The 144179-nt window shown below is 44.5% G+C and overlaps 2 protein-coding genes across 4 annotated transcripts in view; one reads left to right on the plus strand and one right to left on the minus strand.

The window, feature by feature from the left end:
* Positions 1-13395: 13395 nt before the first annotated feature.
* LOC124040185 (transformation/transcription domain-associated protein) lies at positions 13396-97157 on the minus strand. The gene is given in 73 exon segments (XM_046357116.1): positions 13396-15176; positions 16120-16314; positions 19324-19527; positions 19673-19857; positions 22700-22917; positions 23015-23240; positions 26918-27179; positions 28273-28472; positions 28865-28940; positions 28942-28956; positions 31249-31410; positions 34812-35013; positions 37657-37757; positions 38142-38288; positions 41497-41615; positions 42391-42586; positions 46916-47107; positions 48348-48483; positions 49981-50093; positions 50502-50639; positions 52021-52311; positions 53334-53453; positions 53814-53960; positions 54349-54528; positions 55006-55219; positions 56195-56316; positions 56559-56758; positions 64350-64499; positions 65183-65311; positions 65498-65711; positions 66639-66785; positions 67674-67784; positions 67999-68166; positions 68280-68438; positions 69182-69388; positions 69657-69923; positions 70597-70725; positions 72446-72644; positions 72872-73053; positions 75500-75664; positions 75893-76012; positions 76225-76344; positions 76930-76950; positions 77705-77773; positions 77899-78069; positions 78921-79042; positions 79277-79373; positions 79604-79765; positions 80234-80494; positions 80641-80838; positions 81052-81269; positions 81474-81673; positions 83384-83535; positions 87422-87622; positions 87767-88023; positions 88227-88392; positions 88616-88807; positions 89064-89258; positions 90876-90973; positions 91154-91502; positions 91688-91922; positions 92361-92439; positions 92537-92675; positions 92831-92927; positions 93116-93282; positions 93531-93656; positions 93800-93856; positions 94132-94215; positions 95155-95259; positions 95373-95483; positions 95626-95675; positions 96108-96286; positions 97080-97157. Coding segments are annotated over 73 exon segments (11709 nt in total). The 5' UTR covers positions 97118-97157; the 3' UTR covers positions 13396-14891.
* Positions 97158-113973: 16816 nt separating this feature from the next.
* The window catches only part of LOC124040186 (brain-specific angiogenesis inhibitor 1-associated protein 2-like protein 1), a 48321-nt gene continuing 18115 nt past the window's right edge, over positions 113974-144179 (plus strand). For all 3 annotated transcript variants that reach the window (XM_046357117.1, XM_046357119.1, XM_046357118.1), the window contains exons 1-4: positions 113974-114252; positions 115429-115504; positions 115867-115953; positions 143175-143236. In XM_046357117.1, the coding sequence (XP_046213073.1) occupies positions 114190-114252; positions 115429-115504; positions 115867-115953; positions 143175-143236 (288 nt within the window). In that variant the 5' untranslated portion in view covers positions 113974-114189. The remainder of the gene's footprint in view (positions 114253-115428; positions 115505-115866; positions 115954-143174; positions 143237-144179) is intronic.

A 144179-nucleotide genomic window follows, 5' to 3' on the forward strand; every position in this document is an offset into this window, starting at 1 on the left:
AACGTGGTTTACTCCATGACTCCCATGCAATACACACGCGCACCCCACGTGTCCCAGAGAACCCAACTGCACCCAGGAGGCTACTACATCACATTCTCCTCTCGCTCTCTTTTCATTCTCTCTTTCCCCCTCTCCCTCTCATCCTGCCAGATAAAGTTATGTTGATAGTGATTTAAGTGGAGTTAAATGAGGATCCCTCCAGCTATATCATCCAAGTGTGGTAGATTGTGAGAAGGTAGATGTGTGGATATGCTTCACAGCATTTCACCTTCACTGAGATACAGTATCACCCTGTAGGTACAATGTGCTTATAGGAGAAAAAAATAGGTAGTGGAGGAACTGCTTTGGGGGTGCCGACATAGATAATTATATGGAGATGGAAATAGGGAGATGTGTCTCAAACCTCCAACCTCACTCCTTGCCAATCAGTTTGATCTGAGCTCACTCCTCTGCCTGATGGGTTGTGATCTGTTATCATGCCTGAGGTCTGGCCTCCTCACAGACAGGCTAAGTAGGCGGTCTCCCTCCACTGGAGGTGGAAATGAGTCTGGACTGAGATCCACTTTCCTCCTGTCTGTCATCTCTCTCTCGCCCTGCCTGCCTCGTTCTTCTCCTCCCCTCTTCTTCCGTCTCTGCATCCCTGTCTTCCTGCTTCCCTCGCCTAACTGCCCACATTCCTCTTCTCCTCCCCTTTCTACTTCCATCTCCCCTCCTCCTGCCATGCTGTCTATGGGAGAATCTCTATTGCATAGTCCTCGCATCCTCTCTCCTCGCCTCCTTCTCAAAGCCTATTGGAGGTCAGAGTGGAGGGACTTCTCTCTTTCTCTTCAAATGTGTTATGAGAAGGAGGTAAGGAGAGAGGACTCGAGGAGTGTGCAATTGAGATTCTCCCTATGTCTCCCTCCCTGCCGGCCTGCCAGTCTACCTGCCTGCTTTCCTCGTCTCCTCTCCTCTTCAGTCTCTTCTCTCCCCCTGCCTGTTTGTCTCTGTGTTCCCGACTATCATTGTCAGGAGGAGAAAGAGGAGAGAACCTGCTACAGAGGACCGTTGCCTGGTGAATAGGCTACACTTGCTACATACAGTGGAAGTAAAACACAGAGTGAGCTGTCTTTTCTGTGTGGTGGTTGTGTGTGTACATTTGTTATGCCCTACTTTCTTTTGTCAAAATGACACCTTTGTCAAGGGTATTTTCACCAAACTGTGTTGTAATGGAATTACTATTTGATGGTATTTCAGAACTTTGGAAGAATCCTCCTTTTCACATTTTACAGTTAGGCCTATTTGATGACAAGTCGCTTGGATGAGTAATTGTACTGGACATTGAGTAATATTTCATTCTTCTGTTTTATTTCATTATCTTCAATTCCTCGATGTTCTCTGAAAGAGTCAGCTCAACACTTCCATTCTCTTCCTTTCACAGGGAATAGATCACTGTCAGTCAAAGCAGTGTGACTGATCAGAGCCGACAGAGAGCTTGACACCATGCTTGACACTGACAAAGTGAATCAACATCCCTAATTTTCATTTGCCTCTGGGCTTTGGAAAGTTCAGGGCAAACTACAATAAGCTGATTATCATCTCTCGTTGCCGTCTCAGCACTTCTTTAGTCGAAGAGCTCTCCACTTTTAGAAAGTGGGGAAAGGTGTGAAAGTTAAACTCCAGTACGATATGGTTCACTGGTTTGACTTTCCGTCTCTGCTAGGCTGAACTGACATACCTGACATGTACCTGCTCAAATAGCAGGTATATGCTGGTTGTGATTGTGAGTCGGATTGTCGGTTGCCAGGGTGTTACTCTGAGAACACCTAGATAGCATCGCCTGTGCATCTAGCTCAGCATCACCATGGCAGGTTGATATGAGTCAATAAGCAGGTCGTCATGGAAACATGTCACTGTAGAGTACTCAAAAGTTGAGGAAATATTTGTCATGCTCTGTGGAACAATACATGTTGGGAGACATAGAGGTAATGCTGTCAATATGAAAGCACACACATGTTACATGTACATCGAGAATATGTATGAACAAGATTTAGAAACAGGCATTGTATTATTAGGGAGGAAATCCCTAAAATAGGTTTGACAACGTACAACAAATCTGATCAGGAGATAATATGACCTGACAGACTCTCATAGGAGATGTAGAATGGATGGATTGGATTAGCTGCAGAAGTTACAGGGATACAGAATGGATTGGATTAGCTGCAGAAGTTACAGGGATACAGAATGGATTGGATTAGCTGCAGAAGTTACAGGGATACAGAATGGATTGGATTAGCTGCAGAAGTTACAGGGATACAGAATGGATGGATTAGCTGCAGAAGTTACAGGGATACAGAATGGATTGGATTAGCTGCAGAAGTTACAGGGATACAGAATGGATTGGATTAGCTGCAGAAGTTACAGGGATACAGAATGGATTGGATTAGCTGCAGAAGTTACAGGGATACAGAATGGATTGGATTAGCTGCAGAAGTTACAGGGATACAGAATGGATTGGATTAGCTGCAGAAGTTACAGGGATACAGAATGGATTGGATTAGCTGCAGAAGTTACAGGGATACAGAATGGATTGGATTAGCTGCAGAAGTTACAGGGATACAGAATGGATTGGATTAGCTGCAGAAGTTACAGGGATACAGAATGGATTGGATTAGCTGCAGAAGTTACAGGGATACAGAATGGATGGATTAGCTGCAGAAGTTACAGGGATACAGAATGGATTGGATTAGCTGCAGAAGTTACAGGGATACAGAATGGATGGATTAGCTGCAGAAGTTACAGGGATACAGAATGGATGGATTAGCTGCAGAAGTTACAGGGATACAGAATGGATTGGATTAGCTGCAGAAGTTACAGGGATACAGAATGGATTGGATTAGCTGCAGAAGTTACAGGGATACAGAATGGATTGGATTAGCTGCAGAAGTTACAGGGATACAGAATGGATGGATTAGCTGCAGAAGTTACAGGGATACAGAATGGATTGGATTAGCTGCAGAAGTTACAGGGATACAGAATGGATGGATTAGCTGCAGAAGTTACAGGGATACAGGATACAATGGATGGATTAGCTGCAGAAGTTACAGGGATACAGAATTGATTGGATTAGCTGCAGAAGTTACAGGGATACAGAATGGATTGGATTAGCTGCAGAAGTTACAGGGATACAGAATGGATTGGATTAGCTGCAGAAGTTACAGGGATACAGAATGGATGGATTAGCTGCAGAAGTTACAGGGATACAGAATGGATTGGATTAGCTGCAGAAGTTACAGGGATACAGAATGGATTGGATTAGCTGCAGAAGTTACAGGGATACAGAATGGATTGGATTAGCTGCAGAAGTTACAGGGATACAGAATGGATTGGATTAGCTGCAGAAGTTACAGGGATACAGAATGGATTGGATTAGCTGCAGAAGTTACAGGGATACAGAATGGATTGGATTAGCTGCAGAAGTTACAGGGATACAGAATGGATTGGATTAGCTGCAGAAGTTACAGGGATACAGAATGGATTGGATTAGCTGCAGAAGTTACAGGGATACAGAATGGATTGGATTAGCTGCAGAAGTTACAGGGATACAGAATGGATTGGATTAGCTGCAGAAGTTACAGGGATACAGAATGGATGGATTAGCTGCAGAAGTTACAGGGATACAGAATGGATGGATTAGCTGCAGAAGTTACAGGGATACAGAATGGATGGATTAGCTGCAGAAGTTACAGGGATACAGAATGGATGGATTAGCTGCAGAAGTTACAGGGATACAGAATGGATTGAGTAGCTGCAGAAGTTACAGTGATACAGAATGGATTGGATTAGCTGCAGAAGTTACAGGGATACAGAATGGATTGGATTAGCTGCAGAAGTTACAGGGATACAGAATGGATTGGATTAGCTGCAGAAGTTACAGGGATACAGAATGGATTGGATTAGCTGCAGAAGTTACAGGGATACAGAATGGATTGGATTAGCTGCAGAAGTTACAGTGATACAGAATGGATTGGATTAGCTGCAGAAGTTACAGGGATACAGAATGGATTGGATTAGCTGCAGAAGTTACAGGGATACAGAATGGATTGGATTAGCTGCAGAAGTTACAGGGATACAGAATGGATGGATTAGCTGCAGAAGTTACAGGGATACAGAATGGATGGATTAGCTGCAGAAGTTACAGGGATACAGAATGGATTGGATTAGCTGCAGAAGTTACAGTGATACAGAATGGATTGGATTACCTGCAGAAGTTACAGGGATACAGAATGGATGGATTAGCTGCAGAAGTTACAGGGATACAGAATGGATTGGATTAGCTGCAGAAGTTACAGGGATACAGAATGGATGGATTAGCTGCAGAAGTTACAGGGATACAGAATGGATTGGATTAGCTGCTGAAGTTACAGTGATACAGAATGGATTGGATTAGCTGCAGAAGTTACAGTGCTACAGAATGGAGGGATTAGTTGCAGAAGTTACAGTGATACAGAATGGATGGATTAGTTGCAGAAGTTACAGTGATACAGAATGGATGGATTAGCTTCAGAAATTACAGTGATACAGAATGGATGGATTAGCTGTAGAAGTTACAGGGATACAGAATGGAACATTGCACCTGGCTCTTTGTCCCCATTTACCTCCGTCTTCATAGTGCCGCGCGTCTTGACAGAGCACACCCCTGAGTAAAGTACGGAAGCAAATTGGTGTCGGCCTCCCTGTTCAGGTGCTCCTCTCCACAGCAGCAATCCTCTGCCCACTCAAGCAGCTGTCAAGGTGAGACAGTTTTACATAGTGAGGCTCCAATGCCCCTGTCCAATTTCACTTTGGAGTGAGGCTGGGCTGAACATGCCAATCCTGATATTACCAAACAAATTAAATCACACGTCTGGGAGAAAGCGGGATGAGGAAAGGAGAGTAGGGTGGAGGGATGAGGAGTGGAAGAGGGGGGCTGTCAAACAGGGCTGAGCTAGTCTCCTTCCCGCTTCGTCTGCCAGAGGATCGGGACATTGTTAAGAGAGTCAATAATTGGTTGAGGATGTTGAGCTTTTTGGAGCCAGGCAGTGCTGCTGAGGAAGGAGAAGAGAGGTGGAGAGAGCCATGATGTCTGGACATTAACACAGAACTAGCTAGAATACAACTGAATTCTCTCACAGTGACTGAGTGTTAATCTTGTTACAGTATCATTACATGCTTGATGGGAAAACCTTCAAAATGGTTAGAAGGTTCCGAACAGTCATTCTGACTCCCATGTAAAATAGCCTTTTGAGTGACAAAAATCACTCATAATATTTTGGGGGGATAGAAATGCTCAAAATCGGAGAAAAATGACTTTCTCTCTGATGGCTAACTACCAGGAGGTCAGAAAAGTGGGCGGGGAGCTTATGTTCATGAGCTCGGCTTGACTGACAGCTCTTTGAAATGCCTATTTCAAGAAATGTGGATGCAGTGAGGGGTGCTGCAGTGAAATCATCTCAAGCAAAGTTGGTGATACACAAAGTAACTCAGATGACATAGAAATTGCATCAACAATTACAAAAATATACACTATAAACTAAGTATACAAAACATTAAGACCACCTGCTCTTTCCATGACATAGACTGACCAGGTCAATGCTATGATCCCTTATTGATGTCACTTGTTAAATCCACTTCAATCAGTGTAAATGAAGGGGAGGAGACGGTTTAAATAAGGATTTTTAAGACTTGAGACAATTGAGACATGGATTGTGTGTGTTTCCCATTCAGAGGATGAATGGGCATGACAAAATATTGAAGTGCATTTGAACAGTGTATGGTAGTAGGTGCCAGGCGCACGGGTTTGTATCGAGAACTGCAACGCTGCTGGGTTTTCCACACAGTTTCCCGTGTGTATCAAGAATGGTCCACCACCCAAAGGACATCCAGACAACTTGACACAACTGTGGGAAGCATTGGCGTCAACATGGGCCAGCATCCCTGTGGAATGCTTTCGACACCTTGTAGAGTCCATGCCCCAACTATTTTAGTCTGTTCTGAGGGCAAAAGGGGTTGTGCAACTCAATAGTAGGAAGGTGACTCCTTGCTGTCCCCAGTCCACCTGGCCATGCTCCTGCTCCAGTTTCAACTGTTCTGCCTTACTATTATTCAACCATGCTGGTCATTTATGAACATTTGAACATCTTGGCCACGTTCTGTTATAATCTCCACCCGGCACAGCCGGAAGAGGACTGGCCACCCCACATATGCTCTCTCTAATTCTCTCTTTCTTTCTCTCTCTCGGAGGACCTGAGCCCTAGGACCGTGCCCCAGGACTACCTGACATGATGGCTCCTTGCTGTCCCCAGTCCACCTGACTGTGCTGCTGCTCCAGTTTCAACTGTTCTGCCTTATTATTATTTGACCATGCTGGTCATTTATGAACATTTGAACATCTTGGTCATGTTCTGTTATAATCTCTACCCGGCACAGCCAGAAGAGGACTGGCCACCCCACATAGCCCGGTTCCTCTCTAGGTTTCTTCCTAGGTTTTGGCCTTTCTAGGGAGTTTTTCCTAGCCACCGTGCTTTTACACCTGCATTGTTTGCTGTTTGGGGTTTTAGGCTGGGTTTCTGTACAGCACTTTGAGATATCAGCTGACGTACGAAGGGCTATATAAATAAATTTGATTTGATTTGATTTGATGTTTAGTATACTCAGTGTATATCTCCCATTTGGCATGTCTATTTGTGATGCGGTTCACAGCAGCACTGACAGATGTGTTGACATGACAACTGTATCAGTTTTGAATTACCCTTCTCCTTCCTTTGTTCCATGCTAGCTGAAGACCTAGCTAGCCAGTAACGAGCTAACACCAGACACAGATGAATACCTAGCTAGCCAGTAACTAGCTAACACCAGACACAGATGAAGACCCAGCTAGCCAGTAACTAGCTAACACCAGACACAGATGAAGACCCAGCTAGCCAGTAACTAGCTAACACCAGACACAGATGAAGACCCAGCTAGCCAGTAACTAGCTAACACCAGACACAGATGAAGACCCAGCTAGCCAGTAACTAGCTAACACCAGACACAGATGAAGACCTAGCTCGCCGGTAACTAGCTAACACCAGACACAGATGAAGACCTAGCTCGCCGGTAACTAGCTAACACCAGACACAGATGAAGACCTAGCTAGCCGGTAACTAGCTAACACCAGACACAGATGAAAGGGGCGACATAAGTATCTTTGCCATAGATGAAGTGTAAACTTTTAATTATATCTGATGACACCCAACAGTGAAAATATGAGTGGTACTAAGCGATGTGTTCTGTTGGATTTGCTCCAAACATAACGCTGTGTACTCATTACATCAAGTTTATTTCTTTGCCACATTTTCAGTTTTATTTTAGTTTCTTATTGCAAACAGGAAGCATGTTTTGGATTACTTTTCTGTAAAGCCTTCCTTCTTTTCACTCTGTCATTTAGGTTATTATTGTGGCGCAAATACAGTGCCCCCTTGAACTTTGCGACCTTTTGCCACATTTCAGGCTTCAAACATAAAGATATAAAACTGTATTTTTTTGTGAAGAATCAACAAGTGGGACACGATCATGAAGTGGAACGACATTTATTGGATATTTCAAACTTTTTTAACAAATCAAAAACTTAAAAATTGGGCGTGCAAAATTATTCAGCCCCTTTACTTTCAGTGCAGCAAACACTCTCCAGAAGTTCAGTGAGGATCTCTGAATGATCCAATGTTGACCTAAATGACTAATGATGATAAATACAATCCACCTGTGTGTAATCAAGTCTCCGTATAAATGCACCTGCACTGTGATAGTCTCAGAGGTCCGTTAAAAGCGCAGAGAGCATCATGAAGAACAAGCAACACACCAGGCAGGTCCGAGATACTGTTGTGAAGAAGTTTAAAGCCGGATTTGGATACAAAAATATTTCCCAAGCTTTAAACATCCCAAGGAGCACTGTGCAAGCGATAATATTGAAATGGAAGGAGTATCAGACCACAGCAAATCTACCAAGACCTGGCCGTCCCTCTAAACTTTCAGCTCATACAAGGAGAAGACTGATCAGAGATGCAGCCAAGAGGCCCATGATCACTCTGGATGAACTGCAGAGATCTACAGCTGAGGTGGGAGACTCTGTCCATAGGACAACAATCAGTCGTATATTGCACAAATCTGGCCTTTATGGAAGAGTGGCAAGAAGAAAGCCATTTCTTAAAGATATCCATAAAAAGTGTTGTTTAAAGTTTGCCACAAGCCACCTGGGAGACACACCAAACATGTGGAAGAAGGTGCTCTGGTCAGATGAAACCAAAATTGAACTTTTGCAACAATGCAAAACGTTATGTTTGGCGTAAAAGCAACACAGCTCATCACCCTGAACACACCATCCCCACTGTTAAACATGGTGATGGCATCATCATGGTTTGGGCCTGCTTTTCTTCAGCAGGGACAGGGAAGATGGTTAAAATTGATGGGAAGATGGATGGAGCCAAATACAGGACCATTCTGGAAGAAAACCTGATGGAGTCTGCAAAAGACCTGAGACTGGGACGGAGATTTGTCTTCCAACAAGACAATGATCCAAAACATAAAGCAAAATCTACAATGAAATGGTTAAAAAATAAACATATCCAGGTGTTAGAATGGCCAAGTCAAAGTCCAGACCTGAATCCAATCGAGAATCTGTGGAAAGAACTGAAAACTGCTGTTCACAAATGCTCTCCATCCAACCTCACTGAGCTCGAGCTGTTTTGCAAGGAGGAATGGGAAAAAAATTCAGTCTCTCGATGTGCAAAACTGATAGAGACATACCCCAAGGCAGCAAAAGGTGGCGCTACAAAGTATTAACTTAAGGGGGCTGAATAATTTTGCACACCCAATTTTTCAGTTTTTGATTTAAAAAAGTTTAAAATATCCAATAAATGTCGTTCCACTTCATGATTGTGTCCCACTTGTTGTTGATTCTTCACAAAAAATACAGTTTTATATCTTTATGTTTGAAGCCTGAAATGTGGCAAAAGGTCGCAAAGTTCAAGGGGGCCGAATACTTTCGCAAGGCACTGTATGTTGTTGATCCATCCTCAGGTGAAAACTGTCACAGACATTAAACTGTTTTAAAGTCATCATTGGCCTCATGGTGAAATCCCAGAGAGGTTTCCTTCCTCTCTGGCAACTGAGTTAGGAAGGACTCCTGTATCTTTGTAGTGACTGGGTGTATTGATACACCACACAAAGTGTATTTAATAACTTCACCATGCTCAAAGGGATATTTAAATGTCAGATGTTTTCTTTTTTACCCATCTACCAATAGGTGCCCTTCTTCGCAAGGCAAAGGAAAACCGCAAAGACCTCCCTGGTGTTTGTGGTTGAATCTGTGTTTGAAATTCACTGCTTGACTGAGGGACCTTACAGATAATTGTATGTGTGGGGTACAGAGATGAGTTAGTCTTTTAAAAAAAAGAATGTTAAACAGTATGGCACAGAGTGAATCCATGCAAATGTTTAATCCTGAACTTATTTAGGCCATAACAAAGGCATTGAATACTTAGACTCCAAGACATTACAGCTTTTAATTTTTAATTAATTAGTCAAATGTTTCTAATAACATAATTCGGTATTGTGTGTAAGCCAGTGACACAAAATCTCAATTTAGCCCATTTTAAATTCAGACTGGAACAAGAAAATGTGGATAGGGTCAAGGGGTGTGGATACTTTCTGAAAACACTGTAGCTACAAAAATCCGCAAACACAACTTCTCCGATGTTGGTTACAAGGCAGGTGGTACCTTATTTTAAATTAGGTAAGATAATATCATGTTACCATTAGAGTGCTGTCACCCTATCCCCTTAATAATCCCGCCTCCTGAATCAAAGCATTTGACACGGAGAAGGAGATCACTCTTTATCGATGTAGAAGCAAAAGTCATTGTTCATACTTGTCATCATACTTCAATCTGGTTTCATCCAAATATATATATTTTTTATATCATCCATGATTTTTACTACAGCACTAGCTGTGATGAAGTACAGTGTAAAATACCACTCATTCTCTTGCCCAAGAATATCAATGAACTGTTCCTAACAGTGTGCAGACCTTGGGACAAGGGATTGGATGCTGAAACCGTCAGGAAGCATAAGCATTACAGCAATGTACTGAATGGATCCTGTAGAGAAGAAGTCAGTGAATGACCAAAATAATGACTACAGTTGATGTGATTTTAATTCACAGAAGACTGAAAATATCTGGTCACAAACTGAATGAAATGAAATGGAAATGGACATTTAAATCATCATCAGCACCGACCCATTTTTTACGCAGACAATGTCATTTATTCTTCAACCTTGGTTTCAACAACCGTGCGATGAGATGACGTTTGACACAGTGAAATTCTAATAGCCTGAAGGATCATGGGAAACATGTTTAATGAATTCCATTAGCTGTGTTAATGGTGTTCTGTCATAGAACAGGAATCAAATCTTCCTCAGATGAAAACAGGCATTTAAAGAAAAAAATACTACTGTGATATATAATCTGATGTCTGGATTCATGTTTGTTAACATAAAAATAAAACATACAGGATGCCTCCCAAATGGAAACCTATCCCCCTATATAGTGGGTAGGGGATCAGTACCTTAGTGTACTACTTTTGAGCAGGGCCCATAGGGCTCTGGTCAAAAGTAGTGCACTTAATAAGTAATAGGGCACTTTTGGGACGCTGATGTAACAAATCCCTCAGATCTACATCAAGCCATAGGCCTGCTGTATGACAGGCGATAACATCCTGATCTTGAATGATGCATTACAGTAATCCAAACAGATTAGGATGATGTTTTCCTTGTCACTAGACAGATTTACTGTAGCCATATACACAAAAGTATGTGGACACCAAATCAAAATTAGTGTATGTGGCTATTTCAGCAACACCTGTTGCTGACAGGTGTATCAAATCGAGCACACAGCCATGCAATCGCCATAGACAAACATTGGTAGTAGAATGGTTTACTGAAGAGCTCAATGACTTTCAACGTGGCACTGCATAGGATGCCACCTTTCCAACCAGTCAGTTCATCAAATCTCTGCCCTGCTAGAGTTCCCCAGTCAACTGTAAATGCTGTTATTGGGAAGTGGAAATGTCTAGAAGCAACAACGACTCAGCCGCAATGTGGTAGGCCACACAAGCTCACAGAACGGGACTGCCGAGTGCTGAAGCGCGTAAAAGTAATCTGTCCTCGGTTGCAACACTCACTACAGAGTTCCAAACTACCTCTGGAAGCAACATCAGCACAAGAACAATTCGACTGGAGCTTCATGAAATGGCTGTGCAGCCGCACACAAGCCTAAAACCACCATGCACAATGCCAAGCGTCAGCTGGAGTGGTGTAAATCTCGCCGCCATTGGACTTTGGAGCACTGGTAAAGCGTTCGCTGGAGTGATGATTCACGCGTCACTATCTGGCAGTCCGACGGACGAATCTGGGTTTGGCGGATGCCAGGAGAATGCTACCTGCCCCAATGCATAGTGCCAACTGTAAAATTTGGTGGATGAGGAAATGGTTGGGACTAGGCCCCTTCGTTCCAGTGAAGGAAAATCTTAATGCTACAGCATACAATGACATTCTAGACGATTCTGTGCTTCCAACTTAGAGACAAGAGTTTGGGGAAGACCCTTTCCCATTTCGGCATGACAATGCCCCCGTGCACAAAGCGAGGTCCATGTAGAAATGGTTTGCCGAGATCAGTGTGGAATAACTTGACTGGTCTACTCTACTGGACACAGAGACAGGCCCGTTGCCTACTTACCCAGAGTCAGATGAACTCCTGGATACCATACTGTCTCTGTGTCCAGTATGAAGGAAGTTTGAGGTAGATTTCTGAGCCAATGCTAACTAGTGTTAGCACAATGAATAAGTCTATGGGTATCTGTTAGCATGCTAACAAGTCGAGTGTCTGCTAAATTACTACAATGTAAGTATGCTGTGAACTATAAAGGGTAAGAATGCCGTACTATTGTAAAACATGTCGACTTGCAATATTATAACATTTTATATTCATGATATACACCTTAAAATTCTTTAATAGATAATCTAACAATGCACAAAACATGTTTTATTTTCTTGCTTTATCCATCCACCCATTGTCAGATTGCGGATATATCAGCAGAGGGAATTCTGGACGCTCTTCCTGACAGGTTCCATTCCACTGAGTGTGTCCTTAGAGTCCCAGGCAGTGCCAGCAACCATGTTCCCTCCCTCTTCTTCCTTCCCCACTTCAATCCCACCGGTCTGCATCAATCACATCCTCTTCCCAGGTATCAGTCTAGACATCAGCAGACGCCTAGGCCGGCCAGGACACATGCCATTACACAGCACACAGGATACAACACATCTCTCTGTTGTGATGTGTGCGTGTGTGTGTGTGTGTGTGTGTGTTGTTGTTTTTCATATCTCACTGCCAGCCTCATATCAGAAGAGACACCTGAGGCGTGAAATGGATGCCTTAACTACAAAGGCCAATAAGGAGTCCTAGATGTTTGTTAAGTCTTACGTGCCATTGGAAAGGGATATCAAACATGATATATGGACATGCAGTACATGGTGGTATACTGTCTTTCAGATGTCATATTTGACATTTTCTGGCGAGGCCCCATGTGATGCGATGGTAGCCTGGGTGGCAGTCTGTTCTTGCTTCAGGCCCACTTGTTTTTAACCTGCCAAACAGATTGCCATAAAGTATCATTGTTAAATGCAGGTTGGTAGTCTGAAACAATAAAAGGGGACAGTGAACTGCGAGAGAGAGATGGGAGAGAGCTGCAACAGAGAGAAGTTGGATGACAAGAGAGTGAGATTAAGCGAGAGAAAGAGACATTTACAGTATTAAAGACATGGTTTATGAGTGTGGAGAGCAGGCTGACAGTATAACTCAGCGTAGGCCAGACCATACTGAGATATATGGACATGGATAAATCAGTCGCCAGGGGAGAGGCGGAGGCTGACCACACCTCAGTAGTCTTCCCCTGGAATTCCATGGCAGGGAGGAGGGGGGGCAGACACAGAGGAACAAAAAAAAGGCAAACGAGGTTATTCTTCCTCCACATAGCCCTCAGCCAAAATGTTAACAGGGATTTACTTGAAACTGCAGACCAGCTAAATGTAGTGCTTTTCATTTTTCTGTTATTTAGAATAGAAAAAAACAAAAACATTGTCCAAGTGTGGCACGATTGATTTATCTCCCTTTGTGCCAAGCATGATGTGTGCAATGTGAGAGGTAGCGACTGCAATGTAAGACAAGGTCTTTTTTTCCCTGAAAGAAGTGTAATTTCATCAACTCTATTGTAACTGAATGGGTATGAGATGCACTGTGAAATTGAATGGCGACACACAAACAAGGGTCTCCAGAAAATGGAAATTATTTAAAAGAGCATTTTATTAAAACAAAATGCATATTTACAAGGCAGGAGGTAACAATCCTTCAGTTAGTTGAAAAGCACTGTACCTTTACAAAAAATGGGGGATAACGCATACAAAAAACATGTCAGTGTAGCCCATATAGGCTACTACAGAGATGCTGTATGTATAGATACTGCTTACGGAGTACAGTCTTGAACCTGAACGCTTGAGTGCAAGACAGTTGTGCTAAAGGGAATTCAATTAGCGTTAAAAAAAATATCCTCATCTAGACTTCTGACAGCTGCAATAGAACGAAAACCTAAAGTAAAAATGGCTTTTGAGTAGCTCGGACATTGTACAGTACACACACTCCAGGCAGTGAAAAGGAATGTCACAGCATAATTATTCACAAGAGCATTATATTCTACATTTTTTAGGGATATATAAAAAAATGTCAAACACATAATTTGGTATTTAAATAATAATACAAACTCAAAAAGATGTTTAACATTACGTTGATTCACAGGAGTCAACTTGTAAACTTAGAAAAGACTCGTTGAGACTATTACAACGTCAACTGAAAATCATATGACCTCTACACAAAATGAACATTATAAAACAGTACTGTACTTTCTCCAATACTCCCTGGACTGTTCCATTTTCATGGAGGGATGATATACACAACACACAGTAAGTCAAGTACAGAGAGAGGTGATGCAGAATAAACATGTTTCAGACTACGTTTGGTTCGAGTGCCTTAGTTTCTCCATCATAGTGAGTTTCCTGATTAGCCTGGTTAAACAAGACTGAACGTGTCCAGACTGGTTTTACCAGGCTATTTCCTGATAACATGGGTACCTGACTGGTTCTGCAGCACTCAACTTCGCTACATCGTTCCCTTGCTTTGTTTGCTTGCTACAGTAAATCGCTGCATCCTTTCAACTTGAGACCAGGAAGCCCTCTTCAAAAATAATACCTGACAGAACCATTTCTACATGACAAAAGCATTTTCTTCACTTCCAGTTTACATCTTATGATTTCCTCTTTTCTGTGGCTCAATAGTGAAAGGCGCCTGTCACGCTATTCAGTGGCCAATGATGACATCTTATGGTTGTGTGAGCAGCATAAGCAATAAGGTGTGGTATATGGCTAAAATACCACAGCTAGGGCAGTTCTTATGCATGACGCAACGAGGCGTGCTTGGACACAGCCCGTAGCCCCGGTTCAGTATATTAGACATACGCCACCAACCACGGAGGTGCCTTATTACTATTATAAACTGGTCACCAACATAATTAGGCCAGTAAAAATTAATATTTTGTCATACCCGTGGTATAAGGTCTGATATACCACGGCTGTCTGTCAATCAGCATCAAGGGTTCGAACCACCCTGTTTATAATGTGCATTAGAACCCCCTCATTTCATAGGTTTTATCATGTCCATTGTCTTCTTAATCTTTCCCCCCTCTCTTCTCCCCCTCACAACCAGGGCTGCCAGGCATCTCCTCTCCCCCCTTATAGCCAGGGGTGCCAGGCAGGGTCCATGCGACAGAGGTTGTCCAGGCTGTTGGCAGCAGCCACCAGGGTGTTGACCTTTGACTCCCCTCCCTCGAACTGGGCCAGGTTGTGGAGCCTGGTCATGATGGCCGTCACAGCCTTCTGCACCAGGGACACTAGCTGCTGGGAGTCCATGTTCTCAGGCTGGCCTGCTGGGGACAGGGGCATGGACGTGTCCTCCTGGGTCTTCTTGTGCCACGCGATGATCTCGTCACGGAGCACCGCCTTCAGGATGCCATCCACCTAGTGGGGGAGAAGGAGAGGAGAGAACAGAGAATGATGGAGAGCAGACAAATGCACCTTGCACTCTAGCAAGACTATTTATGGGAACCGAACTATGAATTGATACTAATTCAGGAACCATGAGATACTGTGAAACCACGGTGTATTGTTAACTCGCCATGTTGGGTAGGGCTAGACACAGCAGCCATATAAACTATACAGAGACCACAATACTAGCTAACCACCTAGCTGCGTACTCGGTCTTCTCCACTCATTGTGCACACTTTATGGTGTGTTGAGGGCCTGCTTGTCAGAACAACCATCTCTTCTCCCAGTAAGTATGTGTAACCACCGCTCTGCCCCCCCCACCAAAGAAAGCAGTGGCCTCTGGGATACATCTCCAGCTCTGTGTGTGTGTGTATTTCTAGCTCTCTGCACGCCCTCCATCCAAAAGCCCCGTCTTCAACATCCCAGTTTGTTCACCTCCTGAAGGAAGCAGCCCCTCTCTGGCTGTAGCTACAGGGTGAAGCTATACATAGACATATAGCTGCCTGCCTGATGCCCTATCATTAGAGGACCAACTTAGATATACAGCCCTCCTCCTGCCACAGCTGGGACTGAGGCTGAGAGGCTGTTGTTTTGATACGCCTCAGTGAATTTCCCTCCAAGTTTACATTTGTGGGATGTAAAATACCCACACAGAATAACATCCATCAAGAATTATAGTGTCTAAATTAAGACAAGAATTGAACTTAATTCAACTGTAAACTTAATTCAAGTGTATGGTTCTACCAGTGAGTTCTACATGGTGCACAGTAGTGGTCTACCAATGATAAAGGATAATTCTCACCAACCATGATTTCAATTTAAACTGTAATATGCCGATTCATTATTTTTGTCCAATAAACATAGCTAACAAACCATGAAAGTAATTTGCTGTTGTACAACAGGTGTGTGTGCTTACCTTGAAGTTTGGTTGAGCAAAGCAGCGTGCCACAGCGATCATGGAGGCGGTGAGGGGGCCAGAGACGCCAATGGTGGTCAAGAACTCTGAGATGTTGGGCGTCAGACGGAAGGGCACGGGCCGGTTGGCGTCCAGATCACCAGTGGCATCGTTGATGTCGAAGCGGAAGTAAGACACATTGAGCTTCCCCGTGTCCTGTTGGAGGAGAGAAGTATAATGGTTAGGATCAGTGTGTGTGTGTGTGTGTGTGTGTGTGTGTGTGTGTGTGTGTGTGTGTGTGTGTGTGTGTGTGTGTGTGTGTGTCTACACTTCCTGATATTGCCTCATACACTGCATTTGTAAACCTTTTCCACATTTTGTTAATTACAGCCTTATTCTAAAATGGATTAAATTAAAAATGTTCCTAGTCAATCTACACACAATACTCCATAATGACAAAGCAAAAAACAGATTTAGCATCATGCTGTGGGGATGTTTTTCAGCAGCAGGGACTGGGAGCCTGGTCAGGATCGAGGGAAAGATTAATTGAGCAAAGTCTTTGATGAAAACCAGCTCCAGAGCGCTCAGGACCTCAGGTGTACCTTCGCCCCAGTCTAACAGGACAACAACCCTAAACACACAGGCAAGACAATGCAGAAGTCGCTTCAGGACATATCTATGAATGTCCTTGAGTGGCCCAGCCAGATCCCAGACTTGAACATGATCAAACATCTCTAGAGAGACCTAAAAATAGCTGTGCAGCAACGCTCCCCATCCAACCTGACAGAGCTTGAGCAGATCTGCAGAGAAATTCCCCAAATACAGGTGTGCCAAGCTTGTAGCGTCATACCCAAGAAGACTCAAGACTGTAATCGCTGACAAAGGTGCGTCAACAAAGTACAGAGTAAAGGTTCTGAATACTGATGTAAAATGTGATATTTCAACAACAACATTTGCAAATGTCTAAAAACCTGTTTTTTCTTTGTCATTGTGGGGTATTGTGTGTAGATTGATGTGGGGACGACGACAATTTCATCCATTTTAGAATAAGGCTGTTACCTAACAAAATGTGCAAAAAGTCAAGGGGTCTGAAAACTTTCTGAATGCACTGCAGATTCCAGTCTGGATTCCACCATGTACAATCACTATGACAAGTCATCTATAAACATTCTCCTGAGGTATTCTCTATGGACATGTTTCTCCTGTATAGAACCCATGGACAGGATACAGCTGCCTTCCAGTAAAGTGTTTAACTACAAAATGGCTGCTTTTATTGATCTGCCGTAGACAGAGCACCATAAAACAACATATCACCCCAAGCACATCCATAATCCCTCCATCCCTCTTTCTCTGTCGAGTTAAGTATATACAGCAGGACTTTGTCTTTAAGCCTGCGTTTGTGTAAAGAGGGACCCGTATGAAGAGCAAAGAGCATTCTGGGAAGATAAGCTGTTTATGGGAGAAAGTGAATGTGCTTATGACAGCTTTATGGCAAAAGCATTTCATTTGAGTTTTTTTTCCCCCAACAGGGTTAGACGCTAGACCCCCGGAGGATCAGAGAAGCTCAGAGAGAAACTTCTCTGGCTCCAGACTGAGGCAGGGTCCTGAATAATAACACATTAACAGGTGACTGCTAATCCACTTTGATGCTGTATCAATAGACTGAGTCAACAATACGAGGGAGGTGACATTACAATCCATACTCTGAGGATGGGGGCAGGCAGAGGCCAAACCATCTCAATGCACTATGTTAGAAAAGCTGACTATTCTAGGGGTAAAATATGGGGTTATTGGAGTGTTTATTAGGGCTAGGCTAGTGGTTACACATGTCAGTAATGTCCTTGATATGCTGGTGTCAGTGTGCGTGCATGCGCGTGTGTGCGTGCGTGTAATCCTGCCTGTGGCTAATGGGATCTATGGCGTGGAACAGGCAGAGAGGGGGCTTAATGCGTCCGCTTAGCTGCCCAGTGAAACGCCTGTCAGCAGATCATAGAAGAGGAGAGGGGAAAGGAGAGGAGGCTGTCCGTCTGTTCCACACAATCATCTTTAATAATGACTTTCAGAGATATACTCTCTGCCCGCCGAAAGGCCCGTGTGCGCGTGTGTGTGTACCACTGCTCTGGTGCGACACACACTCTGGGCTCTTTATATTGAATGGTCTCTGATAGCAGAGCAAAGAGTCGGAATAAGACTGACTGTCAAAACAGCATCGTCCCATAGAGGCTCACTGACTGACAGGGGTGCATTGATGTCATAGAGAGGAAGTCATGCATATTACCAGTCAGAGCGATGCGCATCTCTAATGAATCTAAGGAGGAACATCTCCATACTGAATTAGTCTCCTTGACATGAATCATCCTTTGACAGACTGCTTCAAATTCCCTTCGCCACGTGTCCTTGGCTGGGTTAGGTGTGTGTGTGTACGCTTTTATGAGTGTGAGTATGCGTTTATCCGTGTGTGTTAGGGTTGGGCGGTTTAATTTTTTTGACTTTTCCTTCCATAACTGTATTTCAATGTTTGGTTTGGAAAAATGTGATATGAAACTCCGGCGAATGTAATGTCCATTTTTATGGTTAGCGGTTTGCTTCTCGAGTCATCTTTCTCCCTCTCCTGCTGCATGCCCTGCCCTGCCCTGCCCTTGTCACTCAATGGAGAGCAGTTGCTCAATCACATAATCTTTTAAATCAGAGAGGACTAGGCAAAGCATGAATGTTCACTAGCTACATAAGGTAAGAAAACATGTAATGTAACATCGAATTAGGGTCCCTTGGAAACACTGACCAACACTTTGCTTCCTACCCTCTCAATAATTCCTCCCTGGCTTATTCATTCGTTGTCATGTCAAAACAATGTATCAAGGCGCTGCCCACTACATATAAACTATATTTTATCATTATATTTCTATGACTCAAACAGTTCACCAGTTAACTAGGCCTAGTTTTTTTGCCAGTATCATGCAGCCCTGTGTGGCAGTGTGGAAATGAAGTTGGATTGAACAGTATAAACCAATCAGAATGGAGAAAGACCCATTGAAATAATTTAGAATGTATGCGTTGCCACCCTGGGGTCATGAACTACCCGTAAAGCATATTCAGAGCTCTTATTATTAAAAGGCATAAAATACCATCAAGACTTGAAAAATCGTGATATGTCACCAAGCCCTAGTGTGTGTGCATGCACGTGTCTGTATGTCCAGGTGTGTGTGCTCGTCGCTCTCCCCCTACCTGTGCTATTTGCAGCATCTCAGGGTTGAGGCGGTTGAGGTGTAACATGAATTCAGCCAGGCCGATGAGAGACAGCTGGATGGTGAACATCTTTCTGAAGGTCCAGTAGTCTGTAGCGTTGGGGAAGGTGTGTAACGCCCACTCCCTCAGCATGCTGCGAGGTACCATGTTCCCCTGCACCTCCTTCAGAATGTCACGCAGCACCTGGTGGGGACAGGGGAGGTTAGAGTCAGAGGGAGTGTGTGTGTGTTCCAGACAGTACCTGGTGGCTGGCCAGTGTGCCACTGGTCTGTACAGTAGCCAGACAGCCGTTGTATGTGTGTCTCCATGCGTATGTTCCAGACAGTACCTGGTGGCTGGCCTGTGTGCCTCTAGCCTGTACAGTAGCCAGGCGGTCGTAGTAGCGTGAGATGGGGTTGTCGTGCTCAATGCCTTTCTTGGCACAGCGTTGCTTATAGATCTCCACCAGAGACAGAGATGATGGGTTGTCCTCTACCAGACGCATCTGAGGAGACACAGCTACCACCCTGGGGACTGGAGAGATAGGAAGGGGGAGAGTAAGCACAATTTAATAACATGGTAAACTGATTACACACATCCATACACTGTATACAACCTAACCTTGGAGGACGAGAGAGGGAGAGAGAAAGCCACCTCAATACAACAATGCAATACTAAACATCTACATTTTCCAAGGCAAAACAAGCCATCTTCATGTCAATACACTGTGTAAAGTAAACTAGTACACCCAACACTGCACAACAGGTCTACATATCTGACCTAAGATGTGTCAACACAAGAGGTAACACTAGGGTTACTAGAGGTTCAGAGGACAGAACCTGGAATGTAAATCACACCCACGGAAACATTTACATAACATGGTAAACCACCAACCGAACACATTTCACTTAGAGGGAATGAGTAGAGGGACCACAGAAGTCCACATTCCCTCTTAAACAACCCAATCAGTCGCTGAGAGGGAGAGTGGGCAAACATCTGGATGGGAGGAAAACTGGGGGAGGACAGGAAAGGAAATTGTGTATACAATGGGATTGTGAGAGAGAGCGAGCGAGTCTCTCCCATCCCCCTCTAATGTATAACCCATCTATCTAATTTACAATGAGTGTACCAAACATTAAGAACACCTGCTCTTTCCATGACAGACTGACCAGGTAAAAGCTATTATCCCTTATTGAAGTCACTTGTTAAATCCACTTCAGTGTAGATGAAGGGGAGGATTTTTAAGACTTGAGACATGAATTGTGCATGTGTGCCATTCAGAGGGTGAGTGGGCAAGACAAGTTAAGTGCCTTTGAACGGGGCATGGTAGTAGGTGCCAGGCGCATAGGTTTGAGTGTGTTGAGAACTGCAACGCTATTGGGTTTTTCACACGCAACAGTTTCCCTTGTTTAACAAGAATGGTCCACCACCCAAAGAACATCCAGCCAACTTGACAACTGTGGGAAGCATTGGAGTCAACATGGGCCAGTAGCCCTGTGGAATGCTTTCGACACCTTGTAGAGTCCATGCCCCAATGAACTGACGCTGTTCTGATGGCAAAAGGGGTTGTGCAACTCAATATTGGGAAGGTGTTCCTAAAGTTTTGTATACTCAGTCTCTCCAATCTCTCTCTATATGTCTATCCAATCTCTTCAGATCAGATGAAAGGAAAGACATGAGCCCTCTTATTCTATTTTGAAATGCACTTCTTTAGGTCATCAGACCAGAAGAATGTAGCCCCCCCATGAGGATGCCCTTGACCTCTGACCTGGAAGTGGTTCACCATACTACTGATAAATCAATCACAGAAAGGCAATTTAGATTCAATCTCCCAGCCAGCCTCCCGTGGGAATAACCTTGCATCTTATTTCATTCACTCACTGACATTCTCTGCCCTGACACATGTCGACAATTCACCTCAATTTCATTTCTCCCATTCCTCTCTCCTCTGCCATATTTTTCTTTAAATAAAACGACATGTACAGTACAACTAAAGAGGTTGCTAGGATTTAAACATCACCCGCCTGCCTTATCGGACTGTATAGACATGCCCTTGGAAAAACAGTTTAGACTGAGCTACACTTGACATTTCTACTCGCTCCTTGAATTCTCTATTCCTGGGTTGAGAGCCCAAGATACACAGAGAGGAGATTTTTAGACTGCCTGTCAAGAAAACTGGCCTGCCAAGAAGAAAATGAGAGAAACAGACCTGTAGAATGATATGAAAGAGGAGAGTCAGAGAGGAAAGACCAGACAGACCTGTAGAATGATATATGAATGAGCAGAGTCAGAGAGGAAAGGGAAGGAGAGACCAGACAGACCTGTAGAATGATATATGAAAGAGCAGAGTCAGAGGAAAGGGAAGGAAAGACCAGACAGACCTGTAGAATGATATGAAAGAGGAGAGTCAGAGAGGAAAGGGAAGGAGACCAGACAGACCTGTAGAATGATATGAAAGAGGAGAGTCAGAGAGGAAAGGGAAGGAGACCAGACAGACCTGTAGAATGATATATGAAAGAGGAGAGTCAGAGAGGAAAGGGAAGGAGAGATCAGACACGCCTGTAGAATGATATATGAAAGAGCAGAGGACAGAGAAGGAGACCAGACAGACGTAAAACAATAGTCCAGAGAGTTGTCCCAGGAATAATGTGTCTCTTGATGGTCTGAGACTAGAGACGGTGGAGAGAGCTAGCCCAGTGTGTGTCATACCAGTAAAGAAGAGGTGTCTCTTGATGGTCTGAGACTAGAGACGGTGGAGAGAGCTAGCCCAGTGTGTGTCATACCAGTAAAGAAGAGGTGTATCTTGATGGTCTGAGACTAGAGACGGTGGAGAGAGCTAGCCCAGTGTGTGTCATACCAGTAAAGAAGAGGTGTCTCTTGATGGTCTGAGACTAGAGACGGTGGAGAGAGCTAGCCCAGTGTGTGTCATACCAGTAAAGAAGAGGTGTCTCTTGATGGTCTGAGACTAGAGACGGTGGAGAGAGCTAAGCCCAGTGTGTGTCATACCAGTAAAGAAGAGGTGTATCTTGATGGTCTGAGACTAGAGACGGTGGAGAGAGCTAGCCCAGTGTGTGTCATACCAGTAAAGAAGAGGTGTCTCTTGATGGTCTGAGACTAGAGACGGTGGAGAGAGCTAGCCCAGTGTGTGTCATACCAGTAAAGAAGAGGTGTCTCTTGATGGTCTGAGACTAGAGACGGTGGAGAGAGCTAACCCAGTGTGTGTCATACCAGTAAAGAAGAGGTGTCTCTTGATGGTCTGAGACTAGAGACGGTGGAGAGAGCTAACCCAGTGTGTGTCATACCAGTAAAGAAGAGGTGTCTCTTGATGGTCTGAGACTAGAGACGGTGGAGAGAGCTAACCCAGTGTGTGTCATACCAGTAAAGAAGAGGTGTCTCTTGGTGGTCTCCTTCCTCTTCTCCAGACAGGGGTTGAGCAGCCTCAGTAGCTGCAGGACCCTCTCCTCCCTGCGGGACTCAGTCAGACAGGCATCGTTCATCACCAGGTAGGGGTAGATCTTCCCATTGTGACCTCTGATGTAGAGACGTCGTGCTGCCGTGTTGTGTTTCTGGACTATCTCCACTCTGGGCATGAACCTGAAGGAAACGAGACACACAGTTAGTACCTGGAGGTAATGGATGTGTAACACTTGTGTGTGCAAATACTTTCTATATAAACGTGCACCCTCCTCACCGTGCGATCTTGATGTAATAGTGTGTGGGTTTGGGCATGAGGAACTCCCCAGGGATCTCCACCTCGGCGGTCTGGGCTGAGAAGTTGCTAAGGAAGCGGCACTTCTCCTCGATCAGGAAGAACTTGGGCAGCTGCTTGGTCTTGGCCTCCAGGATCTTGATCCACTTCTTGAGCTTAGAGATGAGGTTGTGGAGCTTCATGGAGCCAGGCACGCTGAAGTCAAAGTCTGCATGGAGACAGATGACCAGCAGGAGGTTATTATTAAGTGGAGGTAGACAACCTGTTAGATTAGAAGGAAGCCAACACAAAAGCCTAGACTGACAACTATGAAATTCAAAGTTTGTGTTCAAATGGTTTATCTATTAAGGGTCAAAGAGAAATCAAAAATGGTCAGATTAACAGATGGAAATAAGGCAATAAGATAAATGACCAATGACAGCAAAGCTGAGACTGAAAATAACCAATGCGTAAGAGGCAGAAATAAGCGCTTCGTTGCCATATCAACCAAAGTGCTGTACGTTTTCCACCCAGTCCCCCATGGAGCTAGTCTACTGATACAATCACAAGGGTTTACATTTCATATTCAAGACACAACTGACATTGTGCATATTCTTGGGAGGGAACGGTAGAACAAAAGGTGCAAGCAGAAAGGGAGCCACGGTGATGGCCCCAGGACATCTTTATCAAACAGGTACAAACCTGCTCCATTATTACAAGCCTGTTGTGCTCTGCTTGTTGTAATGAAACCATGAAAGTGTATCAGAGAATGAAAGGCCTTGCCATTTCAAACCTCTTTCGGAGTGAACTCTTAAACTTTAAATAAACCTTTTTTATTTTTTTAATCCAATGTTCCTTCGTAGCATCATTTTACCTGCCTGCTGTTTGCTATCCTAGGGGAAACGGGGAATTAGGCTAGTCGTATTGAATTGCCAATGATTCAGCAGCATAAAAGTATATATAACCTACAAATAGAATACATGAACTGTGGCTGTCTTCATTTTACAAGAATGCATTACCATCTCAATTGTTTTATGATGTAAAAATAGGAAATAATAGGAGAGCTGAAAATATAACACATTTTGACACATTGGAGCTTGGCCATATAGTAGAAACTGAGTCAGAGCAGAAGTAAGGAGGAGGGCTATTTCAGTTCCTCTTTTCACTGACCGCTGATCAGTCATCTCATGCTTCTGTGAACAACAAGCCCCCTTCTCTCTGATCCATAGTCTCCTAAAACAGCTACCTTCTCCCTGACCGGAGACTGGAACACTAGGAGGCATGTAACTCTCCCTCTTTCACTGCCCTCTCCCTGCCCCCCTCCCACCCCCTCATACCCAGAGAACCACAGTGGTCGGTGGTCCGTCTCTATAAATAGCCCCTAGACTTTATCGCAGCAGCAGGAAGTCTCAGGTGAGTTATACTCAGTGGTTTGTTCAGCAATAGATGTAACGGCTGGATGGCCACTGGTTGGCTGTCTGGACCTCAGAGCCAATCAGTCTCATACAACAACAGTGGTGCAGAAGGCTACTGGTGTGATTGTGTGTTGAACTGCTATATTTGTTATTGATAAAAATAGAAAATGTTTAGAGTCCGGTAGATTCAGTGCAGGGAGACTTATTCCTGTATGTTCACCTGCACAACCCATCAGACAAAATAAGAAAATCCTATCAGAGTGTTTCTCATAGCCAAGTAAAATGTCCTTTTACAGCAAAAGTTATTTCAGTGTGAAAATTGTTTGAAAAACTCAAGAGCATTCACATGCCATGTGGCCAATGTACTGTAGTTTGAGAGCCTGACAGAGATAGGTGAAAATATTGTAGCTGAAAACATGCGCTGGCTGCTGTGAACAGTGAAGTTATTTAAAATATTTTTTTTCCAGGGATCTGACAAGCAGAGAGCTTTGGAGTGAATCCATTTAGAAAACAGTACCTCGTGCAAAGAGCATTCCCCATAATTGGATTTGAATGCCCCCCCCCAGTCCCCTCTGACTAATGTTATGTGTGTGCACATAAACACAGATTTTCCGGCCCACAAACCCAGGGTAAGCGAGGGAGGGAGTGGGTAACGCAGCGAGGTTGGCTGCTCGGCAGCAGCAGAAGTGCGGGGCTGTAAACCCTGTTTGTTCCGCTCCGGAGGCTTGTCGGGTTTCTCTGCGGCGCTCGGTTGGCGTGGGTACAGCTGGGGAGCGACGGCAGGCACCCTGTGAGTCGGAGCTCCGGTGACGCCTGGCCGAGCCAACACAGCTGGCACCCAGTACCCACACATCTGGTAACATGAATGAATGCCACACGCTCCCCTTCTACCGCTTTCCATCTCTCTCATAGGCTCGTGTTCCTAATTTTCAATTTCTCCATTACTCAATTATCTTTCCCTCTTTTGTATTTTATTTTCATTCTCTCGCTCTCTATCCTCTGGCCCTCTCTCCCTCTCCCTGCCCAGTCGACATGCAGTACTATAGCCAGACACATTAGCCCAGCTAGCCTCTCTCCCTCTCCCTGCCCAGTCGACATGCAGTACTATAGCCAGACACATTAGCCCAGCTAGCCTTTCTCCCTCTCCCTGCCCAGTCGACATGCAGTACTATAGCCAGACACATTAGCCCAGCTAGCCTCTCTCCCTCTCCCTGCCCAGTCAACATGCAGTACCTTCGCCAGACACATTAGCCCAGCTAGCCTTTCTCCCTCTCCCTGCCCAGTCAACATGCAGTACCGTAGCCAGACACATTAGCCCAGCTAGCCCCTCTCCCTCTCCCTGCCCAGTCAACATGCAGTACCGTAGCCAGACACATTAGCTCAGCTAGCCTCTCCAGTCTGGTGGAGGGGAAAACAGAAGTGGAAAAGAGGGGGAACAGAGGGAGGCCAGGGAATGAGCAGCTCTGTGTGCACTCAGTCATACAGTGTTGAGAAGAGAGCCAGAGGAGAGGAGGGTTGTGTGGATACAGGGAAGGAGTTGGAGGTTGCAGCAGAGATTCTTAATTTAAACCAGTGGCCAGGGAACTGAACTGTGGTTAAACCTGGGGGTTAACGTACTATTTCCAAAAAATAAGAATTTGTTTTTTAGAAATGTCTCTATGTGGGCCAGTCTGCACCTGTCTGTCTGTTGCATTCCTAAGTAGAATATAAATAAATACTCAGGAGGATGAGGGTCTGTCTCATGGGTCGCTGACTAACATGCACACGAGAGATAAACGGAGCGCTTCATGATTCAAATTAACATCTGCATAACTGTTTCCAAGGTATTGTTATGAAACAGTATGTGGTAGGCTGATGATTTGAGTTACAACAGTTGCTGAGGTCAAATACAAAGGCCACAATAAAAAATGCCTGCAGTTTTTCAATAGTTTCTCTTACAGCTATTAAACATCCTTCAGTTCAAACTGAACTCTCATTGGAGCTGCAGTACCAGTAAGCACCGTTTTGATCTTCTCCACATGCTGTGCCTGTATGTACCCAAATGACCGCTAAACAGGCCTGGAGGGCAAGTCAGTGGGTTGGATTAGCAGAGCTGTGTAATGCCTGTGTAATCAACACCCCAAACCAGCCCAGCAAACACGCACACACATACGTCAGCCCTCCATTAAATCAAATCATCTGGTTCAGAAGCCCCAATTACGTTCCGGAACACCACTGTTCTGTTGTTTCTGCCTGGTGAAAAATAACCCTGGCCTGCTGATGCACACAGAGCGTGGCTACATCTGGCAGCTTGGTTATGTCTGACTATGGCTAGAATGAGCCCTGCATAAGGAATAGGGGGTGATTTGAGATTTACCCCTACACTCCTATGGGTCAACACTGTTAGTAAGACTCCAAAAGTGAGTTATATTTCTTAAAAATAAAATCAATAATAGGGAAATAATTAACCTAGCAGAAGTAACAAACTACATGAGGTTAGAGCAGTGTGTACCTGTGGTGAACTGTCCCTTCATCTTCTGGAAGACCGGGTCCTGAGCGGTGGCCTGGGCTCGGCGGGCGAGCGACTCGGACGCCGCGCTGGAGAACATGGTGGAAACGTTGGAGACGTTCTCCAGCCCCACGCCAAAAGTGCTCACCAGCTTCTTGACGAAGTTCAGCGTGTGCGGCGTGATCTTGGCGTCCGACACGGCACCGCTCTTCTCGAACGCCACCGAGTAGCACTTAAACAGACCCTGCTGGAGCTGTCTCAGGACCTGGATGGGAAGGGGGGAGGAAGATATTGATCATGAACATGTATACTACACTGTTTCTGACCCTAAAAATGCTGATCGTGAGCAAAATATGCTGCCCACAAGCTCACCATACCCCCCTAATCCACCAACCCTCCCTCCTTTTCCAATAGTCCCCCCCCTACTGAAACTCTCCCCAGGCAGGTGTATCCAGGTGAGGTTGTTCCTACGGTGTTCCTCTGTCCAGGTTTAACCAATGGAACGGACTGCAGCGCTGTGCCTTCTGTGAGCCCCGAGCACAGACACTACTACCCCCTCTCCCACGCAGCATGGCTAAAGCACTTTGCAGCACCGGCGAGTTGCATTTGGAAGCTTGTATTATGTCAGCGCTCTCCCGGTTTATAGAAACCAGTCAAGGTTTCTATAGGGGGGTAGGATAGAGTGTTCTAGATGAGGGAGTGATTCCAGAGGTGGGTGCTGAAAGTGTTTCAGGAAAAACAAGTTAATCCTCTGTGTAAATGTTGCATTCACTGACAGTCACTTCCATTTTCCAGTCTAGGCTCGCTGTGTTGGAGGTTGGATGGAAAAGTCGCAGTTTAGCTTCGCCATGTCAGAAACATGACAGAGCCGTTCCTTCAACAGTGCTTCAGACTACTCAGGTAGAGCGGAGCACAGGACTGAACAGAGGTGGCTAATGGTAGTGGTGGAAAATAGGAGAACAGATGAGTGCCTGGGTGTGTAGGAGGACAGGGAATGGGCAGCTCTGTGTACTCAGTCATACAGCATTGACAAGAGAGCCAGAGGAGAGAAGGGAGAGTTGTGTGGATACAGGGAAGGAGTTGGAGGTTGATGCAGAGTTTTCTTGTTTAAACCAGTGGCCAGGGAACTGAACAGTGGTTAAACCTGGGGGTTAACATACTATTTCTAAAAAAATCTGAATTTGTTTAGAAATGTCTCTACGGGGGCCAGTCTACACCGGTATTTCCGTTGCATTCCTGAGTAGAATATAAATAAATACTCAGGAGGATGAAGGATTCATGGGTCGCTGACTAACACAGTCCTCTAACACACACACCCTCACACCACCATCCCAGGTGACCAGGTGCCCCTGCCTCACCTCTTCGTGCCAGTTCTCTCTGAACCAGACCATCTGGTCCACAATGCCCTCCAGAGAGGAGAGCAGGGTGGGGTGCAGCTCTCGCTGCATGTGCATGATCCTGCTGCAGCGCCACATAGGGGCCGTGGCCCTGATGGGGCCCGGGTCAGACGCCGAGTGGGTCTGGGCCCCCACCGAACTGGGCTGCTGCTGGCCTGAGTCTAGAGAGGAGAAAGAGGTGGGGAGAGAGAAAAAACGAGGTGTGAAGACAGTGGAGGCAGAATCGAGGGGTAGTGATGTGAGAAAGATGGGAGAAGAGAAAAGGAGAGAGAGTGTAGATAAAAGAAAAGGCATTAGGAAGCAAAAAGACAATGAGTTCTAAAATGCACTTCAAAGCCTGCAAAACAAAGTCATAGCTTTGTTTGATAAACACTTTTCTTTAAGAAGTCAGTGAGCTAGAACACTCCTGTATCTACAAGGTGAATACATAAATACGCTACTCAACAGTAGCGCCGCTTTTAAACACAGTCATACCCTTCGTGTCCAAAAGGGGACATAATATCACCTTTGATGTTCAAACCGTGGTGAAAATCGGCACACACACACAACTTACCGCTCTTGTAGCGTTCCCTCTGCTCGATCTTGAGCGTCAGGTAGAGGGTGCGGATGGGGAAGTAGACTGCCTGGGGGGTACACTCGTCCCACCTAGCAGACAGCAGGGGGGGGGGGGGGGGGGGGGGGGGGGGGTCAGATTACCATTCAAAGAAGAAGCTACCCTCAGAGATCTCATTGCACACAGGAGAGGAGTGTACGCTGCAGAGAATCCAAAAGAATATCCAACATTGATACCCTACAAGCAGCTCTGTAATGTGTAATGGAGATATGAAACCCTGGAGGGTATTTCAGGTTCCAACAACTCTGTGGCTAAATGTAGAGGGTTGCCTTGGCCTAGACTGATAGAGACTCACCTAAGTTCAGCGGCATCAACTTCATCCGCAAACTAACTATACACTCCATAATCTACATTTCTACAGACGTCATCAAGACACCTCAGAAAACCAAACACGATTTGACACAAACAATCCAGGGAATAAACAGGATGGATGTAAGAGTTTGACAGGTGGACGGCCATAGGTGTGAGCTCAGCACCTTTTACTAGGTGGGAGATAGAACGTCGATCAACTCAACACACGGGAGTTATGCACAGTGACAGTGAGGCCTTGATGACAGAGACAACAAGGTGGTTGAGCCCAGACCACAGCTCCTCTCAGGCCCCATTAGACTGACACCCTACACCCCTGTTCCCCTACCCTGCTGACAGAGGGGTGAGGAATAACCTGTAGGTGTAAAGAGACACCTCACCAACCCTGGCTCAGCCTCCCATTAACAGTACAGAGGAGCACAGAGGGAGGGCTATGCTGGGTGATGGAGAGGAGGATGGATGGGGGTGGAGGGATGGATAGATAAGTGGCAGCTTAGCAGGGCATAAAAGATGAGGCAGGAGGAGAGAAAGGAGGAGGAGCGTAAGGAGAGATCAGGCTCTTAATGGGAGATGAAGGATGTTATATTTTGGAGGGGGATTAGATTCGCTGTAGGACTGTTAACGCTGTGATTCATCTCTCCTCTGCTCCTCAGGGTTAACCTTCATTAATATTTCACTGTCTGTTTTTAAAGCATCCCGCCGTGCGGCCGCCGCCCACAACACTAAATTATTCAGCGTCGCTAAGATAAAGGCTTCCATCCATTAAAAGGTGCTTTCCTGCTTTTCTCTTTTACAGACAGTCAACCTTTTACCCTTCACTCATCATATGGTGAGGAGGAAGGCAGACGGGCGACAAAATGCTTCACCCATCCATTCCCCAAATACCAAACTGCAAAAGCCATTCATAAAGCTCTCCATTACCGTAATAGGCTACAAAAAGGTTGAGAAACCCTGATTTAATAACTAAACAAACCATATTTATATCCCATTAAGCACATGATGTGGGCTTGTCTGACTCGCCTTAGAATAGCGCGTTTCCACTTCACGTGAGAGATTATCTATAAATCTCTTCGCTCCCTCTTCTCCCACCCTCGCTGTCTCTTCTCTCCCATTTCCCGCTCTACTGGGTGGATAAGGGGTGTTTGATGTAGCCAAATAGTCTTTGAAGTTCCCACCTCTCAATTGCTGGGAAATAATACTCCATTAACGGAAAGCAAATTAGTCCCTTACTTTATTTGTCAGCTCTGTTCCTGCACTGCGGATGAGTTTGATATTAACTTAATATTCATTCCTTCTATAAATAATTGAAAAGGGCTCACTGGAGGAAGGGGAAGCCAATACATGAGGAGAGGAATCTGAATGGTTAATTTGATAAATAGAAAGTGCTGGAGAGAGGCCACTCTGGCACTGAGTGCTGTTAATCCATCTCGATTAGGCTGACGTGCGCACACACACACACACACACACACACACACACACACACACACACACACACACACACACACACACACACACACACACACACACACACACACACACACACACACACACACACACACACACAGATGCAAGGCCAGATACAGATGGGGGAACATTTACATTTAGGAGAGGAGGATAGGAGGGCTGAGTGCTTGTAGTACAGAAAAGTCCTTAGCTTGTCCGTCCCTGGTACAGGAAAGTTGAGAAACAAAATAAAAACGAGGACCAAGGCACTTTTTATAGAATTAAAATATGAAGAGTGCCTTGGTGCTCCTTGTTTTTTGTTGTTGACCAATTAACCCTTTGCCAAAGAGCACCAATCTAATAAGACCTATTGAGCAGCAATGCTTCCCTTCCTTTGTTCTACTCTAGAATTTTAACGGGCTGTGCTGTAGACAGATGGGCTTATTCTATGGACGGGAGGTGGGTACCGGCGTAGAATTACATATTACAACTTTATTGAATAGGATCTCTGTTGTTACGGGTGTTGTGAGTGGTCACAGGTGTGCTGTAGGTACACAGGTTGACTGACGTACCTGGCTGATGAGGTTGAGCAGGGGTTTGCCCTCTGACCCCACCAGGCAGGTCAGGAGCTGTGGTATCCATGCCAACCACTGGATGGGCGGCACCCCGATGCAGTACTTGTCCACAGCATCCGCCAGGGTGTTCTTGTCATCAAAGCTCAGCAGCCACAGCACCTGGGAATGGGGGGCAGGAGAGAGAACAGTGACACCGTTAGAGGGAGGTTGCTGGCGAGCTCAGGCAGCATGGACACAAATTACATCAACATTTCAAATGGTCTAAAGGGCTTAATTGCCTGTAATATCATCACCAGACCATCTCTGGAGCTCAGATCAGCGCCACACATGAACAGTGAGAGGGAGGTTGCGTTCCTGGCAAGCTTTAGCCGCTTTGAGAAGGGGAGGAGTGGGTCACAGAGCAGGTGAACTCCCTCCTGGGGGGGGCTGTTGATGGAGACATTAACCCCCCCACCCCCTATCAGCCAGCCAGCTAGGCCACACAGCTTGTGTATAATTACTGATAATCACTGGACATCTCTGCTCATCCATCAGGCTCTAAACGCTGCCAGGACCAGACCCAAGTTGTGTCCCAAACAGAAAGCTATTCCCTATATAGTGCACTACTTTTGAAAAGTAGTGCACTATATAGGGAGCCATTTGGGACACATCCCCGGTTACCGAGCCCTGGCCAGCAATCTCCTCTCTCCATACAATAGCACGGGCGCAACATACACACCCCCCCACCCCCCTTGTGTGAGAGTGCACTGTTTAATGTACTCCCCCCCCCAGAAACACTAGCCCAGAGGAAATGGAAGCTAATGGCCCTGATTATTTCTGTAAGAGTTGATTATAGTACTTGTGTGACGGCCAATATTCACAGCTAATACTGGAGAGGGAGAGACTTTTGTCCTGTTTTTCATTTTTACTACAGGTGAAAGAGTCAGGGGATCGTCATGTTAATGATGCCCTACTGACCATTTAGTGTTTTCTATGCTGCTGTCCAATGTCCACCATCACACAAGAAGGATCCAATTACAGCATCTTACCTGGACATATTTCTACAACACAGAGCAGAAGATTCAACACTCCCCTGCAATAGCTTTGCTGTAGGACTATTAGCTACAACAGTCCATCGCCGTTTCTGGTACCACAGTCAGCTAGGTCATGACCTCCAGAGAGCGCATCAGAGGATCAGAGTGTGTACTACTGATTGGTCTGGTTGTTGGTGATGGTCAGTCTGAAGCAGAGGGGGAATTGGGGTGGCTGGTGAACTTGTATTCAGTCATTTTAGAGTGCAACGTGAGATTGACCCTCTAGAGCAGGGTTCCCCAACTGGCATACCAATATTTTATGTGGTTCATTTTATTTGACTGCCAGGTTTCCTGAGTATTAATGAATATATATAGTGTAGAAAACATTAAGGACAACTTCCTAATATTGAGTTGCCCCCCCCCCCAGTTTAACCTGTACCCTCCCTTTATCTACACTGATTAAAGTGGATTTAACAAGTGACATTGATAAGGGATCATAGCTTTAACATGCATTCATCTGGTCTGTTTCCTTAATGTCTTGTACACTCAGTGTGTGCATACACATATACATACAACAAAAATAACAACATGTAAAGGGTAGGCAACACATCTTCCACCCTGATCCTCAACACAGGGCCCCCTCAGGGGGTGTGTGCTTAGTCACCTCCTGTACTCCCAGTTAACCCACGGGTGCGTGGCCAAGAAGGACTCCAACACCATCATTAAGTTTGTAGATGACAACGATGGTAGCCCTGATCAGACAACGATGGGACGGCCTATAAGTAGGTCAGAGACCTGGCTGCATGGTGCTAGGACAACCACCTCTCTCTCAATGTGAGCAAGACAAAAGGAGCTGATCATGGACTACAGGAAAAGGAGGGCAGAACACACCCCCACTCACAGCAACGGGGCTGTAGTGGAGCGGGTCGAGAGCTTCAAGTTCCTTGGTGTCCACCTCATCAACAAACTATCATGGTCCAAACACACCAAGACAGTCGTGAAGAGGGCACGACAACTCCTATTCTCCCTCAGGAGACTGAATTTGGCATGGGCATCCTCAAAAAAGTTCTACAGCTGCACCACCGAGAGCATCCTGACCGGTTGCATCACCGCCTGCTATGGCAACTGCTCAGCATTCAACCATAACGTGCTACAGAGGGTAGTGCGTAGGGCCCAGTACATCACTGGGGCCAAGCTTCCTGACAGCTATAACAGGCCACATGGTGGCGGTGGGGTTATGGTATGGGCAGGCATATGCTACGGATAACGAACACAATTGCATTTTCTTTCTATGGCAATTTGAATGCACAGAGGTAATGTGACGAGATCCTGAAGCCCATTGTCGTGCCATTCATCCGCCGCCATCAGCTCATCTTTCAGCATGATAATGCATGGCTCCATGTTACAAAGATCTGTACACAATTCCTGGAAGCTGGAAATGTCCCAGTTCTTCCACGTCTTGCATACTCAGACATGTCACCTATTGAGCATGTTCGGAATGCTCTGGATCGACATGTTCCAGTTCCCACCAATATCGAGGAACTTCGCACAGCCATTGAAGAGGATTGGGACAACATACTAAAATCAACAGCCTGTTCAACTCTATGTAAAGGAAGTGTGTCGCATTGCATGAGGTAAATGGTGTTCACAGCAGATACTGACTGGTTTTCTGATCCATGCCAAACTTCTTTTTTTTTTTCAAGGCATCTGTGGTCATTCCCAGTCATGTGAAATCGATAGATTAGGGCCTAATGAATTCATTTCAAATGACTGATTTCCAAATACTAAAATGGTTGCATGTTGGGGGGCAAATCAGCTCTAAGTTCCAAAATATTCCCACGCATAATAGAGAGATACATGTACTCATACACAAATGTATGCAAGGTTAGAAATTATTACGTTTTAGACAAATATTATATCTGTTGTTTCGGCTTCTGGCAGTCAATTGGCAGTCTACAAATTATTTGTTGATATGTTCCGACCCCCTGACCATCCACTCAAGAAAAATACATTGTCCTCAGACCGAATCTAGTTGATAATCCCTTCCCTAGAGAAAAGGAGACTATAGTAGTGATTGGTGGTGAAGAATAGATGGTGTTTCTTTGACATAGGTGCGCCACGCGAACAATCAGAAAGAGGTTGTGCTTTCTCTAAATACTCCATTTCGAGAACCTAGTTACAGCCCAGTGGAGTCTAAATTATGTCTAAATGAAAATAACTCCTACACACTGATAACCATTTGTGGGTTTAAGTTCACACGTGCTTTCCTGTTCATCCGTGTGAGACCTTCACAGGTGCTTTCCTGTTCATCCGTATGAGAGACCTTCACAGGTGAAGTTGCAAGGAATGCAAATAAACGTACCTTTAGCATTTTCACCATTTGTGATCCATAATATTAGCAGTTGCTTACACCGAATGATGGCATGCTAGAGCCATGTATTTCACAGAAGCTGGAAGGTTACTAGTAGCTGTTCCTCATGAGGCATAGAACTCCAGCTCATCTATATGTGCTTGGATCACACGAGCAGAACTCCATCTCTAACCCACCTTGGCCAGGTACTTGCGTGACTTGCTCTCGTTCTGATGTCGGCAGGCATGCAAGTAGCAGGTGAGGGCGGAGACACCCAGGTGCAGCTGGCGCTCCTTAACGAAGATGTTCTCCAGGTAGTCCCCCCACATGGCCCAGGCCTTCACCAGGACATCATGCATCTGGACCGCTGCCGAGAACGCCTTGTTGGCCTCCTCTGACCTGGAGAGGGGGAGTAATGAAGAGTGAGTAAGGGAGAATAGAGGAGAAAGGGGGAGGGAAAATGGGAAGATAAGGAGAAAGAGGGGGGTGGGGATATGGAGAGTAAGAGAGAATAGAGGGGAGAGTACATTGAGAGAGAATAGAGGGGATGAAGGATGTAGCAAAATGGAGATTGGGAAAGGGTAGAGTACGGCAGAGAGCGAGGATAGTGTTAAAATTATATTTCGAATATGTATATCAATAGCGATCAGTTTTAAAACTTCCCCTCATCGGCAAGGCTCTCCTCCCATTATTACGGCTAGCGCTAGAAAGTAACATGACTACATCAGTGAAGGTCTAGAGCGTTTAATGTTGTGGAGTATGTCAGAGCCAGCCACACAGTATTACAGCAGCTTAACAGCGTCGCAACATTTCATCAACGTCACAAAGCAGGTAATGGCTACGTATACTGGAATAAACTTTAACCCAGAAGAGGAATCTTGATCCTGCTTTCAGAATCTGGAACTCACGGCTCAAGTGTTCAGCTCCAGTTTATAGCTGAAAATACCAAGAAGAGCGAGGGAGACCGACAAGGTGGAACCTGGCAGAGACCTACGTTTGAATGTTGTTTATGCTGATGGTGAAAAATATGTACAGTCATCAACCACTTTCAACGCATCCTCCTCCCACCTAAGACATAAAACATTTGAATAATTTTACAACCAATTCAGGACTTGATTAAGGAATAAGGGGCAAGGCACCTCATAATTTTTTTTACATCTGCCCCTTAGTCAAAATAAAAACACTTGTCTAAACAAAACAAGAGCTCAACGGGACTTAGTCAAACAACCTTTCCCCACCATTTTGGGAGAGGTTTCAAACAGCGAGGAGAAAGCACACCTGCTTTAAAATGGCTCGCGGGCCAATCAATTATAAAGGGTTACTATAACAACATATTTGGCATTGCCATAAAGGAACATGGAGGCTGATTGCTGTGGGAGTCTAAACCAGGCCCCTCCAGACATACTTTATGTGCTCGTCACATTGGTCATGTCAAAGTACATAAACAGTTTCTCCTCAGCGGGAGTGGAGTAGAGGGGGAGAAACGTCCAGAGTGTCAAGTCACACACACAGATACACCACAACTGTCTACCCCAGGCCCAAAGCGGTTCATACTCCCGCAGAGTGAGTGTGTGTGTGTGTGTGTGTGTGTGTGTGTATGTATGTGTGCGTGTGTGTTCGTAATGACTGCGTTGGGTCCCTACTGCTGAGGTTAGGCTAAGTTCTGCTGATACCAGAGATTCCAGTAAATTGCCAGCGAGTTAATTATTTGGGCGCGGATATTTAATAAGCTATCCCCCATTTTTATTTCACCCCCGCGGGGAGCCGTCATGTCAGGTCTGATGAGTAGAGTGGGCACTGAAGGGTGAGGGGGAAAGTGGGTTGTGTGTGGATGTGTGATTTGGGAAGGGCATAGAGAGGGTTGTGTGTGTGTGTGTGCATGTTTATTTGTGTGTGTGGGTATGTGAGATTGGGGAAGGGAACAGAGGCATGTGTGTTTGCTCTGCAGGCACCCCCTGTAGTGAGAACATAGTGTATACACAGGCGTGTGTGTGTTTGCTCTGCAGGCACCCCCTGTAGTGAGAACGTAGTGTAGACACATGCATGTGTGCGTTTGCTCTGCAGGCACCCCCTGCAGTGAGAACGTAGTGTAGACACAGGCGTGTGTGTGTTTGCTCTGCAGGCACCCCCTGTAGTGAGAACGTAGTGTAGACACAGGCGTGTGTGTGTTTGCTCTGCAGGCACCCCCTGTAGTGAGAACGTAGTGTATACATAGGCGTGTGTGTGTTTGCTCTGCAGGCACCCCTGTAGTGAGAACGTAGTGTAGACACAGGCGTGTGTGTATTTGCTCTGCAGGCACCCCCTGTAGTGAGAACGTAGTGTATACACAGGCGTGTGTGTGTTTGCTCTGCAGGCACCCCCTGTAGTGAGAACGTAGTGTAGACACAGGCGTGTGTGTGTTTGCTCTGCAGGCACCCCCTGTAGTGAGAACGTAGTGTAGACACAGGCGTGTGTGTGTTTGCTCTGCAGGCACCCCCTGCAGTGAGAACGTAGTGTAGACACAGGCGTGTGTGTGTTTGCTCTGCAGGCACCCCCTGTAGTGAGAACGTAGTGTAGACACAGGCGTGTGTGTGTTTGCTCTGCAGGCACCCCCTGTAGTGAGAACATAGTGTAGACACAGGCGTGTGTGTGTTTGCTCTGCAGGCACCCCCTGCAGCGAGAACGTAGTGTAGACACGGGCGTGTGTGTGTTTGCTCTGCAGGCACCCCCTGCAGTGAGAACGTAGTGTAGACACGGGTGTATGTGTGCGTTTGCTCTGCAGGCACCCCCTGCAGCGAGAACGTAGTGTAGACACGGGCGTGTGTTGAGGACACGGGTAGAAATAAGAGTCTGAGATTAGAACTAGAGTCTGTCACCAAGTCAACCTGAAGAGCTCAGTCATACACCCAGACAGTCATACACCCAGACAGTCATACACCCAGACAGTCATACACCCAGACAGTCATACACCCAGACAGTCATACACCCAGACAGTCATACACCCAGACAGTCATACACCCAGACAGTCATAAATCACTTGCAAGTGTCTAGAGGAGTACATACTTGTTGATCTGAGCCAGGAACATGCCTTTGAGAGCGTAAAACTCAGCGGTCATCTCCTTGGTGAAGTACTTCAGGTTGGTTGACTCTATCACCTCCAGACCCTGCAGAGGGAGATGAAAACAACTTTGTTCACCAAATGTACTCAATCACTATTTAGAAAGTGAATTTCAATAAGCGTTCTTTCAACATTTAAGATCATGTATTCCAAAAGGCATTGAAGTGAAGTCTTCAATGGGGTTTTTAAAAATGGGGGAAAAAAACTTCAGACAGGGGAACATTTATCAGATAAAAAAAAGTCTTATCATCATCATCATCACTAAAACATACTTCATGTAATAATATATTCCATTTAGCAGATGCTTTTATCCAAAGCGACTTAGTCAGGCACACATGTACAAACAGGTGGTCCCGGGGATTGAACCCTCTACGCTGGCGTTGCAAGCGTCATGCTCTACCAACTGGGCTCCAAATGACCACTTCCTCACCTGCATACACTCGTTCTTGCCCATGACCCCTGCCAGCTGCAGGTAACATTTGACCTGCTGGCGGATCTTCTGGAAGCAGTCTATGATGGGCACCGTGGGGATGGTGTGGATACGACTCAGGATGTCCAGAGACACGTTCACAAGACCCTGAGGGGAAACATACAGGTTCATAACATTAAAAATAGTAATAACATTATAATACAGTGCCTTCAGTCACTACTTTATACACAATGTTACTAAGTGGGATTAAAAATACATTTAATTGTCATTTATGGTCATCGATCTACACAAAATACTCCAGTGTCAAAGTGGAAGGAAATGTTGAATATTGATTAGATAAGTATTCAACCCCAATCACCTTTGGCAGCGATTAGAGCTGTGAGTCTTTCTGGGTAAGTCTCTAAGAGCTGTGAGTCTTTCTGGGTAAGTCTAAGAGCTGTGAGTCTTTCTGGGTAAGTCTAAGAGCTGTGAGTCTTTCTGGGTAAGTCTCTAAGAGCTGTGAGTCTTTCTGGGTAAGTCTAAGAGCTGTGAGTCTTTCTGGGTAAGTCTAAGAGCTGTGAGTCCTTCTGGGTAAGTCTAAGAGCTGTGAGTCTTTCTGGGTAAGTCTAAGAGCTGTGAGTCTTTCTGGGTAAGTCTCTAAGAGCTGTGAGTCTTTCTGGGTAAGTCTAAGAGCTGTGAGTCTTTCTGGGTAAGTCTCTAAGAGCTGTGAGTCTTTCTGGGTAAGTCTCTAAGAGCTGTGAGTCTTTCTGGGTAAGTCTCTAAGAGCTGTGAGTCTTTCTGGGTAAGTCTCTAAGAGCTGTGAGTCTTTCTGGGTAAGTCTAAGAGCTTTGCACACCTGGATTTGCACACCTTTTAAAACTCTTCAAGCGCTCAAGTTGGTTATTGATCATTGCTAGACAGTCATTTTCAAGTCTTGTCAAGTTGATTTAATTAAGTCAACTGTAACTAGGCCACTCAGGAACAGTCAATGTCATCTTGGTTTATGTTATTGTCCTGCTGAAAGGTGAATTCGTCTCCCAGTGTTTGTTGGAAAGCAGACAACAAAGAACCAGGTTTTCCTCTGGGATTTTAGCTGTATCCTAAAAACTCCTTTCAAATAAGTGTACAAATATCAATAGTGGTACTCAGTGAAGTATTGCATTGGATTTGCCTCAAACAATGCTTTTTATTCAGCATAAAAAGTATCTAGTATTACATTAGTGCCTTGTTGCAAACAGGATGCATGTTTTGAAATATTTTTTATTCTGTACAGGCTTCCTTTTCACTCTGTTATTTAGGTTAGTATTGTGGAGTATCTACAATGTTGATCCATCCTCAGTTTTCACATCACAGCCATTGTAGTTTTAAAAATCACCATTGGACTCTGGGTTTCTTCCTATCCGGCAACGGAGTTTGGAAAGACGCCTATATCTTTGTAGTGACTGGGTGTGATACACCACTAAAGCCTGATTATTAACTTCACCGTGCTCCAAGGGAAATTCAAAAGTCTTTATTTTAATTGCTTCTTTCTTTTTACACATTTACCAATCTGTGCCCTTGAAAGGCATTGGAAAATCTTCCTGGTCTTTGTTGTGAAATCTGTGCTTAAAATTCATGACTCGATTGAGGGAACTTACAGATAATTGGTCTGTAAGGTCCCTCAGAAATAATGTAAACCACTATTATTGAACACAGAATTAGGGCTGTGCAATTCACAATATACCATGTGTACAAAACATTAGGTACACCTGCTCTTTCCATGACAGACTGGCAAGATAAATGCAGGTGAAAGCTATAATCTCTTATTGATGTCACTTGTTAAATCCACTTCAGTGTAGATGAAGGGGAAGAGACAGGTTGAAGAAGGATTTTTAAGCCTTGAGACAGGTATTGTGTATGTGTGCCATTCAGAGGTTGAGTGAACAAGACAAAAGATGTAAGTGCCTTTGAACGGGGTATGGTAGTGTCAAGAACTACAACGCTGCTGGGGTTTTCACGCAAAACAGTTTCCCGTGTGTGTCAAGAATGGACCACTACCCAAAGGACAATCCAGACAACTTGACAACTGTCAGAAGCATTGGAGTCAACATGGGCCAGTATCCCTGTGGAACGCTTTTAACACCTTGTAGAGTCCATGTCCCGACAAATTGAGGCTGTTCTGAGGGCAAAAGTGGGTGCAACTCAATATGTGTAATGTGTTAATGTTTTCTACATTCAGTGTTACCCTCAATTTTTTGTTTGTTTTTAAATCTCTGAATAAGCTTTGTAGTACAATTAAAAGATCACTACACCACATTTCAAAAAGTCAGGAATAATCTAATGAATTCAGGGCTTCTAAAACGATACAAAGGCTAAACATAAGCCTTCCACAACCATAAGACCCACTAATAAAATGACCTAAATAGTTTTACCTGCTTTATTTAGCAAAAATCACTTCAGGCTTTCAAGTCTATGAAAATTCCCGTTTTGTTACAAATGTAACCAGAACCATGCACATCCACAAATAATGACCAACCATTAACAGGTCTCATTAACAATCTCTCAAACCCACACGCTAGTGAGTAAAAAAATCTATATTTCAAGTCTAGCCAACTTGGATGTATTTGCTTGCTAACAAGGTAGAAGAGTTGACCTGTTATGAATAAACGCTCTTCTCTCAACTGGTTGAACAACTGGAAATCAAGTGGCTTACCCGGAGAAAAATCACCCTACTTCTCAGAATGAGAACGATATGCCAATTCCATAGAAAAAGTTATGCACATTGCACAATTATAAAACACAAACTAGACGGCACATAAGTCTGTGGCTAAAATGCTGCTGGGGTACTGCAATGCCGTGCACGACTGAAACTGAGCATTAATTTTCCACAACGATTTTGACTCCTGAACTTATTTAGGCTTGCCATAACAAAGGGCTTGAACACAAAATGTTTCAGCTTTTAATTTAATTAATTTGTAATACAAAATCTACTTTGACATTATGGAGTACTCTGTCGCTCAGTGACAAAATCTCTAAATTCAGGCTGTAACAACAAAATGGGGAAAAAGTAGAGTGGTGTGAATACTTTGAAGGCACTGTATGTGCCATTTAGTAGACACTTTTATCCAAAGCTCATGCATGCATACATTTTTTTGTATGGGTGGCCCATGGGAATCGAACCCTTGGCATTGCAAGCACCATGCTCTACCAACTGAGCAACACAGGAGTTGGAAACAATTCAATTCATAAATTGGAAAACCTTCAAAAGAATGGGAAATTTTATTTTCAATGCTCTAATCTAATCTTTCATTTCCAGATTTGGCAACTGAAATAAATCCAACCCTGGTGAACACGTAATCTTGGCAGATAGTGATTTATCACACAGTGAGCATGGTACCTGTTTGCGTCCTATCTTGCCATATTGGATGATGGCAGAGGCGGAGGCGTGGACCCCCAGCATGGCATTGCTGGTGTTGGGGTCGTGCTGCGTGTTGGTCTCATACGCCGTCACGATGGCTGGGATAGGAAGGAGGAGAACAAGATGTCATTACAGTCCAGTCAGTGTAGAGTAGAGGGAGCTCCATATTATTGAGCTTGACTATGTAACAAAGTTCATTTGGATGAAAGCATTAGAAATATAACTACGGATGAATATCAAAGACAATGATGTCTCATGTTCTCTCGAGTTTTGTAGTTACACCAGTCATCATAGCTGTAGTAGTTTCATAGCAGCACTAAAGCTGCCACAGACATCTTTCAGGATGCGAAGTCTGAATGGTTTCAAAGTCACTGCAGGACAACGTCTGGCACGACAGTGTGTGTCATGTTGTAGAGGACACAGACAACAACGAGACCAGATTTTTAAATTCACTCAACTCTCCCTTTATTTACCATGTCTCCTCATCTTCTACCTCCAATTTGTTCCATCTTTCCCCTCTTTGTTTTTTGTACTGTTCTTTCCTTCCTCTTGTTCTTTTCATATCCACTCGTCCTTCCTCCCCCTCTTTGCCACAGAGTTTCATCTCTTCTTATCTCCAGCTCTTTCCCTCCCTCCAACTTAGTCTGTGCTGTCATGCAGTCCCTTGGCATTGCCTCCCCCCCCCCTACCTCTCTTTCCCACTCACTGTCTGTCTCTTCTCTCCCCCTCTCGTGTGTGTGTGTGTGCCATGCAGAGTAAACAAGTCATTTAGAGAGCTGACATTTGGGAAGGTAGAGAGAGCCTGAGGGGTTCAGCTCACTATGGCCTTTTAGAGACATCCCCATTGTGAGTAGCGATAGGTGTGAGTCCTACCCTGGTAGTGGTGCTGCCGCCACATGAAGATGCTGCTCCAGTGGGAGAGGTCGTCAGAGACGATGGGCAGCCTGTTCCTCCAGGTCTTCACCACAGTTTTCATGTCGTGGAGGCTGGTGTTACGGCCCAGGTTAGCTGGCTGCAGTCCGGCGTTGATCTGTGCCGCCTCCTGGAGCTCGATGATCTGCTGGGCAGCCTGGTTGGGGAGGAGAGGGGTGGGAAAGTTTAAAGGGTTTTGAGAGAATGGAGGAATGGAGAGAGAGAAGGGGAGGAGATGAAGAAAGAATGAGTGTGGAGAACAGTGGTGACAGGAAATAATTGGAAAGAGAGTGCGAGACAGAGAGAGCGCGCGAGACAGAGGGCCAGGGTAAACAGAGAAAGAGAAGTAGGGGTACAGAAGACTGAGGGATGAGATTTGGCAGGGTTTCTGTTCTTTCTCTATGACAGTAAGAAAGGCAGGATGTCCAGGCCAATTCCAAAGCCATTAGCCCACTGTATTACAGGCTTATGATGACTATTGGAAAAACCTTCTCTGAAATGAGGTCCGAGAAGCAAACACCTGATAGTTGAAAAGCCACTTTGATCCATCTATTTACCTTCAGGGACAGGACATTATTAAGGCTAGGGCTGGTGACAGAACATCATATTAAGGCTAGGGCTGGTGACAGAACATCATATTAAGGCTAGGGCTGGTGGCAGAACATCATATTAAGGCTAGGGCTGGTGGCAGAACATCATATTAAGGCTAGGGCTGGTGGCAGGGACAGAACATCATATTAAAGCTAGGGCTGGTGGCAGGGACAGAACATCATATTAAGGCTAGGGCTGAATGGCAGGGACAGAACATCATTAAGGCTAGGGCTAGGGCTGGTGACAGAACATCATATTAAGGCTAGGGCTGGTGGCAGGGACAGAACATCATATTAAAGCTAGGGCTGGTGACAGGGACAGAACATCATATTAAAGCTAGGGCTGGTGACAGGGACAGAACATCATTAAGGATAGGGCTGGTGACAGGGACAGAACATCATTAAGGATAGGGCTGGTGAAAGGGACAGAACATCATTAAGGATAGGGCTGGTGACAGGGACAGAACATCATTAAGGATAGGGCTGGTGACAGGGACAGAACATCGTTAAGGATAGGGCTGGTGACAGAACATCATATTAAGGCTAGGGCTGGTGACAGGGACAGAACATCATATTAAGGATAGGGCTGGTGACAGGGACAGAACATCATTAAGGCTAGGGCTGGTGACAGAACATCATATTAAGGCTAGGGCTGGTGACAGGGACAGAACATCATATTAAGGCTAGGGCTGGTGGCAGGGACAGAACATCATATTAAGGCTAGGGCTGGTGGCAGGGACAGAACATCATATTAAGGCTAGGGCTGGTGACAGGGACAGAACATCATTAAGGCTAGGGCTGGTGACAGGGACAGAACATCATTAAGGCTAGGGCTGGTGACAGGGACAGAACATCATTAAGGATAGGGCTGGTGACAGGGACAGAACATCATTACGGCTAGGGCTGGTGACAGGGACAGAACATCATTACGGATAGGGCTGGTGACAGGGACAGAACATCATTACGGATAGGGCTGGTGACAGAACATCATTAAGGCTAGGGCTGGTGACAGAACATCATTAAGGCTAGGGCTGGTGACAGAACATCATTAAGGCTAGGGCTGGTGACAGAACATCATTAAGGCTAGGGCTGGTGACAGAACATCATTAAGGCTAGGGCTGGTGACAGAACATCATTAAGGCTAGGGCTGGTGACAGGGACAGAACATCATATTAAGGCTAGGGCTGGTGACAGGGACAGAACATCATTAAGGCTAGGGCTGGTGGCAGGGACAGAACATCATTAAGGCTAGGGCTGGTGACAGAACATCATTAAGGCTAGGGCTGGTGACAGGGACAGAACATCATATTAAGGCTAGGGCTGGTGACAGGGACAGAACATCATATTAAGGCTAGGGCTGGTGACAGGGACAGAACATCATTAAGGCTAGGGCTGGTGGCAGGGACAGAACATCATATTAAGGCTAGGGCTGGTGGCAGGGACAGAACATCATATTAAGGCTAGGGCTGGTGACAGGGACAGAACATCATTAAGGCTAGGGCTGGTGACAGAACATCATATTAAGGCTAGGGCTGGTGACAGGGACAGAACATCATTAAGACTAGGGCTGGTGACAGAACATCATATTAAGGCTAGGGCTGGTGACAGGGACATAACATCATTAAGGATAGGGCTGGTGACAGGGACAGAACATCATTAAGGATAGGGCTGGTGACAGGGACAGAACATCATTAAGGCTAGGGCTGGTGACAGGGACAGAACATCATTAAGGCTAGGGCTGGTGACAGGGACAGAACATCATTAAGGCTAGGGCTGGTGACAGAACATCATTAAGGCTAGGGCTGGTGACAGAACATCATTAAGGCTAGGGCTGGTGACAGAACATCATTAAGGATAGGGCTGGTGACAGGGACATAACATCATATTAAGGCTAGGGCTGGTGACAGGGACAGAACATCATTAAGGCTAGGGCTGGTGGCAGGGACAGAACATCATTAAGGCTAGGGCTGGTGACAGAACATCATTAAGGCTAGGGCTGGTGACAGGGACAGAACATCATATTAAGGCTAGGGCTGGTGACAGGGACAGAACATCATATTAAGGCTAGGGCTGGTGACAGGGACAGAACATCATTAAGGCTAGGGCTGGTGGCAGGGACAGAACATCATATTAAGGCTAGGGCTGGTGACAGGGACAGAACATCATTAAGGCTAGGGCTGGTGACAGAACATCATATTAAGGCTAGGGCTGGTGACAGGGACAGAACATCATTAAGACTAGGGCTGGTGACAGAACATCATATTAAGGCTAGGGCTGGTGACAGGGACATATCATTAAGGATAGGGCTGGTGACAGGGACAGAACATCATTAAGGATAGGGCTGGTGACAGGGACAGAACATCATTAAGGCTAGGGCTGGTGACAGGGACATAACATCATTAAGGATAGGGCTGGTGACAGGGACAGAACATCATTAAGGATAGGGCTGGTGACAGGGACAGAACATCATTAAGGCTAGGGCTGGTGACAGAACATCATATTAAGGCTAGGGCTGGTGACAGAACATCATTAAGGCTAGGGCTGGTGACAGGGACAGAACATCATTAAGGCTAGGGCTGGTGACAGGGACAGAACATCATTAAGGATAGGGCTGGTGACAGGGACAGAACATCATTAAGGATAGGGCTGGTGACAGGGACAGAACATCATATTACTTTAATGGCTAATCACTTCTTTCAGACAAAGACTAAAGGGACTAATGAAGGGACTAATTTATTTGTTCTATTTAACCAGGTAGGTTGACTGAGAACATTCTCATTTACAGCAACGACCTGGGGAATAGTTATAGGGAAGAGGGGATGAATGAGACAATTGGAAGCTGGGGATGATTAGGTGACTGATGGTATGAAGGCCAGACTGGGGATTTAGCCAGGACACCGGGGTTAACACCCCTACAATAAGTGATCTTTATAAAGTACAGAGTCTAAACCCGGGATATGAAATGCTGTTGAGCTGCTAGAATCTACACACGAATGACGATCAATCATTTTCATCAACCCATCAATCAAGAATAATACTAAAGCCAACGATCAATGTCGCTGGTGTAAATTCATTGGAAAGTCCTTTATTTTGATGGCTTGATTCCGAATGCAGTTTGATTCTAGTTATTTACCTGCAGAAAGCCTTTGTTTTAGAGGCTCTCCGGGCTTTAAGTGTATGGTACTGAAATAAAGATTTACGACTGCTGAGTTCACTAAGCAGGAAAGAAAAGTTGTTTTCCTGCTTTTATAATGAATGGGACCACAGACAAATGAATGTAGCAGCACGCAATTCAAATAGCTGCCTTCAAAAGAGAAATGTCCTGAATCGGTCGGTGGACCGACCAAATCAAATCACCAGAAACAAAATAAATTGGGCAGTACAATATTCTCACAATTATCTGTGAATATCAGCTGATGGCACATTTATAACCTTCATTTTGGAGTGGCCATTCATCATGCAAATGTAATTTTGGAAAAGGTATTTATTCAAACACTATCTGATGGGGGGGCGGAGCAATTACAGACAGTCTAAAGTTACTGCCTCGGTCTCGCTACTTTAGTTTCTGTCTCCATTTTTCTTTTCCTCTCACTCCCTCTCCTCTTTCGTTCATTTTATTTCACTCTACTCTTTCTTTTCCTCCTTCTCAGTCTGTCTCACTCCATTATCTCCCTCCCTCTGGTTTTTATTGCACTCCCAGGGAAGTGTTTTCCCCTCTTCATTCCCAGAAAACAGATTATCAGTGTTTTCCTCAGTAAATTGACTGGGATCACTGATCGACTCTTCATTTGGCAATACAGTGATCAAAAGAGATGTGTTCCAGAATTTTATTTCATCTTGATTAAGAATTGAGACATATTGAGGTGGTGCTTGTGTCTGCCTCCCTCATCTCTTACCTGAAGTAGTGGTGTGTGTACGTGGGACACGATGTGAGGCAGTCTCCTCCACTCCCGTATGGCCAGACTGGAGGCCATCTCCACCAGCCGTTCTATGAAGTTGAGCTGCTGCTCCTCTGGATGGCAGATAGCCAGGTAACCACGGTGCATGTTCACCTTCCACGCCATCTCCTTAGGACAACTCATCTCCACCTTACAGATTAGAGACAGGTTACACACCCACACACACGTTCGGTGCATATGAGAAAGTAACACGTGAGCCTATTTGGACTGCAATTCTTTGTGTGCATCTCAAGTGAATTACTTCATGCCACTGTCACAAAGCAGCACTCTAACAGGACACAATACACCAGCTGTTCGATTCATTCTCCTCATCATTTTTAAAAGGCCTGAGTGGTTAATGAATAATCAGCCTGACACGGAGGTGAGCAGAGACTATATTGATCAGACCACTGAGTGCATTAACCACAACACTAACAAAAGCCCAATGGGAGCCTGCCTTCTGCGCAGTCAAACCTGGGAAACATTATTAGATGTGTGTGTGTGTGTGTCTTGGTCTGTGTGTGTTGATGGGGGAGAGAATTACAGCGATCGTTCAATGTGCACTTATCACAGACGAGGGATAGGTGATGAATCTCCCGTAGACAGTGGTGGCCTTATCAGAGGCTGTTTAATTGAAAGCTGGGCCATTCAGATAGACAGACGGAGCCTCACCACAACAGCAGCAGCCTGCTCTACTCTGTCTTCTACCACCGCCACGTAACAAAACACACAACAGATTTTGGGCCAATTAATCACACAGACACGTAAATATTAGATCTATGCAAAACCATGGAGGAACGAGAGAGAGAGAGAGAGAGAGAGACAACCAGTGGAGCAAACATTGTAATTACAAACCATATTTATTTTCCTTTAAAAACTTCAAAAATGCGCATTGTTACAACACTCTACATAGCCAATAATAACATTTGAAATGTCTATTCTTTTAAAAATTGTGTAATGTTTACAAAATGTTCCTTTGTTTGTTGTCTATTCCATTTGCTTTGGCAATGTAAACATATGTTTCCCATGCCAAGAGACAGAGAAAGAGAGAGACTGAATGTAAGAGGCTGCTAGTTAAAAGGTTTTGCTGGACAGTTTAATGAGATGTCACCTCAGGACAGTGGCTCGTTTCAAAATCTCCTTGAGCGGAAAGCAAGGCAGGAGTATTTGTTATGTGTCAGCTACTATCACGTTCCCTCCTCTACTCTGCTTTAGAAAACACGAGGCTGATAAATTAACCTTCCTAACGACTGCCAAACTACATTTCCACAGCTTTACAAGAGTTCTGGAGCTGGGAACCAGACCTCAGCCGAGTCCGTCCGTCCGTCTGTGTGCGCTTGTGTGGTCTGTGTATAGCCGTGTCAGCGTGTGTGTGTTGGGCATCCCCTACCTGTACCAGCGCTTCCTTCATGGCGCCCCAGTTGGAGACTCTCCAGGCACACTCCAGTACCAGGTAGGGGTTGCTGTTGCCTTTCGACTGGCCGTACTCAGTCAGAGGCTCCCACTGGTTCAACTCTTTAGAACAGCTGCAGAAACAGGGAGGAGAGTTGATATCAAGATGAATACCAGTTCTCATCGAGGGGGCTGTAATGGAACAGGTTGAGAGCGTCAAGTTCCTTGGTGTCCACATCACCAACATACTATCATGGCCCAAACGCACTAAGACAGTCGTGAAGAGGGCTTGACAAAACCTATTCCCCCTCAGGAGACTGAAAAGATTTAGCATGGGTCCTCAGACCCTAAAAAGGTTCCACAGCTGCACCATCGAGAAGATCCTGGTTGCATCACTGCCTGGTATGGCAGCTGCTCGGCCTCCAACCGCAAGGCACTACAAATGGTAGTGCGTACGGCCCAGTACAGCCTTAAGCTTCCTGCCATCCAGGGCCTCTATACCAGGCGGTGTCAGAGGAAGGCCCTAAAAATTGTCAACGACTCCAGCCACCCTAGTCATAGACTGTTCTCTCTGCTATCGCACAGCAAGCGGTACCGGAGTGCCAAGACCAGGTCCAAAAGGCTTCTTAACAGCTTCTACCCCAAAGCCACAAGACTCCTGAACAGCTAATCAAAGGACTACCCAGACCCCTCTTTTACACTGCTGCTACTCTGTTTATAATCTATGCATTGTCACAAACTACCAACTCTACCTACATGAACATATTACCTCGACTAACCGGTTCCCCCACACCGGTACCCCCTGTATATAGCCCCACTTATTTTACTGCTGCGGTTTAATTATTTGTTATTTTTCATAATAACTTCTTAAAGCATTGTTGGTTAAGGGCTTGTAAGTAAACATTTCACTGTAAGGTCTACACCGGTTGTATTTGGCACATGTGACAAATAACATTTGAATAATATACACTGAGTGTACAAAACATAAGGAACACCTTCCTAATATTGAGTTGCACTCCCCCTTTTCGCCCTCATATAACAGCCTCAATTCATCAGGGAATGGACTCTACAAGGTGTTGAAAGTGTTCCACAGGGATACTGGCCCATGTTGACTCCAATGCTTCCCACATGTGTATCAGTTGGCTGGATGTCTTTAGGATGGTGGACCATTCTTGATACACACGGGAAACTGTTGAGCATGGAAAAACCTAACAGCGTTGCAGTTCTTGACACATTCAAACCGGTAATCCTGGCACCTACTACCATACCCCGTTCAAAGGCTCCTAAATATTTTGTCTTGCCAGTTCACCCTCTGAATGGCACACACACACACACACACACAATTCATGGCTCAAGGCTTAAAAATCCTCCCATTCATCTACACTGATTGAAGTGGATTTAATAAGTGCCATCAATAAGGGATCATAGCTTTCACCTGGATTCACCTGGTTAGTCTCATGGAAAGAGGTCTTGATAATGTCATGGAAGGAACATGTAGTTACTTTATACACCATTAATTGCATGGCAAATACAAATATTATATAGCAACTGCATAGTTCTGACAGTAATTATGCAGTTATTACACCTACCAGGGATTAACAACTAGACCAGTAAATAAATCAGTTATTTACCGTATCCAGTGGTCCTCCCAGAGTTGGTACTCCGGTAAGATGGCAGGAGAGGCGTTGCTCCTCTCGTGTTCCTTCCTGGCTTTTTCCATGGCCTTCTCATAGCTCTCCTGGGCCTGTTGAAGGCAACATAGTAAATAGTCAGTACTACCCAGCTGTGGCCAACTCAGTGGCCTTGTGGATTGAGTGTCCGCCCTAAGATTGGAAGTTGGATCCCCGGCAGAGTCATACCAAATACTGTAAAAATGGGACCTGGTGCATCTCTGCCTTGGACTCGGCATTAAGGAGATAGATTGGGGGCAAGGCCTTGCGATAGACTAGCGCCCTGTCCAGGTGGTGTTGTAAATCACGCTGCCTCATGCTACAGAAACAGGAGATAGGCTTTTGCTCCCATGAGCTGTTCCAGCTCGCACAAGCCAAGGCTCGTGCAAGGCTACCTACCCAGCTGTAGGCTTTGTAGTCAAAATTGTACAATGTTTACAACATTATCAAATTTGCCAGTGCATCAATCAACAAGACCTCACCTGTTCGAAGAAGCCGTGCTGCTCGTAGGCAATAGCCGTGGAGGTCTCTGGGAACTTGCAGCGTTTCTGCCACAGCCCCGCCCACATGTCCTCCTCCTGCAGTAGAGAGTACAGCTCTGCCAGGGAGTCCAGGATCTCCTATAGGACCACACAGAGTTGGGATCAGGGGTGTACATCTTCCCTTTCAAAGACTATTCCATACACATCTAGATACATGGGCCACCATAAAGGAACTATATTTTATTGTAGTTTGAATCGGATTGATAAGAGGAATAAATCGATGCGAAACAATTAGATTCAATGCACTAACAGTTATTGCATGAAGACATTCATTTTCCAGTCTAAATGGAAATGTGCTGCTCATGGAGCTGGGCCTCTCTGAGCAGGATCAGTCGGAGCTGTGTCTAGTCAAATGGATTTATCATATGCACAGGATACTCGCTGTACATAGTACAATGAATTGCTTTACTCGCAGGTTCACCTCTCGATATGCAACAATAATAGAAAAAAAGAGGTAATAAAAATAGAAGCTTGATGGAATAAAAATAGAATCGAAAGTTGAGCATTAGTATAAAGACGAGCAAGTGTCTGTTTTGACTGTTGGGTATGGTTGACAGTTTCTACTATCATGATATAAAATGACAGAGGAACGTCGAACCCTAATCTTCAAGTTAAACCGACATGGTTCTCATAACATAAAGCTACAAAAATGTAAATACATGTTCTTGAAGAGAAGTCAATTTTGTTCCTCCCCCACTAAAATGGTGGGCAAATAGCAATCAATCTAATGTTATTTCCAGCATAATGTCACTGCAGGTTTAAATCAATCTAATGTTATTTCCAGTATAACGTCACTGAAGGTTTAAATCAAAAGAAACAATGTTACTGTAGGTATAATTTCCAGTCAATCACGTGCATCGTTATGCCACAAAGATCACGGCAGGTAAAGTTCAGTTCGGAACGTTGACATGTTTAAAGGGGGATACTGTTGAAATTCAATTTTAAAATCGCCTAAATTGTAGCAATTTGATTAACACACATTCTACCCATAAAATGGAGACTTGATTTTGGAGTTTAAAAAAACAAACATTTTTTAAGTAGTCCTGATCGTGTCAGTTTCCCTATAAGCTTCAACGATATACTGAAAGCTGTGCTTTCTAGTATGTACAACTAGGGTTTGCTTGACAGTGGGCACCGGTGGGTTGTCTTCCAACTAATAAAGCCTGATTGACTATTGCACAAGTCGTCTTACAAGTGAACCGGTTCATGCTACATTTGAATCGGTTTGGAGTTTTGTGGACCGAAGCACTTGCATCTTAAACATTTGAACTGGATTCCAATTCGTATCAATGAATCGTTACATCCCAAGTCAGGATGCAGTGCCTGTCAAGTAGCCATACCCATTTAATGAATGGACAGTACACAAAGGCAATGAATGAAGAAAAAAAAGTTACCAAGCTAAGAATGTACTCATTTAATAGAACTGAAAGTGAACACGATGACGTCTGTAAACCCATACCTGTTGTGGTGGAGTGATGCTCTCCTGTTCGTAGAACTCGTTGGTGCTCTGTTTGGGCTTGCTGTGAAGGCTGAGGCCCTTCTCAAAGGCCTGCTGTTCCAGCATCAGAGTGGAGCGCAGCCACAGATTGTGAGTCTTCCCCAGGTACTTCAACACACAGGGCCTGATGGGGATAGGGGGCACACACTGGGACATTGCCTCCACGAAGCAGTTAAGGGCACTGGGCTGGCAGTCCCTCTGAGCCTGGTGGCTCCCACTGCACAGGAAAGGACTCATCTCACCTGACAGGGCCTGGAAGAGGAAAGAGAGTCAAGGTTAAGAGGACAGATAGAATGTGTTTCTATGGCCAAAAGCATGCAATATTATGCACCACTGAAAACAAGCTAGAACTAATTGGACGCCACCACACTAGCAACCACAGAATAATCATCTAAGAGACAGCTTCAGCAGAAATAATCACTATTTAAATGCTTTGAATAGATTTTTCCTCCAGCAGTCAGTACCCTAAAACCACATGAAGATATTTAGAACCAGATAATCAGCCTAAATATGTATCCTATTTAAGTCTTCATCCATGTCCGTCTGTGAGTGACAAACATCATTAAGACGTCTAGTTCTATTTCCAACGCGTCTCAGAAAGTTAATAGCTCAAATCACTTCAAATCAGGAACCCTTAAATGAGCCTCTTAATACTGGAGGCATCTGGTTCATTAAACTCAGTATGTTATTTCTTCTTACATATTCTGCATAAATGAATGGTTCCTCATTAAGAGGAAATTGCATGTTTTAAGGAAGAAATGGCAGAGCCAAGGTCAGGCTGACTGTCTGCTAACCAACGTCACGGAGCTGAGGTGTGTGTTTGTCTTAAAGAGCGCACGTCTCAGTATCTGTGTGTCTCAGAGTGTGGTGCTGACCAGTCAGTTCAGACCAGAGCCTGTGACCCATGTCGGCCCTGTCCAGGTAAATAATGATGACAGACAATGAGTCACGCCATAGCCTTTGACCTCTATCACGGCATGACAACCAGGGTTTTGACCTGTAAACTTCCACAGAAGTTATAAATAGCTCATATCAACATTGCATATAGAAACACCATGAATAGACATTGGAAAATAATTACTATTACAATAGTTCATCTATTTCTATGGAGTGGACATGATTTCTTCCACCTAAATGTTGCCCCCTTTTGAACAAGCCCCAATCCAGTTGTGAGCACATTGAATTCACAGTCATTGTAGCCTGGCCATCTAGAGCCAAACTTATGACCTGGAAGTACAAGACATGTTAATGCACATTGACCTGGCAGTGCTTACGTGTTGCTGTCGGTCAGAGAGGATCTTCCACAGTCGAGGGAACAGCTGTACCCAGGTCTTCTCAGCCAAGGGGGTGGAGATGTGACACAGCTGGACCAGGGCGTTCAGCAGCGCCCCCGTCTGACACAGACACAATGACAACAGGTCAGCATCAGACAAAATGACGATAAGGGGTTAACATCTCGCTCTTACAAAACAGCCCTACAGGAATCATTCAGCAAAAATCCCACATTAAAGGTTGTGCAGGAAATACCACAGGATTTTGTGGCTACTTTCCTGTGGAACAACCTACAAGATAAAGGTTCAGGGGTCAACTTATCACCTTCCAAATCTTGTTCCTTAAGGTTCATCCATATAATCGATCAAATGTAGAATGTGTGCTCAAAGCCAAAGTCTTTTTTGCTAAAAGCATGAACTTGACAGTGAGGGCGGGGAGGGTTGATTTTAACTAAAAGGGCAAATGTTGGTGTCATAACTCACCTTGACCTCTCTAAGGGAATCGAGGAACTTGTCGTGGCGGTTGGTGAGCATGTGCAGCTGGTTGCCTGTGTCTTTCTCTGCCTGCTCCTTGTTCTTGGGGATGGCTGTCTGGTCCCCTGGGGCTAGCTCTATGTCGATCTCCACATCCTGGAGGAGAGAGAGGGGGAGAGAGTAGAAGAAGATTGAGGAAAGGAAGAACAGAAGAGGTGGGGGATGCATTTAGTCATTTGTTGTAATATATGCAAAAGCACTTAGTCTTTCCCCTTGGAGAGATGATCATAATGAGATGGGGAGGAAAGGTAAACAGAAAATATTGACTGTTATATAAATACTGCTATGAATACTGCATCAAATCTGTGGGGGAAACAGTTTGCTGCAGCAGGAAATACAGGTCAACAAAGAGAGAGAACTAGATGTTATTCCTCCCCAATAACAAACACACAATGGGATAATGGGTCTTTGTGTGTGTGTCAACACGTCTCTTAGTGAGTGTGTCCGTGTGACCCTCAAGAATCCTGTTGCGCGGCATCCTCACCTCCTCCTTGGTCTCGCTGTTCTCCCTCTCTCTGGGCTCTTGCTTGATGTGGGTTGCCATGGCGAAGGCGGCACGGTCGTGGCTGTCGGCCAGATTGATGACGTTTGTGATGGATGGGAGCATGGAGCCCTGGCAGCTGGTCCCGATGATGCTGTTACGCTCACACACCGCCAGCAGCAGCTGACAGAGAGAAAGTGACACAGAAAAAAAGATCACAGAAATTCAGGTTAACAGTTTCTAGGGGGTCTGAAGCATTATGGAGACACTTCACAAAAAAGGCTGTCTGTAGAGACATTATGGACAAGCTATATCACATACCACTGTATACAATAATTATTTGTGCTAAAACAGGCAGGACATAGTTAGATTTCAAAGCTCAAATCACAAACTTCTTCAAAGGACATAGTCCTAACTGGAGTATTCAGAAACATGGAGAGCTTGGGACAATACGTTTCTATCTGTAAAAAGAAAATGGAGATAATTGGCTTTAAAGTTGCAAAACCTCATTGGTTTCAATTTTTATCTTGTGTTCTTTTGAACTTAACATGAATTGGGGGTATTTAGAGTACACTGAAAACAGAGTCCCAAGCTCTCAAATGTCTCAACTGACATCAAAACAGTCATGACTCGACCCCTCGTCCCAGTACATCTCCTTACCTCTATGCATTGTTTGATCCAGAAGTGGCTGCTCATGGCCTCCCAGTTCTGAGAGCAGCAGATGTAGAGTAGCCTCTCGTAGACACGTCTCTTCATGGAGAGGTCAAACACCTCAAAGAACTTAGCCCTGATCAGAGGCTGGGCGCAACGCAGACCCGACAGAAAGGCTGGCTCCAACTTTGACGTGATGTCACTTCCTGAGAGACTCTCGTCCCTGATTGGACAAAAAGGGTCGAAATGCATCTATGTAACCATTCTTTATATCTAATTGAAAATGGTTTACAACTGCAATTTATTTTTCTGATACAGTTATTAATGCTAATGCATTTCAGAGCAAGATCCTTCATAACAATTAAGCTAAAAACATCATGGCAATGAGTGTAGAAGCAATGAAGGTCATTGAAGTGAAACAGCGTAGGATGCAGACAGTTATTTTAACTTAATGTTTAAAAACGGATCACCTTATCTTTAATGATAATCCTAGCGGAATAGTAAAAACGGTTAACATCCCACATTAAATGCTGTGTAATAAGCTATGCAATCATTTCTAGATCATTCCACAGCCCTGGTGAATGGGCCTCTAGAGTATTTAAAAGAGAGGAAGAGTAATGTCTCAGCAGTGAGTGTATTATACTGAAGCTACTAAACCATCTACTTATTCAGAGATGTCATCGTGGAGCAGATGCTATGTGGACCGTGATGCGTCAATCATAGTTTTACAGCTTGTTCAAAGTTACGTGACTTACAGAGCAGATCCTCTGTGGACAGGCAGAATGGGAAAAGGGATGGGGCAGTCTTGATGACTGGAGGAGAGGAATGGGGGCGTGGTATTTGTGGTTAGAGGCCGAGCCAGGCTGAATAGCAGTGGGCTGAGGAGTCAGTCGCCTTTCGCTTGGCTGCCTCACCCCTCTGCCACCCTCCCATGTCTCCCTCACACCATGTCCTGTCACTGGAAGACCCTCAAATCCAACCCCCATCATTCTGTCTACCCTATCCCCAACCTCTGTCCCTCCTGCGCAATGGATGAATGGTTTGTGGCGGTGACCTGGCATACTCCTCTCTCTGCACCCGACTCTCTCCATCCAGCCTTTCTCTCTACGCCCCCCCCCCCAATCGATGGGTGAAATAGCGTAGCGGCGCCGAATATTTGCCGTGCATACTCATCCAGGTGATTAATGGGGGTAATTACCTGTAAACGTAATTAACGAGGTCCAGAAATTGGGCGTTTAACTCAAGGTCATCAGGGAAACGCTTCTCTATATAGGTCATCATCTTTACCAGCAGAATGGACTTCTCACGAAGATTGGGCATCTGTGGATGGAAGCGAGAGAGAGAGAGAGAGCAGATTGATTCAGTTCATTTATCTTTAGCTCCCCCCTCATTGTCTCTGCTGGACTCAGAGCAAAGACACCTGTGTAGATGGGTGTTTCCTGGTTCCCAGATTGCTTTGCTGGCTAGTTGTTCTTACACAGATCATTAGCAGAGCATGTCCTGGGTTTTCAGTGTTTGCTAAACGGTCAACAGGGAAACGTGATGAAAAATAGTCCTTTCACCTGGTTTGCTGCCATGGGGGAGTTGTTCTTAACCCACTCCTCCACGATCTTGACGATGGCGCGGAGGATCTTGGCATCAGGCGACTTCTCGATGAGCGACGTGAGGATGACTTGGATGAAGTTCTTCCTCATCTCAATGGACATGACGGAGAGACGACTCTTCACCAGGTCCAGAGACAGCATCACTAGTTCACTAGTCACTGTGGGGAGAGGTTAGAGGTCATGACATAGAATGTTAATTCACTTAACTGCATTCACTACAAAGTGAGTGTAAAATAGTGTGTTTGTGTTCTTTGACAGTGAACATACAGGTCATTAGAGATCCATTTAAAAAGCCTGATAACATCTCACTATCATTACCGGTCTTAGGAAGAGCAGGGATAGAGGTGCTTGGCTTAGGCTCATTGGCTATGACCAAGAGTAAATGCAGTCTCACTGCAGCAGCACCCAGTGGCTACACAAACACTGCAAGACTGAACATGCAGAAAACACTAAACAGGAGGACCATCAAACCTTTGGAGAAACGGTGTAAGGTAAAAAAGTCTGTCTCAGCCAGAGGAATCTCACTGCATCTACAACCAGGAGGTAAATCAGAGCCGTGGTAGATTCCCAGTGAGACCTCTATCATCCCCGTTTAGCAAACACTTCTGTATGGGCCAAACAGACCCGAGGTAGGGGGATATCTGAGCTCTGGGTTCTGAGGGGTTTCTGGAGGTGTCCGGAACACACACACACACATTGTGATTCGACTGCTACACCCTCTCATCTCAGTGTCACACACACGGAATTCCAACTGTTTCCAGGGGGTGCTAAGGTCAACCAGCTGAAATGTCACCCCTGTTTGATGAAGGCTAACTAGGGAAGACTGTATTATAGAACTGGGAAAGCAATAATGGCTGATGACTGGAGGAAATGGAGCAGAGAGCCAGGCAGTGTAAGAAGTAACCGGATGCCATCCCACCTGGGCTGCTGGCGCTGGGTAACACGTCTACTGGGAGACCTGGGACTGGTGGGACTGAGTATATGGTAAAAGGTGAGTATGTGTGTGTGTTAAGGCTCCAGAGTGCAACCATTTAGTTGCATTTTAAGTCCCATTGACTTGGCTATGCGAGCATCTCATTCAAAACTCCCTATTTTTCAAACAGAGTTATCCTGATTCCTACAATGAACGTGTCTGATCTGCCCCTGTACCTGTTTCGCTGGCGGCTGCTGTGATGAGCGAGCCACTCTCACTCCCTCTCCCTCCTGTGCGCTCTAGAGGGAGAGAAAAATGTGTTCTGATTGCGCAACATTTCAAACTGTAAAATTGTTTTGAAAGCACAATGTTTGTTGGATAGAGGATCCCAGCTTGCTGTAGGTATAACATGTATTTCTCAATATCGAGTGATTGGCACCGTTTTAAAACTAACGTTTCTTTACGGTTTTAAGATACAGCGAGCATGCGCGAGTGCATTCTGCAGTGTTTTGTGAGTCAGTGCATACCGGTAGGCCTATATAAGTCACTGGGTAGGCTATGTTCTGTTGTTGGGACAATTCATTTACTGTTATATTGAATCAATTACACAGCTAACTAGGAGCCATATATTATATTTATCTAGTAATCTAGCAAATGTTTTTTTAATTTCCACTTCCTTAAGTGGTGAATTAGTCCCAAATGAATTAGCCGACAGCAGGCATCATCAACTAGATTCAGCCGCAGGACAACTTTTTCTGAAGAGGATGGTCTGAGGACCGGAAAATATTTACAGATACTTTGTAGACTGAAAGTTGACCGCAAGAAAACAAAACATATACAGTGCCGTGCGAAAGTATTTCGGACCACTTGAACTTTGCGACCTTTTGCCACGTTTCAGGCTTCAAACATAAAGATATAAAACTGTATTTTTTTGTGAAGAATCAACAACAAGTGGGACACAATCATGAAGTGGAACGACATTTATTGGATATTTCAAACTTAACAAATCAAAAACTGAAAAATTGGGCGTGCAAAATTATTCAGCCCCTTTACTTTCAGTGCAGCAAACTCTCTCCAGAAGTTCAGTGAGGATCTCTGAATGATCCAATGTTGACCTAAATGACTAATGATGATAAATACAATCCACCTGTGTGTAATCAAGTCTCCGTATAAATGCACCTGCACTGTGATAGTCTCAGAGGTCCGTTAAAAGCGCAGAGAGCATCATGAAGAACAAGGACCACACCAGGCAGGTCCGAGATACTGCTGTGAAAAGATTTCCCAAGCTTTAAAACATCCCAAGGAGCACTGTGCAAGCGATAATATTGAAATGGAAGGAGTATCAGACCACTGCAAATCTACCAAGACCTGGCCGTACCTCTAAACTTTCAGCTCATACAAGGAGAAGACTGATCAGAGATGCAGCCAAGAGGCCCATGATCACTGATGAACTGCAGAGATCTACAGCTGAGGTGGGAGACTCTGTCCATAGGACAACAATCAGTCGTATATTGCACAAATCTGGCCTTTATGGAAGAGTGGCAAGAAGAAAGCCATTTCCTAAAGATATCCATAAAAAGTGTCGTTTAAAGTTTGCCACAAGCCACCTGGGAGACACACCAAACATGTGGAAGAAGGTGCTCTGGTCAGATGAAACCAAAATTGAACTTTTTGGCAACAATGCAAAACGTTATGTTTGGCGTAAAAGCAACACAGCTCATCACCCTGAACACACCATCCCCACTGTCAAACATGGTGGTGGCAGCATCATGGTTTGGGCCTGCTATTCTTCAGCAGGGACAAGGAAGATGGTTAAAATTGATGGGAAGATGGATGGAGCCAAATACAGGACCATTCTGGAAGAGAACCTGATGGAGTCTGCAAAAGACCTGAGACTGGGACGGAGATTTGTCTTCCAACAAGAAAATGATCCAAAACAAAGCAAAATCTACAATGGAATGGTTCTAAAATAAACATATCCAGGTGTTAGAATGGCCAAGTCAAAGTCCAGACCTGAATCCAATCGAGAATCTGTGGAAAGAACTGAAATCTGCTGTTCACAAATGCTCTCCATCCAACCTCACTGAGCTCAAGCTGTTTTGCAAGGAGGAATGGGGAAAAAATTAAGTCTTTCGATGTGCAAAACTGATAGAGACATACCCCAAGCGACTTACAGATGTAATCGCAGCAAAAGGTGGCGCTACAAAGTATTAACTTAAGGGGGCTGAATAATCTTGCACGCCCAATTTCAGTTTTTGATTTGTTTAAGTTTGAAATATCCAATAAATGTCGTTCCACTTCATGATTGTGTCCCACTTGTTGATTCTTCACAAAAAAAATACAGTTTTATCTCTTTATGTTTGAAACCTGAAATGTGGCAAAAGGTCGCAAAGTTCAAGGGGGCCGAATACTTTCGCAAGGCACTGTATATTTGGCTAAAACAATTTCTAATCTGCTAACATTTGTATAGATCACATATAAAAGTGCCTTCAGAAAGTATTCACACCCCTTGACTTTTTCCACGTTGTAGTGTTACAGGCAGGGGTTGGAACCGGTTCAGCAAAAATAACCAAAAGTTTTTTTAAAAGCATGGTAACCAATTAACATTATTTTGTGTTCATGACTTTTTTTTTTTTCTAAGTACAAAAACACAAGACAAGTTCATATTTAAATCTAGCTCCTAAACTTAGTCAGCATTATGTGTAATGTAACAGTCATGGTCAAGGGCTAGCTCTGGTCAAACTCTAAGCAAACTCTTTGAAGGTCAAAAACATTAAAAGTTCCTCCATAAAAGCAACTCCTCTGTTGGTATAACTGTAGGCCTAATACAGATAATGCATGTCATAGCAAGATGCCCAGCGCTTCATGCCCAGCCTTCTCCTCACCCGCAAAATTTCAGTCGTATGTCAAATCAAATTTTATTTGTCACATACACATGGTTAGCAGATGTTAATGCGAGTGTAACGAAATGCTTGTGCTTCTAGTTCCGACAATGCAGTAATAACCAACAAGTAATCTAACTAACAATTCCAAAACTACTGTCTTATACACAGTGTAAGGGGATAAAGAATATGTACATAAAGATATATGAATGAGTGATGGTACAGAGCAGCATAGGCAAGATACAGTAGATGGTATAGAGTACAGTATATACATATGAGATGAGTATGTAAACAAAGTGGCATAGGTAAAGTGGCTAGTGATACATGTATTACATAAGGATGCAGTCGATGATATGGAGTACAGTATATACGTATGCATATGAAATGAATAATGTAGGGTATGTAACATTATAAGGTAGCATTGTTTAAAGTGGCTAGTGATATATTGACATCATTTCCCATCAATTTCCATTATTAAAGTGGCTGGAGTTGAGTCAGTGTCAGTGTCAGTGTGCTGGCAGCAGCCACTCAATGTTAGTGGTGGCTGTTTAACAGTCTGATGGCCTTGAGATAGAAGCTGTTTTTCAGTCTCTCGGTCCCAGCTTTGATGCACCTGTACTGACCTCGCCTTCTGGATGATAGCGGGGTGAACAGGCAGTGGCTCGGATGGTTGTTGTCCTTGATGATCTTTATGGCCTTCCTGTAACATTGGGTGGTGTAGGTGTCCTGGAGGGCAGGTAGTTTGCCCCCGGTGATGCGTTGTGCAGACCTCACTACCCTCTGGAGAGCCTTACGGTTGTGGGCGGAGCAGTTGCCGTACCAGGCGGTGATACAGCCCGCCAGGATGCTCTTGATTGTGCATCTGTAGAAGTTTGTGAGTGCTTTTGGTGACAAGCCAAATTTCTTCAGCCTCCTGAGATTGAAGAGGTGCTGCTGCGCCTTCTTCACGGTGCTGTCTGTGTGAGTGGACCAATTCAGTTTGTCTGTGATGTGTATGCCGAGGAACATAAAACTTGCTACCCTCTCCACTACTGTTCCATCGATTTGGATAGGGGGGTGTTCCCTCTGCTGTTTCCTGAAGTCCACAATCATCTTAGTTTTGTTGACGTTGAGTGTGAGGTTATTTTCCTGACACCACACTCCGAGGGCCCTCACCTCCTTCCTGTAGGCCGTCTCGTCGTTGTTGGTAATCAAGCCTACCACTGTTGTGTCGTCCGCAAACTCGATGATTGAGTTGGAGGCGTGCGTGGCCACGCAGTCGTGGGTGAACAGGGAGTACAGGAGAGGGCTCAGAACGCACCCTTGTGGGGCCCCAGTGTTGAGAATCAGCGGGGTGGAGATGTTGTTGCCTACCCTCACCACCTGGGGGCGGCCCGTCCAACCCTACACTTGTCCGTCCAACACATGTACATAGCAGCTTGCTAAGGAGTGGGCAAGCTCTATCCATTGGTGAAGTAATGCCAGAGGTTTAAAAAGGAATTTTTTTTTTTAAACGGTTCTGAAGTTTGTTTTGCTGGACGGAACGGGAAAAAAATGCTTTCGTTCAGAACGAAATTCGAAAATAATTTTGGTTCCAAGTCCTAGTTAGAGTGAATTTAAAATTGATTAAATTGAGTTTGTCACTGGCCTACACACACAATATCCCGTAATGTCAAAGTGGAATTAGGGTTATTTTTTAATGAATTAAAAATTAAAAGCATAAAGGTCAGTCAATAAGTATTCAACCCCTTTGTCATTGGAAGCCTAAATAAGTTCAGGAATAAAAATGTGTTTAACAAGTCACATAATATGTTGCTTGGACTCACTACCTGCAATAGCGTTTAACATGATTTTTTAATTACTTCCTCATCTCTGTACCCCACACATTCAATGATCTGTAAGGTCCCTTAGTTGAGCAGTGAATTTCAAACAAAGATTCAACCAAAGACCAGGGAGGTTTACCAATGTCACGCAAAGGGCACCTATTGGTAAAAGGGTAAAACATAAAAAGGCAGATATTGAAGATCCCTTTGAGCATAGTGAAGTTATTCATTACACTTTGGATGGTGTATTCATACACCCAGTCACTCCAAAGATACAGGTGTCCTTAACTCAGTTGCCGGAGAGGAAAGAAACCGCTCAGGGATTTCACCATAAGGCCAATGAGGACTAAAACAGTTGGAGTTTAATGGCTGGGAAAGGAGAAAACGGAGGATGAATCAACAACATTTGAGTTACTCCACAATACTAACCTAATTGACAGAGTGAAGGAGGAAGCCTGTACAGAACACAAATATTGCACCCGGTTTGCAATAAGGCCCTCGAGTAAAACTACAAAAAAAGTGGCAAAGAAATTAAGTTTATGTCCTGAATACAAAGCGTTATGTTTGGGACAAATCCAACAACATGTTACTGAGTACCACTCTTCCTATTTTCAAGCATGGTGTTGGCTGCATCATGTTATGCGTATGCTTGTCATCGACACAGAATAGAGCTAAGCGCAGGCAAAATCCTAGAGAAAAACCTGGTTCAGTCTGCTTTCCAACAGACAAATTCACCTTTTAGCAAAACAATAACCACGTGGCCAAATATACACTGCAGTTGCTTACCAAGAAGACATTGAATGTTCCAGAGTAGCCTAGTTACAGTTTTGACTTATATCAACTTGAAAATCTATGGTAAGACTTGAAAATACATTTATTGACTCAGGGGGTTGAGTACTTATCTAATCAATGATAGTGTTTTTTAGCCATATTTTTCTTTACACATGTTTTAATTTTTCTTCCACTTTTACATTACGGAGTACTTTGTGGAGATCGCTGATGTTTTTTTTGTTTTTTTTTGTTTTTTTTACAAAAATACATTTAAATATTTTTTTTCTTCATTTTAACAAAATGTGTAAAAAGTCAAGGGGTGTGAATATTTCTGAAGACACTGCATCTTTATTATGTGTGGGAATCCTATAAAACAGACTTCCAAAATTAAAACCATTTGGAGCTGTTTTGCTGGTGTTTAAATATAAATCAATTAAATAAAAGTAATAATTTAAATCTGCAGGCCACCAGTTGGCCTACTGCATGTGATATTAGTTGGCTAAAAAGATGTATGCAAATGAATCTATTGAACAAAATAAAAATAACTTCTATTTTGACAGTAAAATAAACTCAGTGTACAAAACATTAAGAACACCTTCCTAATATAGAGTTGCACACCCCCCTTTTGCCCTCAGAACAGCCTCAATTCATTGGGGCATGGACTCTGCAAGGTGTTGAAAGCGTTCCACAGGGATGCCGGCCCATGTTGACTCCAATGCTTCCCACAGTTGTGTCAAGTTGACTGGATGTCCTTTGGGTGGTGGACCATTAGTGATACACACGGGAAACTGCTGAGCATGATAACCAAGCAACGTTGCAGATCGACTTTTCAAACCGGGGAGCATGGCACCTACTACCATACTGCATTCAAAAGGCACTTAAATCTTTGGTCTTGCCCACTCACCCTCTGAATGGCACACATACACAATCCATGTCTCAAGCCTTAAAAATCCTTCTTTAACCCGTCTCCTCCCCTTCATCTACACTGATTTAAGTGGATTTAACATGAGACACCAATAAGGTAGCATAGCTTTCACCTGGATTTACCTGGTTAGTCTGTCATGGAAATAGCAAGTGTTCCTAATGTTTTGTACACTCAGTGTATAGAAACTATAGTCTATTGTCAACCAAAAATCCATGACAATCACTGCTTTAAGTTGGACATGTTAGATGCAACATTTTTATCACCATGAATAATTTATGAGGATTACGGGGAAAAAATGTATTGCGTGACACTGCGGCAAAATGTAGGTGTGACCAAATGATGGGCTGGTGCCACCAACTGAAAAAGTAAATAGCTCCAGTGCCACGAGGGGGAAAGTTAGTCTGGAGCCCTGTGTGTTAGTGTCTCTGAATGCGTGTGAGTGTGTGTATTCCCAACCTGTGCTGGCCTCGGTGGGCCCGGGGGTGGCCTGCTGGGGACTGAGGTGTTCTCGGACCATCTTTTGCAGCGAGCGCATGAACACAGAGATGAGCCTGTCAATGTAGCTGGAGTTGTAACTACAAGCCGACTTCAGAATCATCAGCGTACCTGGGAGAGAGAGAAAAATACATTCGAGACACTACCACTGTCTCACACTAAAGACATTTTTGGAGGAAATCGAACCAAATGACAGAAAAAGCATGCGGTCTCCTGTAGAGGGGAGACGAATGTTAAAATGTCACCGTCGGCGAGACATGCATCATACCAGCAGTGTGTGTGTGTGTAACACAACCCCTCAAGGAGAGGACAGGGTATGAAAGCAGTTATTGACCACTTTTGCGATTTCGGGAAACGGTATCAAATAGCGTTACCTTTAGAGTGTTCTCCAATAGCCATCTCACTTTGTGCCACTTAAATAAATAATGCCACCTCCATGTAAATTGAGACTTTATTCTCATGCATGAAAAATAAGCTTTTCAGAAAAAATTCTGACATCAGGTTTAAACCTGATATTAGAAGTAGTGAAAGAGAAAAATCTGGCTTTACCTCCACAGACTGACTGACCTGTGCTGCACCGTTCATTTAACCAAACGAGCTGTTAACCCACCCAGCATAGACCACTGCTTTAGATTTAAACGACACCTGCTCCTCTAATTACTGGATGGAGAGATGGTGTGCGCAGGCGCGCCTGAGAGAGCGAGAGCATGAGTGATTGAGTGAATGAGTGCAAGGGAGAATAAGAGACCGACAGAGAAAGTAAAAGTGTGTCTTGGTTCTGGTAGGTGTCTTACCAAACAGCTGTGTTGGGTTAGCACTACTGGTGGCCTTTTCATAGTTGGTGAGGCCCTCGTAGATTACTTTCCCCACCGCTGCATACAGACACTCCAACTCCTCATACTTAGATGCCACAGTTGACGTGCCTAGGAGAGGAACAGAAAAAGGCAACATATTTGATTATAGTAGAATAAAGTTTGGCTTATTGACTCAAAACGCAGTTTCCCAAATAGGCGTGTCTGCAGCGGATTCCTTTTGGGTCACAGGAAAACTCCTAAAAGTATGTCACAGCAGACACTGGTCTGGGATCTACTAATACAGCTGGGACTCACTGGGCTCGGTGGGGAATACGCTCATCAGTCTGGATAGCAGGGAGTGGACGGCCCGCAGGACTTTGGTGTTGCCGCAGGTCATGCAGGCAGCAATGCCCCTCTGGAGGGGCTTGAAGTGGGTAAGGATGGCTGGGGACTGGAGTACCGTCAGCAGGAAGCACAGGATCTCCAGACCAGTACAGATGTTAGAGAAGTTAGCCTGGGCTGGCTGCTCCTGGAGGAGGGAAGAGAGGGAGAGGTGGAGAGAAATAGAATGTGAGTGCAGGGTAATACATCAATCCTTTTGGAGTGCTGTCAATTTCACGCCATCTAGTAGAGAGAGAGGAGAGAAGAGAGATATAAAGATGATTAGGAGCAGACCATTTGGTCTAATGTGTAATAATGAACAAGGTGACTCGGTTGATAAGGCTCTGGTCTAAGTTAAAAGGTATTGATTCAGCGCTGCAGGAACAGAATAAGGCCTAGTCTCTGGTGTGTTTCAGATAGAGGTGTGTGTGATGCCCTCTCCCACTGTCCCTTTAATGACTGACATGGCAGTACAATGAGATGAGAAAGGGCAATCTGATTTACAGCGTTGTTCATTGGTCTGGATAAGACTGCTGGACATGTACTGTTCAGTCCCACCCCCCAGGCAAGGTTGGGGCTTGGTTTGAGGGGGGCTGCAGTGACCCACAGAGAGAAAAAACAATCATTGTCAGACATTTGGGGTTGCCCTCAGATAAGCTTCCTAAGACAAGGTTATGAATAGGGAGGAGGAGTGGAGGATGGGACAGTCAAGTCAGTCCGGGTGGATTAGTTATCTCTCCTACACTGAGTGAGGCTGCTGCTTCAAATAATGACAGGGAAGTGATAAGGGACAAAGGAATTAAAATAGGAAGACAAACTTAGGAGCTGAGGAAAACAACTGACTGAAGGCCAAATCCCAGGAGGAAACTTGGCAAGAACATACTTCAGTTACTCACTCATTGAAAACACAGCTCTACATGGTGGATTTGAGCTGATGCATGTATGATGTGAGTATTAAAAATCATTTCTGGGAGGCACGATAAAGCAATTTTGACCGAAAGAGAAGTAAAACCTCAATGTGAAACCAAAATCAACAACTAGAAAGCCAGAAGCGGAGATTTCTGTGAAGCCTTACCACAGTCATGAGGAGTTTGTCAAACCACTGTAGTTTGAGCTCAGCTCTGGGCCACATGTCAGGGCGGAGGGCAGTCTTCATCAGGCTTACACAGCGACGGGACAGGAGCTCACCTGGAGACCCCGCCACGTTGGCACTGTCATTGACCTGGAGGACACATCATAATCATCATAGTACAGGTTTTTCCATTTATGTTTAGAGGTTAGACAGATTGGTGTCACCTCGTTAGTCGGTATACGTTACACCTGTGCTGGTTGCCATCTTGTTAATGGGAAGGTGTTTGACCTGTGCTGGCCCAGGTGCTATTTAAGAGTGGCTGGCCCAGTGCTCCAGTTGCCTAGAGAGATGTGGAGGGTCAACACCTTTAGTTGGCTCTCCCTGTTTGATTTCTAGAAAAATCCTCCCTGTCTACATCATTTTGCTCCTCCTTTTGGTTTGCTTCCTGTCTTTAAGTTTGGTGTAGGTTTTTCCTTTGTTTGGCTCTTAGTGCACGCTCATTGTGGGTGTCTGTCAGGTCCCGGTTGTTGTTGCTAATCAACTTTCAGTGGACACTCCCATGAGTGTATTTCAGAACCCTCCTAAAACCCCACTGTTTGTTTGTTCATCAGTGACTTTGTTAGTTCCACTTCTGTTTGAGCAACCTTGTTTTTCTTGGGGAAAGTAACAATCATCATTATCGTCTTCCATTGAAAATAGACAGAGGTTAATTAAGGGTCCCTGGGTCTTGTGAAACAAAATGGAGAAAAAGCAGCAGCTGTTTCAGTGTCAGACAATTGTAATATAAGTAAAAATGAAGCACATTCAGAGACTGCTACACATGGCATTTATGTACAATGGTGCCCAGAGGAGGTGGTGACATTCTTTGCCAGTTCTATTTCAGGTTAAGCCCACAGATCCAGAACCAAGGACATGTCCCTCTGCAAGTCCAGGGGTGAACATCTGCTGCTGCTACCAAGGCCTGCTCTGACTGACGCAGTGACCCGGTGGGGTACCTGGGGCACTGTGTAAGCAAGGTGATCATGACAAAGGTGTTACCTGGCAGGCGATGCGGATGAGGAAGTTGACCACGGTGTCTGTGTGTTGTTTCTCCACTGGCTTGGTGAGGAGAGTCTCTGTTACCGGCATGGATGTACTGCGGCCAAACACCTACACACACATGGGACAGGGTGAGGCCAAACACCTACACACACATGGGACAGGGTGAGGCCAAACACCTACACACACATGGGACAGGGTGAGGCCAAACACATGCATATTCCACCTAGGCAATCAGAAGGCATGGTGGAGCTGTTACCTAGACCCATCAGGATTTCCTGACCATGTGACTGGAGAAAATAAACTGTTCCCTCCTGATACATACACTAGTGCTGGGCGGTGTTACCGCGGCGACAGCTCCAGTGGCGGTACGGAACCTCTTGACGTCCTGTCCGGCAGCAGAGTCCATGGAGAGGCCTCTCTTCACCCCCCCAGTACCGCCTGCACTGGTCCCCTCTCCACTACCACCTGGGTCGGCCCCCTCCGCCTCCGGCTAGGAAAAATGAATCAAATATCAAAATCAACTTTCTACAGTTGTAAAAGGAAGAGTATCGTAGGTGAAACAATTAACGTGTTCTATCCTATTAAATGGGTCTGCACGCGTACCAGTGCGTCTTTGATCCTCTGTAGTTCCCACTTGATGACAACCTCAGCCAGGTCCACAGCCAGCTTCCTCTGTTCAATAGTCACACTGGGGGTGAAGCCCAGACGCTGCATGGCACTGATCATGTGCTGCACCAGGTGGTGACGCACCGGGTAGTACACCTGGGGACAGGGGGTGCGTGGTTAGACACCACATGGGAGAAAACAGTGGGACAGGGGAAATACATTGTGTGTGTGTTCATCTAAGCTACACAGGTATGCTTGGGACTCTAGATACCATCGATTTAAACTGTGACAAAGCCCACACACTTATTAGGCCTATACTTAGCCAGAGAACACACTCAAACCCCAAAGGGTCAAGCACAGAGGCACACACAGACAGAAACGCTCTGAAGAGGGTGCCTCTATGACACTCCTATCGGGAGTGCGGTCAGCATTGTCAGATGATTAGAGCTGTTCAGATGGAGTGATTATCTGATGGGTGACAGGGACTTCAACCCCAGACAGAAAGCACAGCTAAGCCCTGTCTTCATGCATACACACTGCAGAGAGTGAGATGAGCTTCCTGTCCAAGTGCAGTCTACACTGTCAAGAGATCATCAGATGGAGACGCATGCACACTACTCTAGGCACATGTCCATTGTGACAGACTCATCTCTCCAGGGTAATGATGATGAGCGGTCTCGGTCAGAGAGCAGTGTGTCAAAGTGCCACAGATCAATCTACAATGAACTTGACCAGGCGTCAGTCTACAGTTCTGAACAGCTGGCTGGGATCATGATGAAGGGTGTAGGAAGCACAAGGGGGGAAACCCATAGAATTAGTAGATTCTATAAAGTAGAATTATACAGAAAAATCCACCCTGTGTGCTAGGATGTGTGTGTGCGCGAGCGTTTGTTACGCACTCTGAAGTGCTGGACGATAAGGTGCAGTATATGGACAAGTTGAGGGACGGTGTGTCCCTCCTCCACGATGATCTTGCGTGTCCAGTGGGTCAGCATCTGGTGTCCATCCTCCATGCGGGCTGGCACGGCCGGGGTCAAGATGGCCATAGCCTGGCGGACGATAGCCCTGGCCTCCATAGTGTGGGCCTTCAGCAGGCTATGGAACACCTAGATACACGCACAGGTGGAAGAAATGTGATCATGTCAAATGTAAAACGTTAGGGCATAAATCAGTGAGCAGCTATCCTTTGTAAATTGGATTATGCAGCCTAAAAACAGGCCAGCAACCTCCAAGAATGGTGCCGGTCAAGTGCCCTCCACATCAATGTGGACAAGACAGAAGAGCTGATAATCGATGGCAACAACCTGCCACAATATATTAATTACAAGCTATTTCACAGAAAATTCCACCTATATTCAAAAAAAGTAAAGTAACCTGCAGTACGATCTTCTTGTGGATGGCGAACTTGGCGATGATGTGTGCCAGGAGTAGGTGGCCGCTGTACTTGCAGGCAGGGTCAACACAGGCCTTGGGCAGCAGGCATGGCCAGGCGAAGGTCATGAGGCGCCGCAGCTTGCTGTTCCGGGACTTGTTGTTGTCGTGGATGTGGTGGGGGGCGTGCTCCACCAGGAGAGTAGAGAACTGGAGCAGGTAGATACGGAGGGAATCTAGGAGGTCTGCCTGCTTTTCTGGATCCAGGACCTATGAGAGAGAGAAGATGGATGTATTACATATTTCTTGTCCTTCAAGACATTTCTCCCCACAGAGAGAAGGGCAAGGAGAATATGTACATTCTATAGGTATTTTTTTGAAAGCAACTGATAATTTAATTAATAAATACAATATAATCTGATTTGGGGGGGGCAGTGGCATTTTTGGCAGTGGCATTTTTTGGCAGTGGCATTTTCCACAAAGACTTAAAATGCATAATTTGTCATGTAGAAAGGTGGAGAGAGGAAACGAGTTTAAAACCCAACCAGACGATCAGATCCATACTAGGTCTGGTGTTGGTCAGACAGTGAGTCAGGGACTATGATTAGATCGTGTTCAAGACAAACAAAACCGTGACCTTTACTGTTGCCACGGTGACAGTACTGCCAGGCAGGCCAGAACATTACACACTGCTCTGATGGATGGACAGAGTGATGAGAGGAGAGGGCAATAGGATGAGAGCAGGAAGAGGGGGCAATATGGGCAAGGGAAAAGAGAGAAGACGATCAGAGAGGATCAGAATAAAAGGAAAAAGAGGTAGCGATGGATGTAACAGATGATGAGGGAGAAAGGGATGAAAAGAGGAGAGAAGGACAGGGGTGTAGAGAAAGGATAGGCCATCCATGAAGAGTCTTGAGGGCGAGGCGTTGGTTGGTTTTTATACCTTGGTGATGAAGACGCTTGTGATGCTCTCGGAGTTGTCTCCTTCTGGGTTGGGTGGTCCCAGAAGCTGCTCCCCCTCCCCCTTCTCAAAGCTGTACAGGAACGCTGGATTCAGGATGTGCTGCAACACCTGGGACAGAAAGAGACCGGTTGTATAACAGATCCACACTTAAAGAAGAGAACTTCTCTAACGGGTGTGGTCTTTTTTAAAGGTCTATAGAGGAGATAAGAGCAGGAATTTCAGTTAAATAAAATTCCATGTTGTTTAAAAAACAATGTACATTGGTCATTTAGCAGACAATGTAAATCTGATCAAGAGCGACTTAGTCAAATATTTTAATCAAAAATAAATCAATACAAAGTACAACTTAATCATTTAAACTCCTCACAATAACAAGAGCATATATCAATGGTAGACATTGAAGACAAAGGAATGATTAAGCAGTCAGCAGCAGAATAACTGAGCATTTATAGGTACCATCCTAATGAACTAGTCTCCACCCTATACATCATGCTCTAGGCAGGACATATTTTAATAGAGGCATCATGTGGCAGCATATGCTCCGACGCTGCCATTAACACACACAGGAACAGATAATAGGGAGAGGAAATGCGTAGCGCCACGCTCTCTTATTTGGTCTCATATGTTCCCATTCATTTAGAGTGTCTGTGATATCAATCATACAGATGTCGCCCAACATTACTTTATTGCCATTAGATGATTAGTGTCCTTCTACAGCGCGCGTGTGTGTGTCTCGCTCTCTCTCTAGCGGAGACATTAGCATTATCTATTAAAGCAGAGGCAGTGCCTGTGGCTGAACCAGAGAGAGAGTGTGAGAGATATGCATTATGTTAAATCGTCCAGATGTTAGACTAGGGGAGGAGGACTACTAGAAAGAACAGCGGTTTGTTAGCAACAGTGGTCCTAATATTTCACCATATGAGAATAGGCCTCCATTTCTGCATCCCAAATAGCACCACTTTCCCTATATAGTGCACTACTTTTTACCAGAGCCCTATGGGCCCTGGTAAGAGTAGTGTGCTATAAAGGGAATAGGGTGCCAGTTGAGGCACATCCTATGAGTGTGGAGGTCCTGGCTGCTCTCTCAGTTAAGGTGAAATATCCAGACCTCATCTGCCTGGTGCTATTGCACAGCACACCTTTTCTCCCTATAGAGCCTTGTTTTCAGGAAAATGCTTAGAGTAGAGATATGGGCGATATGGACAAACATCCATATTGGATAAATTGCCTGAATTGATGCAAGAACGAAAAATAGAACGATAAGTTAAACATTAATGTGCACTTCAGCTTTTTAGTTAATAACACTTTCAACTACTTCTAGTAATTTGATGGTTGTGGCAACAGTTGTACCATTAACAATCACCCATATTAGCAAATTCATGTCAAACTTTACAGTTCTCTAGTACAGACTACTTATTGTAATGAACGATATCAGAAAAATGCATGCGATAAGTCATTGGTGTGTCAATGTTGATAATTTTCTGTTTATCGTCCTAGCTCTAAACACACTCAAGCACTAGCACACACACACAGACAGCATCTGCTCTTCGCTAGAGAACAATTAAGAGGATGACTATATGAGCAGCATAATTCATCAGGGGGAGAACTGGCGCTGCACCGCTGAAATTTAAAAACTCTGCAGTTCAGCAGGGAACACTTACGAGTTTGTGAAGAATTTAGCCATTTAATTACAGATTTTTTGCTTTTATTATAATGGTCTTTCACCATTTATTTGTCAGTGTGAGTGAATGCATTTGAGGGGATGCTGTGTTCCCATATACATCTGTGTGTGTGTGAAAGAGTGCAATAGCGAGAATGGGTTGGTTACCTTGGCTTTGAGCTCATCGTTGAAGTGTGGGTCGTTGAACTCTACGAAGCGGAAGAAGAGGGCTCGTTTGTGAGCGATGCTGTAGTTCTTAGGGATCTCCTCCTCCATGTAGTCCTTTAGGAAGGTCATGTTGCACAGGAAACGACCCGTGAACGCCCTCAGCAGCTGGAACAGCAGCTCGATCTCATTGAAGTTTCGTCTGGGGGGGGCAAGGAGTACAAGTACAAATCCTTTGATTTTTGTAGAAGTCATTCATCAATGTCTGAAGATTTACATGAATGCTCGAGGTTACACAGTCAAGGATGCATTTCTCTCAAGCCTCTTGAGTTAAGAAATATTGACAGTGGTAGTGCAACTGATGCATATTTGCAGTAGCTGAGCAGGCATTAAGCCAGCACTATCATGGCATGTGTGTGAGGTACATACTTGCAGTAGCTGAGCAGGCAGTAGGCCAGCAGCTTGGGCTCCTTCCAGTTGATGGCGGCCATGTTGTCTTTGCGGTGTCGTTCCTGGAAGGCCTCGCTGACCCAGACCCGTCTAAGCTGGCTGACCAGAGAGTGCTGGCCCGCCAACCAGCCCTCCTCATTCTTCACTATGATGCTGATAATCTGAGGAGTGAAAGAGGAGAGAGAACAGTAGACTCAGGTGTGAGAAGGTATAACAAACTCACTCTGTTGGAAAACATTTGATAAGTGTAAGTAGGGCTGCGGCAGTGACAATTTCATCAGCCGGTGATCATCTAGAAAATAACTGTCAGTCTCACAGTAATTGACCGTTAATTAACAAACATTTAGCATATCCTGGCTTCCACATAGCCTACAAGCCACTGATGCAGACCTTAAGAACATACATTTTAAAAGTCTAATAAATCCATGTAATATATGCTAAACTTCACAATAAATCAGCTCTAAAGAAACATAAGTAAATGTAGTCTATTTCAGAATAGCATACTCTGAGTTGTCTTTATGTTAGGCCCTGATCTGGCTATGCCATATGGCTGTGGGGTAAACTAGCTCAGATATTTGATATTATATATATATATTCTGTGGCATTATTTTATAGTACGAAGAATACAATTGAACAAAGCTGAAAAAAATAAAGGATATTTTCTCCAAACGATTTGAAGGAGTGTACACATGCAGCTATTCTGTGTTGAGCCTTTAACAAAGAAATAGGTATTCCTATATGCTTAATTTAGAGTTATTAATGTAAGTATTAATGAATGTTCTACAAAGGTTAGGCTATATGTTTAGATGTTTAATACATTGTAAGGCTGCATGATGCGAGTCTAATGATGATTTGAAAAAAGTAGCTTGAAAAGGCATGAGCTCTGCTTTGTTTTTTTGCGCAAGCTATACACACACTACATCGGTCACTCATTCACAATATGACAAGCACTTGATAATGCCTCAAATTTCCCGGCAGCATTCCCTTTGTATGGCCATAATGCCCCCCAAAAATACCATGCCTTTTGCAGCCCTTCTCCCTAAATGCTTCCCGCTCCAAAGCCCTTCTCATCTCACTCACAAGGCTCTCCATCACGTGATCTGGTCTTTCTCACAGGCTACAAGTGAAGACAGACACATCGGGGACGCAACTGCGCCTGTCCTTATCCAATTCTGAGGTGCATGTTGAAGATATTGGAAGAACTGTCCACATTTACTTTTTCAGCCAACAAGAGGAGTAGGCATAACAAACAGCAAAGCACAAGCCTATGTCATACTGTCCCCCATAGTACAAAGGTCGACCTATTCTATTCGAGAAATAAATATTCCAAACATAGTCTGGGACAGTTGTGGGATGCGATAGACCCAAATTAGTACAACCACTAGCATAAAAAAAAAAAACGTTTTTACGCAATGTGGCTAATGCAACAGATCAGAACATTTAGCCAAAAATGCTGATAGTTTATTTCTTCACATTATAAGCGCAGCAATGTGCACACAGCAGGAGGTTATAAGCGTAAATATTAAATTAGCAGGAAAACACCATTATCAAAAGTGACCAGAAATGGGATTATGCATGTAATGCTATTATTATTTTAAAAAAGGTGCATTTATGGTGAAAATTAACTTACCCAACTTGAAACTCACGTGCTGCATATGTATGCTAGTTAGGCTCTACAATCCTTATAAAGCGGATAATGTGCTTAAATTTAAAGAAGTTATTTGGCCACTGTAGTTGTGATACAAACCTTATCAAAACATAGGCATATGGGCCAACATGACGTGTGCGACTATGATATGAAAGTAAAAAAAATATTTAAAAAGAAGGTATACATCGTTTCTTGCCTGCGCTGGGCATCATTCACAAGTGATAGTGTGATGGGTGACAATATTAGCCTATTATTGATTTCATCTTGTCTTTACAAAGAGTAAATAATAAATGTGTGAAATTTCTTTTGTACAATGGACCATTATCATGCACCTGTCTTGAAACGGGCAGCGGGGGAAAATACATGTCAGCGATGCACTTAAAAAGCAAATGGAGGATGCTTTTCCTGTGGTTAATTTTCATGCCAGCCATATAAAGCTATACTCATTTTGTAAATATAAGCAATGTGCTTAATATTAGGAAAGTTGAAAAATAAATATAGTAGCCTATGGAAAGCTGATGTTTTAGTAGAGGCCATCACTCTTTTTTCTTAAGCAATTGCATAGCCTATTGAAATGTTGCCCAACATGCACTCATGAAGTGTTTGATTAGATTTTCAAAGACATTTGCATTGATGTCAGAGTGACTAGAGGGACAATAGAGTGCTGAGTACCAGGCAGTTAGCCAGTTTGGTAGACTACTAATGACCAGCAGCAGCATCAAAGCTTGTAGAAGCTTAATTACTGTGACTAAACGGTCACATGGAATTTGACTGCCTTCATGACTCGTGATCGTATTACCGCCACACCGGCGGTCACAACAGCCCTAGGCGTAAGCAACATGGCTGAAACTAGCCTGTCAGCAGTAGATTAGCATGAAGTGTCATGGGGTAAGGAATGTGTGTGTGTGCGTTTAATGGAGTGCACTCGTGTCCAAAGCTGTGCGTGCGTCCTCACTCACCTTGATGGCCTGGAACTGCAGGTCAAGCCGGGCTGTGTTGGTGGAGGGGGACCCAGGTCTAGCGGTGGCTGCGGTACCAGCAGGGACCAGCAGGGGGGCGAAGCGGCTCGGGTTGGAGGCTAGCACGTCCCTCAGGGGCTTGGCTTCTTTATGCTTCAGGAAACTCTGGAGCACAACAGTGGAGAGGGGATTAAGAGAATGGGAAATATAAAATTAATTTCTTACAGAGATCCATAGAGCAAACCAGCTTAATGAGAACACCCAGAGCAAAATGTTAGCAGCCAAAACGGCACTTGTATTTGGCAATTGTTTTCACACAGGGATTCCTTGACACAGTTTAAACCTGGTAGACAATGTGCCTGAGGCTCTTAGGCAGGAGGGCATTTGTCTCACCATGAACATGCGGCTCCACTGTGGGTCATTGAGTGTGGCCTCCATCATGAACAGCTCTACGGTCTGGGATGGGTGACGCGTCAGGAACTTGATCAGGGGCTCCCTGAACGGACTGCCAGCCTAGGGGGGGGGGGGGGGGGGGGGGGGGGCAATAAGTTAACCATGTCCATGACAATATAAAAAAAAGTGTTCATTAAATGGACTGAAAAAGAAGTGGAAGGCAACTATAATTCAGAGGTAGATGGAGAGGTGGAATGCGGAGATTAGAGGGAGAGAAAAAGAGAGAGGAGTGGAAGGATGGAGAGAATTGACGGGAGAGAAGTGCTTAGTACCTCTATAAGCATGGCCCGCTCGGTCTTCATGACCACTTCCAGCAGAGGTTTGACCAGAGTCTGAGGAGCTGCTGGGATCAGGTGGAACAGGTTGATAATGGCCGAACATATCTTCATCTCCTAGAGAGGGAGAGGACAAGAGGGAGAGAGGGAAAGTGGAGGTGAGAAAATAAAATAGTACTAAGTCATCTTTACCAACATCTTGAACAGACATCTTGATTTTGCAGTAACTGTAGAGATACACTAGCCCAATACCAAATGGACCCCTTAGTCCAGCCTAATCCCTAGACACTTTTTGAGATCTGAGAGGATTGGCTAGAGCTCCACGAGTACTTAGGGAGTAGGGGCCAATTTGGAACTGCGCGACAGGGCATTTCTAAGGGAAAACAGCTTCAGGGGATGAGGAAGTGATGTCACTAGTTGGGGAGTGGTGATTGGTTGTTTTGGAATATGGATGAGAGGGGTTGAGAGTACCATCTACAACTTGCTGACTTCAATGATGATTGATTTCTATGACTTTACTATTAGTGACTCTTATATGACATTAAAATTTAAATGGGGTCATAATAAACTGAGTTGGTATAAACATTTTGATACGGTATAGCACCAGGTAGGGTTAATGTTAAGCAACCAAACACAACAGACAATACAATCCACCAGCACTACCACAACACTATGGGGGGGCAACATTGGACCCAGTCTCACCTCAACGCCCTCCAATGCAGGCTGTGCCGGAACGGAATGGGAGAGAATGGAAAGAGTCAGCAAAGCAGTGTGTGTGTGTGTGTGGGGAGGGGGGGTGCATGAAGGATGGAATGGAGTGGAATGAGTGTGTGTGTGCAAATATTCAGACAGTGGCAAAGACCTGAGGAATCTCAAACATTTTCATACTGAACAGGGGAGAAAAAACAGGACAATTGGTTAAACAAACTGGTATAGTTGTGCTTCCTTCCTTATCCCTCTATCCACTCTCTACCCCTCCTTAACCCCCCCTCACTCTCCTCGTCATCCCTCTTATCCCTCCCTGCCCCCCCCTTCCTCCTCATCCCCTCTCTCCCTGTTCTCCTGTGCGGTTGACCTGGTGGTCCCTGCCTCATTGTCAGTAGCAGCCCTCAAAGAGAAGAGTAGTGGCAGGCGAACAGAGGGCCAATTTACATCTCATTACCACTACGTTTGAGGAGCGCAGAGAGAGGAAGAGAAAAGAAAAGCAGGAAATAATGGATGCTATTTCTGCGGAGGCTGACGGTGGACGGTGCATCTTTCCCCCCTGCAACACCTCTTCTTCCCCTTTACAAGGTTATCTGTCAGAGATAACGAGTGGAGAGACGGTGGCTGGGCTGCTGGCTCTGCGCTCTGGCTGGCGCCTAATTAATCATTGATTGTAATATGGCCACTCACTTCTCATCTGGAGCAGGCCTCACTGAGGAGCTGTCAGGGTGCATGTGTGTTAAGTCATCTTCCTATATGTGTTCATACTCACACTGCCATCGCTGCGCTGGCCTCCCTTGTGAGTTATGACTACCACCTCCATCCACTTCCTAAGGTGTTGCTGAGAGAGAGATGAATCAGATATTTAATCATTCATTTATTCAAATTGATGACGACCTCCTTGATGCGTTAATAGAGACTTAATAAATAATGTTTAGCCCAAACTCAGCAGCCTTCCTTCTTTACCATCATCTGGTCACAGAACTTGTCGTTGAAGGAGTTGGGGAAGAGGCGTGTGACCGAGGTGAGGCGGTTGACCACGTTGAGGGTCAGACTGCGGTAGTCCCCCAGCATCATCAACAGAGGGCGCATGTGGGTGTGGATCTGGTCCACCTCGATGGTGGCCCCTTCCAGGAACTGGGAGACAGAACAAAGAGAAAAAAATACATTCCTTTAACCATAATCATTTTTCAATTCAGGTCATTCTCAGCAGAAATCATGGCTTATTCTCACCAACTTCATTTCTGTCTCTCAACCCAAGAGCCCAGTAAAACAGCTCTGGATGATCCAGTGCCTGAGAGAAAGGCCGCAACAATAAGGCCAGGGCCAGTCACACACACAGGGATGATGCATGGCAGCCACATTAATTCTCCCCTCTTTGCTCAGAACAAACACTCCATCCTGTATCGACCGCTCCCTGGCAACGCTCATTAGTGTTAGGCCAGGGAAGACAGCGTGAGAGGAGGCGAGAATGAGAGGAGAGAATGGAGGGAGAAATGATTGTTGGATGGAAGGAGAGATGAAGGTGTTGATAGGTAGATTGAGGGTATGAAGGCTGGAGGCCAGTGTTGCATTGAGGAAGAGGCACATGTAGAAGAAATTCAATGATTTTGTGATGGAGGGAGAAAATAGGTGTGCAATAAGTGGATCAAGAAAGAGAAATAAGAAAGGGATGAATGAGGTGATGAGGATAAAAGAAGGGAGAAGAAAGGGAAGGGAGGATACCTAGTAAGTTGCACAACTGAATGCCTTCAACCAAAATATGTCCTCTGTATTTAACCCAAATCCTCTGAATCAGAGGTGCGGGGGGCTGCCTTAAAATCCACATTGTCAGCCCAGGAGCAGTTGTTGGGGCTGACTGCCTTGCTCAAGGGCAGAACAGCAGATTTTTACACCTTGCCGGCTTAGGAAATTGAACCATGACCTTTCTGTTACTAGCCCAATGCTCTTAACGGCTAGGCTACCTGGGACGTGTGTAATATACTAACCTTCCTCATACAGGCCTCTCCTGCCTCCTGCAGTTCCGAGTTGGTAGAGTTGAGGGCTTTGAACAGTGCAGCAATGATCTTCTCTCTGGACTGAGGCAGGTAGTTACAAGCTGCCAGGGCATCTATGCAGACAGAACAACTGTCAATTTACTGCTTTATAAAAGACAAAATGTTGGATTAACACATTTGTTTTGAGATGCTGTGGAATAGTAGATGAACAAAGCAGAATTAGAAAGAATGTTGTTCCCATTTTGTCGAGTTGATTGTGATATACGTGTTTGTTCTACATGTTAAATGGCAGAATTATTTGGAGTCCTTCAGTGTAGTAAGTACTCAGACTCCTGTCATGTACTCACTAAGGGCAGCGATGCGCAGGGGAACCAGAGAGGGCAGGCTCTTATAGCAGGGCAGTTTCATCAGAGCAGCGTCCTCTGCCTCACACAGGTTCAACAGCTGGAGAAAGAGCAAGAAAGAAATTTAATCAATACGGATCAATAGGGGATGGAAATACAGAGTCAACTCAATACATTGTTAACTCAATAGGGCAAATTGTTTTCAAGTTTGTGATAATTATTGGATAGACCACTTTTAAGGTATGAAAACAAAACCTATGATAAACGTTTGACTTTGTGATAAACTATTCCTTTCAGTCCGTTGCCATGGCTATGCCCACGACCTCTCACCTCTGTGTAGAAGACCTTGTGCTCCATGACGTTGAGGTCCATGGTAAAGAGGCGTGGCTGCAGGGTAGTGCAGAAGGTATTGCCCTCCATCAGGCCGATCTGGGCGTTGGCCGGCTGGTGACGCAGCAGGTGTTTCTTAGGGGGGATCATGTCCTGTAACACCTGTGGGTAGGAGGGGTTATAACAGGTTATAAATCAACAGGTGCTTCTTGGGGGGGGGGGGTCACGTTCTGTAACACCTGGACCTTCGTCCCAATATCTGTAGCATGTGTAGAGCAAGGACCATATCTACCACTGCCTAACAGTCACCACTTTATGAGCTACGAAAAATCCTGTTTTACCAATTCAATTTCTATGATGGTGAATGCATACATACACACGATAACATACACACATGTACACATGGATTTTGTGTTGTAGATATTTGGTAGTAGAGTAGAGGCCTGATGACACACAGTACATGGTGAATTCTTTAATTAAAGTAATTAAAGTATTGTAATGTTTTTAAAAATTGTATAACTGCCTTAATTATGCCGGACCCCAGGAAGAGGAGCCTTGGCAGCAGCTAATGAGGATCCATAATAAATACAAAATGTGCCACAAACCCCTGGTACGGCATCTTAGACCCACCTCTTTGTGCGGCTCCATGATGATGGTGACACTCTTCCCGGTGACCTGAGCTAGCACCTGCAGGGAGTGCATGGCCTGCTTCCTGACCGTGGAGTTGGGGGAGGTGACCTCTCTCACCAGGTCATGGGTGACCATGTGGAAGGACTTGTCCTGAGCAGCCAGCAGCTCCTCAGTCTTCTCCTCATCCTTCAGAGGGGTGGCACAACGAACCAGGAGCTGCTCCAGAGTGGTCTTGGCCATGGCTACTGCACCATTGGACACCTGGAGGTCAAACTTAATATATTTAACTATTGTTTTTACCCTCCCCGTAAACACATTTTTCTTTGATTTGATTGTTTTAACCCTGTGTGTCAACACAAATCAGACAACTAGTGTCTGCAACAGTTGGTTAACACAGGTAACTGTACCTCTCCAGTGAGGTCCATCATGACGAAGAGCAGAGCCTTGAGGAAGGTGAGTTGGTTCTGCAAGACCCAGATGAGAGGTAGTCTCTCCATCAGGAACTTAATGGACACCACCCCTCCCAGCTTGGCGTACCAGGCCTGCTCATAGCAGCATGCACACAGACGCTCCACGATGTAGGAGAACAGAGGTAGCTGGCACGCCTGGGGATGGAGACGAGACGGGAGATGAGGGGGATAGAAAGATTAGCAGATTGAACTCATCGCAAGCACTTATTCACAGACAAAATTGAAAACAATTACAGTAATCAAGACTTCACATCCTACTTAAAACATGTCAATTTTTAGAAATCACCACCAACAAGCATTAAAGTGATGCAATCCCACTGGTAAACCCCCAAGCCCCCTTTCTCTCACCCTCTCCTTGGACCCCAGGATGATGGAGGCTACGTCGAAGATAACAGCCAGAGCCACCTCTCCTATTTTACACAGCTCCTTTTCCTCGTAGGCCATGCAGATGGCGATGGCGTCGATCAGAACCAGCGGATCCATGCCCTTGGAACCGTTCTCCTCACTGTGGAACATAGCTGTGTTGGGCTGGCTGCCCAACTGGTAGCACTGCAGCAAGAACGGACCTGGGGGTGGGGGAGACCAACACAACAACCATGAGGAGCATAGAAAAAGGAGGGGAAAAGAGTGAGAGAATGAGATACCGAAGGAGAGAGACAGAGCTGGAGAGCTTCCAGCCAAATGAGAGAAAATAAGAAGGGTGGAGAGACGGTCAAGTCCAAAATGCAAGTGGTACAAAAACACAGGAAGAGAAAGATTAATTCTCTCACCACACTGCTGAGCGACAGCCACCATGGTGTAGTGTCTGATGAGGCTGGCCACAAAGGGCAGAGCGCTGGGGCGGAGGTCCTTAATGACAGCAGACATGAATGCACCGGTCAGTGCCTGTTCAAAAGTCCTGCGGGCCGGCGTGTCCTGGGCCTTGTAGCGGTGGGAGATGATCACACTAGGGATCCACTTCTCTGTGAAACTGGACACACCGCAAAACACACTAAATGAACATGCCGCCATAGGACATTCAATAGACAAGAGCAAAGGACAAAACACTCCCATTAACATTTTCCTCAGTGTTTCCCCTAGGATTTTTTTCAGGAGGGGAGAGTTGGTGGCGGAGCTGCTGAATGCATATACGGGAAACACTGGATCATATGACAAAACTGTAATGAATCATTTACAGGGCCTGTCACATGTTTTTATCCTGCGGTAAATGTCTCTGGGTAAATCATCTGTTGTCTCTGCCAGTGCCTAATAACCCTGAGGACCGACAGAGACTGTCTTTGTGCCTGACTGGTTGGTATGTGCCTCTCTGCCCCCCCCCCCGAGTCTTTCACAAGGCTGTGTTGTTATTTAGCCCTGCTGAAGGGGACGGGTTGGTGTGTTGTTATTTAGCCCTGCTGAAGGGGACGGGTTGGTGTGTTGTTATTTAGCCCTGCTGAAGGGGAAGGGTTGGTGTGTTGTTATTTAGCCCTGCTGAAGGGGAAGGGTTGGTGTGTTGTTATTTAGCCCTGCTGAAGGGGAAGGGTTGGTGTGTGTTATTTAGCCCTGCTGAAGGGGACGGGTTGGTGTGTTGTTATTTAGCCCTGCTGAAGGGGACGGGTTGGTGTGTGTTATTTAGCCCTGCTGAAGGGGACGGGTTGGTGTGTTGTTATTTAGCCCTGCTGAAGGGGACGGGTTGGTGTGTTGTTATTTAGCCCTGCTGAAGGGGACGGGTTGGTGTGTGTTATTTAGCCCTGCTGAAGGGGACGGGTTGGTGTGTGTTATTTAGCCCTGCTGAAGGGGACGGGTTGGTGTGTTGTTATTTAGCCCTGCTGAAGGGGACGGGTTGGTGTGTTGTTATTTAGCCCTGCTGAAGGGGACGGGTTGGTGTGTTGTTATTTAGCCCTGCTGAAGGGGACGGGTTGGTGTGTTGCTATTTAGCCCTGCTGAAGGGGACGGGTTGGTGTGTTGTTATTTAGCCCTGCTGAAGGGGACGGGTTGGTTTGATTGAGAGGCTGTTTTCTCCATGCTTGAGCTTATGTTTTATAATGCCAGATGCCATGGCTACCCCTGATGGATTGCTCCATTTCATTATCACCATTTAAAATACTTTTGCTTTAGGAGAGGGAGAGGCTGAGAGGGGAGAAGATGAGGGAGGGATTTAGGGGAGGGGGGGCAGTTAGACAGACTGCCAGATCAATTTCTGTTCATTTACAGCCCCGGCCACTCTGATGGAGCTCCATTCTCACTTCTTGGCATTTGGTGATATTAAAGAAAAGCTGATGCTGTTCACTGAAAGGCCCTTTTCACAGTGACCAACCGGTAAAATAGACAGAGAATGAGGGGGTGAGAGAGAGAACAGAAGTCATGAATCAAAACATCTGACAGAGGGGGTTGGGGGGGGCTCTGTGTGGAGCAGGGAGGAGCGTAAACAGAGAGGGGAAAGTCAATTAGCCCCTGGTGAGGATCAATGATAGTAATGAGATCCACTCTCCCCTCCCGTCTCTCTCTGCCGAAGCATCTTTCAGTAATCAGCAGCTGTGACACTTGACAGAGCTGATGAAGCAGCTTGACACGTGATGGAAGATATGAGAGAGGAGGGGCAAAGTGGAAGGGAGGGATGGAGAGGGGTATATATGGAGATTAATTAGGGAAGAGGGAGAAAGACCTCAAGTCATATGGGGTTAAGGGTGTGTGGTCTTACTTGGGGTGAGCAAGTAGCTGGTACAGGGCGTGTTTGTTGTCGTCCAGGCTTGTCATGGCAACCAGGAAACACTTGATGACCTCCCAGGCCTGTCGTCTGTAGTACGGCTCCGTGTTGGCACTCTTTAGACAATCCAGAGCCGTCTCTATAGCCTGCAGGGGAAACAGACAGAGAGACGTTTACCTTCCAACATCCATACAGACAAGGCTTCAAAATAAGATCCTACAGTAAATCATTTAATTGACCATGGTGGATTCACAAGATGAAAGAGTTGTTTTTTGTCAACTTACAAAGGACACTTGACAAGCAGTAAAACCAAACGCAAATGTTCAACACTAGTGCTGAGCGAATAGTGCTTTTTGAAGACGGTTCAGTTTGATTATTTTTTAAATAATCATGGTTTTCGATTTCGATTGTTGTTTTCTTGATGAAATGCATTGTGTGGCTTGAATGCTGTAAAAGAATCAAACAATGAATAAAAGCCTCATGATGGTAGTGACTGTACATTACTGCTTATCACTTAATAACCATCATTTATTCACATTACTTAGGGCCTACTTTAAGCAAATATTTCAGTTATATATATTTATGTGATATTATTTCATTCCAAGTCATCATCTCTATAGAGCTGCTGCCTACGTTGCCCGATAAATCACAATTTTAGTAGTTCTTCACACAGGTGGATTGTATTTATCATCATTAGTCATTTAGGTCAACATTGGATCATTCAGAGATCCTCACTGAACTTCTGGAGAGTTTGCTGCACTGAAAGTAAAGGGGCTGAATAATTTTGTACGCCCAATTTTTCAGTTTTTGATTTGTTAAAAAAGTTTGAAATATCCAATAAATGTCGTTCCACTTCATGATTGTGTCCCACTTGTTGTTGATTCTTCACAAAGAAAATACAGTTTTATATCTTTATGTTTGAAGCCTGAAATGTGGCAAAAGGTCGCAAAGTTCAAGGGGGCCGAATACTTTCGCAAGGCACTGTATGTAGCATTTTGTCCTGTTGGAAACTACAACTCCCTAGTACAGATTTATCGCTATAGAAACTATGCAATGTGCGCATTAAGCTTACAGGAAAAACCAGAAGGAAATGAAATTCAAATAATTGAACTGATGTTCATCAATTAGTTGTTTAAAAACAAAAATATAGCTAACATTGCAGTTATTCGCTCAGCATTTCTCAAAACATCCCATGAAAACAACCCTTTGAACAAAGTTAACAAATGTAATAGATTATTTTAACTTTCAATTAATTATGAGTAGAACAATAAATACCCCACGGCTCAAGACTAACATTTTCCCATGATTTGGTGCCCCGTCCACACACACAAAAATTTAAATCTGCATCACACAATAGAATACATTCAAGTCATCATCTTGTGAAAGTGATAAAGTAATTCACAATGCCTTATTAAGAAGGCGAATCGACTACCGAGATTGTATTCAATAAATAAGTTGTTACAGCTAACATGTCAAAGCAGGAATGAATGATTCTAAATAGTTTGATATGCAACCTAATTGCAGTGAATGTTTTTGGTATATCCAGAGATAGGTTTTGTTATATTTTACTGTCAAAATAGGGCTCCAGAATATTCAGATTTTTCTGCCTTAATCTTTATGTTCACTAACAGTATTAAATACTGTATAGGCCTAATTCAATATGTGCTAATTCACCACCTGAGGAAGTGGAAACTCAAAACATGTGATCTGGATCGCCAACTCTAAAAATAACACCTTCTAGTAGGCACAATAACAGTAAACGCAATGTCCTAAAAATAAACTTTGCAATGAGCCCTTGTGCACCTGCGATGGACAATACGCATTTCCCTATGCACTCCACAGATATCATGATCGTAAAACAGGGTGCTTTGAGCCAAGGTTATAGTAAACTAAAACAACAAGAAGAAAAAAACACTTGCTTAAATGGAAATAAAATGAACAAACCCATTTGATAAGTTTTATGTTATAATCTTTGGCTCCAAACCAACTAAAATAAAAACTAATCATGATTTATGTTCAGTTGTAGTGTTTGTGTTTTCAAGCGTCTGAATCTGGTGGGTCAAATTGAGATTACCTTTAAAATTATGAAGTCAAATTCACAAGCAGCACCGCATATATTGGGCGTGTTTAAAAATGGTAAGAGTAGAGTAACCGACTGTAGACAAAAGTCAGGGAGCGAAGTCAGGGGAGGTGCATCTGCGACAGCCAAAAGCCAGACACTAATCTGGTTTTCCAACAGCAAGGCTCAGAACAACATGGCAGTGTTGCCAAAGGTTCTTTATAATGTCAAAAATAAAATAAAAACATGTATTCCCATATCACACCCTCAAACCATAATATTATGTGTTTACATTGTACAATCAATTAGTGAGAGACAGCCTTAAATATATTTATTTGAATATATCCATTGTACAAATAAATCAGTCACACCTGGGAGAATTTTTGAATTTTATCTAACCCTACCTCGCACAGACAACTGACAGGGTTACAAAATATGACAAAATGGTTGCAGACTGGAGCCCTGTACCCTGTGTAGAATAACAACCCTACTGCACTCAGGCAGTGTGTTTAACTCATGCCTGAGATCGGCGCTATGCGTAACCTGTCATGGAGAAAGAAACTCTACACATGGTGCCGGGCCCAAGCCCAGCAGAAGCCATTTCAACTGCCAGATTATGATCTGACAAACCAATGCGACCGGACACTTAAGAGGGAGAAAATGAACTAATTAACGCCACTCAGAGAGAGGAGCGAGGGAGAAAGAACAAGAGAGAAGGATGGTCTGTCTGGTGGAAGAGGAAGGAGAAGAGGAGGAGAGTGCATAATTGAATTCTACTGGCTTAGCCCTGTCAGCACATTAGGGCTACACTGCTACTGGCTGACATGCACTCATCCCATCTCAACAAAGTACATAGATATAAAGACAAAGATTTTAGAAAGTGTTTTGAATAAAGAGAGACTCAGGCGCTTTAAATAGACAGAGTGTCTCACTTCAAAAGGAGGAGGCAGTGGAGAGAGAGGGGGCCGGCAGAGATAAAGAGGACGAGGGAAAGTGGGAGAAGAGAGCAGGCAAAGGGGATAGAGGGAGAAAATGAGTGAGAATGGAGGGCAATAGCAATGGTGTCTTTTTGTAGTCACTAACTCCGCCAAGGCTCTTTGGTCAAAGCCTATGGGAAAATTAATGGTTTCTCTTTTTGGGGGGGGATAAACACCAAAAATAAGGTCTGTGGTAAACTTCACTTCAGACCTTATTTTCAGCATTTATCCAAAAAACCATTCATTTTCCCCATAGAGATGGCAGAATGAACCAGAGAAAACTCATTTACGGATTTTAAGACTACAAGCTGGCGAGCTCCAGAGGAACAAACACCGTCCTTCTAGTCATTACCATCCAAATAAATTTCAGGATAAGACACATGATGTAAATACCATTAAGCCACTTAATTCCAGAGAGAGAAAGGGGACTGTGGCATCCGTCTTTGGAGCGTCAACTCAATTACAGAAATGACAGTGTGCATGTGTTTCACTTTTAGCAGACAGCGATAGAGTCATTAGAAACCAAATAATCGTCTTCATCCAGGGTTCTGTAGATTGATTATTCATGCCTGGAGCAGAGATGAGGAGCCCGTAAGGACGCATGATGTCTTTAATTACATGGGGAAGACAGTCTTCTCTCGCAGAGAGAAGCTCAACTCTGACAGGGATTCATTAACCCTCAGAGGAACGATCACCCCTATTCTCGCTACTTCCACTGTTCTCTAACTACATTCTCTGCTTTGTAATCACATCGAAATAGAAAAGGAGAAAGGGGTGGATAAGTGGAATTAACGGAGGGGTTTTGAAGTTGTCTCTTGCCTAGATTTTAAAAAATGTTGCTCACTAGAGTTTTGCTTTGAGAACATACTACAATACCCTGCTACTGTGATTTAATGCCCAACACAGCACAGTTGAATACCTTAACCACTACTATGATCCAAAATGGCTACCATACCAAGCTCCATTCACACCCGTAATGGCTGACAAGTCACATACCTTCTCCATGGGCAGCTGTATAGAGGCCTTGCAGTCAGTGAACTCTGCCTTGATGCTGGGTCCCTGGACCTCAGTCACCACGTACTGTAGTCTCTGGGATTCCTTCAGCATCTTCCTGTTGCTGCCGCCAAACTTCCCCAGCACTCGGTACGCCACATGGCTGATGGTCTCCGCTGGGTTACGCAGCGTCCGCCACAACGCCTAGGGGCGGGGGGAGAGGGGTCAGAGGTTAGGAAGTGAGAGCAGAGACTGGGATGTGTGTATAGATTGAATGTGTGTGTGGGGGGTGCACGCTTCTGTTGTGCTTGCTTTTATTTGTGCCTGCATCCGTGTGTACGTCCTTACCTGCATAAGCTCTGCTCTGACGGGCTGTATATGATCGTAGAGGAAGTCTGGCTGCAGGTTGTCCACACAGAGCTCCAGGGTGCGGAGGCCCTGGCTGACCAGCGTCTGGGAGCCATTCAGAGCAGAGACCAGCGGGTCCATCAGCATGGGCAGGTAGGGCAGCAGGGAGCTCAGCCTCACAGGCACCGTCAGACACAGCTCCACAAACAGATCCTTCATGTGCTGCTTATGGAGACCACTCTGGAGCATGTTGAGGCCTGGTGGAAGGAGGGCGGAGGCCAAAGTGAGGAGAGAGGACTGGAGACGTCCTGTAAAGCAAATTCCTGCTTGGCATCCACCATGTTTTCTTTTACCCATCTATCCTGTGTCTTCAGATCAGTGTATATGAAAAGACATGCTACTAACTTTAAAAGCTACAAAACAATATTTGAATTTATTTTTTGTGTGTGGCGCAAACTACCCTGCAGCAGGTTGGGTAGTAGGGGCAGGAACTCCTGGTAAAGCAGGTCATGGCTGCCTCCACCAATGGAACGGAAGAGAGCCCTGAGAAGCAGGAAGTAGTTGTATGGTTCCTTAGCAGACTGGGCCAGTTCCATGGAGCTGTTCACTATCTTGTGGAGGTGAGGCTGGGGGAAGGAAGAGACATGATGTGTTCGACATCGATACATTTGGTTTTGAAAGTATGGTGAACATTACAATTTAGCCTTCAGACAAGACTACTTTCCTGTGCATTTCAATTCAGTCAGGATGGTTATCTCAACAACCATTGTCAATTTAGGACAGGGCTTCCAAGAGGAAGAGACATCGAAACTATGCAACACGGTTGATGAAAATAAACGTCACCCTAACCTTGAGCATCTGCTCGTTCTCAGCAGCGAACAGCGAGACAGAGCCGAAGACCAGTTTGAATAGCTTGAGGTAGAGGTTGGACAGCTCTACGTTGGAGCCCATCTCAGGTAGTCTCTCCAGAAGGTACTCAACCAGGATGGTGGCAAACAGGACTGACGTCGACAGGTTAGCAAGGAACGAGTTAGCCACGATCTGGAAAAATTAGATGGTGAGGGTTTACACATTAGTTGTGTAAACTAAACAAACAAACAAAACCAATCCTACATACACACATTTCATTGAAAGTTATCTTTAGTCTAGGACTAGACTTAATCTGGGCCCGGGAAACCGGCCCAAAATGTTCCGTTAAACCCAGATCTGAAATTGCTCTTAGAGCCCCGAACAAAAGTAGTGAACTACATTGCAATCAAGGTGCCATTTAGGACACAACAACAGAGAGTGTGGTTACCTGCAAGGCGTAGTTCTTGGAGATCCTCTCCACCATGTAGGGGACTGTGGTCTGGAAGATCTCCTTGAAGGTGAGGGGGTTCATCATCGTGAAGACCCCAGCAAAGTGCTCCAGCACCTCCTTCTCCTCCTTCATACGCACCGTCTGACAGTTGGCCACTCTGATGTACGTCTGCTGGTTGTTGGCAATCTGTACCTAGCCAGGAGAGGGGGATGGGGCGCTGTTATATTACGGTTATTACAGCAACCCTGATCAATCTGTACCCTGTACCTAGCCAGGAGAGGGGGATGGGGCGCTGTTATATTACGGTTATTACAGCAACCCCGATCAATCTGTACCCTGTACCTAGCCAGGAGAGGGGGATGGGGTGCTGTTATATTACGGTTATTACAGCAACCCTGATCAATCTGTACCCTGTACCTAGCCAGGAGAGGGGGATGGGGCGCTGTTATATTACGGTTATTACAGCAACCCTGATCAATCTGTACCCTGTACCTAGCCAGGAGAGGGGGATGGGGCGCTGTTATATTACGGTTATTACAGCAACCCTGATCAATCTGTACCCTGTACCTAGCCAGGAGAGGGGGATGGGGCGCTGTTATATTACGGTTATTACAGCAACCCTGATCAATCTGTACCCTGTACCTAGCCAGGAGAGAGGGATGGGGCGCTGTTATATTACGGTTATTACAGCAACCCTGATCAATCTGTACCCTGTACCTAGCCAGGAGAGGGGGATGGGGCGCTGTTATATTACGGTTATTACAGCAACCCTGATCAATCTGTACCCTGTACCTAGCCAGGAGAGGGGGATGGGGCGCTGTTATATTACGGTTATTACAGCAACCCTGATCAATCTGTACCCTGTACCTAGCCAGGAGAGAGGGATGGGGCGCTGTTATATTACGGTTATTACAGCAACCCTGATCAATCTGTACCCTGTACCTAGCCAGGAGAGGGGGATGGGGCGCTGGTATATTACAGTTATTACAGCAACCCTGATCAATCTGTACCCTGTACCTAGCCAGGAGAGGGGGATGGGGCGCTGGTATATTACGGTTATTACAGCAACCCTGATCAATCTGTACCCTGTACCTAGCCAGGAGAGAGGGATGGGGCGCTGTTATATTACGGTTATTACAGCAACCCTGATCAATCTGTACCCTGTACCTAGCCAGGAGAGGGGGATGGGGCGCTGTTATATTACGGTTATTACAGCAACCCTGATCAATCTGTACCTAGCCAGGAGAGGGGGATGGGGCGCTGTTATATTACAGTTATTACAGCAACCCTGATCAATCTGTACCCTGTACCTAGCCAGGAGAGGGGGATGGGGCACTGTTATACTATGGTTATTATGGTAACCCAGAGTAATCTGTATCTATCTGAGGATGGACGTGGCACTGTTATACTATGGTTATTATGGTAACCCTGATCAATCTGTACCAACCAAGAGAGGGGGAGCTGTTATATTACGGTAACCCTGAGTATTCACAAGTATATACACTGTTTGGCTCTCGTTACACCCTGGACTTGATAGTGGTACGACCTGGAGTTTCTACATTGTATGGCCCTGGTTATACCATAGGCAATGTACCTAGCCAGGAGGGAGAAGAGAGCTGGTATACACATGTGCAGTATATAGTGGTATGACCCAGAGTTTTCTATCTGGTTATATCCTGATCAATATGTAGCTAGCTAAGAGGGCAGTGGAGCTCTCTTATACACAGTGTAATGTATACATGTATAATGTATGGCTATATAATCATATCTCCATAAGACAAAGCCCTACTGGTACACTGGCAGTCATACCTGGTAGATGTCCAAGGCCTGCATGGCATATTTCACCAGCTTGATGTAGATCTGAGTCTCCTTGGGCTGAAGCTGCTTGTTAGGAATGAACTGGGCCTCTGCAACACAGAACACACAACAGGAGTGGTAAGCAATCAGTGAGGTTAGTTTATCCTGAGTTATCTTTGTGAAATGAGGATGGAAATCAATGGGGAAAAAAGGGTCAATCTTGACATCGGAACTCAAGTGTCCATTTCTCCTCTGAGTGTAATGTAAGGGCCATTTTTCTGGCTCCTCACCTCCAGGAGCCTTGCAGGAAGTGATTCCCCAGGTGATGGTCTTCACCCCACAGACCAGCGTCTTCACCAGGCTGCGACAGTCCGACACCTGGAATGTCTGCTTGTCCTCCTTTTCTCCCAGCCGGTCGAAGGGGGTGGCGGGGGCGGGAGGGGCGGGGGTGACAGGGTTAGCGGGCGTAAGGGGAGGCAGGGCAGGGAGGACAGGGGTGGCTGGGAGGGCAGGAGTTGTGGGGACCCCGGGTAGCGCCCCCTGAGGTTCGACCACGCCCATCTCTGACTGGGGCTTGCACTTCTTGAAGATGGTGGCGAGCTGGTAGCGAGCGATGGTGTGGAACTTCAGCACAAACACCTTGAGGAAGAAGGAGATTGAAGATGTATTGAAGTCAATGTCTTGATAATCATAAAAGGCACATAATCTTCTTACATGGGGAACCTAGAGATAGTATAAAAGGTGCAGAGTTGATTTGTGATTGGGCACAACATTGCCCCTTTCCTTATAAATCAGGCTGTCGTTTCCCATCTTGCTTTACTTACTTCCAGCATTCTCATCAGTATGTCCCGGCCGTTGCCGTTCTCCTGTTCACTCTTGGAGCGGATGCAGTCGACCAGGTTAAGCAGCAGTTTGCAGGACATGGTCTGGATGCTGCTGGGGAGAGACTCGTCATCTATGTTCTTGGCAAACAGCTGCACGGCCAGAGACAGGTCTGTGAGAGGCAGGTTCTGACGCACGTGGTGCACCAGGTCTGCCAGCGTGCTGTAGGCCAGTGGTCTGGAGGGAGAGGAGTTGCAAAGGTTCACCACTATCAAAACAGAAGGTTATATTTTACATTACATTGTCTGGAGGGGAGAAAGGGTTAAAAGTCAGATCACCAACTACCATGTAGACCAGGGGTCTGGAGTGACAGGAGAGAGGGGAAGGGAGAGGTCAGAAGAGTTCACTATCAAATGGAACATTTTTACAGTTTACGTAACATCTCGGTCATTTAGCAGACACTAAACTTTAGTGACTAGAGGCTCTAATCCAGAGCGATTTATAATCAGTGCATGGAAGGTGCCGGAGCTTTAAAGAGCATTAGAAGACACCTTTTCCCTTTTTTATACTCCACAATCCACAGATCTGCCAGGTCTGATAGCTACGGCTTGTTTCACATGGAGACTAATGAAAGATGAAGGCTGGTGTTTGATGAGAGGGTGAGAATGGTCTTACCTCAGTGTCTCCCGGGCTGTGTAGCCAGACCCGATCAGTATGGACTCATCAAAAAGTTTGTCCATGCAAGGGATGAACTCTGCAACACAGAATGAAAATAAAGTGCCAGAATTAATCTGAGTGAAGGAGTTTGCATTGGTTCGTGCATGCTTGTGTGTGCGTGCGTCAATGCGTACGGCTGCGCAGGTCTGTGGTGAGGATGTGTTTGGCAGCGATGAGCAGTTCCTTGCGTAGATGGGCTGTCTCAGAGGGACAGTTGGTGAGCAGCTGCAGCATGCCCTTTACCATCTGCTGGGAGTACTTCCCTACCAGGTCCTGGTCAGAGGGATACACAAACACAATATAGTTTAGGAAGTTCCATGAAAACTGGCATTAAGTACTCTGTGTGCCAGGTAAATACAATACAGAAAATTAAATGAGAAATTGAACACAGGCACAGGAAGTGAAAAGCACAACATGGGTATATGTACCTGGTAAATGCGGATGATGTAGGCCAGGAAGGACAGGGTCTTGATCTGAGCAGCGATAAAATCAGCATACAGCTCCTTGTTATACAGCTTGTGTTGCCTGAAAGTTACATAATAGGGTTTACAATAACTACTTATATACAAAGCAAACAATTCCACTGTACCCTTAATAATAATTTATGCTTTAATACCATTTCATGTTCTTGTGGTTGTTTAGCAAAAATAACAATTATGATTGTCTAAAGGACGGAATCAAGACAGACTCAATCGCACACACAGGCTTCTTACCTGGCCTGGGGAGAAACCTGCAGCATGATAGTGTTCATGATGAGGGGGACAAACTCAGATACCACGTTATGGATGTTCAGTTTATACAGCTGGTACATGAGCACCACTATGATAGGCAGCTCAGCCAGCACCTTCAGGGACAGGGACCCCCGTGGGATGATGGTGTGCTGGAGAAACAAATAAACAGGAGTCAGGCAAGGAAAATGCCAGCCTATATTCAGGATCGGTACAACAGTATGGAACATTCAGATATAAATATACTGTGTAGAACAGACATGATTCAATGATGGAATCACATGAGCTCTGTGCCTTACATTTCTACCTAGAAAACGAGCCCTGGTCTGAAATGCTTTGCCAGTGCTTCTACACCACCATGTGGTAGTAAGAGGAGTTACAGACAGTTGATAGTACTCACTGTGCGCGTTTCACTGTCCTCCCTCTCGGGGGCGGTCTTCACCAACACCGAGGTGATCATGCCCACCATCTCAGGAGAAGGCACAGTGTTCTCAGCTATCACCTGGGGATTCTCAAAGTACCGAGCCTGAGAGAGAACAGGGACAAGAACAGAGACAGGGAGAAAAGACAAGAGGGAAGGAGAATGCAAAAGTGAGAACATGATTCCTACATCCTCAGAGACTAAACATTTCCCCGCTCAATAAGCCACCTGCTTTTCTGTTGTCTTACCACTACTTTAGGCAGCTCCTTATAGATCTGCTTCACAAAGTCCAGAAAGTGATGGATCTGAAAAGATTACAGCAGACAGTTAATACCTTGATCAGAGGAGCACAGTTCAGCATCCAGACATGGGCTCCATCGCAATTCATCTTTGCGCGATTCCTCACATCTTCTTTCCTCGCAAAACACATTGGGGAAGGTCTGATCCAATACGGTTAAGGAGGCAAGGAGATGCGAGGAATCATGGAAAGAGGAATTGAGATAGAGTCATGGCAAGACACTGTAGGCAGGTCTTCTGTTCATCAACACAAAGTGAGATTGGAGAAAAGAAAGGTTCTCACCTCTTGAGAGATCTGTGGACGGAACTGTTTGTGCAGTTCAATGATAATACGCAGGCATATCAACACGTTCTCCTCGCTCTCAATCTGAAAGCAAACATCGAGCGATGCAATGCAAAGAAAACACTGAGTCAATCAGTTCAGGTTAGGGACATATAACTATCTGGACTAAATACACTGAGTGCACAAAACATTAAGAACACAGTCCATGACAGGCTGACCAGGTGAAAGCTATGATCTCTTATTGATATCACTCTCTAAATCCACTTCAATCAGTGTAGATGAAGAGGAGGAGGAAGGTTTAAGAAGGATTTTTAAGCCTTGAGACATGGATTGTGTATGTGTGCCATTCAGAGGGTGAATGGCCAAGACAAAGGATTTAAGTGACTTTGAACGGGGCATGGTAGTAGGTGCCAGGCGCATAGGTTTGAGTGTGTTGAGAACTGAAACGCTGCTGGGTTTTTCACACGCAACAGTTTCCCTTGGTTAACAAGAATGATCCACCACCCAAAGAACATCCAGCCAACTTGACACAACTGTGGGAAGCATTGGAGTCCACATGGGCCAGCATCCCTGTGTAATGCTTTCGACACCCTGTAGAGTCAATGCCCCAATAGATTGAAGCTGTTCTGAAGGCAAAAGGGATGCAACTCGATATTAGGAAAGTGTTCCTAATGTTTTGTCCACTCAGTACGTGTGTGTGTGTGTGTGTGTGTGTGGGGTGGACAATACCTTTTTGACCAATTTCTGAAACGATTGGTTCCTATGGAACATTCCACCACCACACAGTTCCCATCTCTCAGCAAACAGGCGTTCTCAGATCTTATCAGTTTTACTTTCAGCGCCCAGAGTGTTTTAAGGTACGTTTATCAGACACACTCGCACACACTCAGTCAGTCAGTCACCATCACAAATACACTGTACCTTACTCTGGACTAAAGCATATCGCTCTCATCACATCGCCTCTGCTGAAAAGACGATACACAGCATAAATCATGTCTGTCATAGACGCGAGTGACAACTTACCTCCAGGAAGCGAAACATGACAGACAGAATGTTCTTGGTGTGAGGTCTCAGGTGTTCATTAGTTGGGATCCGGTGGATGATCTCCAGCACCAGCTTCCTCAGTTGCTGTTTTAAAGTAATACAAGGTGAATCTGAATCTTGTGCATTCAATGACTTCATGTTTAAATTGTATCTGTCCTTAAGCAAATAAATATTTAAATGATTTAATGTCCTCCTACCTGTGTGGGCTTCTCCTGCAGGAACTGCACCTCTCCGTCCTGGAGGAAGGTAAGGAAGCGAGGGATGATGTGTTCCAGGAAGGTGGAGTACTGTGGTGATGATGTCACATTCTGAAAAAGACATCAACACTAACATAAGACCAGTTTTCATTATGTAGACCAGATAAGTGAACAGTGTTGTGACTTACAGCTGTAGTAGAAACACAGACATAATGGGTATACCCATTCTAGTTATTCTATGGTAGAAACTTACCTCAAAGTTCTCGCTGACCTCCTGCATCATCTTCAACTTTGTTTCATCAGCTGAGTGTTGGAGGATACAGTAACAACATTAAAACAGCTCATGTGACACAATGAGTCATCATATACTTCTCATCTCTGTGCAGACAGGGACACTCAGATCTTATCAGTTTTACTTACAGCGCCCAGAGTGTTTTAAGGTACTTTATCAGACACACTCGCACACACTCAGTCAGTCAGTCACCATCACAAATACACTGTACCTTATTCTGGACTAAAGAATATCGCTCTCATCACATTGCCCCTGCTGTAGAGATTATACCTAAACCATAGATTACTGAATAACTATGCCCACAACTCACCAATAGCACCTACAGCTACAGTATACATTACATCACACAAATAATTATGTTTCTGAGCACAGGAGAATTCTCTGGCTCATGCTGACTCTCAGACTATGGCACACTCAACTATCATAGTTTCTCATTCACTTACGGGTGTTGTTGTCTGTGAGGGCTGCCACGAACTGCAGGTACTTCTTCATGAGGGTGGTCTGGTCCACCACCGTTGGGCTGGGGGTCGGCACGAAGGCCATGGTTCCCGCCGGGAGTGACAGGGTTACGATGGGGTAGAGCAGACAAGAGTCTGCACCTCTCACAGAGAATAAATGTGCGCTGCGTGTGAGAAAATGGAAGAAATCAGTGACAATACGAAATTTGTTTTGCATGAGTAACTAACATAGAAAACAAGTCAAGTGAACGTGTCAACAATTATCTAACAGGCAAACGCTCTATAGTATGACAGCAAGCAACCGCGCAGTCTCTGTATACTCATAAAATTACATATGTATTCTCCGTAAGACCATTTCCAGTACTATGGTCAGTGAGCAAATGCTTACAGCTGAATTTAACTTACCGAAATGTATACTATTCCACCACAGCGATCTAGGATTCAACTAGCTAGCATAACATACTGGGTCGACAGGTAGCCTAGTGGTTAGAGCGTTGGACCAGTAACGTTAACCGGAGAGTTGCTAGATCGAATCCCCGAGCCGACAAGGTAAACATCTGTCGTTCTGCCCCTGAACAACGCAGTAAACCCAGGCTGTGATTGAAAATAAGAATTTGTTCTTAATTGACTTGCCTAGTTAAACTAAAATACTAGCAACGTGCCTCTAGTTCAAGTCAGGCGCACAAAGATGACATAATCTATAGCATGCAAGTGATAAAATAAATAGATAAACATTGTCCGTCGAACACGTACAATCCTCACATAATTACTGCTATAAACTACACACATAAAATCAAATTTAGAAAGTGACCATATTGGATGGTTTAGTCAAAGACAAACTCTGTGGTTTAGTAACCAGGCTAGCTAGCTTGCTTCCCAAAGAGAAAGAAACCAATCGCGCTAACCCCTCACATCACCGTTTAGCTAGTATGTCGACAAAATAAATATATGTTTTACTTTTTGAGAACGTATTCGCTAGTTAACGACTTCATCATCCCAAAATGAGCATGCAAAGCAAAATATACATTATATTTTAAGGAAAGTAATTGAAAAAGAAAGCATCCCATTTAAACTTACCAACTAGCACAGACAGGAAATAGTACCTCTGTGACTTCCGGTCTCCGAGAGCCAGTCTGATAATATGTACACTTTTGCACTTTACTATGATAATAATTATATTCCCATATGCAATTATTTGAAACATATTTTTTATATATGCATAAATAATACCGTAATGTGATATATATTCCGGTTCCTTCAACAATCCTCATCAATATAGTACTTGGCGGAATGATATTCAGGAACGGCTTGATGTTATAAGACCATCGTTTTCGATGGTCTTTTTCTGCTCTACGGATTGTTACTAGGCAAACAATTATGCGGTAAACTGCGCAACGCATGCAGTGGAGCGCGCCAATGTAGCGTGAAGTTCTGGGTGTCTGCCCATTTGGGTCTGTTGCTGGCTGTGTGTTTATTTTGTATCGAATTATAAAATATAAATATAGACAATGTATGCATGTGTCATATATTTTTTAAGTATTGGCCATTAGCCCCTATAAAGATCCATTTACAAGAAGTCAGTTTGTGATTATAGGCCTACAGTGAATAATGTCCCCTGTAGTAATATTTCCAATATAGCAAACACAGTTCAGTCCTAAAGTCCTTGCTTAGATGTTGAAACAAATCCTTTGCCACAAGATGGGAATAGACCATCTCTGTTTGAGAAAATATTTAGGGCCTACAGTACAGAAATGTGATCCTCTGTAGCTCATTTGGTAGAACATTGCACTTGCGATGCCAGGATAGTGGATTGCCTTCATTGGACCACCCATGTGTAAAAATGTATGCACTCATGACTTTGGATAAATTGGTGTGCTAAATGGCATATATTATTGGTATAAATGGAACGGTACACATCAAACGTATGGATACCATGTTTGACTCCAACATTCCATTCTACCCATTACAATGAGCCCGTCCGCCTATAGCTCCTCCCACCAGCCTCCACTGTTATAAATGATAGTACATTTTCCAAATTAATAAAACTATTGTCACGTTCTGACCTTTATTTCCTTTGTTTTGTCTTTATTTAGTATGGTCAGAGCGTGAGTTGGGGTGGGCAGTCTATGTTTGTGTTTCTATGTTTTTTCTATTTCTGGGTTTGGCCTGATATGGTTCTCAATCAGAAGCAGCTGTTTATGGTTGTCCCTGATTGAGAACCATATTTAGGTAGCCTGGGTTTCACTGTTGGTTTGTGGGTGTTTGTTGCCACACGGTACTGTTCCGATATGTCACGGTTGCAGTTCATATATGTCACGGTTGCAGTTCATATATGTCACGGTTGCAGTTCATAGTGTTAAGTGATTTTCTTATTAAAATTGTCATGAACACTTAGCACGCTGCATCTTGGTCCGATCCTTATTCCTCTTCAGATGAAGAGGAAATCTGCCGTTACAGAAACACCCACCAACAGGGGACCAAGCGGTGTGGTAATGGGCAGCAGCAACAGTGTCCGAAGACACAGGACTCATGGACTTGGGAGGAAATTCTAGACTGGAGAGGACCCTGGGCACAGCCAGGGGAATATCGCCGTCCCAGAGCTGGAGGCTGCGAAGGCAGAGGTGCTGGTATGAGGAGGCAGCGCGGTTGGAAGCCTGAGTCAGCCCGGTGCGGTGGTGAGTACAAAGGGAGTGTGGCGAAGCCAGGTAGGAGACCTGTGCCAACTCCCCGTGGTTACCGGAGAGCGAGAAGCACCGGGCAGGCACCGTGTCCCCGGTGCGGGTGCATAGCCTGATGCGGTACATTCCAGCTCCTCGTATCGGCCGGGCTATAGAGTCGGCATCGAGCCAGGTGCCATGAAGCTGTCTCTACACATCTGGTCTCCAGTGCGTCTCCTTGGGCCGGCGTACATGGCACCAGCCTTACGCATGGTGTCCCCAGTTTGCCAGCACAGCCCACTGCGGGTTATTCCATCTCGCCGCACTGGCCTGGCTACCGGGACACCAGGTAAGGTTGAGCAGGCTCTGTGCTCAAGAGCTCCAGTGTGCCTGCATGGTCAGGTCTATCCAGTGCCACCTCCAGGCACCAGCCCTCCGGTGGCAACCCCCCGCACCAGGCTGTCTCTGTCTTCTGCCTACAGGTGTTCCCGCCTGTCCTGAGCTGCCGGAGTCTCCCGCCTGTCCTGAGCTGCCGGAGTCTCCCGCCTGTCCTGAGCTGCCGGAGTCTCCCGCCTGTCCGGCGCTGCCGGGGTCTACCATCCATTCGGGACCCGTGGCGTGGGTCCCCAGTCCAAGATCGGCGGAGAAGGTCGCAGCCCTAAAGAGGCCACGGACAAAGAGGCGCACTAGAACTATGGTGAAGTGGGGTCCACGTCCCGCGCCAGAACCTCCACTGCGGACAGACGCCGGGGGGGGGTGCGCTGTCATGTTCTGACCTTTATTTCCTTTGTTTTGTCTTTATTTATTATGGTCAGGGCGTGAGTTGGGGTGGGCAGTCTGTTTGTTTCTATGTTTTTTCTATTTCTGTTTGGCCTGAGTTCTCAGAGGCAGCTGTTTATCGTTGTCCCCGATTGAGAACCATATTTAGGTAGCCTGGGTTTCACTGATTTGTGGGTGTTTGTTTCCGTGTGAGTGTTTGTCACCACATGGTACTGTTTGGTTATTTCACATATTCGTTCATTTTTTTGTATTTCATACTGTTCAGTGATTTTCTTATTAAAATCGTCATGAACACTTACCACGCCGCATCTTGGTCCGATCCTTACTCCTCTTCAGACGAAGAGGAGGAAGTCTGCCGTTACAACTATGTATATACAGTACCAGTCAAAAGTTTGGACACCTACACATTCAAGGGTTTGTCTTTATTGTTACCATTTCTGCATTGTATAATAATGGTGAAGACATAACTAACGCATATGGAATCATGTAGTAAGCAAAAAAGTGTTAATCAATATTTTCTATTTGCAACTCTTCAAAGTAGCCACCCTTTGCTTTAATGACAGCTTTGCACACTAGTGGCATTCTCTCCACCAGCTTCATGAGGTAGTCACCTGGAATGCATTTCAATTAACAGGTGCGCCTTCAGTTAATTTGGAATTTCTTTCCTTAAAGCGTTTGAGCCAATCAGTTGTGTTGTGACACGGTACGGAAGAGTCCTATTTGGTAAAACACCAAGTCCATATGTCAATAACAGCTCAAATAAGCAAAGAGAAACGACAGTCCATTACTTAAGACACGAAGGTCAGTCAATACAGAACATTCTAAGAACATTGAAAGTTTCTAAGTGCAGTTGCGAAAACCAAGCGTTAAGATGATACTGACTCATGAAGACCGCCACAGGAAAGGAAGACTCGGAGTTACTGCTGCTGAGGCTAAGTTCATTTAGTTACCAGCCTCAGAAATTGCAGCCCAAAAATGCTTGAGTTAAAGTAACAGACTCATCTCAACTGTTCAGAGGAGCCTGTGAATCAGGCCTTCATGGTTGAATAGCTACAAAGAAACCACTAAAGGACACCAATAATAAGAGACTTGCTTGGGCCAAGAAACACAAGCAATGGACATATTAGACCGGTGGAATTCTGTCCTTTGGTCTGAGTCCAAATGTGAGATTTTTGTTCCAACTGCCATGTCTTTGTGAAACGCAGAGTAGGTGAACGGAGGATCTCTGCATGTGTGGTTACTACCGTGAAGTATGGAGTAGGTGTGATGGTGTGGGGGTGCTTTGCTGGAGACACTGCCTGTGATTTATTTTGAATTCAAGCACACTTAACCAGCTACCACAGCATTCTGCAGCGATCTGCCATCCCATCTGGTTTGCTCTGAGTGGGGTTATCATTTGTTTATTCAACAGGACAATTACCCAACACACCTCCGGGCTGTGTAAGGGCCATTTGAGCAAGAAGGAGAGTGATGGAGTGCTGCATCAGATGACCTGACCTCCGCAATCACCCAACCTCAACCCAATTGAGATGGTTTGGGATGAGTTGGACCGCAGAGTGAAGGAATAGCAGCCAACAGGTGCTCAGCATTTGTGGGAACTCCTTCAACACTGTTGGAAAAGCATTCCAGGTGAAGCTGGTTGAGAGAATGCCAAGAGTGTGCAAAGCTGTCATCAAGGCAAAGGGTGGCTACTTTGAAGGATCTCAAATATAAAATATATTTAGATTTTTTTTAAACACTTTTTTGGTTACTACGTGATTCCATATGTGTTATTTCATAGTTTAGATGTCTTCGTTATTATTCTACAATGTAGAAAATAGTAAACATAAAGAAAAACCCTTGAATGAGCAGGTGTGTCTAAACTTTTGACTGGTACTGTATATAATTGGATAAGTCTCCACCCCCCTGAGTTAATACTTGGTGGAAGCACATTTGGCAGCCATTACAACTGTGAATCATTTGGAATAAGATTCTACCTTTTAACTCTTAGGGCAACATATTTTCACTGAAGTAAAAATATGACAGGAGCAAAGCTCAGGTAAAACGTTAGTGGAAAACCCACATCAGTCTTCTGAAAACGTAACCCTGGGATAGGGTTTTATTTTTCTGCTGGACAATTACACACTTTTATACAAAAGACACACCAGAATGGATTTCCAAGAGGTGTTGAGTGTTCCTTAATGGATCTAGTCTCAGTCCTGACTTATACTGAACAAAAATATAAACGCATCATGTAAAGTGTTGGTCCCGTGTTTCATGAGCTGAAATAAAAGATCCCAGAAATGTTCCATACATCCCTGTTAGTTAGCATTTCTCCATGTCCGAGTCACCACTGGTCGAGTCAGAGTCCACGTCCAAGTCACTACTGGTCGAGTCAGAGTCCACGTCCAAGTCACTACTGGTCGAGTCAGAGTCCACGTCCAAGTCACTACTGGTCGAGTCCGAGTCCATGTCCGAGTCACTACTGGTCGAGTCCGAGTCCACGTCCGAGTCACCACTGGTCGAGTCCGAGTCCACGTCCGAGTCACCACTGGTCGAGTCCGAGTCCACGTCCGAGTCACCACTGGTCGAGTCCGAGTCCACGTCCGAGTCACCACTGGTCGAGTCCGAGTCCACGTCCGAGTCACCACTGGTCGAGTCCGAGTCCACGTCCGAGTCACCACTGGTCGAGTCCGAGTCCATGTCCGAGTCACCACTGGTCGAGTCCGAGTCCACGTCCGAGTCACCACTGGTCGAGTCCGAGTCCATGTCCGAGTCACCACTGGTCGAGTCCGAGTCCATGTCCGAGTCACCACTGGTCGAGTCCGAGTCCACGTCCGAGTCACCACTGGTCGAGTCCGAGTCCATGTCCGAGTCACCACTGGTCGAGTCAGAGTCCACATCCGAGTCACCACTGGTCGAGTCCGAGTCCATGTCCGAGTCACCACTGGTCGAGTCAGAGTCCACGTCCGAGTCACCACTGGTCGAGTCCGAGTCCACGTCCGAGTCACCACTGGTCGAGTCCACGTCCAAGTCACTACTGGTCGAGTCAGAGTCCACGTCCAAGTCACTACTGGTCGAGTCCGAGTCCATGTCCGAGTCACCACTGGTCGAGTCCGAGTCCATGTCCGAGTCACCACTGGTCGAGTCCGAGTCCATGTCCGAGTCACCACTGGTCGAGTCCGAGTCCACGTCCGAGTCACCACTGGTCGAGTCCGAGTCCATGTCCGAGTCACCACTGGTCGAGTCAGAGTCCACATCCGAGTCACCACTGGTCGAGTCCGAGTCCATGTCCGAGTCACCACTGGTCGAGTCAGAGTCCACGTCCGAGTCACCACTGGTCGAGTCCGAGTCCACGTCCGAGTCACCACTGGTCGAGTCCACGTCCAAGTCACTACTGGTCGAGTCAGAGTCCACGTCCAAGTCACTACTGGTCGAGTCCGAGTCCATGTCCGAGTCACCACTGGTCGAGTCCGAGTCCATGTCCGAGTCACCACTGGTCGAGTCCGAGTCCATGTCCGAGTCACCACTGGTCGAGTCCGAGTCCACGTCCGAGTCACCACTGGTCGAGTCCGAGTCCACGTCCGAGTCACCACTGGTCGAGTCCACGTCCAAGTCACTACTGGTCGAGTCAGAGTCCACGTCCAAGTCACTACTGGTCGAGTCCGAGTCCATGTCCGAGTCACCACTGGTCGAGTCCGAGTCCATGTCCGAGTCACCACTGGTCGAGTCCGAGTCCACGTCCGAGTCACCACTGGTCGAGTCCGAGTCCACGTCCGAGTCACCACTGGTCGAGTCCGAGTCCACGTCCGAGTCACCACTGGTCGAGTCCGAGTCCATGTCCGAGTCACCACTGGTCGAGTCCGAGTCCACGTCCGAGTCACCACTGGTCGAGTCCGAGTCCACGTCCGAGTCACCACTGGTCGAGTCAGAGTCCATGTCCGAGTCACCACTGGTCGAGTCCGAGTCCATGTCCGAGTCACCACTGGTCGAGTCAGAGTCCACGTCCGAGTCACCACTGGTCGAGTCCGAGTCCATGTCCGAGTCACCACTGGTCGAGTCAGACTCAAGTCTGAATCTTGTACTAGAGTACCATAACATTGCTTGACAGTGCAATCTACAGCCACGGCCATTATTTGAAGTTGATCGTTAGTCAATTTGTTAGGTATAGAACACCCCCTTGGGGACACGTTGTAGAATAGCCTCATATCTTTGGGAGGAGTATTGAAACAAGGGCCTAACATTCTACCTGTGAATTGTTGTTGTTTCCCTTCTTAGGGCGACTGGCTATAACAGTGATGAAGGTGAGGATTGCTAATATGATCCCAGCACACGGCAGGATGAAGAGCAGGTTATTGGAGGCTATTAGGAGACAGAGAACTGTTTTTACCATAGTTCAAGGTAGGGAAAACTCTTCACATACTTTAATGCTACAGTATTACATGATGCAGCTAGAAAAGCTTGAATACTGGTCAGAAGTTGTGCAAGAAAAATTAATTTCCTATTTACAATTCACTCCCAATTAGTAACTGTCATACTCACCAGTTTCTGCATACATGATTATTCAAGCACCACAGCATGTCTCCTCTTGACATACTTTGTACACCACTGAATCATGTTCCTATTTACAATAGCCATCATTCATCATCATTTTAGTCTTCTGGTATTTGTATATGCATTAGGATTAGGTCACAAGCTTCCTGAAACTCCTCAGTTCACCACAGGAGACATGAACAGTATGGGTTGTGGGTCCATGAGTTAAATTACTCTTCTCCAGAACTCCCTAGTGAATTCCTCAACCCTGGCCACCCTGGTCTTTTAATTTCTCTGAAAAACACTATCACTCGGTTCAGTTTAAACTAGGGATACTTTGGGATTTTGGCAATGAGGCCCTTTATCTACTTCCCTAAAGTCAGATGAGCTCATGGATACTATTTGTATGTCTCTGTGTCCAGTATGAAGGTAGTTCAAGGTAGGTTTGCGAGCCAATGCTAAACAGCGTTAGCGCAATGAATAGAAACTTCCAGTCATTGCACTAATATCATTTGGCAATTGCGCGAGAGAGAGAGAGATAAAGCGAATGAGAATGAATATAGCACATCCACATTGGAGGACTGGGAAGCAAAGAGATGAAGAGAGAGGATAAATGAGTCGATTCTTTGATGTGTTATGCATGTTTATGATGTTGTATGGGTGTTAATTCTACTGGGAAATTGTATCCACCTTCCATCGACATGAATAGCCAGACTGTTGTTTCTGGAAACCTGGAAACTCAAAGGGCCTTTCGACTTAATATTTCTGATGGGGTCGGGAAAATAGCAGAGATGTGCAATACAATTTCAAACGAAATCATTCTTAACAAAAATTATGTGTATTCTGCCAACCTACCCAACACTGTAATGTCCATGGTGTAAACCCCAGTTAGTGGAGTAGAGCTTTTGTTCACTTGGGCCCCCACTCTCAGCCGCAGAGTGTAGTTTCCAGAGGACAAGTATTTATGGTGCACATACAGCACCTCCCTTACAAAACCAGAATAAAACAACCACATACTATTTAAATATATAGCCTAACCTGTGAAAAGGAAAACAACAAAACATATATTCGATGATAAACAGGCAGACATACCCGTTGCCAAAGTCCCACGTATAGTTGAATTTGGCGGTGCGTAAAGTGTTCCTTGGATCGAACTGTTCGAACTATGTCTCGGTTGGAACCTCGGAGGCCAGCTCCCTGTCCCGCACGCAAGTCGCATTCCCATTGAATGAAGCTGAGCTTCCCCGAAACATTTTCTGAAGGAAAAAAGTAACAAAAACACGAGTTTACTATAAATTGTTTAAAAAATATATATTATATTGAAATAATGTTATGCGCGTAAAATCAACCTACTCAGATGGATCAAACCGTTTGTTGTGAGCCCCAAAACCCGGGGGCTCAGAATCAGGGTAGGTGACACGAAGACCACCACAATTATATTTCTGAAAACATAAACCAGAATTATATAAAAGTATATATTAAACTTGATATTTAATACAATTCTACTTATTTACTCGAATATTACGCATGCAACTCACATATTTACCGATACATTTGCGCTTGTCCAGTCACAGATGAGGTAAATGGTATACGCTACTCCAGAACAAAGAAATGTGAATACTTCAAATGAACAACCTATAATATATTCCTTAACTGTCTTGTCAGCTGCTGCCAAAAAGTTGTTCATAGCCTTAAAATTTCCCAAATTCCTGTAAAAGCCTGAAATAATTCCCATGCGTTTCAACCATGTGCTTCTAGGAACACAAAGAGCTGTGTTGTGTAAGTCGCTGTCCATGGAATTAAGGAATTAGTTTATGGACCACAACAAACACCTGCTGGACACTTCTTAGGAATGACCAACGTTATTTATTAGTTATGAAGTCACCCATGTTCTATCTAGGGGAGTCTATAATTTAATTTATTGGCTATACCTTTGTTTGATGTAAGCTATATTTGTCAAGCTGTTGAATAAAGGATGTTATGCTGCTTGCATCTCAAATCAAATGTATTTTATAAAGCCTTTTTATATCGGCAGCTGTCACAAAGTGCTTTACAGATGCCCAGCCTATATCTCCAAAAAGCAATCAATGCAGAATTAGAAGCACAAATTAGAAATGTGTGAATAAATGTGAATTTTGATTGATCGCATCTCAGTCATGAGCTCCAGTATTAAATATGGCCACACGATGGCGACATACACAGAGATTTGCGATGGAGCCCTCACCTTGCAAGCAAAACACTTGTTAGAGTGAATTTGCTGCAACTCTACATATTTTGCCATGGGGAGGAAATAAAATGTTGCCGTTTTAAAGCAAGTTTACTGCAATTATCCTAATTGTGCCATAAGGTGGAGAGAAATGTTTGCAGATTAATATGAATGACGAACATAAATATTTGCTGACATATTCAATCTCTCCATATCCCAGTCTGTTGTCCCCACTTGCTTCAAGCTGTTCACCATTATTCCTCTACCCAAGAAAGCGAAGGTAACTGAACTAAATGACCATCACCCCGTAGCACTCACTTATGTCATCATTAAGTGCTTTGAGAGGCTAGTTTAGGAACATATCCCCTCCACCTTACCCGAAAACCTAGACCCACTATAATTTGCAAACCGCCCCAACAGATCCACAGACGACGTAATTGCCAAAGCACTGCACACTGCCCTATCCCACCTGGACAAGAGAAATACCTATGTAAGAATGCTGTTCATTGACTACAGCTCAGCCTTCAACACCATAGTACCCTCCAAGCTCATCAATAAGCTCAGGGCCCTGGGTCTGAACCCCTCCCTGTGCAACTGGGTCCTGGACTTCCTGAGAGGCCGCCCCCAGTGGTGAAGGTAGGCAACAACACCTCCATCACGCTGATCCTCAACTCTGGGGCACGTTAGTGGTATGTGCTCAGCCCCCTCCTGTACTCACTGTTCACCCATGACTGCGTGGCCACACACGCCTCCAACTCAATCATTAAGTTTGCTGATGACACAACAGTGGTAGACCTGATTTCAAACAATGACAAGACAATGACAAGAAGGTGAGGGCCCTGGCAGAGTGGTGCCAGGAAAAAAACCTCTCCCTCAACATCAACAAAACGAAGGAGCTGATAGTGGCCTACATGAGACAGCAGAGAGAGCAGGCCCCTATCCACATTGACGGGGCCACAGGGAAGAGGGTCTAAAGCTTCAAGTTCCTCAGCGTACATTCACTGATGACATGAAATGGTCCCACAGACAGTGTGGTGAAGAAGATGCAGCAGCGCCTCTTCAACCTCAGGAGGTTGAAGAAACTAAGACCCTCAGGAACTTCTACAGATGCATCATTGAGAGCATCCTATCAGGCTGTATCACCGCCTAGTATGGTAATTGCACCGTCCGCAAACACAGGGCTCTCCAGAGGCTGGTGCGGTCAGACCAACATATTATAGGGAGAACACTGCCTGCCTTCCAGGACATTACATTAGATTTCTCCATCCCCTTCTCCGGCTGTTGTATTGGGCAGTACAAGGGTTGAGAAATGTCTCAGTCCCTGGAGCAAAAATGTTGTGATACCCAGGAGCACGAGTACAGGACATCAATAAGCTGCTCCAAAACATTTAACCCTGCATCAGGAAATTGAGTATATCATAGTTCATGTGGGATTCAATTAAATTATGAAGGGCAGACAGAACAGCTGAAGATGGATTTTAAAGAACTGACTGGGTCTTTGCTTGACACCAACAAATGCCCCATAATATTTGGCCTTGTGCCCTCCCTAAACCGTGGCATTGAACATTTCAGCAGGCTTCTAGCCCTCCATAACTGGCTACGTAACTATTGCAGCTCTGTGGGTGTAACATTTATTGACAATTTTGATATCTTCTGGAAACAAAGCTTATTTTATACAGAGAATGGGATCATCCCAAATCATTTGGGTTCCTGGTTCTTTTCACAGCATTATAAGACTACGCTGAGACAATGACTTAACCAATCACCCAATCCCAGCTCAGACAATCCCTACCATTGTGTTGCTGAGTTGTCATAATGCTTCAGCAAATGTACATTATCCCATTGGTAGACACAATGTAAGTAACCTAATGTATGTCCTTGTAACTGCCCTGAATACCTCTGCTGATCCTACAGCTATTGTATGCAGTAATCATGTGCCTTTGAACACGTGTTATACTGTTAGCACTGAGGCGGTGGGCTTCAGTAGGAAGTCCACTGTGTGCAGCTCAATTTGCACAAACATAAGTAACATGAGCATGTCTACTTCTGCTAAGCTTCCCAGTAAAGCAATGAAAACAATCAAGCATCATAGAAAAGTGCTAAAAATAGCCACATTAACATATGTAGCTTAAGAAACAAGGTTTATGAAAACAATAATTTGCTTGTAACACATGACATTAATATTCTGGCAAGCTCTGAAATTTACTTAGATAATACCTTTGATGATACAGTGGTAGCAATACATGGTTATAACATCTACAGAAAATACAGAAATGCCAATTGTGGAGGTGTTGCTGTTTATAGTCAAAACCATATTCCTGTAAAGCTTAGAGAGGATCTCATGTTAAATATTGTTAAAATAATATGTCTACAGGTTAATCTGCCTCACCAAAAGCCCATTCTTGTGAGAAGCTGCTATAGACCACCAAGTGCTAACAGTCAGTATCTGGAAAACATGTGTGAAATGCTTGATAATGTATGTAATATCAACAGAGAGCTTTCATCAAGCTGCCCACTCCAGAAAAAGCTTTAAACAGTGCTTGAAACCTGGGTCAGGTTATCTGTCAACCTACCAGGATAGTTGAAATTAACACAAAAATGAAATAATAAACATGTATTGATCACATCTTTACAAATGATGCAGAAATGTGCATTAAAGCAGTATCTAAATCCATTGGATGTAGTGATCACAATATAGTAGCCATATCTAGGAAAACCAAAGTTCCAAAGTCTGGGCCTAATATAGTGTATAAGACTTCATACAATAAGTTTTGTAGGGATTCCTATGTTGAAGATGTAAAGCATATTTGCTGGTCTGTGGTGTGTTATGAGGAGCAACCAGATGCTGCACTTGACACATTTATGAAATTGCTTATTCCAGTTACCAATAAGCATGCACCCATTAAGAAAATGACTGTAACTACATTATCGTTCGTGATCGGGAGTCCCATAGGGCGGCGCACAATCGGCCCAGCATCATCCGGGTTAGGGGAGAGTTTGGCCGGGGGGAATTACTTGGCTCATCGCACTCTACCGACTCCTTGTGGTGGGCCGGGCACCTGCAGGCTGACGCTGGTCGTCAGTTGAACTGTGTTTCCTCCGACACATTGGTGCGGCTGGCTTCCGGGTTAAGTGGGCAGGTGTTAAGAAGCGCGGTTTGGCGGCTCATGTTTCGGAGGACACATGACTTGACCTTCCCCCCTCCCGAGTTGCAGCGATGAGACGACAAGATTATAATCTGGAAATTGGGGAGAAAAAAGTGGATAAAAATATAAAAAATGAAATAAATAAATTGACTGTAAAAACCAAGGTTTGATGAGGAATTGAAAAATGGAATAGTTGTGTCAAGTCTACTCCCGCTCCCACGCTCGGTGTCGCCGGTTTACTAACCACCAGTCCTGGCAAGCCATCTTTACTCACACCTTGCAACACCCATTACGCACATCTGCATCTCATCATCAGTCACACCTGGACTTCATTACTCCCTTGATTACTCACCCTTCATATAGTACTCTTCTGTCATTAGTCGTCAGGTAGCATTGTTTATGCTTCCATGTCAGATGCTTCTCTTCTTTTGTATCGTTCCATGTTCATTATTATTATTAAACTCACTGCGTTACAGATTGAGAGGGATGAGGCAAAAGGAAGGGCAAATAAGTCTGGCTGCACAACCGATTGGCAAATGTGCTGCAAATTGAGAAATCATGTGACTAAACTGAATAAAAGAAGAAGAAACTGTACTATTAAACAAAGATAATTTATATAAAGAGTGATACTAAAAAACTTTGGAGCACCTTAACTTCTTACGGATAGGCAGGACAGTCGCGTCCCACTTGGGCAAAAAACAGGGAAAATGCAGCGCGGCAAATTTTTAAAAAATGACAGAAAAATCCAACATTCATTAAATCACACATGTGATTGGGGCAAAAAGGCTAACTCAGCTCCAACATTTATTGAATCAGATGTCTCATTCATCACGAAACCCACGGATATTGTCAATTACTTTGATGTTTTTTTCATTGGCAAGGTTAGCAAACATAGGCATGACATGCCAGCAACAAATGCTGACACTATACTTCCAAGTATAACTGAAATTTTGAAAGACAGGCATTGTAATTTTGATTCCCGTAAAGTGAGCGTGGAAGAGATTATTATTTTTTTGTCTATCAACAATGATACGCCACCTGGGTCTGACAACTTAGATGGAAAATGACTGAGGATAGTAGCAGAGGATATTGCCACTTGTATTTGCCATATCTTCAATCTAAACCTACTAGAAGGTTTAGGCTGGGTTTCTGTACAGCACTTTGAGATATCAGCTGATGTACGAAGGGCTATATAAATACATTTGATTTGATTTGATTTGATTTAGAAGGTGTGTGCTCTCAGGCCTGGAGGGAAGCAAAAAGTAATTCCGCTATCAAAGAATAGTAAAGCCCCCTTTACTGACTCAAATAGCCAACCAATCAGCCTGTTACCAACCATTAGTAAACTTTTGGAAAAAATTGTGTTTGACGAGATACAATGCTTTTTTACTGTAAACAAGACTTTCAGCACATTTGTAGGGAAGGATATTCAACAAGCACGGCACTTACACAAATGACTGATCATTGGCTGAGAGAAATTGATGATAAAAAGATTGTGGGAGCTGTTTTGTTAGACTTCAGTGCGGCTTTTGACATTATCAATCATTGTCTGCTGATGGAAAAAGGTGTAATGGCTTTACCCTGCTAAATTATGGATAAAGAGTTACTTGTCTAACAAAAGACAGAGGGTGTTCTGTAATGGATGCCTCTCCAACATAATCCAGGTAGAATCAGGAATTCCCCAGGGCAGCTGTCAAAGCCCCTTAATTGTTTCAATCTTTACTAATGACATGCCACTGGCTTTGAGTAATGATAACTCAACACTATACATATCAGCTACTACAGTGAGTGAAATCACTGCAACACTTAACAAAGAGCTGCAGTTAGTTTCAGAATGGGTGGCAAGGAATTAGTTTGTCCTAAATAAAATTAAAATAAACTAAAAGCATTGTATTTGGGACAAATCACTCCCTAAACCCTAAACCTCAACTAAATATTGTAAAAAATCATGTGGAAATTGAGTAAATTGAGGAGACTAAACTGCTTGGAGTAACCCTGGATTGTAAACTGTCATGGCCAAAACATTTTGATACAACAGTAGCTAAGATTGGGACAAGTCTGTCCATAATAAAATCCTGCTCTGCCTTTTTATCAACACTATCAGCAAGGCAGGTCCTACAGTCCTTAGTTTTGTCGCACCTAGACTAACATTGAGTCGTGTGGTCAGGTGCCACAAAGAGGGACCTCGGAAAACTACAATTGGCTCAGAACAGAGCAGCAGGCTGGCTCTTAAATGTACACGGAGAGCTAACATTAATAATATACATGTACATTTGTCATTGCTCAAAGTGGAGGAGAGATTGACTTCATCACTACTTGTTTTTGTAAGAAGTGTTGACATGCTGAATGCACCAAGGTGTCTGTTTGAACCTCTAGCACACAGCTCTGACACCCATAGATACCCCACAAGACATGCCACCAGAGGTGTCTTCACAGTCCCCAAGTCAGGAACAGACTAAGGGAGGCGCACTCTATTCCATAGCAGCAGTAGAATAATATAAAAAACGGATAAGAATAGACCTTATGGAACAGCGGGACTGTGAAGAGACACACACAGGCACAGACACACTTACACATAAGACACTCATTCTACACTCACGTACACATGGATTTTGTATTGTAGATATGTGATAGTAGAGCACACTTAATTTGTTGTGAGAAGTGTTACGGTATGTAATGTAATATTTAAAAATATGTATGACTGCCTTAATGTTGCTGGACCCCAGAAAGAGTAGCTGCTACCTTTGCAGCAGCTAATGGGGATCCTTAATAAATACAAATACAAATCTACTGCACCCGGTGTCACAGAAAGACCTAGGAGATCATCAAGGACCTCAGCCACCAGAGCAATGGCCTTTTCACCCCACTACCATCTCGAACAGGGGTGGGCAATTCCAGTCCTCTGGGGCCTGATTGGTGTCACAGTTTTGCCCCAGCCCGAGCTAACACACCTGACTCCAATAATCACCTAATCATGATCTTCACTTTAGAACGCAATTTGAGTAATTCGCTGTGTTTGCTAGGGAAGTGTGGCACCAATCAGGCCCCCGAAGACTGGAGTTTCCCATCCCTGATCTAGAAGGAGGAGACCGTACGGGTGCATCAAAGCTGGGACCGAGAGACTGATGAACAGCTTCTATCTCCAGGCCATCAGACTGTTAAACAGTCACCACTAGTCGGCCTCCGCCCAATACCCTGCCCTGAACCTTAGTCACTTTTACTAGCCGGTTACCACCCAGTACTCCTATATCACTACTGCTGAACACACCTTCAATTCATATATTGTCCATAGTGTCTATACACACCATTATTCACTGAGTGTACAAAACATTAGGAACATCTGCTCTCTAAATCGACTTCAATCAGTGTATATGAAGGGGAGGAAACAGGTTAAAGAATTGTCTTAAACGTTGAGACAATTGAGACATGGATTGTGTGTCTGCCATTTAGAGGGTGAATGGGCAAGAAAAAAAAAATGGGCCATCAAAGCCCTGACCTCAATCCTATAGAAAATTTGTGGGCAGAATTTTAAAAGCAAGACCTACAAACCTGACTCAGTCACACCAGCTCTGTCAGGAGGAATGGGCCAAAATTCACCCAACTTATTGTGGGAAGCTTGTGGAAGGCTACCCGAAACATTTGACCCAAGTTAAACAATTGAAAGGTAATGCTACCGAATACTAATTGGGTGTATGTAAACTTCTGGCTCACTGGGAATGTGATGAAAGAAATAAAAGCTGAAATAAATCATTCTCTCTACTATTATTCTAACATTTCACATTCCTAAAATAAAGTGGTGATCCTAACTGACCTAAGACAGGGAATTTGTACCTGGATTACATGTCAGGAATTGTGAAAAACCGAGTTAAATGTATTTGGCTAAGGTGTATGTAAACTTCCGTCCGGACTCTGACATGGCTTGTTCTGATATTTTGTCATTTCTTTCTTTTTACTTTTTTATTGTTTTCGAGGTATTATTACTGCGCTGTAATAATATTTCACTGCATCTGCAAATCTGTCTATGCAACCAATAAACTTTGATTTGATTTTGATTTGATAACAACAGCAATGAACCACAGCATAATTGAGCTTAGAAGATCCCTTATGGAAGAACCACATGAATTTCACGTGACCATATGTCAAGTGTTCCAAAAACAAGTTTTCACATGTGAAATTTGACTTGAAATCATGTGATTTTCCAGATGTGAAATCGTGTTTTTTTCTGTAGGGATGTTTACATGAGACTAATGGGGGAGTTAATTGATTTTAAAATATTGTTTGTTTATTTATTTGGATCCCCATTTGCTTTTGCAGAAGCAGCTAAACCCGGGGTGGTTCACCCTGATTTTAAAGTAAGCCTATTGTCATTTAAATGCTTCCGAATGCGATAACAGAACCGCCCCGGGAGAGTGAGCCATAGGGAGTGACTGAGCACCCAACCCCTGTTGCCAATACCGAGTTGATCCACCGGAAAGCACAGCACCGAAAGTGCTTGACTATAGCCGTGACGTCACGGATCCTACCTTTTCTGACTCCCGCCCCTCCGACACACACACGGTGAAGTTTGACAGTCTCCGTTCAGGCAGCGCAGCGGTTGATGCCGGTTTGTTTGGCCACTGGTGCACAGTTGCGCTTCTGCTCTCAATTGTAAACTACTCCTGGAACAACTAAACAGCCCACCCTTGGATTTGAAAGGAATTATATAGACTTCGAGTGATTGGCTTTGGTTTATTTATTTTTTTGTTCCATCTTGCAGAGACTGAGAAATGACTGCCAACATGTCTCTGGATCATGACGATGTGAATAAACTGACCGAAAGTACATACAAGGTAAGCCGGCTTTTTTCCCCTCGTCATCATAGCTCCCCATTTCTCCACCATGACCTTGGCTACATAATAACAGGGTTTTCATTTGGCCATTGTCCATCGTCGCCTTTGGCAATAGCAGTAGGCTCCAATTAGCTTCAGATTAGGGCCCACAGTTATTATAGGAGATACATATACCCATTCCATAATATGGCCATACATTTGCACAGTGTTTACCATTAGCGCACGTGTAAACTGTGCCCGTGATTTGTTGAACGCAAAACGCAGTGAAGTAGCCTACAAAGTAACTTTGCCTCTCAACTGAAAAAAAAAAAAACAATAGATTTGTAATTTGTCAAGTTCAAATTTGACCAATCATCTTGTTAGTTCATCAATTATAAGGCAATACGGTGCACATAAGGCAACATCTCATGCCCCAACAACCCCACCTATCCAATACTCCTCCAGGTGAAGTCGAAAGTGTCATTTTATTAAATTATACATACAGTTTAGGACCTGCCACAGTTTCAGCTGAAGAGAAGAGTGACGATAAACCTGTTTCTCTCTGTTTCCCCCCCCCCTTTCTCTCTCTCTCTCTGGCTGGGTGCAAGCAGGCCTAACACATACCTGGCAGTTCATTGTTCTGTTGAGGGTGTGCCTGGGGAATTTAAACAGGGACTCCAGTCCTGAACAGCATTTTATTGTGGGCCATTTGAATAGGACGGGGATTGGGTTTGGTTCACCCTAGCCTGCTGCTGCAAATACTTTGTGTCGGACTTTGTGTCGCACATAGCTGTAAAGTGTGAAGGATCATGTTAATGATTAAAACGTTTTATTTCAGCTTGGTGTTATTTATAGAATTAACACAAACATTGCAAGCTTTATTTATGATGACATTAAGACAATCATGTATGTGGTTTATGTATTGGCTTATTATTGGTTTCTGTGTATATAATCCACAAGAGAATTGGCCATTGTTAATACAAAGTACGTTTTCCCACTTGACATTGGTATAAAAATAGTGTTGTTTAAACAAGCAATTTCAAGAATAGTCACACTCAGTCCCTGGCCAAGAATAAACAGGTCTTTGATTGTTCTGTAGTTTGTTTTTCTCGTCTGTGTTCTCCCAGCTGTAGTTCATTCTCTCTCCTCTCTCTCTCTTTGACCGTCCCCCCCCCGTCCCCCCTCTCTCGCTTACAGAATGTGATGGAGCAGTTCAACCCAGGTCTGAGGAACCTGGTTAATCTGGGGAAGAACTATGAGAAATCTGTAGCCGGTAAGAACATGTTAATGTTTTCTACCCAGTACAGCCAGAGGAGGATGGGTCTGAGTCTGGTTCCTCTCAAGGTTTCTTCCTTCTAGGGAGTTTTTCCTTCTTTGGGGATCTAGGCCGGATTACTGTCAAGCATCTTATGACAAATGTTGTTATAAACAAGGGTTATACAGCATGAATAAAATGTGATTTATCATCCCAATATTTTGACATAAGTGAATTAGATGTCTCACATGATACACAACAAGTTAACTTTTACACTGTGGTTTCAGACACAGGCATGGCTAGCACAAGGGTCTGAATAGGGTATCATGTAGGTGTTGGTGAGATCCATTCATATGATTATATTGTTTGTCTCCTCACAGCGATGACTCTTGCTGGGAAGGCGTACTTTGACGCTGTGTCAAAGATAGGAGAGACTGCTTCCGTGTCCCCTGTCTCCAGAGAATTAGGTAAGTTCACACACACACACACACACACACACACACACACACACACACACACACACACACACACACACACACACACACACACACACACACACACACACACACACACACACACACACACACACACACACACACACACACACACACACACACACACACACACACTGTAATGAAACTATCATTAGTACTATATACAGGTTGTTATTCCTTCTCTCTGTGGTGACTCACCACCCATTATTGAGGTGACCTATTCTCCCAGGTCTATGTTTTTATGATCCATTAAGTAGCTTCTTATCAGTGGTGTAAAGTAATTAAGCAAAAATAGCTTTAAGTACATCTTCATTTGTTTTTTTTGGGTATCTGTACTTTACTTTACAATTGATATGTTTGACAACTTTTACTTTTACTCCACTACATTCCTAAAGAAAATAATATACCTTTTACTCTATACATTTTCCCGGACATCCAACATAACTTGTTACATTTCGAATACTTAGCAAGACAGGAAAATGGTCCAATTCACACACTTATCAAGAGAACATCCCTACTTCATCTAATCTGTCGGACTCACTAATGTAACTGTCAGGACCCGGTTACGAACCCGGGTCTCCGGAGTGAGAAACAGTCACTTAACCAACTGAGCCATGAATAGTTGGCAGAACCCAGAAGATGAGGCAGACACAGCAGTACTTGAGACGGTGTATGTAATGAAGTAAAAAGTGAAGTTCTTCAGGAAAACATGTAACTCCACAACCTCAAAAGGAATTCCACAAGAACAAAGGTAATCCTCCAAGACAAAAAAAAGGTAAATCCACAAGGTGGAAGGTAAAGCACAAAAAGCCTCAAAAGATACTCAAAAATAAACAAACAAGAACAAAAAACAGAATTCCACAAGAGAGTCCACCGGGATCAACAAGAGTTCACAGAGTACTAGGGCTGGGTGCTAACATACAAACACAGAGCAAAGAACTGAGGAAAACAAAGGGTTTAAATACAATCAGGGGAAACGAGGCACAGGTGCAAATAATAATGGGGATCAAGGGAAAACAAAAGGTCAAAAGGCACAATGGGGGCATCTAGTGACCAAAAACTGGAACAACCCTGGCCAAATCCTGACAGTAACGGCGTTCGTCTGTTGAAAAAAGAGAGTCGGACCGAAATGCAGCGTGTTGGTTACTCATGACTTTAATGAAATGAATCACGGTACATGAAATAACTGAATACTAAATACAAAAACAACAGAACGGAACGTGAAACTTATTACAGCCTATCTGGTGAATACTACACAAAGACAGGAACAAACACACACGAAATACAAAGCGAAACTATGGCTCCCTAAATACGGTTCCCAATCAGAGACAACGAGGATCACCTGACTCTGATTGAGAATCGCCTCAGGCAGCCAAGCCTATACATCACCCCTAATTAGCCGCGATCCCAAATACTACAAACCCCAATACGAAAACAACATATAAACCCATGGCCTACCCAAACATATAACAAAAACACAAAATACAATGACCAAGGCGTGACAACTAAAAACACATGCTTTGTGGCCTCCTGGGTGGCGCAGTGGTTAAGGGCGCTGTACTGCAGCGCCAGCTGTGCCACCAGAGACTCTGGGTTCGCCCCCAGGCTCTGTTGTAACTGGCCACGACCGGGAGGTCTGTGGGGCGATGCACAATTGGCCTAGCGTTCTCCAGGTTAGGGAGGGTTTGGCTGGTAGGGATATACTTGTCTCATCACGCACCGGCGACTCCCGTGTCGGGCTGGGCGCAGTGTGCGCTAACCAACGTTGTCAGGTGCACTGTGTTTCCTCTGACACATTGGTGTGGCACATTGGTTGGATGCGCGCTGTGTTAAGAAGCAGTGCTTCTTCCGTTGTGTATCGGAGGATGTATGACTTTCAACCTTCGTCTCTCCCGAGTCCGTACGGGAATTGTAGCGATGAGACAAGATAGTAGCTACTAACAATTGGACACCACGAAAAATGGGTCAAATTTTAAAAATAAATAAAATAAAAACACATGCTTTGTTTGTAAATTATGTCGGAGTGTGCCCCTGGCAATCTGTAAATAAAAAAATAAGAAAATCGTCCAGTCTGGTTTGCTTAATATAAGGAATAGCTGAGTAGTTTCTTCCTCTCCTGTAACTGAGCTAGGAACGACGCCTGTATCTTTGTAGTGACTGGGTGTTTTGATACACCATCCAAAGTGTAAATAATAACTTAATTAACAACAATAACTTCAAAGGGATATTCAACGTCTGCTTTTTAAAAAACTCATCTACCAATAGGTGCCCTTCTTTGTGAAGCCTTGGAAAACCTACGTGGTCTTTGGGGTTTAATCTGTGTTTGAAATTCTGAGGGACTGTACAGATAATTGTATGTGTGGGGTACAGAGATGAGGTAGTCATTCAAAAATAATGTTAAACACTATTATTGCACACAGAGTCCATGCAACTTATTATGTGACTTGTTAAGCAAATTCTTACTCCTGAACTTCTGGGAACTAGGCTTCCCATAACAAAGGGGTTGAATACTAGCTTTTCATTTTTAATGAATTCGTTGTTTTTTTTTATTTAAAAAAATGTCTAAAAACAGAATTACACCTCTGACAGAAATTCTGTAGTTGACCCGTGGATCCGGGTCGGATCTGATTTGATTGTCACAGGTCTTGGGTATGTGTAATTAGAACTGATTTGCCAGTAAGGACCCGAATGTGACTCCTGCAGTAGAAAGAGAGAGAAAATTGTCTAATTTATACTGCTGCGGCTTTTCATGAGATAGGCGCGTGTAGCTTGTTGCTTTTGTCGGCTAATCACAAGTCATCAAAACTGCACTAGCCTCTGGCTCTGTGTGTGTCATTGCAAGCAAGCGAAAAGATCAATGGAAGATGGTATTAAAATGATGGAATTGAAAGTGAAAGGATATGTTTCAACGACCCAGATTGGATGATAAATGACCCAGCTTTGGCAGCTAGAGGTTATACTAACTAGTACGAGTTGGCTTGGTTGCTGCTGTCTCGCTCTTCCTCCTCCTCGAGCCACTCGTGTCTATATGGAGACCCGACACTGTCTATATGGGGCCTGATCTGATTAGCCTTGGGTCCATTCGGACCGTGTCTCCATGTTAAAACATATATTTATTCGGTAGGGTCTGGGGGAGGAAAGCCCTGGGTCCATTTCAGAACCCGTCTAACTTTTTGGACCCAAGAAGACCTCTCGTGTGAATACTTTCTGAAGGCACATTCTAGGCACATTCTATATTCATATTTAACATTCTTAGCCTGGTAGCAGATCAGTTTGTGCTTCTGGCCAACTTAATCTAACATTCCAAAATGGAACACCAGCATCCGAAACGTTTTGAATTCGATGTCTGGAGCTGTTCCTACTCTATTTGTATGGTTCCTCCTCTTCTGCTCAGACTGGCCACAGCGAGACTGGCCACAGTCAGCGAGACGGTGTGAATTATCTCACGTGTTACACAGAGTAGGGCAGCAAACACACAGAACAAACAGACTGACAGAGGAGGATTGTATTCCCACCATCATATCCCTTTTTCTATCTATCTATCCCTCCATCTGCTGCCCTTCTCTCCTCGTCTCCTCTCAGGGGTTCAGAGTAAACACACTGAGCAAAAACTGGTTGAATCAACTTGGTTTCATGTCATTTCAACCTAAAAAATGTAATGTAATGGTTTGGGGAAAAAATGGCACTCAACTTTGAACCTAAATCCAACTTAACCAAATGTAAATCAAAAGGAAACGTTGAACTGACGTCTGTGCCCAGTGGGAAGCTTGTAATTGTTGTCAAGATAGAGGTTGAGGGGCCAGAGCTAGAGATGAGGATGTTGATGGATTTTTCTAACATTTTGAGTGTGACCCCTTGTTAGATATATATATATATATATATATATATATATATATATATATATATATATATATATATATATATATATATATATATATATTTGGGAACATTTTCATGCTTCAAGTTATACTAGTAGACCAAGCGCAGATGTCACAGTGTGACTGCAAAAGTTACCTCTGGCTCTGAATTGACTTCACAATGACTCTCATATTGATCAAATCCACTAACATATTGCTATGAGTAGCCTTCCCTCTTATAAATGCTTTGTAAGGGTTTTAGGGGATGACATTTAATTTCACTCACTAGGTAAATAGAGTAGTGTAATAGAGCAGCATCTGCATCAGTCAGTGAGTTTGGCACTTCGTATACCCAGTACCAGTCAAGAGTTTGGACACACCAAAATCCCTTGAATGAGTAGGTGTGTCCAAACTGTTGACTGGTACTGTACGTAGAATGGCTATTCAAAAATTCTAATACATAATGCTTAATTGCAGTTTGTGGGAAAACAAGCAAATATGGTGTTGCGAATCATTGTACAATCAAAACCGCTGTGAAATATATTTTCCATAACCAAATATATTGTATATTCAGCTGTTTGGACACAGTTTCTAAACCCAGAGAAGCAACATTGCAAGATTTCCGGAAATGCTTGCGAAACAGACCAAACAGACCAGGCCGGGTTTGGGGTTCGAGAAGTCAGTGAAAGAAATCTAAAGGCACAACCTAGATCTGAGCCAATGTCTTACATAGTTAGTTGAACATGTTATTACTCCAACCTCGTGAGAGACAAAATGACATCGCCTACAAGTGTGATCAGAGATTTCTATTGGAGAATCTTCATACTGTACTGTCTTTGGTTTGAAGCTGCTGTACGAAATCAAAAGTAAAAGATGCAAAAACAAAACTTAAGAACAGGAAGCATAAGTAGCACACATAAAACAGATCTACCACTTCTTACACTTGCTTTCAATGAGAATGACAGATCTAGTATAAACCCATTTCTATGTGAATTTGGTCTGGTCGTCCAAAAAGTGACATATTGCAGCTTTAAATACCCTGTAGTAATAGTACAGTAGTAGATGATCCACATCACTTCTAACTAACTACCCACAGAAGCCCATGTAATCTCATGTTGTCTCAGCTTTCATCTCAGGTTTCAAACATATTCTCACCCTCTCAGGTTTCAAAACAAATCCCTGAGTCTATATTTTGTCACACAGATTAGTTTGTACATCCTTTTTGGATGAAAAGAAAAGCAATCTTTGGATCCATAGCCTTTTTACAATGATAGGTGTAAGATCCTGTGTTTTTTTCCGACCACATGACCTGACCAGGATGCACTCTGGCCCTACTTATAGGCTGCAACTAGAGTTGTCCCTTGTTTGGCCTTGTAGTCAATAAATACTTCAGGCCCTAATAACGATAGATAACCAATAAGGGACAATATCTACACAATATGTAAGCTCCGTTCTGCTTTATGACAGGCCTGTGTGACCTCCTGGTTGGTGCTGTGACATTGTGAAAGGTAAGTGGTGTTGTTAACCGAGAGAACAATCAGTTACTCTCTTAATGACTTGCCATTGTTTGAAAATGACAGCATCGACTGTTAACCTCTGAGAGACATTCCCGAGTGCTTTCACTTCAAATAAAACTGCTGGGCTTTCAGATGTTTTAGATGTGTGAAATCTAAATGAAATAACTTTAAACAGACTATCTGACATATTTTTATGTAGTCTATCACCAACTTTCCTCAACTCAATGGGAGGTATTCATAGAATTCTAAGTACAGTCCATGACTCCATTCCAACTCAAGTTAATGGAGTGGTTCTATTTACTCCATTGTGGCTCAAGGGAAAAGAGCAGTAAAATGACCTGGCTCTGCAAACAACAGGGGCAGAAAGAATCCGTGAGGGAGCCCAGACTGCTAGACTCCTTCCTGGCATTCAGTGTCATGGAAAGACCTGATTGTGGTGAGAAACATATCTCTCATCACAAGTTACATACTTTACATATATCGTAATACTACTTTATGGCTAGGTTTTTAACATCGCTGCTATCATAAAATATCTCCAACTGGTTTATAGTATGTGTAGGGACATTCATTTTTTGGGGGTGAGGGAAATAATGAACTGGCATGATCACAACAATCTCATATCAGTCCTCCATCAGTCATGTGCTTGTAGAATGTCAAATAATGTGTTTACTTTTCAAAGTGCAGTGTTTCCCGTATATGCGTTTAGCTGCGTCTCACACACACACATGTACAGTGCATTCAGAAAGTACTCAGACCCCTAGACTTTTTCCACATTTTGTTACATTACAGCCTTATTCTAAAATTGAATAAATAGTTATTTTTCCTCATCAAGCTGCATTTGGGGAGTTTCTCCCATTCTTCTCTGTACTGTACATCCTCTCAAGCTCTGTCAGGTTGGATGGGGAGCGTCACTGCAAAGCTATTTTCAGGTCTCTCCAGAGATGTTCAATCAGGTTCAAGTCCCGGTTCTGGCTGGGCCACTCAAGGACATTCAGAGACTTGTCCCGAAGCCACTCCTGCAATGTCTTGGCTGTGAGCTTAGGGTTGTTGTCCTGTTGGAATGTGAACCTTCGCCCCAGTATGAGGTCCTGAGCGCTCTGGAGCAGGTTTTCATCTACGATCTCTCTGTACTTTGCTCTGTTCATTTTTCCATCGATCCTGACTAGTCTGCCAGTCCCTGCCGCTGAAAAACATCCCCACAGCATGATGCTGCCACCACCGTGCTTCACTGTAGGGATGGTGCCAAGTTTCCTCCAGACGTGACACTTGGCATTCTGGCCAAAGTGTTCAATCTTGGTTTCATCAGACCAGATAATCTTGTCTCTCATGGTCTGAGAGTCCGTTAGGTGCTTTTGGGCAAACTCCAAGCTAGCTGTGATGTGCCTTTTACTAAGGAGTGGCTTTCATCCGGCCACTCTACCACAAAGGCCTAATTGGTGGAGTGCTGTAGAGATGGTTGTCCTTCTGGAAGGTTCTCCCATCTCCACAGATGGATGGGAGTTTGGTGGTTCCAAACTTCTTCCATTTAAGAATCATGGAGCCCACTGTGTTCTTGGGGACCTTCAATGCTACATAAATGTTTTGGTACCCTTCCCCAGATCTGTGCCTCAACACAATCCTGTCTTGGAGTTCTACAGACAATTCTTTTGACTTCATGGCTTGGTTTTTGCTCTGACATGCACTGTCAACTGTGGGAGCTTATATAGACAGGTGTATGCCTTTCCAAATCATGTCCAATCAATTGAATTTACCACAGGTGGACTCCAATCAAGTTGTAGAAACATCTCAAGGTGGTCATGTCATGCAGGTGAAAGAGGACCCAAACGCGACTTAACAGAAACAGAGTTTATTAATGTTCAAAACGGAACAACTGAAATCCTCTAGATTTGTAGAGGGGAAAACAACTGGAGAAACGGCCACAGACTGCAGGTCGCTGTCAGGTAGGCGCAGGCCGTGTCGACTGAGACACCTGCTCACACGCAGCGTCTGATGAAGGCACAAAACACGACAGGACAGGGTGATACACAATCACGGCAAAAACACGACAGGACAGGGCGAAACGCAATCACAGCATGGTGAATACAAAACAAGGAACCGACGGAACAGGAACGGATCACAAAGGAATAAATAGGGAGTCTAATCAGGGAAAGGATCGGGAACAGGTGTGGGAAGACTAAATGATGATTAGGGGAATAGGAACAGCTGGGAGCAGGAACGGTATAACAGAGGGAAGAGAGAGCGAGAGAGTGAGAGAGGGAGGGGGAGAGAGAGGGATAGAACCAAACAAGACCAGCAGAGGGAAACGAATAGCATGGGGAGCACAGGGACAAGACATGACAATAAATGACAAACATGACAGTACCCCCCCACTCACCGAGTTCCTGGCGCTCTCGAGGAGGAACACTGGCGGCAACGGAGGAAATCATAGATCAAACGGTCCAGCACGTTGAGAAAGAACCCAACTCCTCTCCTCAGGACCGTAACAAAAACGATAAAAAGGGAAACTAGGGTACTACTCTAAAAAAAAAAAAATGAGAACTAGGGACAGACTGAGACACAGCAAGGGCAGGGACAAGAACAGGAGAGATGCGATGGCAGGGAACAGACTGAGACCCAGCAAGACCAGGAGCAGAAGCAGAAAAAAATTACCAGACTTCTTCTGCGCGCAGTCTGAACACGCAGCCACGAAACGGCGCGTGTCACGCTCCTGAGTCGGCCACCAAAAGCGCTGGCGAATAGACGCAAGAGTGCCTCGAACACCGGGATGACCAGCTAACTTGGCAGAGTGAGCCCACTGAAGAACAGCCAGACGAGTGGAAACAGGAACGAAAAGGAGGTTGGAAATAAATTTTTTGGTCTGATAGGACAAGCGCGCGGAGACGCAGTGTGCGTGAGTGCTTGCTTAACCTGTCTTTCAATTCCCCAGACTGTCAACCCGACAACACGCCCATAAGGAAGAATCCCCTCGGGATCAGTAGAAGCCACAGAAGAACTAAACAGACGGGATAAGGCATCAGGCTTGGTGTTCTTGCTACCCGGACGGTAAGAAATCACAAACTTCTGAAACGAGCGAAAAACAACGCCCAACGAGCTTTGCTCTGGGCATTAAGTCGTTTGGCAGAACGGATGTACTCAAGGTTCTTATGGTCTGTCCAAACGACAAAAGGAACGGTCGCCCCTCCAACCACTGTCGCCATTCGCCTAGGGCTAAGCGGATGGCGAGCAGTTCACGGTTACCCACATCATAGTTGCGCTCAGATGGCGACAGGCGATGAGAAAAATAAGCGCACGGATGAACCTTATCGTCAGACTGGAAGCGCTGGGATAGAATGGCTCCCACGCCTACCTCTGAAGCGTCAACCTCGACAATGAATTGTCTAGTGACGTCAGGAGTAACGAGGATAGGAGCGGACGTAAAACGTTCTTTTAGAAGATCAAAAGCTCCCTGGGCGGAACCGGACCACTTAAAACACGTCTTGACAGAAGTAAGAGCTTGAGAGGGGCAGCAACTTGACCGAAATTACGAATGAAAATGATAAAATTAGCGAAACCTAAAAAGCGCTGCAACTCGACACGTGACCTTGGAACGGGCCAATCACTGACAGCTTGGACCTTAGCGGAATCCATCTGAATGCCTTCAGCGGAAATAACGGAACCGAGAAAAGTAACGGAGGAGACATGAAAAGAGCACTTCTCAGCCTTTACGTAGAGACAATTCTCTAAAAGGCGCTGTAGAACACGTCATGAACGTGCTGAACATGAATCTCGAGTGACGGAGAAAAAATCAGGATATCGTCAAGATAGACAAAAACAAAAATGTTCAGCATGTCTCTCAGAACATCATTAACTAATGCCTGAAAAACAGCTGGCGCATTGTCGAGACCGAACGGCAGAACCCGGTACTCAAAATGCCCTAACGGAGTGTTAAACGCCGTTTTCCACTACCCCCTCTCTGATGCGCACGAGATGGTAAGCGTTAAAGGTCCAACTTAGTAAAGCACCTGGCTCCCTGCAGAATCTCGAAGGCTGATGACATAAGGGGAAGCGGATAACGATTCTTAACCGTTATGTCATTCAGCCCTCGATAATCCACGCAGGGCGCAGAGTACCGTCCTTCTTCTTAACAAAAAGAACCCCGCCCCGGCCGGAGAAGAAGAAGGCACTATGGTACCGGCGTCAAGAGACACAGACAAATAATCCTCGAGAGCCTTACGTTCGGGAGCCGACAGAGAGTATAGTCTACCTCGAGGAGGCGTGGTCCCTGGAAGGAGATCAATACTACAATCATACGACCGGTGAGGAGGAAGGGAGTTGGCTCCTCAGGACCGACTGAAGACCGTGCGCAGATCATGATATTCCTCCGGCACTCCTGTCAAATCGCCAGGTTCCTCCTGAGAAGTAGGGAGAGAAGAAACGGGAGGGATGGCAGACATTAAACACTTCACATGACAAGAAACGTTCCAGGATAGGATAGAATTACTAGACCAATTAATAGAAGGATTATGACATACTAGCCAGGGATGACCCAAAACAACAGGTGTAAACGGTGAATGGAAAATCAAAAAGAAATAGTCTCACTGTGGTTACCAGATACTGTGAGAGTTAAAGGTAGTGTCTCAAATTTGATACTGGGAAGATGACTACCATCTAAGGCAAACATGGGCGTAGGCCTGTCTAACGGTCTGAAAGGAATGTTATGTTTCCGAACCCATGCTTCGTCCATGAAACAACCCTCAGCCCCAGAGTCAATCAAAGCACTGCATGTAGCACCCGAACCGGTCCAGCGTAGATGGACCGTCATAGTAGTACAAGATCTAGATGAAGGGACCTGAGTAGTAGCGCTCACCAGTAGCCCTCCGCTTACTGATGGACTCTGGCCTCTTACTGGACATGAATAAACAAAATGTCCAGCAACTCCGCAATAGAGGCACAGGCGGTTGGTGATCCTCCGTTCCCTCTCCTTATTCGAGATGCGAATCCCTCCCAGCTGCATGGGCTCAGTCTCAAAGCCAGAGGAGGGAGATGGTTGCGATGCGGAGCAGGAAACACCGTTGATGCGAGCTCTCTTCCACGAGCCCGGTGACGAAGATCTACCCGTCGTTCTATGCGGATGGCGAGAGCAATCAAAGAATCCACATCTGATGGAACCTCCCGGGAGAGAATCTCATCCTTAACCACTGCGTGAGTCCCTCCAGAAAACGAGCGAGCAGCGCCGGCTCGTTCCACTCACTAGAGGCAGCAAGAGTGCGAAACTCAATGGAATAATCCGTTATGGACCGTTCACCTTGGCATAAGGAAGCCAGGGCCCTAGAAGCCTCCCCACCAAAAACTGAACGGTCAAAAACCCGAATCATCATCCTCTTTAAAGTTCTGGAATCTGTTAGAGCAATCAGCCCTTGCCTCCCAGATAGCTGTGCCCCATTCTCGAGCCCGGCCAGTAAGGAGTGAAATGACGTAAGCAACCCGAGCTCTCTCTCTAGAGTATGTGTGGGGTTGGAGAGAGAACACAATCTCACACTGCGTGAGAAAGGAGCGGCACTCAGTGGGCTGCCCGGAGTAGCAAGGTGGGTTATTAACCCTGGGTTCTGGAGGCTCGGCAGGCCAGGGAGTAACAGGTGGCACGAGACGTAGACTCTGGAACTGTCCAGAGAGGTCGGAAACCTGAGCGGCCAGGTTCTCCACGGCATGGCGAGCAGCAGACAATTCCTGCTCGTGTCTGCCGAGCATGGCTCCTTGGATCTCGACGGCAGTGTAACGAGCGTCTGAAGTCGCTGGGTCCATTCCTTGGTCGGTTCCTTCTGTCATGCAGGTGAAAGAGGACCCAAACGCGACTTAACAGAAACAGAGTTTATTAATGTTCAAAACGGAACAACTGAAATCCTCTAGATTTGTAGAGGGGAAAACAACTGGAGAAGCGGCCACAGACTGCAGGTCGCTTCAGGTAGGCGCAGGCCGTAGTCGACTGAGACACCTGCTCACACGCAGCGTCTGATGAAGGCACAAAACACGACAGGACAGGGTGATACACAATCACGGCAAAAAAACACGACAGGACAGGGCGAAACAATCACAGCATGGTGAATACAAAACAAGGAACCGACGGAACAGGAACGGATCACAAAGGAATAAATAGGGAGTCTAATCAGGGGAAAGGATCGGGAACAGGTGTGGGAAGACTAAATGATGATTAGGGGAATAGGAACAGCTGGGAGCAGGAACGGAACGACAGAGGGAAGAGAGAGCGAGAGAGTGAGAGAGGGAGGGGGAGAGAGAGGGATAGAACCAAACAAGACCAGCAGAGGGAAACGAATAGCATGGGGAGCACAGGGACAAGACATGACAATAAATGACAAACATGACAGGTCAATGGAAACAGGATGCACCTGAGCTCAATTTCGAGTCTTATAGCAAAGGGTCTGAATACTTATATAAATAAGGTATTTCATATTTTTTAAATAAATGTATATATTTATTTATATTTACAAACACTTCTAAAACCCTGTTTTAGGTCTGTCATAAGGGGGTATTTTGTGTAGATTCTTGAGATTTTTAGTTTTTTAATACATTTTAGAATAAGGCTGTAACGTAACAAAATGTGGAAAAGGTCAAGGGGTCTGAATACTTTCCAAATGCACTGTATATATACAGTACCAGTCAAAAGTCTAGACACAGCTACACATTCCAGGGTTTTTCTTTATTTTTACTATTTTCTACATTGTAGAGTAATATCAATGAAATCAAAATGATCAAATAACACTAAGGGAATCATGTATAACAAAAAAAAGTGTTAAACAAATTGATGACAGCTTTGCACATGCTTGGCATTCTCTCAACCAGCTTCAGGTACTCACTTGCAATACATTTAAATTAACAGGTGTACCTTGTTAAAAGTTCATTTGTGGAATTTCTTTCCTTCTTAATGAGTTTGAGCCTATCAGTTCTGACATGGTAGGGGTGGTATACAGAAGACAGCCCTATTTGGTAAAAGACCAAGTCCATGTTATGTCAAGAACAGCTCAAATAAGCAAAGAGAAATGACAGTCCATCACCACTTTAAGACATGAAGGTCAGTCAATACGGAAAATGTCAAGAACTGAGAAAGTTTCTTTAAGTGCAGTTGCAAAAACCAACAAGCGCTATGATGAAACACAGAGTAACAGACACACCTCAACATCAACTGTTCTGAGGAGACTCCATGAATCAGACCTTCATGTTCTAATTGCTGCAAAGAAACCACTACTAAAGGACACCAATAAGAAGGCTTGGGCCAAGAAACACGAGCAATGGACATTCGACCGGTGGAAATACATTTTTTGGTCTGATGAGTCCACATTTGAGATTTTTGGTTCCAACTGCCGTATTTTTGTGAGACACGGAGTAGGTGAACAGATGATCTCTGCATGTGTCGTTCTCAACATGAAGCATGGAGGAGGAGGAGGTGTGATGTTGCTTTGCTGGTGACACTGTCAGTGATTTATGTAGAATTCAAGGCAGACTTTACCAGCATGGCTACCACAGCATTCTGCAACAATACGCCATCCCATCTGGTTTGCTCTGAGTGGGACTATCAGTTGTTGTTCAACAGGACAATGACCCAACACACCTCCAGGCTGTGAAATGGCTATTTGACCAAGAAGGAGAGTGATGGAGTGCTGCATCAGATGATCTGGCCTCCACAATCACCCAGCCTCAACCCAATTGAGATTATTTGTGATGAGTTGGACCACAGAGTGAAGTAAAAGCAGCCAACAAGTGAATCTAAAATATAGCATTCAAAATTCACTCGCACATCTGAGCTATCTTTTTTGCAGGTGCATGGCACTGTAACAGTTGAATAAAATGAGAAAACTTTTTTTTTTCTCAAGAATCTAAAATCTAAAATGTATTTTGATTTGTTTAACACTCGATTGGTTATTTCATAGTTTTGATGTCTTCACTATTAATAAAAGAAAATGAAAATAGTCTAAATAAAGAAAATTCCTCTATATATATAAACTGGTTTTGGAATTAGATGTTCTACGAGCAGGTGTCCACATACTTATGGTCATGTAGTACAGGTATATACAAAGAATTATGTAAAAAATATATATTGGAGCAATATAAAAATAACCAAAATAAGGTCACTGTATACTACTATAATATATCAAATAAAAAGCTAGACGGTCAGGGAAAATCTTTTTTTTTTTAAATGTCATGGCATTTGGCATCCATCTCTCAAATAGCATAAGATTCTCTGTGCCCCATGGCAAAATATGTAGAATTGCAGGAAATTAGCTTTGTAACTGCAATTTTCCTCTCAGTCTCATGACAAAATTGATGGCATTTGCAATCAAACTAAAATGTTTCACTTAGCCCCATGACAAAATATGTAGAATTTTAGGAAACTAGCTTTAAAACAGCTAGATTTAGTCTCTGCGGCCAAGAGGAGAGCCATTGGCCACGCCCACTACCTAAATCAAATCAAATTTATTTATATAGCCCTTCTTACATCAGCTGATATCTCAAAGTGCTGTACAGAAACCCAGCCTAAAACCCCAGACAGCAAGCAATGCAGGTGTGGAAGCATGGTGGCTAGGAAAAACTCCCTAGAAAGGCCAAAACCTAGGAAGAAACCTAGAGAAGAACCAGGCTATGAGAGGTGGCCAGTCCTCTTCTGGCTGTGCCGGGTGGAGATTATAACAGAACATGGCCAAGATGTTCAAATGTTCATAAATGACCAACATGGTCAAATAATAATAATCACAGTAGTTGTTGAGGGTGCAGCAAGTCAGCACCTCAGGAGTAAATGTCAGTTGGCTTTTCATAGCCGATCATTAAGAGTATCTCTACCGCTCCTGCTGTCTCTAGAGAGTTGAAAACAGCAGGTCTGGGACAGGTAGCACGTCCGGTGAACAGGTCAGGGTTCCATAGCCGCAGGCAGAACAGTTGAAACTGGAGCAGCAGCACGGCCAGGTGGACTGGGGACAGCAAGGAGTCATCATGCCAGGTAGTCCTGAGGTATGGTCCTCGGGCTCAGGTCCTCCAGTGGTGCTTACCAGAATAATGTCATAAATCGATGGAATGAATGCATCAATAATCTGACATCAGTCAAATGTTCTTTCATTCTGCTTCTCCTTCGGAGCGAGGACGTTTAGGGGCCTGGAAAAAACGCAAGATTCCTCCTGTGCAAAATGTCCAAATGACATCAGTTTGACTGGTTTTAAGGAAACTAAAAGCTGTGAAAATGATCAAACATGTTTCTGATAAGATTTCAGTTAGTCTAGGATTCATTTATGTTGTTGAAATACTGTCAGCTTTTATATAACTGTCAATCGCTGAAAAAGTTTGGGTTCTCTTACTGTGCATTCGCATTCTCTCAAGCGATGCTGAAATAAATAAATCATACTGTTCCTGAGACAAAACTTTACTGCATGAAATACTTAATTGTGCAGGAGTTAATATTGTATTTATCCACATGTTAGAGGTTATAGGCTTACAGTCCATGTCCAGATTACAGTTACTATTCTATGTAGCCCATCTGAACTTTAAAGGTGCGCAAACAACTTCCACCGTCCTTGGAATCCATGCTTTCACCAATCTATCCAAAGCATTTAAATCTATGAGAGGGACTGCACACTTCATGAAGACAAGTGAGCAAGTGAACACTTCATAGGGAGAACGGTAGGCAGCCAGGGCCAGCCATTGGCTGGCTGCTCATTCACCCATGATGCCTTAGGCTCTCCACTCTGTCACGCTCCTTTCGCTCACCAAACAATCCCATGGCCACCCTGACCCCACACATACTCCCTTGCCCCACACACCCTTGCTCTATCCAGCATCTGTTAAACACAACGTTTTCATAATATGGGTGTTTTTCCCCCTCCATTACCCTAATCTTCAAAGAACAATCTGTTTTTTATTTGTACATTTGATGCATGGGCAAAGTGAAGCCAAATGTTGATTTTAGCACATTTTCCTGATGGTGTATTTGCGGGCTTTCTATTTGAAGTGAGTTTACTACTGTTGTTGAATTGCTTGGTGCCATTGTGTGTACAACACACATAAATCTGATGTAGGAGATATTATGATGTGATACATCCTCCTGGGAAATTACTCTCCCACCTATCTTGTGACACATCACTTAACAAGTGCCAAATTATGGAATTTGGTGTTTCTTAATCTCCTCCTATGTCCTTGCAAATGATTTTTTATCCACTTCTAAATCCAGTTTCTAAAGAAACAGTCTCTGGTCAGCTTTTCCCCTTCCATTAGTTCAGTCAAGGTTCAGTAGCATCAGTACCATAGGGAGTGAGTGTGTGTGTGTGTGTGTGTGTGTGTGTGTGTGTGTGTGTGTGTGTGTGTGTGTGTGTGTGTGTGTGTGTGTGTGTGTGTGTGTGTGTGTGTGTGTGTGTGTGTGTGTGTGTGTGTGTGTGTGTGTGTGTGTGTGTGTGTGTGTGTGTGTGTGTGTGTGTGTGTGGGTTTGCATGTTAGCGCTAACGTCCTGAGCTGAGTGCCACCGATGTCTGATTCATATCCAAGTACTATCAGAGAACGAAGACTTCCAACCATGGCAACATCAAAACACTAACTCTCCCTTCCTGCCGTTGGAATGTGTGGCTTCAAGATTGCAATATCATTGGCCGTGATTCAAAGAGGTGTTGTTCATATGGCGTCAGACTCATGCTGTGACATGTTCTATAATGCACCCTGTAAGTGTTATCATTATTGTTTTATGAGAGTGAGGACTATCTCAAAGTGGAGAGTTATGATCTCAAAGTTCAAATGTCACTGCTTTGGTCACTGTGTATGAGGTAACCACACCTAGCTCAATCAGCCGTAGATACAACGGTTTTAGTTCATTCCAATACTAACTAATAGTATAGTAGTATACAGTGACCTTCAGAAAGTATTCTCACACCCTGACCACATTATGTTGTGTTACAGGCTACATTTAAAGTTGATAACATTGAGATTTCTTGTCACTGGCCTACACATAATACTCCATAATAAGTGCAATTATGTTTTTGAAAATGTCCCTTTGAGCATGGTGAAGTTATTCATTACAATTTGGATGAGTGAAAAGAAAGAAGGCTTTACACAATAAAAATATTCAAAAACATGCCTCCTGTTTGCAACAAGGCAGTAAAGTAATACAAAACAAATGTGGCAAAGCAATTCACTTTTTGTGCTGAACACAAAGTGTTATGTTTGGGACAAATCCAATACAACACATTACTGAGTACCACTCTCCATATTTTCAAGCATAGGTGTGGCTGCATCATGTTATGTGTATGCTTGTAATCGTTAAGGATTCGGGAGTTTTTCAGGATAAAAAAGAAACCGAATAGAGCTAAGCACAGGCAAAATCCTAGAAGAAAACCTGCTTCAGTCTGTTTTCCACCACACACTGGGAGATTAATTTTGTCACATGGAATGACGCTGGAGAGACGAAGCAGGTACGGGGAGTCAAACATTTAATAAGCATGCAAGAAAACAAAGACAAAAAAGTCCAGATGAGTCCAATATCCCTGATGCGCATGACGAGGGAAGGCAGGTGTGCGTAATGGATCATAGAAGTGCGTGATACAGGGCAGCCTGGCACTCTCAAGCGCCAGAGGGGGAAGAGCGGGAGCAGACGTGACACATTTGCCTTTCAGCAGGACAATAACCTAAAACACAAGGCCATAGCTACACTGGAGTTGCTTACCAAGAGGACAGTGAATATTCCTGAGTGGCCGAGTTACAGTTTTGACTAATGGGCTAATGTTGCACAATCCAGGTGTGGAAAGCTCTTAGAGACTTACCCAGAAAGACTCACAGCTGTAATCGATGCCAAAGGTGCTTCTACAAAGTATTGACTCAGCGGTGGGACAACTTACGTAAATGAGATATTTCTGTATTTCATTTTCAATAAGTTTGCAAAACAATTCTAAAACATCTTTTCACTTCGTCATTATGGGGAATTGTGTGTAGATGTGAGAGAAAAAAAATACTTAATCAATTCTGAGTTCAGGTTGTAGCTAAACAAAATGTGGAATAAGTCATGGGCTATGAATACTTTCAGAAGGCACTGTAGTAATACAACTGGTACATATGAATAACCTGAACAGATCACCTGTTGAAATGTTTTTGAATTCGTCATCGAATAAGATTAAGAATTTGCTCACAATGTTTCCTTATTACACTTATGAGAAAATGGCAGGTATTCTTTTGGCAGAGGCCTACACTGTTCATAAACCACATCACCTGATAAGAATGTGAAAGGTGACAGGCTTAGTTATATGTGCTATCAACACCACCAATAAACATAAAGGCTATAACACATAGGTGTCAGGATGTAAGGTTGGGCAGGATCCAGATTTCCATACCTTCATTCCATGACGGTTCCATCTCAGGATATACTGTATAACCAGTCTCAAAAGATGTGAACGTCACGAAAAGGCCCAAAAATATCAGTTAACAAATACAAAATGCTAACAAGTGTTAAGCAATTCCCATAGCGGATGCTAGGTAAATGCTAACGGGCGCATGCTAACATGAACTACTAAGACAACCCTGCTTAAAGTTACGCAAGTAGCTATCTCAAAACACAGTTTGCATCACACACAAAACAAATATTAGACAGCAGAGATCTTAATATAGGAAGGGATTGTCTCTGCTGCTGTTACGAAGTAGCTTTATCTTCCACGCTAAAGTCAGCTGCTTAGCTAACATCAGCAAGTTAACAGAAACCTGCTGCAGAGAATTTATTTGGCACATCTTAGATAGTTCATTTAATAGTTAGAAGATATATAGCGGATAGACATTGGTAGTGTAGTGAATTTCATACAAGCGTAATGTAACGGGATTCGTCCTCCTCTGACGAGGAGTATGAGAGATCGGACCAATACGCAGCGTGGTAAGTGTTCATGATATTTAATAGAACAGAACACTTAAATACAAAAACAACAAGAGAACGAAAAATTAAACCGAAACAGTTCTGTCTGGTGCAGACCAATCAAATCAAATCAAATTTTATTTATATAGCCCTTCGTACATCAGCTGATATCTCAAAGTGCTGTACAGAAACCCAGCCTAAAACCCCAAACAGCAAGCAATGCAGACACAAAACAGAAAACAATCACCCACAACTAAAATGGGGGAAAACAGGCTACCTAAGTATGATTCTCACACCTGCCTCTGATTGAGAACCATACCAGGCCAAACACATAAACACAACATAGAAAAAAGAACATAGACTACCCACCCCAACTCATGCCCTGACCAAACTAAAACAAAGACATAACAAAGGAACTAAGGTCAGAACGTGACACGTAACTCGATCACCTCCCTTAAGCTGCGCTGCAGCAGGAGTGACTCACCTCATGAAACTCCCGTTTTGCTCATTGTGCTTCTTTGTAAACAAACACACGTGACTGGCTCAAATAGGCTGTCTTGAGAAACGTATCTATTACCTAGTGCACAAGTTGACTGCATTATTGAAAAAAAATACAAATATTCCAATTTATAAAAAAACGGTATTGACGGTATTGGACAAATTCCCAGGATATGGTACACACAGTACACTGCCCAACCCTAGGATGTTTCTATAATAATGATCAAGTCGTTATAAAGTCCCTGTAAAAACCAGACAGTATCACAATGAGACCTCTACCAGTGGTGCCACCATTAACTATCTAAAGACAGACTGGCTGTGATAAGTCTGGGGTAAAAGTCTCATTGTCATTAGTGGGTGGTTCCAGAAAGGATGCACCACAAACAGACACAAACAGTCAAGCGGGGAAGGAAGCCTTTTATTATTGTGGGTGTAATTCCGCTGAACATAAGGCTAGTTTTATGAATTCTTATATTGTAGATGTAGCAATGTTTAGAGATGTACACATAGGCCTATGTTTTCAGTATTATGAACAATACTATGTTTCCTTTCTTGGGTAGGTCAATCTGGAGACAGCAGGAACAGATGCCTTTGTAATGTTTTAGAAAGAAAGAGATAGAGAGAGATGTCTTCCCCCCCCCCCCTAGTTTTTAAACATTGTAGCACACAGATTGCTGAGACTAAGACCAGAGCCAAGTGGAGGATTACAGGGTCAAATGTCATTACCTAGTCATATGCCTGGTTAACACAGCATACGATGGAGAGGAGTACAGGGATGGGGGGATAAGAGAGGGGAGGTCTGAGAGAGAGGGGAAGGATAGAGAGAGAGAGAGAGAGGGGAAGGACAGAGAGGGAGAGAGAGGGGGAGAGAAATAAGAGAGGGGTGGTCTGGGAGAGAGGGGAATGATAGAGAGGGAGAGATAGAGGGGGAGAGGAATAAGAGAGGGGAGGTCTGGGAGAGAGGGGAAGGATAGAGAGGGAGAGAGAGGGAGAGAGGGGGAGAGGAATAAGAGAGGGGAGGTCTGAGAGAGAGGGGAGGATAGAGAGGGGAGGTCTGAGAGAGAGAGAGAGAGGGGGAGAGGAATAAGAGAGGGGAGGTCTGAGAGAGAGGGGAAGGATAGAGAGGGAGAGAGAGAGGGGGAGAGGAATAAGAGAGGGGAGGTCTGAGAGAGAGGGGAAGGATAGAGAGGGAGAGAGAGAGGGGAAGGACAGAGAGGTAGAGAGAGGGGGAGAGAAATAAGAGAGGGGTGGTCTGGGAGAGAGGGGAATGATAGAGAGGGAGAGATAGAGGGGGAGAGGAATAAGAGAGGGGAGGTCTGGGAGAGAGGGAGGATAGAGAGGGAGAGAGAGAGGGGGAGAGGAATAAGAGAGGGGAGGTCTGAGAGAGAGGGGAAGGATAGAGAGGGAGAGAGAGAGGGGGAGAGGAATAAGAGAGGGGAGGTCTGAGAGAGAGGGGAATGATAGAGAGGGAGAGATAGAGGGGGAGAGGAATAAGAGAGGGGAGGTCTGAGAGAGAGGGGAGGATAGAGAGGGGAGGTCTGAGAGAGAGGGGAGGATAGAGAGGGAGAGAGAGAGGGGGAGAGGAATAAGAGAGGGGAGGTCTGAGAGAGAGGGGAAGGATAGAGAGGGAGAGAGAGAGGGGGAGAGGAATAAGAGAGGGGAGGTCTGAGAGAGAGGGGAAGGATAGAGAGGGAGAGAGAGAGGGGGAGAGGAATAAGAGAGGGGAGGTCTGAGAGAGAGGGGAAGGATAGAGAGGGAGAGAGAGAGGGGAGAGGAATAAGAGAGGGGAGGTCTGAGAGAGAGGGGAAGGATAGAGAGAGAGAGAGAGAGAGAGAGAGAGAGAGAGAGAGAGAGAGAGAGAGAGAGAGAGAGAGAGAGAGAGGAGGATAGAGAGGGGGAGAGGAATAAGAGAGGGAGGTCTGAGAGAGAGGGGAAGGATGGAGAGGGAGAGAGAGAGGGGGGAGAGGAATAAGAGAGGGGAGGTCTGAGAGAGAGGGGAAGGATAGAGAGGGAGAGAGAGAGTGGGAGAGGAATAAGAGAGGGGAGGTCTTAGAGAGAGGGGAAGGATAGAGAGGGAGAGAGAGAGGGGAAGGATAGAGAGGGGGGAGAGGAATAAGAGAGGGGAGGTCTGAGAGAGAGGGGAAGGAGAGAGATGAGTAGGGGATAGTCAGTCAGAACAAGTCACAACCTCAAGAGGACATTTCATATGGGATGCTTAACCTTTCTAAAGGGTATAGTCCACAATGCTCTTCACCCAGATGTATTATGCGTGATAGCAGGATAGCCTGATTTAGCCACTGCATTCATTTCAAACTGAGGGTTTTTCAACATTTAGTCCCTCTTAGTCCAATAGAGGATGTGTGTACTCTTGACCACAGATTTTATGTAATGATCGGCTGCTCTCCACCCATCAACATGTGAACATAAGTTAATTTCAGTTTGGTGAAGTCATCTAGTTTTTTTTCAGCATTATTTACAGTATCACCGTTTCTCATGTTCTGCTACTATACATATGGACAGAATATGTGGTTCGTTAGTTGGTTCTCAGAGAGGTCAGAGAGGAAATTAGCAGGTGTGTGTCGATACGAATACCAGCCCTCTCACTTTGTAACCTGTTTGAAAACAAGCCCTCTCACTACACACCAGCCCTCTCACTCTGCAGCAGGCTGTTGTTGGTGCAGTATAAACAGCCTGCCAAGAGCCCACCTCCATCCCATTGCTCTCTCCCTTCTGCCGTACAATGGCAGCATTTACCAGTACGTTCTGTTGACCTTCAGAGGGCAATGTTGTTGTAGCTGCAGGCAGCCCGAGAGTTACAGCTCTGTCTCAGCAGTTCTGGGATCACGCCAGGTGTGTGTGTGTGTGTGTGGGGGGGGGGGTGCGTGTGTGTGTGTTTGTGCGTGCTTACCTAATGTATGTATGCTCAGTTTGTTTGGGTTGATTCTGTTTATATGGTCCCACAGGCGCGGTTGTGATTATAACTGAATTAATACTGAGGTGATAGGAGTGGGTGGATGGTTTACTTGTTGCAGGTGTTTGCAGAGAACATTTTAAACATGACAAACTATGACAATGCAATATAACATTTTGTAAAAAGCAGACCTTCTAGTGGTAGCTAGGTGGTTCTAGTGGCAGGTGGTTATAGAATGCAATTAAAACTCATTCCCAAAAAATATGGCTAATCTACATAACCTCTAGATGTCACCCCGTTGTGTCTGTGTCTGTACTGTAAATTGTCCCGCTGTTATTGTCTGCTTCTGTTGACTGTAGTGACTGCTATTGTTCCTATGGCGTTCAATGTGGGTTCTCTCAATGGGGATGTTTCTGTCTCTGTGTCAGGTCAATGACAACTACTGAGTTACCACTGTTCCAACACTACTGTGTCAAAAATAAATGTCATCCATGCAGTATGTAAAACCTCCTCATGACTTAATGAAACATAAAATACACATGATGTTTTGGTTTGTTCTTCACCCCTAAAGTCAACATTGCTTGTGTAAGCATAAGGAAAGAGCAGATACAACAACTTTGTGAAAACCCATTGTTCTCCTCGTGATGTCTCAGCCATTACCATGCCGGCCAGGCTGTCAGGGACGTTGTTGCCGCCAAGCAACTTGAGGAAAAAGGGTTATAGATGTCCTCCACATATTCAAACGCAATAGTTTCCTTTAGCCTGGTTGTCTGAAAGTTTCTGCATTGATTCACCACTGATATATCCTGGCCATGCCAAATAAGATAACATATTGTTGACGAAAGAAGAAATAGACTGGCAGTATCACAGAAATATTGAATGTGTTTCTCTATGACTGGAACCCAGGCTAGATGTCGTTTACCTGCATACCGCAGATACAGTTGAAGTCGGAAGTTTAGATACACTCAGGTTGGAGTCATTAAAGCTTGTTTTTTCAACCACTCCACATATTTCTTGTTATCAAACTATACTTTTGGCAAGTCGGTTAGGACATCTACTTTGTGCATGACACAAGTCATTTTTCCAACAATTGTTTACAGACAGATTATTTCATTGTATCACAATTCCAGTGGGTCAGAAGTTCACATACACTAAGTTGACTGTGCCTTTAAACAGCTTGGTAAATTCCAGAAAATGATGTTATGGCTTTAGAAGTAAGTTTAAGTAATTTAGCAGACGCTCTTATCCAGAGCGACTTACAAATTGGTGCATTCACCTTATGACATCCAGTAGAACAGTCACTTTACAATAGTGCATCTAAATCTTAAAGGGGGGGGGGGGGGGGGGTGAGAAGGATTACTTATCCTATCCTAGGTATTCCTTAAAGAGGTGGGGTTTCAGGTGTCTCCGGAAGGTGGTGATTAAAAAGCCAGACTACAGTTTGCAACTGCACATGGGTCGAGATCATACTTTTTGGAGAAATGTCCTCTGATCTGATGATACAAAAATAGAACTGTTTTGCCATAATGACCATTGTAATGTTTGGAGGAAAAAAGGAGGAGGCTTGCAAGCCGAAGAACACCATCCCAACCGTGAAGCATAGGGGTGGCAGCATCATGTTGTGGGGTTGCTTTGCTGCAGGATGGACTGGTGCACTTCACAAAATAGATGGCATCATGAGGAAGGGAAATTATGTGGATATATTGAAGCAACATCTCAAGACATCAGTCAGGAAGTTAAAGCTTGGTCACGAGTTGTGGAAAAATGGCTTAAGGACATCAAAGTCAAGGTATTGGAGTGTCCATCACAAAGCTCTGACCTCAATCCTATAGTAAATTTGTGGGCAGAACTGAAAAAGCGTGTGCGAGCAAGAGGCCTACAAACCTGACTCAGTTACACCAGCTCTGTCAGGAGGAATGGGCCAAAATTCACCCAACTTATTGTGGGAAGCTTGTGGAAGGATACCCTTAATGTTTGACCTAGGTTCAACAATTGAAAGGCAATGCTACCAAATACTAGTTGAGTGTATGTACACTTCTGACCCACTGGGAATGCGATGAAATAAATAAAAGCTGAAATAAATCATTCTCTCTACTATTATTCTGACATTTCACATTCTTAAAATAAAGTGGTGATCTTAACTGACATAAGACAGGGAATTTTCACTAGGATTAAATGTCAGGAATTGTGAAAAAACTGAGTTTAAATGTATTTGTCTAAGGTGTATGTAAACTTCCGAATTCACTGTATATGATGTACAGGTAACTGACAAAATAAAGTAAATACAAAGTATATTTTAAGGATGTTCTTCCACAAAGGTGTGTTTCCTGAGTTAATTAAGCAATTAAAACATTACATCATGCTTAAGGTCATGTATTTAAATGCCCAGTTGCCCATTATTTTGGCTACAATCGCTAGAAGAAGATATCTCATTGATTTTGAAAGAGGTGTTTGTTTCTCAGTCAGGCACATACACATACACAGGCAGTCAGGCACATACACAGATTGTCACGCCCTGACCTTAGAGATCCTTTTTATGTCTCTATTTTGGTTTGGTCAGGGCGTGAGTTGGGGTGGGCATTCTATGTTTTGTGTTTCTATGATTTTCTATTTCTAGGTTTTGGCCGGGTATGGTTCTCAATCAGGGACAGCTGTCTATCGTTGTCTCTGATTGGGAACCATACTTAGGTACCCTTTTTCCCAACCGTGTTTGTGGGAAGTTGACTTTGTTTAGGGCACATAGCCTTTGAGCTTCATGGTTTGTGTTTGTAGTGTTGATTGTTTTGTTCGGCGTCATTTTGATTAATAAAAGAAAATGTACGCTCACCACGCTGCACCTTGGTCCTCTCCTTTCAACAGCCATGACACAGATAGAGCTCTACCTGTGCAGAGTACATGCCCATTTGCCCTTCCTGTGGTGGTGGTATAATTTCACAAAAACTTTTTTTCTATACATTTATTTCATTGTTGTTCGGAACCAGCAAGTCATCTTGATGTCGTCAAGTTCGCCACCCCCGTCCCTGTCCGTTGGTTGCGCCTGTTGGTCTGCCCTGTACGGAGCTCGCACACTCCTGGTTGTGTTATTATCCCAGTCTGCCCTTTATGGAGATCGCAGTCCCTGTATCCAAACATGCATGGGTCGAGGGATGTGGTCACCATTTGAGTGTGTGTAGCTAGCTACCTAGTTTAAATATCAACATTACTGCCACAACAGCATAACATTTGATTCACACTTTATAACACTTGATTTAACCTACATCATCATCAATATTTGGTCTGGTTGGCTGATACATGCAGCAGAGAGAAGCAGAAAGACATAGAGAGGAGCGACAGAATCAACAACCCTCTGATCCAACTCCATCAGTTTCTTCTAGAGTTAGCAGCAACACAGGTCGACTACATTCTAGCTTACCACCATAATAAATATACACACAAGCCTCTAGTTTGAGTTAGTAGATTATGAGTATTATATTATGAAGTTATTATTTGATACAAGCATTGAAGATAAATCACAATTAGTAAAATAAATTGAGCTAGCTAACTTGCAGATCTACATCAATCATCAACGTCAATGATTAGCTGATAGCTCACCATCTTTCCCCGATGTCGATCATCTGTTTAGGAGGCACTGTAACTAGCTTGCTTACAATTTGTGATGTTGAGTGAATGTGTTGTTGCAGAAATAAATAGGCCTATGCTCAAATTTTTTTTTGCTACAGGCATTTGGTATGTTATGAATTTTGAGATGTGAATTATGGAAGTCATTTTGTTTTTCAAGTGGGGGACCTGACCCCTGAACCTGCCCCCTGAATGGCAGTGAAGAGAAGTACCCAATTGTCATACTTGAGTAAAAGTAAAGATACCTTAATAGAAATTGACTCAAGTAAAAGTGAAAGTCACCCTGGGAAATACTAAAAAGTATTTGCTTTTAAATATACTTAAGAATCTAAAGTAAATATAATTGCTAAAATATACTTACCTATCAAAAGTAAAAGTAAAAGTATGAATAATAAAATGAATATATAGAGTACAATGTACATTAAAAGTGAAAGTGAAAGTTGTCGAAAATATAAATCGTAAAGTCAAGTACAGATACCCCAAAACACTTCTTAAGCAGTACTTTAAAGTATTTTTACTGAAGTACTTTACACCACTGCTGAATGGTGTGTGCACAGCCCTGGTCTCAGTCACCAGATCTCAACCCAATTTAACACGTATGGGAGTTTCTGGAGCGGCACCTGAGACAGTGTTTTACAACAAAACATCAAATTGTGGAATTTCTTGTGGAAGATCTGTGCCTCATCTCTCCAATAAATCAAATCAAAATCACATTATTTATATAGCCCTTCTTACATCAGCTGATATATCAAAGTGCTGTACAGAACCCCAGCCTAAACCTTCTAGTAGGTGCAGGTGTAGAAGCACGGTGGCTAGGAAATGTCAAAACCTAGGAAGAAACCTAGAGAGTAACCAGGCTATGAGTGGTGGCCAATCCTCTTCTGGCTGTGCCGGGTGGAGATTATAACAGAACATGGCCAAGATGTTCAAATGTTCATAAATGGCCAGCATGGTCAAATAATAATAATCACAGTAGTTGTCGAGGGTGCAACAAGTCAGCACCTCAGGAGTAAATGTCAGTTGGCTTTTCATAGCCGATCATTGAGTATATCTACCGCTCCTGCTGTCTCTAGATAGTTGAAAACAGCAGGTCTGGGACAGGTAGCACGTTCATTGAACAGGTTAGGGTTCCATAGCCGCAGGCAGAACAGTTGAAACTGGAGCAGCAGCACGGCCAGGTGGACTGGGGACAGCAAGGAGTCATCATGCCAGATAGTCCTGAGGCAAGGTCCTAGGGCTTAGGTCCTCCGAGAGAGAGAAAGAAAGAATTAGAGAGAGCATACTTAAATTCACACAGGACACCGGATAAGACAGGAGAAATACTCCAGATATAACAGACTGACCCTAGCCCCCCGACACATAAACTACTGCAGCATAAATGCTGGAGGCTGAGACAGGAGGGGTCAGGAGACCCTGTGGCCCCGTCCGATGATACCCCCGGACAGGACCAAACAGGCAGGATATAACCCCACCCACTTTGCCAAAGCACAGCCCCCACACCACTAGAGGGATATCTTCAACCACCAACTTACCATCCTGAGACAAGGCCGAGTATAGCCCACAGAGATCTCCGCCACGGGACAACTCAAGGGGGGGGCGCCAACCCAGACAGGAAAACCACGTCAGTGACTCAACCCACTCAAGTGACGCACCCCTCCTAGGGACGCCATGGAAGAGCACCAGTAAGCCAGTGACTCAGCCCCTGTAATAGGGTTAGAGGCAGAGAATCCCAGTGGAGAGAGGGGAACCGGCCAGGCAGAGACAGCAAGGGCGGTTCGTTGCGATAGAGTTTCAGACACTTGTAGCATCTATGCCAAGGCACATTGAAGCTGTTCTGGCTCGTGGTGGCCCAGCACCCAATTAAGTCACTTTATGTTGGTGTTTCCTTTATTTTGTCAGCTACCTGTATAATATGATATATGATCTTTTCCCTACAGGTGTGGTTCTGATGGAGATCTCTGAGGTGCACAGGAAGGTTCACCTGGAGCTGGAGGAGAACGTAAGTTTTCCTGCTGACCTACTGTCACTTCTTCTCTTGGTAGTTTTACCATCTAATCGCTAATTAAGTGGAAGACTGAAGTCAAGGGTTACTATTCTCTTTGACCTGCGTTGGATGTTCATGTCGACACACATATCCATAGTCCTCTATGCCAACAATCTCTTTCTCACAGTGACTTTCTCACAGTGACATTAACAGACCTCCTTTATCCTCTAAACACACCAAGAACACTACAAAGCCTAGAGGGAAATCCCACCTGGACACAAGACAACTGTTTTTTTCTCATTTAGACCATTCCTGTGTGTTCTCTGTTTTGTCTGTTGGGTTTCTTGTTGAGGCCTGGGGGTGAGAGGCTTGGCATAGTCTAGGAAATCAAGTGATTCTGGTTGGTGTCACTGGTGTTGTCACTGTGACAAGAGCAAGACACAACTAGCTCGTAGACAGTATCATCTCTCATCACTCACTACGTCTAAGTTACAATACTATACAATACAGATGGTCTAGACTGAAGCAGGTGCATTCTCATGTTTCTTCAGCTGTCATCGTGCTTCTTCTGTGTTTTTTTATTCTATTTTCATTGTTATATACAGTGCATTTGGAAAGTATTCAGAACCATTGACATTTTCCACATTTTGTTAAGTTACAGCCTTATTCTAAAATGGACTAAATTGTTTTTTTTTCTTATCAATCTACACACAATACCCCATAATGACGAAGCAAAAACAGGTTTTTAGAAATGTTTGAAAATTTACAACAACAAAAATAAATCAGGGAAATAACACATTTACATAAGTATTCAGACCCTTTACTCAGTACTTTGTTGAAGCATCTTTGGCAGCATTTACAGCCTTGAGTCTTCTTGGGTAGGACGCTACAAGTTTGGCACACCTTTATTTGGGGAGTTTCTTCGGTTTTTCTCTGCAGATCCTCTCAAGTCGGTCAG

Source organism: Oncorhynchus gorbuscha, linkage group LG07, assembly GCF_021184085.1.
Source record: "Oncorhynchus gorbuscha isolate QuinsamMale2020 ecotype Even-year linkage group LG07, OgorEven_v1.0, whole genome shotgun sequence".
NCBI lineage: Eukaryota > Metazoa > Chordata > Actinopteri > Salmoniformes > Salmonidae > Oncorhynchus > Oncorhynchus gorbuscha.